This window comes from Lucilia sericata, unplaced genomic scaffold (assembly GCF_015586225.1).
Source record: "Lucilia sericata isolate MDLA Ls3-8-SP2 unplaced genomic scaffold, ASM1558622v1 Contig000069F_arrow, whole genome shotgun sequence".
NCBI classification, from domain to species: Eukaryota; Metazoa; Arthropoda; class Insecta; order Diptera; family Calliphoridae; genus Lucilia; species Lucilia sericata.
In genome coordinates, this window is record NW_023994103.1 from 595141 (window position 1) to 739319 (window position 144179).

Genomic DNA, 144179 nt, shown 5'->3' on the forward strand with positions numbered 1-144179 from the left:
ACTAACTTTAGACTTGCTCATTTTGAGGAGATTTTTCGTCTTGCTCTCATCAGAGTCACCCTATAGGATCTTCGTGGTTCTACCCACTGTTTCATTATTCCAAAGGCCTTATGTGATTCTCTCACCTACATTTTTAGTTCAGCTTTTGTTGCGTCGAATAGTTTTGCGTTTGTCAGGTTAACTGCCTCGAGCTCCCTTCCCTTTAAAGCTATTACATTCGCCCTTTCGTTACCGACTACTCCCAAATGGGCTGGTACCATATGATGAGAGAGTATTCAGTTAAAGCTTTCTTACAATCCAGTACGGTCTTAGATTTAGTTCTATCACCTGATATCGCCCTAATTGTCTTCTGGTTGTCGATAAATATATTAAGCGCTGTGGGCGCCATATTTATTCTAATCCAATTTACGCATTCCGTTATTGCTCGTACTTGTGCCTGGAAGCTTGTGTTATGATTTGGTAAATGGTGCTATATTTCTGGGTCTTCAATATAGAACCCCAGCCCCATTTTGTCTCCCAATTTAGAGCCATCCGTGTAACAACGGATTCCTACTGATATTTGCTTTAATGTTCCGCTTGACCAAGACATTCTATCTGCGATCAGCGTTTCAAAGTTTCCGACATTCTGTGCCCGGTATACGATCAGGCACGTCCGACGATTGTGTATAACCTTCCAATGTGTCCAGTATACATTGATGACGTGTCCTATAACCGCTTTTGGCCAGCTCGCCTAAAGTAAGGAGCCGTTCGGTTGGATCAAAAAGTTTTGATATTTTTGCAAATTCTCCAAATTGCTAGCAATATGAATATGATTTTGATTCCTCATTTTCGTGATCTTAGTTGGATTAATGTTCGCAATGTGTATGCTTTTCTAAAAATATCTTTTTTTTTCTTAGGCCAGCAGGAAATACGTGTATGTGTAACTTCCCTTAATTCAGAGGAACATATTCCATTGTAATATCGATAGAACAGTGAAATACACCCTAACTTTCGTCGGTGAATCCACTGTACAAGGTGACTTCGAATCTCCGGATCTTACATGAGAGTTCTTTTCTCAGCAGACACCGCACTTTCATGCCCAGAAAATCAAAAGTTTCTGATTCCTTAGCATCAAAATCTACCATGCCATTAGAAGATACATTAAGTCTTTCGAACATTATTTATCTAATTAAGGCCGGTCTAATGCTAATATGTTTGTTCTTATTTAGAACAAACATGGCCTCCGGTAGGTTAGTGGTTAGTGTTCCAGTCTGGTAGACCGGAGGTGGTGGGATCGATTCCCACCTGAGGCACTTAATGTATGTATACATATGTATATCCAACTAACAAACTAACATTTAGACGAGACTCCTTTGAATCCCAAAACGCAATACTACATACATATTACATATTTTCATAATATACTATTTTTACCTACTTTCGAAAATTTGATTTGAGTTATTTAAGAGATTTCAAATGTTTTATAAATCCTTTTTAAAACTGGGTTTTTAACAAACATTTCAAAATGTGCAAAAGTTTAGTTATACATAAATGAATTTTCCAACCATAAACTCTCAAACTAAATAATCCTGTGAAAGTTGTAGATAATACATACTTAAACGAAAATATTTCAACTAACAAAACACGTTAGAACATTAATTAAAACTAAAAACATCTTTCAGATACAATCACATAAAATTCATGAATATAAAACCAGTTTCCAAATTAAAAAAAAAGAACCTAATATCTATCTACAATTTCAAAGTAACGTAAAAACCAACATTTTACCGGCATCTTTAATCGAACAATCGAACATGTTCGCAGCGAACATAAATCTACAAAATCCAACCTACCAAAAACAGCTTACAACCTCAACGTATTAGCATGAGTATCAAACAGAAATACAATAACAAATGACTGAAAAAATCCACAATAAAACTTTTCTGAACAAGAGTTGATTCTATGGGTTTTGGAAAGCAATTTTTTAGTTGCTTTTACTTGTTGAAATCGTATAGAACGTTTAAAAGCGACGGTCTTCATACGGTTACATTTTGAATACTTTAACAACAATTTCAGAAAAATAGAACAAAAATCGTGTGTGTTCTGGTTTTAAAATAATAAATTTCTACTGTACCCGCTGGTCAACCCCTTAAGTTCTAACAACATGCAGCAGTTACTACAAAGATATTAAAAATACGATTTAAAGTAAAAACTTAAAGTTGTTAGCGCGCCTTTTGTGCTTTTTTAGTGGTGGTTTTATTTTTGTGGTCCTTCCACCAATACAAGCTTGTAGTACTTGTCAAGTAATTTAAATAAACGTGATTTAGTGAATTTGGGTTTTTTTAACATTCAATAAATTTTAAACAGAAACGGCAGCTGTACATATTTAAAACAAAAAGTTAAAATTACAATAAAGAAGTGTGTTTGTTCTTCTAGATTAAAGTTAAAAGGTACAGATGAATTTTAATTTTATCTTTTTTTGAAAAAAAAAAATATATGTAATCATTTTTATTTTTTTAATGTCAACAATTGTTAAATTTGGTATTTATACTATAAACGTTTATGTTAATTATTTCAGTGAAATGATTAAATTGTTTATTTTTCTTTAAAAAAAAAAAATTTATTAAAAAAAAAAAAAATATTATTATTTATGCGTCAGTTATGGCATGTGTAGGGAAAATGATAAAATTTTAACTTACCCGGATAAAAAATTAAAGTATTTGCAAATCTGTAAAGAAAAACAAAAAACAAATTAATTAAATTTAAATTGAAAAAAGTTAAAGCGTAAATAATAAATATGTATTAAAATAATGTTTTATCTTTAAAAATTAATGTAAACAATTTTTCAAGTGCAAAGCTTTTAAAAATTGTTACTACAGCAAATAATTTCTCTAATTTTATAAAAACCTAAGTTTGATATTTCTGTTGGGGAATCGTTGAAGTCAAGCTTTAGGTTTAGTTCCCCCTAGACCAGTCTATAGCCTATTCCATAGACTAGTCTGGACAATAATCTTAATCTATAGACAATACTAGACAAGTCTGTAGAGTAGGACATACACAAATCTGTAGACTAGACAATTGTTTGTTCCGTGGAAAAGGGTCTTTGTTCCTTAAGTTAAGTTCCTTAGTTCTGTCCGCAAAACGACTTTATAAGATGCATATAAATGTCAAAATATGTTATCTAAAAACTTCTGAAATGAACCAAACAAAATGCCAAACAATTTTTCAACCTACATATTTCAATATCTCTTTAGACCAATAAAAATAATTTTTGTCTAAAAAGAAAATTTAATATATTTCTTTTTTTATAATCAATTCAAAAATACGGAAATTTTGAGACCCATTTCGAAAAGATTTATATTAAGATAGGGAACTAAGGCCCCTTTCAAAAAAAAACTATTTTTTTATTTTTCTCGTGTTCAGTAAATTAATGCGCATCGAATGAGAGGTGTTCCTACATGAGATTCTTAAAATAGCTATGTATTCCTCTCTTCTCTTCTAGACAGTTTATTAGATTATATATATATTTGACATTAGAGTCGTCTATTCTAAACTAAAAATTAATTCATAAAGTTGTCTATAAACTAAATAATATAGAATACACAATAGACTAGTTCGTTTACTAATCCAAAGATTAATTCATAGACTAGTCCCTAGGCTAGTTAATACAGGGAGTCCGCCGCCATTTTGGTAAACATGACAGTTCATATTTGGCAGTCGCAAAATAGACACATGGCAAATTTGTTATGAAAAAATATTCGCTAAACGAACGTGTTTTAATCCGTAAAACATTTCATCAAACTCAAACATCGATTACTGTGACGATGAAAGTTTTGGGTGTAACAACATGCCAACAAATCGCACAATTTATCACGAATGATTTCGAAGAAAGGGGGTCTGGGGTTCTTCTTTTTGTGGAGATATCTGAAAAGCAAGTTTTATGAAAACAAACGATTAAGCAACTTAAACAAAAAAGGCTCGAATTTGTGAGGCTAACAGGAGCGGACATTTATCACGCTAATATGGATCCCTGGCCACGTTAAATGTCAAGCTAACTGTATAGTTAATGAACTAGCCATAAAAGGCGCGATGTTGGTTGAGGAGGAAATCGACACCTTAATTGGTATCTCTTTTACGAATTGTAAGAATCTTGTTCTTAATGAACTGTATGGGAAAGCCCAAATCAGGTGGTTTAGTGAAACCACTTGTCAGACCTCGAGGTCTATTTGGCCTCTATAAGATGCTTTCAGACTAAGCTGCTTATAGGTTTTCGAAGAGAGCATATAAGAACGCTTGTATCAGTAATTACAGGACACTAAGTCATAGGCAACCACGCCAGAAGACTAGGCTTTTTATATAATGTCTAATGTAGAAGTTATCATAATGAAGAAGAAGATGAGACTCTGCTATTGCCCTGCATTCGCTGAAAGCAGGCAACATCAATTTGGTGCTCCCTTCTTCTGGGATAGGTCTGAAGAATATCCTATGTTTTATAAATGAAACCGGTTGGTTTAGTTCTGGAAGCAGAGAGTGACATTAGAACACATTTCCTGCGACCACAAGGGTAACACAACGGGACCAACTTAATGGACCCAAGTGAGCTGCTTTTCTAGCAGCTGCCGTCGATACCTAACCTAAAACCTTATAATTCAAAATCCTTTGTGTTTACTCTATTAAGCTTCTCTAGATATGGTTACGAGGTGGACAATTTCCAAAAGCTGCTGTGATAATTACACATCCATTCCTTGAATAGTTATAATTGCCCTTTAAAACTTTTGCAATAGTTATCAATCACTTTGTGGTTTATATTATGTATTTTGCATAATTCATTCATTTTTTTATCAAATTTGCATTAAATGTCTGATATAATATGCCCTCGGAAACTTTAAAACGGAACTTGCCGAATAAGGTAAACAAATTTACATGGTGTTTAACTTTATACACATGAATGTATGTATATATTTTTAAGACCATAAATTTCCCCAAATAAATATTGCGGTTTTATTATGATAAGCAAACATTTTTAAGAAAAACAAAAAATTAAAAAAAAAAAAAACATTACATTTCTAATTTACGAACAGAATTTTGCAGCAGTTTGACAAAGAGTTAATGCATCTGAACAGCCACTAAAGTCTAACCATATAGTCGGCTCCAATTAGTCTTTCGTCACGAATGTTTTCGTTGTAGACAAAAGCGAAGACAGTAGTCACTTTACTGTATACGCTTAAAAAACTAACTTAAGCGAATTGCCATGCATGGACTCTCTTTGCCATGATTTCTGACTGCCACTTTTTAAACTATGCATCCATGGAGTGGCGATTGACTTCCACCCAGTACAAGCAGATGTTAAAATACCTAGTCAAATATATAATTGGTGGCTAGGGGCAACATTGACTCCCTTGCAATAGCTTTCTAATTATCACTTTGTAATTTATGCAGTGACGATTGTCTTCCTCCTTGTCTTAAGAATGTTAAAATACCTAGTCAAAAGTGTAGTAGGTGGCTAGGGGTAAGTGATAGATTAATTCCCAACTGTCCCTCCGAACTGCTAGAATAGCTAGGTATTAATTCATCTATCAAAAAAATATAATAAAACATCAATTAAAAACATGTCACACTAATTAAACCTAAACTACATCTTCAAAGTTATTAAGTTTAATGTACTAAGTAGATTTACTTTTGTCGTCTTTCATCTGTCTACATTTCGAAATTAAATAACTTACGAAACATCACCTAATAATCTGCTTAATGTCGCAAAACTTAATTGAAACAATGTCTTCTCTCTTGTTGACATTAAAATTTGTCATTATTACTACAAATGAGCAATTTACTTTGAACTAAATTGTTGTTGTGTAAAAGTATTTGTTAATAATTGCTGATATTAATCTAACCTTAATGTGTGATTTAAATACAATATTCTAAAAATAAGCGATTGTATTCTAATGGATTTTATAAATTAATCAATAATATTTGACGAATAAAGTTATTAATGTATGCAATGTTTACAAGTAAATAATAAATGGAAAATAAGTGTAATTAGCAGTTTAACAATACAACATAACATTAGGAAGAACATTAGTTTACAAAGAAAGAATTGATTTATTATGTTTTCTAAAAGTCTATACAGTAGTACGATTCACAAAAAAGGTTGCTTGTGTTACCCTTTACAAAATATATGTATGTAACAGTTGGACTGTCGGCGATAGTTCTTTCCTGGGAAAATAACTTTCGGTTAATACAGCTGAGTGGACAATCATTGACCGAGTAACACTCGGGTTGTTCTGGAGACAAGATCCAGTTGCAGTGGGAACTTTTGTAGCTTGTAATTTTATTTTTAGAGTTGACCTACTAAAGCTTAATCGTATTCAAAAAGGGTATACGATTTTACATGTTTAATTCAAAATTGTACTCGACTTCAGATCTTTGTTTTATGATGATTTTTAAAATATTTTGAGTCTAACGATGGCTATTCGTTGATTTGCACATTGCCCGGAAATATCAGATTGAATTATTCTTTCCAGGACTTAATCTTGCCATAAAAAAGTGCCTTTTTTATACAGATACATATATTTTGAACCTTAAATATCTAATCTAACCAAACGTTTCGATAATTTCGTATAATCAAAATAAGATTATAGAAAACAAAACTTCTTGAATTGCAAATTTTTAAGGAGACATCAATTCTTTTGCTATATAAATCGTGTGGTTTTTAAGTCCAATAGAACTTGACGCAAACAAGGAAAATTTAATAAACAAATCTATTTTTATATCAATACATGGTCCCAACGAAAAACTTTCTGGACTTCCAATTTTGGACCTATTTTTCGAGCATTGATAGCGGTATGTCGCAACTACCATGAACAATGTATGTCCCCAAGGTATCAATGCTGGTTTATTATAAACAACACAGAGGAAAAAAATCGATGGAAAAGTACCGAAATTGATACAATCAGTTTTAAAAAGTGTGCCTACAGTTAATATTTAGACAACGATGCATCGTTCTGATTTTGACAACATAGCATTGTCATTTTGGTAACACATTATTATTTTTTGTTGATTTGATAACGAAGTGTATTTATTATATTTTCGTTCTTGGTTTGACAACTATCCGTACATACTTTGACAATGGATGTTATTGAAAAATATAATAAAATTATAAATTAAAAAAATCTTTGTTCCCTCTGTGTAGTGACTTTACATTGCCCCATAGGAAATAATCGAAACGTCAAATTAAAGCGGCCTTGGTGGTCAAATAATAGGTTAATTTTTAGAATTTCGAAACTATATCTCAATCAGTTCAATGTCATTTTACAGTTACATTTTCGTAACGCGAGTTTTAGCTTATTTTGGAAAATAATCAGTTCCGATGATGACACGATCGTGCAAATCACACCAAACGGTGAATTTTTTTGGCGTAATGACGTCTGTAGGATCTGTTGTGGATCTGTTGTGGACATATTAAAAATCACGCTAATCCAAAAATTAGCAACATCCCTGAAAAAAATTTTGCGATAAAACATCGGATCAGTTTCGATGTATCGATGAAAGATTTTAAATATATATATATAAATATAGCGTTGTCTATGATAATTTAACAGGATATAACAGTGAAAGCTTTAGTGGAAAAGCTTCTATTGTGTAAGCTTTTATATTATTTTATATGGATCCTCAAGATTTCGTGAACTGTGGAGATCTCATACAAAAAGGCAATAACTTTCGGAAAAATTATATATATTTGTAAGCTTTTACAGCATTTTCTATGGTTTACAGGATTTGGTTAATTGAGTTAAAATTCTGAAAAAAATTTACATTTAAAAAAGACAAGATCTCTTTGTTAAAAGGCTTTTTAAATAAAAGTTCAGAACAAATTTTGCATTTTGTCCTATCGTAAGTTTTATAACCCATTAGAGTGATTCTTAAACTCTGTAGGTTAATTATTCTAGTCTGTACGTATAGAGGCCGTTGGTTTGATATCCACCAGAGAATCTGATAAAGGCGCTATGTGGCCTATGTGCATTTTTTCAGATCTGATTAACATTAAAATTATTGAGAACAAAAATGTTTGAATTAAATGTGTATTTATTACAACGGGACTACAATCAGGTGGACCCACATGAGCTGCTTTCAGATAAATTTTATTGAAAACAAAAATTGATAGATGAAATAAATGTTTTAATGTAAAACTTTAGGAAACCATTGTGTTTAAGAAACTGGTGAAGTAAATCATTCAATTAGTGTAATTATTGAAAACAAAAATCTTTGAAATGTTATTTCTAATTACCTTTATAACCTCGTTATTTTTCAGTTAGCTTTTTGTAAAAACTATACCATTCGTTTAGTTACAAAATAGATTATCACTATGACACTGTTTACTGTGTGTATCTTTCCAAAAATTTCATAAACAAAAATAATTTATACTCTTTAAAAAAAAATCCGGTAAATTACATTTGCCTTACCAGTTTTCTTAATAAAATTTGCAACATTCATAAAATTGGTAATTTACATTTCAGTGGTTTTTTTTTCCGGGCTCACTTTTAAAGAAAAACATAAAATTAAACTGTGCGTATTAAAAAATCATGTTCGATTATACTTAATTATAATTCTGAGTGATTTTTTCCCTCGTTTTTTACACCTAATTACAGATAATTGGAAAACATAAAGATTTATTAACTGTTAAATATTGTTTTATGCTGTAATCAATAATTGTTGAAATTGTTAAAAAAATACTTGGATTAAAAAAATTGCTATTAGTCAATCATAATTAATGGCTGAAAAAATCAAACAAACATGTCATTATTATATTTCTCAATTTTTATTAAAATTATGATTTTTTTGTAATTTAAATTAGAGTTGGCAACATTTTTTTCAATTATCTGCTGCTGCTTAGTTGTTCTGTTGGTAAATGTTAAAAATATTATTTTTTTAACATTTACTAAAAAGTATTGGCAAGAAAAATTAAAAAAAAAAAAAAAACGAAACAATCTTTATAATGAACTCAATATAATTTTTCAAAAGAAACACACACAAAAAATGTGAAAGGTAATTGTAGTTTCAAAACTTTTAACAAGAAACCTAGACAAAAAAAAAAACACAGATTCTTTTTTAATGTTTTTAAACTTTAAAAGTTAATAAACTTTGTATATTTTTGGAAGAAAAAGTAATTCATGCTTTAAACCTTAAGATTTTTTTTGTAACAAAAGAGGTCTGCGATAACATTTTTATATTTCTGATACGCAAAAGCTGAGTTATTTTTAAATAGATTGAATCTATTGTTATGCGTTGTATGTCTTTTAATTTTATAAAAGGATGAGGTAAAAATATAAAAATATTAGTCTAATTCAAGCACTCTTTCGAATTAAGTCCAAATAATACAGGGTGTGTGTTTTTAAGGCCGATAGAACTTACGAAAGTGTTAACTGTCAAACTAAGAGTCTTAATGTACTCATCTTTTGACATTTATGATAAGTATACTCTGGAAAATCATCATGCATAGATTAATTAAACAACGCTTTCAAATTTACTTTCAAAATCAGTCATCCTTTTGCACACCTTATAGACTGACTCCTTCGAAATTTTTATTGCGCAAAATTTTGTTTAGCATTTGAGGACCATTTTTGGTATGGTTTAAAAAATTGTGGTGAAAAAACTTTATATGTTCTGAAACCCAGATTCTTGGACGTAGTTCCTTTCCATTCAGTGTTTCTGAGACATGTAATATCTGTACTAATATCGCTCCCAAAAATATTTGGATCTGATTTCAATGAAAGCCTGGTCAAGACAGAGAAACTGTTCCAGCATTTCACTGTCCTCTTCGTATGCTCTACATTCGTCTGAATCCGTAAACCTGTGCGTCCACTCTGAATATGCATCATCATACTAACCTCGGACTCATTAATTCTGGAGGAGACTTCTCGTCCTCCTAGTTTTGGGGTCTTCCCACCACTCCATTATTCCAAGTGTCCGTATGGGATTCTCTCTCCCAATTCTTTAATTCAGACCTCTTTGTATCGGACGATTCTACATTCAACAGGTTAACTCTCTCAAGCTCTTGCCTTGCCGACGATCCTCGATTATGAAGTGTTTATTACTTGAAGACTATTCGGTTATGACTCTTTTTCAGTCCTATAATTCCCTGATAGTACGGACTTCTTCCTAGAACCAACAATTGTGTTTATAAATTAGGTTGTATATTTTGGTTTCCCGGTTTTCAAAGTAGATCTCCAGACCGATTTTATCACTTAGTATCTGAGGCATCGGAGTGACAATGCTCTAATGTTCCGCTTGCCCGCTCGATCCCCCAATTGGGACCAACGGGTTATTTAATAAACAAAATTGATAAATATAAAGAGAGACCCAAACACAACAGTCTCTACCGATTCCATTTTATTCAGAAAAATACATGGTTTTTGGGTATCATCGGACATTATTTAATCTAAAATGAACCCGGAGCTTGTTTCGCGATGAATATTGTATTGAAGATTGTTACCGTGATTGTTGTCGTGATCAATAATTTTTTGATTGACACAACTTGCCATGCGGCGAAATGGACCTGAGAATTATCCTCTAAGATCGGCCGATTTGACACCTCTCGATTATTTCCTGTGGGAGCACGTGAAGTATCAACTTTATGCTGATAAACCAGCTGCAATTGACGCCTTAGAGCCTGTTATTCGACCAGTAATGCTTGAAAAAGGTATTTCAAAATTGGACGTCCAGAATTTGCTAATTTAAAAACAGCCGCGATAACAATATGCCCGTAATCACTTTCAACTGTTTATGCCATGATCTTTCGAATAATGCTTTTTTGATTTTTTAATTAAGAGCAAAAAAAGGTTAACCTTCCTATGGCAAGCATATGCTAAATTCATTGCTTTTTAAGTACTTTTTCAGTACCAACTTCCATTTCTGAAAGTTCTTTTTTGCCGGCGACTTAGCTTAATTACAAATAATTAGCGTATATTATTTATTTTCACTTGTTGATCTGTCTGTTTTTCAAAATCTAACTTTCAATCTTATAAATAAAACTTTTTCTTTATAACCAAAAACTAAAACCTTATTGTCTTGTTAGGCTTGGTTAATCATTTGTAAAACTCAACCATTAACAAAAAATTAACACAGTTTCTTAGTTAAAATTTAACACTAAAAAATCTCCCTCGATACAAAATAAAAAAATAAATTAAAAACCCTGAATATACATATTATTAAAAATTTGTTCTTGTTTTATAAACATAAACTTGTAAAACAAAAAAAATATATAAATAGAAAAGATTTAAATTGTAGTTTATTAACCTCTTCACAGGTGGTAACACTTCTTTCCACCAAACATTTTTTTACCTGTATTCATAGTATATCTACCTTAAGCTATAAACTTCTATACATAACAATTAATAATAAAAGAAATATTTAAATAAATTTATGTTAATTTATGCAAAATAGTTTTTTTTTCTTAGGAAAGAGAAAAAACGATTAATATCACTTGTTAAGAATATTAACTAATTTCTAACAAATGAACGTTTTTATTACACCATTTATGGGGTTTTTAATTTTTATAATTAATTAATAGATTTGTTTTTTTCTTTTATTTTCGATAAAAATCTTTCTTCAAACTTTGTAGCGCATTATTTGTAATGGTTTTTAATACTTTTTTTAATATAATTATTAAAAAAAGTTACGTATTATTGTCAATATATTTTTTTGTTAAATATTTCTTAATCAATAATTTTGAAAGTTCAATCACATTTTCGATTTCCTTTCCTATAAACAAGCCTCTCTTTTTAATTTTTGTCAATTAAAAAAAGTGAATGTACTTATTATACCCATTTAAACTTTTTACAATTTCCGGATTTTTACTATAGAACAAAAGGAAATTATTTATGACAATCAATTGTTGTTATACCGATAATATTTACAAATTATGAATAAATATCAATTAGAATTGAAAATAAAATGAATTCTAATAAGTTTAGTAAAACGTATTTTACTTAGATAAAACGACAGTTTATATACCCTAATGCTTAGTTTGGCTGATTGTAGATAATGGCGTTTAATCATGTTTTTTGACGATCATTTTTATACCCTACACAACTTTAGTGGGGATGGTATATTGGATTTGTGCTGATGTTTGTAACATACAAAAATATTCGTCCTAGACCCACCTTAAAGTATACCAATCGGCTTAGAATCGCTTTCTGAGTCGATTAAGCTATGTCCGTCCGTCTGGCTGGCTGGTTGGCTGTCCATGTAAACCTTGTGTGCAAGGTACAGGTCGCAATTTTCAAGATAATTGTATGAAATTTGGCACGCAAGGACGCCTATTGAAAGTGGTTAAAATCGGTCCATTATTTCACCTAGCCCCCATAGAACAGATCCCCCCGAAAAGGACTTCTGACCTCATAATTATGTTAAATATACATATCGATAAAATACGGCACAACTAAGTTGTATAGAAGCCTTGATGACCCTGCCAAATTTTATAAAGATCGGGCCCCATTTGACCCTAGCTCCCATACAAAGTCCCCTTCAGAAAATTACTTGAATGTCCCAAATTAACTTATAAACACAAATATCGCGATGAAATTCATCACAATAAAATATTATGTAAATATAAATATATTCACAAAATTTTATCGGGCTTGGTCCATATTTGCCCCTAGCCCCCATATAAATCCTCTTTCAGAAAATTAGTTTTTCATCCATAAATTGCTTAAATGTATCGGAACAAGGGAATATTGAAGATAAATGCTTTATTATGAAAAATAAATCACATTTAATATTCATAACTGGTGTAGGTATCATATGGTCGGCCACGCCCGACTATACTTTTTTACTTGTTAAATTAGTAAATATTGTTTAGTACAATTACTGTGTACAGTATGATTGGACATATGTCGGTGCGTATGGGCTACCTACATTATAGCTATTGTAGAAGCTGTTTGGACGAAGAGGAAGTGGAATCGATACAACACCTTCTATGTGACTGCCCAACCTTACAAGAGCACAGACTACTCTATCTTGGTAGAGCTCTTTTTCATGATCTGGACTATCACAGAGATGCGTCACGAATAAACATGATCGGTTTTTATTAAGAACACCGGCTTGTTTTCACGAAGACCGCAAAAACCAAATAGTCAACGAAATTATTGAAGGAAACCATTCTCTCAACATATGGGAATGGAAATTATAAGGGTATCACAATGGGCCCTAACCATATGTAGCTTATTTGCTAGAATTTTAAGGAACCATCTTGTTACGATCTGTATAGATCAGTTATTAGTTTTCGCGAATGGCTCTAATAATAAAAAACTAAAGTATTTGGAACTCTTAATATTAATCTGAACAACTCTTTAAAAGTTCATGTTGATCAAAACCTGGTTTCTACTTATTGGTACTGATCATACAATCGAAATCGAGAGTAATGTAAGATATTGAATCTCCTTACCTTAATAGAAAAATTATGGTTAGCTTTCGAGATTAACTGGGGATCGATCAGATGATCGAAAATGTTCAAAACTTCGTTTCAACTTATTGATACGGATCATACCATGGAAATCCGAAAGCACTTTAAGTTTAAGAATCTTCTTACCTTAATAGAGAGTTTAATGGCTACTTATTGGTACGGACCATACAATGGGGAACCAAGAGTACTGTATGCTTTTAAATCTCCTTATAGTAATATAAAACTTAATGGTAGGCTTTCGAGATGAACTAAAGATAAGGACCACAATCTCATTCCTGGGTTATCGTTTAACTGGTAGATATTCTGACGTTTAAAATAATTTTTGTTTGAAAACTGTCAATATTTCGTTTCTATAGAAAAAAATAACAAGACCTTTAGAAAACGGGAGTACAAGTCTCAATCATTTCACAATCTACCAATAACTGAGCTTTTCTGAACCACAAAGAGTTTTAGTGAGGTCATGGTTACATAACGTGATGATTCTAGCCAAATATCTTGAAAAGAATACATGCCCGCCTGCATACTGATGATGTCTGATGATGATGTATAGACTACTTAGCAGTAAACTTTGAGCTACCAACACATGTGTGGCACCAAACTCGGCGGTGTAGCTGAGTGTCTTCGTTCATTATGTTAACGTTGGTTGGACGCATGCTAGAATATCTCTAGTAGTCATTTGTCATTTCAGCGGTACCTATGCTATACATAGATCCATAGACCTCTTTAACAAGGTTTTATACTTGTTCATGTAATATATAAATTGCAACCAGTGGTGTACTTTGTAACACAATAGGGCTGTGGTTTTCACGGCATTAGTCCTTTTTGTTGATGAAACGGACCACCTAGAGGTCCAGCCCTAGAAGACATCTATGAAATTTTATTAGAGTTGTTAATGACCATTCTTCGGATAGTCCACATTATGAAAGAAGCTTGTACCAAGATATCCCGGTCTGAGCTATTGCAGAGCGAGGCAGTCATAGTATTAATTTCTCTTCTTCTAAACTATACGATCGCATATACGTCCAATCATTAATGTAGCTACCATATATTTATATAAAAAAAGGAAACGCTGCACCAGCATAGGATCAAAATGGTGATTTAATTAATAACTAATAACAAAATAACAAAATTCGATAACTTTAGTATTTTAACTCCCTGGAAAATTTTTAGCTGATTTAGAAATCAGTTACTACCTTCTAATGTAGAAACTTATTTCACTTATTTTTATGTGAACATTATATAAAATATGTAAAACTAGATCATCCCACAAACGATACTTCAATTATGCTAATGTAAATTATCAATAATACACAATAATTGTTATTTTTAAGAAAATTAAATAGTTCAACTAAATTGATTCAAATACTTAAAAACGTACAAAAACGTTCAAGCGCTCTATGTAAGCTGCTGACTTAGTTTTATGCTTTAAGTTATTAGTATTTTCCAAAATATTTGATAATTTTAAATTTCATAAATTTAATTATCAGTTTTATAGCATGTAGTCATAAAATTAAACATATGTCACACAAAATGTATACACATTTCTCACATATTAATTAAACAATTAGTGATTGAATTAAATTGTTGGTAATTTAATTTAAATTTTAGTGTGTCGTCATATTTTGCATCAGTCGTAGTAGATATATAAATTGTGAATTGAAACGAAATCAATCAATTGTTTTGTTTATATAGCTAAAAGGAATTTTAATGTATAAATAGAGTCATAAGAGGCTGACATCTAGACTTAAAAATACTCGTTTTAACTGGATTTTATTAAAAAAAAAGCAAGTCATGTATTTCTTAATTATTCAGTGCGCAGTGCAATAAATAAATTTAATATTTTTTGTAAATTATTTAGTTACTTGATTTAATAAATTAAAAAAAATATATATTAAATTTAATATTTCTTTTGAAATTCACTCACTTCCTTATTCAAAATTTTGCCTCCGCCTTTCTTTCTCAAAAATCTTTTCTTCGTATCTTCTGGCAATAAATCAGCTAGACTCTCTAGAGTCTGTAACAGATGGTGACAGTCTTTAAGATCTCATTATCGTCATTTTTTGTGAAATTCATTAAATCAGTAACAACAAATAATTATTTTATGTTAATGATAATGTCAAAATCAAACCAAAAATTAAGAACAAAAAAATTTAAATAAAAAAGACAACACGTGAAGTGTGCAGTATAACATTTTATTTATATAATTCATTAAAAATACAAATGTTAGCAGGAGGAAAATATTTATGAATATAAATATGCATAATTTAATTGTATTTTTAATGTCATCTTTGTATATGAATGAAATAACCTAAGCGTACTAGAAAAAACCGAAAGTTATGTTCACAATAATCAAATATTTTAGGAAATAAATACAACCTTCACTGTATTAAGTGCGGCCTTTGATAGGTTAGTTGTCATTGTTCTAGTAGACCGGAGGAGGTGGGTTTGGTGAAGGAGCGCACAACAGGTCCTATAGAGGCCTAGATTTACATATTTCTTGGGATTTGATGTATATACAAACCAACAAATTAACTAACTAACTAACTAACTAACTAACTAACTAACTAACTAACTAACTAACTAACTAACTAACTAATTAACTAACTAACTAACTAACTAACTAACTAACTAACTAACTAACTAACTAACTAACTAACTAACTAACTAACTAACTAACTAACTAACTAACTAACTAACTAACTAACTAACTAACTACTAACCTAACTAACTAACTAACTAACTAACTAACTAACTACTAACAATACTAACTAACTAACTACCTACTAACTAACTACTAACTAACTAACTAACTACTAACTAACTAACTAACTACTACTAACTAACTAACTAACTAACTAAACTACTAACTAACTAACTACTAACTAACTAACTACACTAACTAACTAACTAACTAACTAACTAACTACTAACTAACTAACTACTAACTAACTAACTAACTACTAACTACTAACTAACTACTAACTAACTAACTAACTACTAACTAACTAACTACTACTAACTACTAACTAACTAACTAACTAACTAACTACTAACTACTACTAACTAACTAACTAACTAACTAACTAACTACTAACTAACCTAACTAACTACTAACTAACTAACTAACTAACTAACTACTAACTAACTAACTACTAACTAACTAACTAACTAACTAACTAACTACTAACTAACACTAACTAACTAACTAACTAACTAACTAACTAACTAACTAACTAACTAACTAACTAACTAACTACTAACTAACTAACTAACTAACTAACTAACTAACTAACTAACTAACAACTAACTAACTACCTAACTAACTACTACTAACTAACTACTAACTAACTACTAACTAACTAACTAACTAACTAACTAACTAACTAACTACTAACTAACTAACTACTACTAACTAACTAACTAACTAACTAACTAACTAACTAACTACTAACTAACTAACTAACTAACTAACTAACTAACTAACTAACAACTAACTAACTAACTAACTAACTAACTACTAAAACTAACTAACTAACTAACTAACTAACTAACTAACTAACTAACTAACTAACTAACTAACTAACTAACTAACTACTAACTAACTAACTAACTACTACTAACTAACTAAAACTAACTAACTACCTAACTAACTAACTACTACTAACTAACTAACTAACTAACTAACTAACTAACTAAACTAACTAAACTAACTAACTAACTAACTAACTACTAACTAACTAACTAACTAACTAACACTAACTAACTAACTAACTAACTAACTAACTAACTAACTAACTAACTCTAACTAACTAACTAACTAACTAACTAACTAACTAACTAACTAACTAACTAACCTAACTAACTAACTAACTACTAACTAACTACTAACTAACTAACTAACTAACTACTACTAACTAACTAACTAACTAACTAACTACTAACTAACTAACTAACTAACTAACTAACTAACTAACTCTAACTAACTAACTAACTAACTAACTAACTACTAACTAACTAACTAACTAACTAACTAACTAACTACTAACTAACTAACTAACTAACTAACTAACTACTCCTAACTAACTAACTAACTAACTAACTACCTAACTAACTAACTAACTACTAACTAACTAACTAACTAACTACTAACTACTAACTACTAACTAACTAACTAACTAACTACCTAACTAACTAACTAACTAACTAACTAACTACTAACTAACTACTACTAACTAACTAACTAACTACCTAACTAACTAACTAACTAACTAACTAACTAACTAACTACTAACTAACTAACTAACTAACTAACTAACTACTAACTAACTAACTAACTAACTAACTAACTAACTAACTAACTACTAACTAACTAACTAACTAACTACTAACTAACTAACTACTAACTAACTAACTAACTAACTAACTAACTAACTAACTAACTAACTAACTAACTACTAACTAACTAACTAACTAACTAACTACCTAACTAACTAACTAACTAACTAACTAACTAACTAACTAACTAACTAACTAACTAACTAACTAACTAACTAATACTAACTAACACTAACTAACTAACTAACTAACTAACTAACTAACTAACTAACTAACTAACTAACTAACTACAAACTACTAACTAACTAACTAACTACTAACTAACTAACTAACTACTACTAACTACTAACTAACTAACTAACTAACTAACTAACTACTAACTAACTACTAACTAACTAACTAACTAACTAACTAACTAACTAACTAACTAACTAACTACTAACTAACTAACTAACTAACTAACTAACTAACTACTACTACTAACTAACTAACTACTAACTAACTAACTAACTAACTAACTACTAACTAACTAACTAACTAACTATAACTAACTAACTAACTAACTAACTAACTAACTAACTAACTAACTAACTACTAACTAACTACTACTAACTAACTAACTAACTAACTAACTAACTACTAACTACTAAGTAAGTAACTAACTAACTAACTAACTAACTAACTAACTAACTAACTAACTAACTAACTAACTACTAACTAACTAACTACTAACTAACTAACTAACTAACTAACTAACTAACTAACTAACTAACTAACTAACAACTACTAACTAACTAACTAACTAACTAACTAACTACTAACTAACTAACTAACTAACTAACTACTAACTAACTAACTAACTAACTAACTAACAAACTAACTAAACGACGTAAACGTTCGAGCCAACACCAGCTATCCTGGGTTTATGCAGAATACCATATGGAACGAGAATCCATAGCGTAGGTGTTAAAACCGTACCCCTGAAAATGGTCAATATCTCAGTTTAGTAGTGCCTTCCATTTGAATCCAGCAGATTTCGGAAAAACCCAAATTTCTTCTAAAATCTTGACGAATACTTCTCAATACTTTATGGTTAAATATTTAAAATAAAATATTTCGGGATATTACATATAGCCCATACAATATAAATTATATTCCCGAAGTATTTAAAAATCGTTTCTTTTTTCAATATAAAGGTCAAAGGTTAAATTTTGCAATATTTTTTTGGAATTCTTATTGATTCAAATTGATAGAAATATTATGTAGTTTTCGGCCTTATGTAAAAAATTACAGACATTTGTAGTATAAAGCTCAATATTTAAAATAACAGCAGAAAAACAAAACAAAATTAACCCTTCAATGCACCTGGGTCAAATATAACCTCAAAGCTGAAAAACCCAAATAGAGTTAAACATTTTGCTAAATGATTCAACTTTATGCATATACATACAAAGAAATATAAACAAATTTAGACATTCCTACTCATCCCACAAATAAGTTTAACAAAAAAAATTTAAGATAAATATTTAAAACTACAATATAATTTGCGTAAATATTTGAGAGAATGAAATTTTGCAGGTGAAAAAATATAAACAAATTACTAACTAAACGCCTTGAACACAAACTAATCATTGTTTATATAATAAAACTTGGAAAAAAATACTAAAAATAGATATTATATTTACTCAATAGCTTTTAAAATCTTCCCAAAAAACACTAATTTTAAATTAATATTTTATTTACTTACAGAACAACACAAATACGGAAATTTTTGGAAAGAAGGGACAGAACGTGAGAGAGAGAGAGAGAGTACAAAACTGAAAACTAAAATCATTTCAACATGGAGACTGAATCTTTAAATCGTAAAAATTCTTCACGGAAAAATTCCATTGTCAATGGAAATGGTGAAACAACGGCTAAAGCGGATAGTGGTGATGGCGGTGGAGAAGTTACGCTTAAGGCTAAAATGAGTCTACTTAATGGTTGCACTGTTATTGTGGGTTCCATTATTGGTTCGGGTATTTTTGTCTCACCCACAGGTGTCCTCATGAATACCGGCAGTGTTAATTTGGCTTTAATTGTCTGGGTGGCATCGGGTCTATTTTCAATGGTAAGTTATCGTTTTAATATGTTGAAATATTTCTACTTAGCGTACAACAAAGTATTTTATTATTATGTATTATTAATATTTTAAATGCAAATTTACTTGAAAAGAAAACAAATAAAATTCAAGTATTTTATTGTCTTTTAAATAAATTAGAACAAGTGATAACCGGTAGAATGAATTTAAGTACACAGTAGTTATAATACTTAGAAGAACAGTACTTGTGCCAGTACTACAAATGAAATATCTCTTGAGTAATCTAATTATAAACAAAAAAATGTGGAATCGTGTCGATTTGTTTTTCGTTAAGTTGATTAAATAATAAGCAGACACATGCTGAATATTGTTTATTTATCTTCAAATATACCCTACATCTTAGGGAATATACTAAAATTGTGATACAGTTTGTAAAAAGTTTTTTAAGCGAAGTTAAGAAAGATTTTATAAAACAATGTCAATATACCCATTATAGGGTACTATTTAAATTAAGAAGTTCATAACTAGTTACACATCTGTTCAGTTTGTTTACATTACTTTGACATCAGAGAATTTGTTTTCTTAAAAGCTCGGATGTATGTATATTATTTAAGGTAGGAAAACTAGGTCTGTTTATCACTTGTTGAGCTGGATAAATAAATTATAAATTATTTAAATTCATATTTACAAAAATATTCGCAATAAATACATTTGACATTAATAACAACAATGTCTTTTATATTCGCATCTGTAAACTTTCAAAATAAAAATTTCCAAAGTCATATGAATGGTAAATTACAATGAATATTTATTAATTCTATTAACAGGAACAATAGATGAATGAACTAGTTCTGTTATTTAACAACAGGTGTTTTAATTTAAAGTTTTATAAAAACTTTTTATTCATAAGGAAAATTTTTAATATGGGATTTACATATCAACTTTTGTAATAATGAAATTATTTGAATTATGAATTATTCCATATTTGTAATCGAATCACTATTTTGAAGTCCAAGGCTTTACATTATCCGACTTTACACGAGGCACAACATTATCCGACCGTTTAATGCTTTTTTCAACGTAAAATTTTATAATAAACTTTTAAAGTTTTAGCTATATATACATCAATATATTTGTAGAAGATTGATTTCGGAAATGTTCCCGACAGATTCTAAATAATAAGTTCAATATCTGGTAATGAATTAAGATCGCTGGTTGAAACATTCTGAGGTGATCTCAGATTTTTGCTCATATATCAGTTGTTTATTGACCGATTTTGTTGATTTTCAATAAGAAACTTAAGCTCTAACCAAATACTCTCCCAGAGGTAAGGTTCACATCATATGGGTACCAGGCCACTCGGTACCCAATGAAAGCGCAAATGTAATAGCTTTAAAGGGAAGGGTAGTTAACCTGACGAATGCAAAACCATTTGAAGCAACGAGGACAGAATTAAAATTGTGGGTGAGAGAAACCCATAAGACCTCTTGGAATAATGAAACAGTGGGTAAAACCACAAAGATCCTATGAGGTGACCCTAACGAGAGTAGAACGAGAGCCTCCTTAAAATGAACAAGTCTGAGGTTAGTATGATGGTACGTATTTTGAGTGGACACTCAGGATTACGAGCACAACTATACAAAATTGGACGTGTGGATTCAGACGAATGTAGAGCATGCGGAGAGGACAGTGAAACTCTGGAGTACTTTCTTTGCCATTGTCAGGCTTTCGCCGAAATTAGATCCAAATATCTTTGAAGTGATATTATCCCTCACGAACACTGATTGGAAAATTCTTAGGAATTACGTCCAGGAAACTGATTTTTTGAACATCGGACGATAATACATTTAGTGAATATTATATAAGGTTTTTGTTTTTACCAACAAACATTTTCCATGAAAAGGAGCGCACAACAGGTCCGATAGTGGCGTAGGTGTATTTCTTCGGATTTGATGTAAAAACATCCTCCTATCAACCTAACCTAACCTCAAAAGCATGTCTGATATAATTATTTAAGATTTAGTTATTAAAGACAACTGGCGTCTTCAAAAAAATGATTTCAACAGACACACAGACGGACATTGCTAAATCGACTTCGCTATCTATAAGAATGCAGAATACACATACATATACATACTCACTCAGGTGAAGGACATAAAATAGACTCATTCGTGGTCAAAACAAAATATCGTCCATCGTTAAGCTTAACTAATAATAAAAAACGCTAAACTATTAAGATGGGATTGTCTTAACATTCACGTTAATATTAAGTTCCTTATATTATAATTTTAATTCACGTTTAAATTTCTAAAGGTGGTTGTTCTCTTTGCTTAACTAAGTAAATACATTTTGTCGTCAATAGAATGATACAATATTAATACATAATTCATTTTCATGGATTTTTTTGTTGATACAAGTGAAAAAATTAATTTAATCAATTAACAACATAAACTGTTACGCTTGTATTTATAAAAAAATCTTATTTTGATTTTAATGCACTCAATAGTTAAAGCACACTTTAGCCTTAAAAACCATTAATAAAATTGTGATATTCATAAACAAATAATAAACGTATATTAACTATTGTGCTGATTTATGTTTAAGTTGGCAGCACTGTACAATATGGCTGTCATTTATGTGTTAGTGTTGCGTACAATTAGGATAAAATATTCGTTGATTCGGTTTTCTTAACTTCATATTTTTGTTTATATTAGATTTTTGACAATAAAAACAAACTTTTAAGAAAAATAAATATATATATATGGCTTTAATAAATGTCTATTTAGTTCAGATGTATAAATATAACATATAATTTCAAATTATTATTAAAAGTATCCGAATAACGGATATTTTGCGACAAAATATACATCACTATGACACATTTTCTTATTTTTACTTATTTTCCTTGTAATTTTTGATAAATTTTTGCAAATATTGATAAATTTCTTTGATATTTGACTAATTTTAATGCCGGCGAATATATTTTGCATTAGTATAACACTAATCAATATAATTTACATGGTTAATTACTTTATGGCATTATATTTAACCAACAAACTTTGAAAAAGCCAAATTAAATGATTTTGTCCATCATTTGGTTGATAGACGGGCATTTCCAAATTGCCTAAAAATAGTGCTGGACAATTGGAATATTGTCAAATATTCATGCATTAATCCAATAATGCCTAGATTTGAGTTTTTTCCTCAAAATATAATCGTTTAAAAATTTTCTGGGATTTTATTTACAAATTTGTAAACGTTAAAATTAGAATTTTTAGATTTTATTTTAAAAGAAACCATAATTAGTTTTCGCAATCAACCTAAAATTACCAGAAAAATCTTTATCTGAGAAAAAAATTGTTAAAAATCAACTTATTGTTGGCTTAAAGAAGGGTCGAGCCTACAATAAAATTCTTCTAATTGTCAATGTTTTATTGAAGGTGTTTTAAGCTATTTCACGTTTATAAATACGATTTTCCTGAATTTTGCCTAAAATTGTTTAATAGACCTAAAATAAGTTTTTATAAATACAGCCGTTAGATTATAAAAATACTAATAACACTATTAAGTGAAAATTTTAGCTATCAAAGATTTTTTGAATTAAATAAGGAACTACAGCCGTTATTTTCTCAATAAATATAGAAACTTATTTAAGGACTGCAGTAAATTATTGTTATTACATAAAAATATCCAATAGATTTGAATTATTTTCATAATTGGAAGCTTATTTCAAATAAAATTTAATATAAAATAACTTAACATAAAATATGTATTTATATATGTATATTCATGCACATCAGTTTATTATGTTTTGCATACACATTTTCAGAAATAACTGTAAAAGTAACGGGCATAAAAAGAGGCGTGGCATCCAATAATTTATATATCTTACATTTCAAAAACCTTTCATTTCTTTTCGATGTTATATGACCCACATAAGTGTGGTAAATATTCCGAATATTGGTTCAATAATATGTAAAAAATGAAACACATACATATATAATAAATCATGCCATTTTACACATTCCGCAATATCCCGGATACCCGCATTGTAATTTCAAGACTGTTTTATAGCTTGGTTTCAGAATTTTTTAAGTAGATCCACATACTTATTTTATGCCCCAGTTCGAAGACGTTGTGTAGCAGCTGATTTCTACAGGTGTTAGTTAAAATGTTCCTCTTGACCACGATCCTCTATCTGGCGTCAATGTCTCGCAATTTCTGTTTCTGGTAATCGATAAGATGTCTGTGTATGTCTAATATATCCAGTATACACAGATGACGAGACCTACATATTTATATCGCTGAAAGTCTAAACACATGCTTTCTGGATTTTCAATGTACATAGATACCTAACCCGTTCCATCACCCAATTCCCTCAAATGTTCCACTTGATCATGGATCATGGATCTTGTATATGGATTTTAATGTCTGTCTGGCAACTTCTAAAAATTTCTATCTCTGGGTTTCTAGGGCCGGATGTATACGAGCATCGCCTCATGTCATACAAACGTTCTGATTGGGGGAGTATCCTGAAATGTTTCAAGAACTTTGGTTGACATAGTACCCATGACACCATCTTAGGCCAAGCAACATGTACATAGAGGGAAAAGGAAATATACAGGCCTGGTACCAAATTGACACCAAACTGTTTATAATTTTTCAATACCATCCGTTGTCAAAGTATATACATACGTACGGCAACACTATGCAATGTTCAAAATATTGCAACAACTCATTGTCGAAATCTAAATTGTATACACATCCGTTGTCTAAATGTTAACAAACGTGATAAGCTCACTATTGACAAACAATCCGTTGCCAATAGTGAGCTTACCACGTTTGTTACCATTTAGACAACGGATGTGTATAAAATGTAGATTTCGACAACGAATTGTTACATAGCATTGTCGTACGTATTTATATATTTTGACAACGAATGTTATTGAAAAATTATAAACTCTTTGGTGTCAATTTGCTACCAGGCGTGTATATTTCTTTTTCTCTCTGTGTATGCACACAGGCTTGGTGAAATAATGGAACGATTTCAACCAATTCCAATAGACTTAATCTTAACTTAATTTCATCAATTTTTTAAAATTTCATTGAACAACGTCGATCGGTATACATACTTGAAGGTGAATGTAGGGCCAGTATTTTAGGGCGTTACAAACACCTACACGAAGACATAATACCCTCTACACTATATAATCAATTTGGAATCAAACAAGTATAAGTATTTGATTTAATTTTCGTTTTTTTTTTTGTAATTTGCTTTTCTTTGTTAAAAAAAACTGTATGAGTATTCGTTTTAATCAAAAGATGTTTTATTCAAATAACACTGGAAATAATAAAACATTCCTATATACAAGATAATTCTCTTCTATTCTTCGTTGTAATCCTACTAATTAAATTACCATTGATCTTGAAAAATCAATCCATCATTTGATTCTTATTAGTCAATTTGTTAAGCATTTACTAATGACACTCTAGATGGCTTAAATTATAGAATCCTTTAGCATAATACTCATGCACATACATATGTATGTATGTACGTAGGAAAAATTAAGTATTTAAAACAGTTGGAGAGTAAATATTGTAGTTTGTGTGCTCACATATACATAAATACCTTCAATTAACAGCAATATTAACATTGCTTTTTTCACTGTTTTAATCGCACTATTTTTTAATTTATCACCATTTTCCATTTTTTGTTTATTTTTGTAAAAATGGGCGTTAGAAGGGGCGTGATAATTAATAAAAATCTAGTATAACCTATACTTGTTTCAGAGACCAAATTTAAGTAATATTTTGGTAAAAGCCAATAAAATTCTTATTTAATATCGGGCGCTGAATAAGAAAGCACTTATAAATTTCACACGATCTCAAATGGGGACAATTCCTTCCGAAATCTTTAATAAAACCACTGCAGTAGCAACATGAATAATAAAATAAGTACTTAAAATTACTATAAAAACTAATTTCTAACAAATCAAATTATTACACCATATTTAAAAATTTCTCTGTGCTCCTTTGATCATATACTAGTTTAGAATACATAAGTAATAATTGCACAGCTACCCTTAATACTTTATACAAAAAAATGCCCACATATTTGAACGCATTACTTCCTGTTTGCCAAATACCCACACAGTATACTATGATGAAGACATACCATAAATATGTCTGCCATCATCACTATAACTAATGAAATAACTTGAAAAATTCTTAATAATAAAGCTAGAATAAAAAAAAAATATATACACAACATCAAAAACATCCATAATAATGACATGTAAAAGTGTAAAGCGGGGGTAAGAGAGAAGGAAATTAAATTGAACCTTAATTCCGTTAGATATACACAAACACATACACCAACTACAACTCCTACAGGAAATAAAATGAAGAAACAAATAAAGGAATGTTTTTAGCTTAAGAATGTACTCATCGTAGATGAGTAGTAGTTGTACTCTAGTTGGTATAAGTATTAAATTTAATTTGAAAGTTGTTTATTTATAATAGCCTGGTAGTAATATGAGGTCCTTTAAAAGGATGAAGCAATTTAATAAATTTTACGAACAAACATTTGAAAGACGACTACAACTTGTTGAATAATTTCATGTTTTGCATTTCAACATTTAAACAGACGAGTTATTAAAGGTCATATAGATTCATAAATTGTCATCGTCGAATAAAAACTTTACCCCACATCCAAATACCACCCTATTGCCACTACAATGAATTTCCTTTTTGTCTATAGCATTTTATTAAATATACAAATAAAAAATACGAGTATGTACAAGAAACCTCTTAAAGACATGAAGTGTCAATATTTATAAAAGCATGAAAATCAACTGTCAATCGCATGGTTCAAAAGGGAAAAAACGTGTTGAGCATATTTATTTTTATATCGTTTATATAAATATAATTGATTTTATAATAATAAGTCACATGTACGCATTATAATTTTTTTTTATATAATTTATAGATTATTTTCACGAGTACAGTTCTATGGTCTTTTGTTTTAGGTTGGTGCCTACTGTTATGCTGAATTGGGTACAATGATTACAAAATCTGGTGCAGATTATGCTTATATTATGGAAACATTTGGTCCATTTATGGCTTTCATACGTCTATGGATAGAATGTATGATAGTACGTCCATGTTCACAAGCCATTGTAGCTCTAACATTTAGTGTTTACGTATTAAAACCTTTCTTCCCCGAATGTACACCTCCCGATGATGCTTCCAGATTATTGGCTGTATGTTGTATATGTAAGTAAATTTAAAAACTTGAGATACCTCTTGCTATTATCATGACATTATTTATTATTATTGGTTTAGTTTTCCTTTTAGACATGGAAAATGTAAATATTGAAATAATACTAACTCTGTCCAAAAAAGTACTTTTTAAGGATTAAAAGTAGAAAAGTACTTTTCGGAATTTTGTATATATTGTCTGGACTATAAACTATTTACAGGTCTATGGACTGGTCTGTAAACTAATCTATGGACTTGTCTACGGTCTTCCCTATTGACTATTTATAGTATAGAGTAGTACATTAACTAGTGTATGATGAAGTCAATTAGTCTATTGACTAGTCTATAAGCTATAGAATATTCTATTGACAAGTCTATGCACTAGGTTCGTGATTACTCCATGAACTAGTATATATATTAATTGGTATATTCGCTAATCTATTTATAATATAAACAAGTAGGAAAGTATAGTCGGGCGTGACCGACCATATGATACCCTTCATCAGTTATGAATATTAAATGTGATTCATTTTTCATAATAAAGCATTTATCTTCAATATTACATTTAAGCAATTTATGGATGAAAAACTAATTTTCTGAAAGAGGCTTTATATGGAGGGCTAGGGGCAAATCGGACCAAGCCCGATAAAGTTTTGTGAATATATTTATATTTATATAATATTTATTAGTGCTGAATTTCATCGCGATATTTGTGTTTATAATTCAATAATTTTGGACATTCAAGTAATTTTCTGAAGTGGACTTTGTATGGGAGCTAGGCTCAAATGAGGAGTATAAAACTTAGTTGTGCTGCTTTTTATCGATATACAGGTATATTTAACATAATTATGAGCTCAGAAGCCCTTTTTGGGGTGTTCTGTTGTATGGGGGGCTAGGTGAAATAATGGACCGATTTTAACCATTTTCAATAGACTTTGTCCTTGGGCGTGTGTGCCAAATTTCATCCAATTATCTTGAAAATTGCGACCTGTACCTTGCACACAAGGTTTACATGGACAGCCAGGCCGACGGACAGACATAGCTTAATTGACTCAGAAAACGATTCTAAGCCGATTGGTATACTTTAAGGTGGGTATAAGATATTTTTGTATTTTACAAACATCAGCACAAACTCAATATACCCTTCCCACTAGAGTGGTGTATGGGTATAAAAAGTACTTAAAGTATGATACAATACAATAGTATTGAATTTTCCATACCTGAATCCTATCACATACTGAAGATTATTAATATTATTTCATCTGTAAAAATGACAAAAGCATCACCAATCACTAATGATTTCTAAACACAATACAAAATTGTTTACATTATATTGTTTAATTTTCCGTTCTTGACCTATAGATTAATCATTATTCTATTTGTGTATTTAATTAAATAAATATTTCCCTGTTAATTAATATTAGAAAAATTTCTCTGATGTTTGAAATATGAACCAAAATAAAAAACAATTGTGAGAATATCATATTGTCCCCAAAAACAAAAATTCTTTCTTAAATTACATAACTTAAACATTTTTGGAACAAGTCATCATAGATATTTAACCGGATATGGAAAAGATTTAGTCTTATTATATTATTCCTCCATCCGGTAAAACCTATATAAGCATTTGTTGCCTTATGTCTAATCAATGAGTAGAATGGTTGGTTGGTTAACGTGGTAGTTCACTACACGCGAACTGTCAAGTAGAGTCGAAGAGACTCCGTTTTGACCGGACCACTCCACTCGTCAGATGTAGTATTTATAGTATTAGATCAAGCCTGTGAAATCTGAGGATATCTTTAAGCCTAAACCCAGATATCTCACCAAGTTTAGATGTGAAGTAATTGTCATGGAAGCAGTTTCTCTTTACGGCCAGAGCAAGGCATTCACAGACGAGATGGAAGACCGTTTCTTCCTTTTCCCTGTCTTTGCAACTCCGTCAGTGATCGTTGAAAGGGAGCCCAATCCGACTTGCATGTTTGCCTTTTACCCCGTGTCCTGTTATTACTGCTGTCAGCCTCGATATGTCCCGCCTACTTCGGTTTATAAGGTGCCACAATAACTTGGACTCTTTACATGTGTCTAGGTTATTCCATCTATTTTCAGCCTTTTGAAGAAAGAATCCGAAGATATTGCTCTTGATAAAACATAACGGAGTTGCTATTGAAACGGCGTTGAAAATGTCAAGAGCAGATCCAATATTGAGGTCATGTATCCTACAGGTTGACATTATCGCAAATATTTCAGACTGAAAGACACTACAGTTGTTGGGAAGACAGTGGGATATACCTACCCCAGCTTCTTCGCAGAAGACACCAGAACCAACACCGTAGTTCATTTTAGAACCATCTGTAAAGATCTGGTGGTATATTATCACGGTAGGTTACCTCTACACCACTCGCTACTGGAAGGAACTCTGACAACACCGATATGTTTGGTCCTATTCCCTATATGGGGTTTCCATTGTAGTTTTCGATCAGGGATTACGCCTAGACATGCAACCCTGTCCTCTCATATTGTGCTGCTCAAGAATCTAGGTTCAACATTTGTAATGGCAATAAAATCCTGGTGTACCCCAAAATGCTTCGTTTTCTCAAACATCTCGCAGCATTCAAATTAAAAAAAAAAAACCGTTATATCTTCACGTTGTTACAAACGTTACGTCTTCGGTGAATTACCAACTCTCCTACAACTGTTAATAAACTTAGATATTCTAACTAAATGTAATTATTAATTCTGCATTTAGGTATATTTCCCACTCTTTTTTTGTTGTTATTTAAATTTTAATTATTTCTTGTTTTTATATTAAAGTCCAGAATTATGTAAATCGCTAAAATTCTTACATCATACAATCTAAACAAAGATTTTTCTTAATCGTAATCATTTCATGTTTAATAGCCCGAAAGAATAAAATATATATAATAGTGACAGTGTCGAGAGATAGTAATAAAATTGATGAAAAACTTGATGACTTCAATGGTGGAAAACAAACATATATAATATATTTGAATACCTTATCAGTTAAATTTGAGAATAACTGAACCAAAAATATCATATTTACTTTGAAGTGTCCCAATTTTGAGTTATTATGATAATGATGGTCCTTCAGTCTTAAAATTAAGTTTAAGTGCTTAGAAATTTTAGAAATAAGATTAAAGTTAATGTAGTAGATATATTTTGATTAAAATTGTATCTATATTTCTTATACGATGAATAATCGCGAATATTTTTTTCACATTTTTACTTGGCAGCGTTAGCATGAAAATGGTCCATCAGACCGTTATCATTTATTAAAACAAATGAATTTTAATATATTTTTTAAGTTAAAATAAAATTCGCCGACAAAAGCTAAGAAAATAAACTATTAGATTTCCTACAATATCCTTTAACAAATCTTAATCAAATTGTTATTTTCTCTATCTATTTTAGGTGTCCTAACATTTGTTAACTGTTGGGATGTTAAATGGGCTACCGCTGTGCAAGATATCTTCACATATGCTAAAGTAAGTTAAATAAAAGATTTACACATCTAATAAAATTATATTTTAAATTAAATACCCTGCATATGTTTTCATTTATTTATTTATCCTTATTAGCTTTTGGCCTTGTTTATCATCATTGCATCTGGTCTATATCAATTGTATTTGGGCCATACAGAATACTTTACATTCGAGAATACAGATACTAAAGTTACATCACTGGCATTATCATTTTATTCCGGGCTGTTTGCGTATAACGGATGGTAAGTTGTCAATGAGTAATTTAATAACCATTTGTTGCTACCATCATGCTGATGGTTGAGCTCTTTGGTAATGTGTGAGATTTTATGAAACAACAAATTGTTTTAGGAAGAAATAATAGGATTTACTATTTGCTACTGAAAATACGACAAGGATACGCAAAAAATAAGACATGAAAATGACAGAAAAGCATTAAATTTATTAAATTGGTGAATGATATGGCCAAGATTTAATTATATCGAATTATCTCCCAAAGGAATATAGTGATAATTTAATTTATATTTTTAGAAAACTTTTCTTAAAGAAACATATAAAATTGGTTATGGCACTCTTGGTTGGTTGTCGTGGTAGTTCACTGCTCCCAACAGTCAAGTAGAGTCAAATGGACTCTGTTTTGACAGGATCATACAACTCGTTAGATATATACTATTAGATCAAACCTGTATCCGTATGATATATCCAGTAGGTCATTAAGTATAGAACCATAAAACCAAACAATGCTAGATTAAGTTTTGTTGCCAAGGAATCTATGAATTTCTTTTGGGAGCAAGGACAGGATATTCGTGGAGAAGGTTGTAAAACCGTTTTTTCATTGAAGACAAGCCCATGACGAATACATTGTGGTAGTTCATTACGCGCAAACAGTCATGTAGAGTCGATGAGATTCCGTGTAGACCGCTCGTGAGATGTTTAGTACCAGATCCAGCCTGTGGCCGTGAAATATCTCAGTAGGTCATTAAGTCTAGACCCAGATTACTCACCTAGGTAGTATATATTGTAGTGTAGATCAAGGCATTCACAAGAAGGTCGAAGACTGTCTCTTCCTTTTCCTTGTCATGGTAACTGTGACAGTATACATAGAAGAGGAAGCTTAGTTTACTTGCATGTTTTCCTAACGGAACCACTGATAGACCGTTTTAAATAGACACCAATGAAATTGCAACAAAAATCGCACTGGGGATTCCGTTCTAGAAAACTCATCTGCTGATTATTGTTACAGTAAACGCCATGCGAAGACATCCAAACTAACCAGATGTCAGACAGACGACCCAACCTTGTCACATCATTCTTATATTGTCTGACCAATAGCGATGGGGTTTTGAAGGGATATGTCTTACTTTAAACTTTTTGTTGTTTTAAACTTAGGTTTGATAAGTACCCTATGTCCTTAAACTTTTAAATCATACACCGTTTGAACTCTTTAAAACTAATTTTGCTCTATTTCTCCTTTAGGAACTATTTGAATTTCATCATTGAAGAGCTTAAAGATCCCGTTAAGAATTTGCCACGTGCTATTGCCATTTCATGTACTCTTGTTACTGTTGTCTATGTCTTGGCTAATGTCTCATTCTATACCTTGCTGTCGCCCGAAGAAGTTTTAGGTTCTCAAGCTGTAGCTGTAACCTATGCCGAAAGAGCTTTTGGTGTAATTGCTTGGACCATTCCCGGTAAGAATACTAATCACTAAACCTTATAAATATAATTTTATTTCAATAACAAATTTCGTACTCTAGTATTTGTGGCCCTCTCAACTTTTGGTGCTGTTAATGGTATTTTATTGACTTCGTCACGTTTGTTCTATGCTGGTGCCAATGAGGGTCAAATGCCTGAAATTTTAACTATGATTCAAATACAACGTTTTACACCTACACCCGCTGTTTTGGCCATGGCTCTGTTGTCCATGTTGTACTTGACGGTCTCGGACATATTTGCTTTGATCAATTATGTTGGTTTCGCCACTTGGGTAAGTAATTTAAATTAAAACTTTTTAAATTGAAAACAAAAAAACATCCTTCATTATAAACCCTTTATTCTTATTACTTTCAACAGTTAAGTATTGGTGTTGCTGTCTTATGTTTGCCCTGGTTACGTTGGGCTCAACCCAATCTACCCCGTCCAATTCGCGTACCTTTGGTCTTCCCCATTGTCTATTTGATTGCTACCATTTTCGTTACCGTTGTACCCATGTATGCCAGCCCCGTTGAAACTGGCTATGGTATTTTAATGATCTTAACTAGTATACCCGTCTATTTGGTATTTATTGCGTGGAAAAATAAACCCATCTGGTTCCAAAAAACTATGGGTAAGTTATATAAATGTGGCGGAAAAAATCTATTATATATTTAATCAAATCATAATAATCACCAAGCTTTTTATAAAATCTTGTACTTTTATTTATTATTTTAAATGTCTATTTATAATTTCGAAAATCCTAACCCATTCATTGAACTTATTTTTATAGGTGGATTTACTCAAGCTTTACAAAAAATGATGATGGTTGTCCGACCCAAAAGTTCCTCAAAGGTTTTTATTTGAATTTTTTTCATTTTATTTAACTCCTTTTCCCTTTTTTCTGTCATATTAATAGGGTTTTAATGGAAATTTTAATATATTATTGAATCTATTGTTTGGTGTTTATCCGTAGAACTTTATTAATATGACAGTTTTATTTTCTTTACTAATTTAATTTTAAGTTTTCTTAGATTTATTTTCTATTTAATACTATGCCTGCTCAATTTAAGTTTGAATGCACCTTTTTATAAAAAATGTTTTATTTGCACAACCTTTATTTGTATCCATTGTGTATGTATAAGTGTGTGTAGAAAGAAAAAATTATGTTTAATTTAAAAATTTTATAAAATCAAAAGCCCTGGTCTGGTATAAATTTTACGATTTTTAGATAAACGTTTTCGGGAACAATGTTACAATATAATAGTTTTGGCTCAAACCTATAAATCCGACAAATTATACTTACATATGTATATACCTACATATGTAAAGGTCAAAGGTTACAACAGTAGATTATATACTTCGAATTCTATACCTATTATTTTCCAGAGTTCACTATACTATAGATTTTTAATTCAATTCATGAAAGTTATCCATCGCTTCTGGAATACTTTATGTTACAATCCTCATGTACCCAAAGAATAAGTCTTATGAAATGCAATTACAGCTCTGAGTCAAGCAATCGAAACGCGATCAGAACTTAGTTGAGCTAAAAAACATATTCTCTCTTGGACATATAGTGTGAACGTATTGCTCAATAAAAAGAAGGGACGAATTAACACATACATACGTGATCAAATAAGTCTTCTTATAGAATTCATTTCAAAGAGAAAAAATACAATAAATTTACCCGATTTCGAAAACAAAAAATGAACACAGTATTTGTTTTCACAATTTTTCAGGTTAAGGAAAAAGCCTGAATCATGAAAGTGAACAACTTATGTTTGTGTCAAACATACAAAAGTTACTTATGGAAAATGATCTATATGTTGAACTATAAACAATTCGATATTTTCTTCATTTGAACGATTTTTTGTAAAATCAACGTAGCTCTCAGCTTCTTAAGATTAGGATAGGCAAGATCAATTCAATTTTGTGATCCTCATCGGTCTAGTATGGTCAAAGACTTTTGGTTTAGTGAAGATCAATAACATACATATATTCTGATCTGTCTTTATCTCAGTGTGCCAGACTTACAAAACAAAAGTATTCGACATTGCATTTATGAATCAAACGACGAACTATCTTATTAAAATAAAATTTAAAAAAAAATCCTAATCCAGAGATGAATGTTTAATTTTTTAAAGGATTGATCTGCATTAAATCCGAATCTGGCATCCAAATTTCTCCATCAGATCAAGTTTTCGAGATATATGTCATATTTGAGACGTTATAACAGCGCGAAGACAACTTTATTTATAAGTTTTGTAATATCATCTAAAAGTCCAATCTGTAGACTTTAAAATAAAGATTTAACCTCTGTTATATCCAGATATCTGAATTTTTACTATATTTTCTTTTTATTTTACAACATATTTAAAATAATTTTTATCAATATCTGAGTATTAAACGTAAAACCGAGCGGATCATTGAAGTTTTCTGTGAAACACTCTACGAATTTCAATTGCGGGAAGTCGAAACGGATGAGAAAATCATGTATTTCATATGAAATAATCCGGCCTAACTAAATGTTTAACAGTTCGGGGCCACTTTAAACAAACTAATTCTATTACCCTTAAAACTAACTAAATTTTCAGTAAAAACTAAGTATCTAGATTAATTGTTTATTGTACAAAATTTTTTAAAGGAATTCAAATGTTTTTAGTAGATTTATGTATTGACCAAAGCCGGGTTTCCACATACACCCTAAACACAATGTAACGGCGCCGACCAGCAACATAAAATAAAAAAAATTGGTGACGAAACAAAAAAGACTGCTCAATAGACTTGTCCATAAACTAGTCAATAGACTAGTTTATAGAGTAGTCCATTGACTAGTTAATAGACTAGTCCATAGAACAGTCAATAGACTAGTCCATGGACTAGTCAATAGACCATTCCCTATATCTCAATATATTAATCAATAGTCTACTCAATACACAAAAGTCAGTAGTCTAATACACAGAATGGACCTTAGACTTTAGTATATCACAGATTCCTGCAACTCTCACAACTAAAACGATTAAGAAACGAGATAGTGACGAACAGCAATGTTTTTCTGATTATTATGTTTACGAAAGCCCGGCTTAAGTCAAACTTTTTAAAATTAGATTGAGGCATGTCTAATAATAAAAATTTAGTTATTAAACTACTAAACTATATTAAAATTATTACTAATTCTTTACAAAAATTTCCATTCCTTTTCATTCGCAGTAAGTCTCACAAGGTTTTTGCAGAAAGTACTAATGGTTCTTGGCAAGACTAAACCAGCTCAGGTGTAAAAACAAAACAAAAAAAGTTTCAACAAAAAAATATGAAGAATCCAAAAAAGTGAAAAACTGCTTTGAAATATTAACAAAATGGCATTTAAAGAATTTTATGTTAACGAAAAGTATATTTAAAAGAAAAACAAAAAACAATACATTGTTTAAGGCTTTTTATTTTGTGAATGATTTAAAATTTAAGTTTTTTTATAGTTGTAGTAAAAAGTAACACAAGAAATCCTTAAGAAAAGTAACATCCCCTACAAACAATAAACCCAGTTCCAGTTCCATGACCCCTATTAAACACTCAATTGTTTAAGTTGAGAAATACTTGATTTTGTTTATAAGTTTAGGTTGTTTAAACTTTCTATAAGTGAAAGAAAAGTGAATTGTAGTAGTTAATAATAAAGAGAAAACTATATATGTATAAACGAATATATTTTTGAATAAACTGCCAATATTTTAAACAATTCATACAGAGATACAAAAAAAAAACAACAACAAAAATGTTTTAAACTTCCCCTCTAGCGAGATAGTATTGTAATTAAACAATAGACGAAGAATAGATTTTATTTATTTCTCATAAACATTTGAATTATTACAAAATACACCCAACACATATCCTTAATAAAAAAACCGAGTTACCTTGATGAAATTGATGAAAAATATTAGTTATTGTTTAATTCATTAGAAAACAATTATTATTATTAATAAATGTATTAAATTGTTAAAGAAACAAATAAAAAAAATATTAATTTTGAGATTATATTTAAACAAAATAATAATAAACACATAAATAAACATAAATATTTACATATAAACAAAAATATAAAGGAAATCTCAAGTTCTGGGTAATTTAAATTCTCGAAAAAAGTTTACATCTCAACAAACTTAAAGCATACTTTTAGGGAATCATTAAGCCCCTTAAAATATGCTTTACATTTTGTTTTGAAATAACAGTTAAATATCCAGAACTAAGATAACTTTACTCAATTATTAGTATGTATTATTACGTTACGTTGCTTGGCATTTTATGTAAATGTTTTTCTTCTTTTTTTATAAAAAAAAATATATATAAAATATTATTATTAAATGTGAATTTATTATTAAATCATCATAACAAGCATTTTATATAGCTTTCCATAGAAAGCATTTGTATTGAGTTTTTTTATTATTAAATTCAAATTCAATTTATGTACTAAATATTGAAAATCATAAATTACTACTCGTATTGTATGGGAAAATAAGAATTGTTGACAATAATATAATTATTACTACTCTCTATATAAATTGTATTATATACTCAAGAAAAAAAAATAAAGTAAATAATTTAAAGAAAAAATCATAATATTATAATTGCAATTTATTATACATATGCATAAACTATTTTCTTAATTTTTTTCTTCAATTTTAATTTGTAAACTGTATACCGAAATTATTATTATTAATTTGATTTAATCAAAAAGAAAAAAAACTTTATAAATGTATTAAGTTGATCATTTATTTAAAAGAAACAATAAATTAATAGACCAAAAGTATATAAAGTAGTTTTATTTCTTAAACAAAATGTGGAATAGAATGATAAGCAGTAAATGAACCAAAAATTTGTATTACATACCCAGAGGGAAAAGGAAATATACACGCCTGGTACCAAATTGTATATACATACGTACGATAACACTATGTAATGTTGACAACATTGCAACAATTCGTTGTCGAAATCTTAATTTTATACATATCCGTTGTCTAAATGTTAACAAACGTGGTATTGACAAACAATCCGTTGCCAATAGTAAGCTTACCACGTTTGTGAACATTTAGACAACGGATGTGTAAAAAGTTTAGATTTCGACAACGAATTGTTGCAATGTTGACAACGTTGCGACATAGTGTTTTCGTACGTGTGTATATACTTTGACAACGGATGTTATTGAAAAATTATAAACTCTTTGGTGTCAATTTGGTACCAGGCGTGTATACATCTTTTTCCCTCTGTGTATATTATAATTTTTTGATAATATGGGACCATTATGGGACTAAAAAGCCCTTAAAGGAAATTTTCTAAGCTTTATTCTGAGCAAAAAAAGGAATTTCAAAAACAAATTTAAAAATATAAAAAAAATTTTTTTTTGAAACAATGACTATATAGCTTTTTGAACTCTTTGAACAATTGGAGTTACACTTATTTGAATAAAACTCTGTATAACCAAAATGTTCAACTTTAACACCCTCTACCTCCGGCAGTTATTGACCAATAGAACTGAAAATTTTGTGTTTGGCCTACTAAGTATCCCATAGTATTAACCTTGGTGCAAATTTCATCCAAATCGGAAGACATAGATTTTAAAATCTAGGTCACTTGTCACGAAATTCCCCATATATAAACCCAGAATAAACTTATATTGAAAAGTAAGGGGTTAAAATGCTAAAATTTGCAAACACAAAAGCATTATAAAACGGGGTTGGCATTGGAGGCAAGTAGTTACTACTCTCCTTACAAATAGGGAGTTAGGTAAGTATGTACTTACTACGATCGCCTGCAAATAGGGAGTTAAGTAAGTAGTTTTGTTTCAGAGAGAAACAAATTGACTACGAAAATACGTCCACTGTGTCTATACATATATATTTTTATACCCACCATCAAAAAAGACGGGGGGTTGGTTGGTTTTGTCACTCGGTTTGTAATACGTCGAAATATTGGTCTTAGACCCAAAAAAGTATATATATTCTGGGTCCTTATTAAATTCTAAGACGATTTAGCCATGTCCGTCTGTCTGTTGAAAGCACGATGGAGTTCGAACGGAAACAGCTACAAAGCTAAAATTTGGTTTGTTTGGTATTACAACTGGGCGTTATCGGTCCACTATTTCGCATAGCCCCCATACAAATGGCCCCCTGAAAAAGAGTTTTGGCAGTCATAACTGTTTCAAAAATACGAGTATAGCAATGAAATTCGACATAAATAATTCTATACGAGCCAAAATATCTCTACCAAATTTTTTGGGGATCGGTCCATAATTGTCCCTATCCCCCATATAAGGTCCCTTTCAGAAAATGACTTTAACGTCCATTACTGTCTTCAAAATACAGGTACAAAAATGAGCCAAAATGTAAATTAAATTTAATGAAGATCGGTACATAATTGACCCTACCCCCATATAAGGTCCCCATCGTTGTATTCGGCATAAAAAAAGTTTTTTATTATAATTCTTCATTCAGAATTTTATGAGGATTGGTCTATAACTGACCTAGATTTTGTTTTGTTAATAACTAGCCAACAAAACAAAATATATGTTTCTATGCTTCGTTTGTGTTTAAAACAAAGTTCAAACAATATGTCAAAGCTAAAAGGTACTTACATAATATATTATATGTAATACATTACTAGACCCCTTTTAAGCAATGCAGACGGTATGTAGTCATTGAAAGGTAATTTGTTGAGTAAGTAAAATTCATAAAATGTTTTTGCTGGGAATATGTACATATGTATCTCACAAATACATACCTATATGGGTCCTTCAGAAAATTGATTTTAACATATTTATGTACATATAAGGTCACCTACAGAAAATGACCTTAAGGCTTTCACTTAGCGGTGAAATCCGACATGTTTTATTAGATTCAAAATCCATCTACAAAATTTCATGTAGAACGGTTCATAATTTGCTCCAACCGCTATATAACCACCATTAGTTTATTATCAATAAATCATTTAAATATTTTAGTATTATGATACAATTTGACAAAAACGATTTGTTTTAAAACATGTGGACCAACGTGGATTATTTGACAAAAACGAAGGGGTTATATGGGGGCAAGGGTAAATATGGGCCTATCCTTATACATTTTTGTAGAGGGATTTACGTTTACATTAAAGTTATTTGTGCAGAATTTCATCGTGATACTAGTGTTTATAAGTGAATTTTGACCTTCAAGCCATTTTCTGAAGGGGACTTCGTATGGAGGCAAGGGTAAGATATGGACCAATCACAACGAAAATCGGGAGCACAATTTAGACTTATATAAATCCACGTTATGCCAATTTGTGTAGAGATAGAGAACATTTAACATAATTATGATCTCAAAAGCTTTACTCGGGGTTACCATTTTAACCATTTTTCATTGGGTCGAAAAAATGAGCATGTGCCAAATTTCATCGAATTATCTGCGTGCGCACAAGGCTTAATCGACTAAGAAATAATTTAACTACTAATTATAATATTTATTACTGACGCTTTTTCTTATAAACTATGCTGTTTAATCTTTGTTTCTAAATATAAGAAATTTATAAAACATTTATTGTGTACAATTCAATATGAAAATAAAGATTTTATTTTATTCAGTGCTAAATTCGGCTCTGCCGAATCTTAATTAAAGGTAAAATTACCCGAACGTTGCTGACCATGACCGTACTGTTAGCAAATTTGTGCAGTGCAGAAGATTTCAAAACGTATCACTTGTCTTCAATATAAACAAAAAATAATTTAAGTTTAATAGACCCGTTAAAAAATAACATATTTTCTGGCAACTCAATTTTAACATAAACTCACCACCACATATACTCACCACTTAGCAGAGTTGTTATACAACAAAAAACAGGAGAAAAGTAAAATCAAAACAAAACGAAGAAAATAAAAAAGAATAACAATAAGCGGCTGATAATTTTGACACTTGTAGGAGAGAAAAAAAGAACTTTTTTTTGTATATTTTGGAAAAAGTTTTTGCAGAAACTACTACGCGTGGAAAACTAATTTTCCGCTTTTTATAATTGAATTTTTTTATAATAAAAACCAGCGATATAATTGTAAAAACTACAAAAAATAAAAAAGAATATATTGTGTTAAAAGTTTATGGAAAAGTTTTTAACAAATTTGTTAACAATTTAAGGAAACCAATTTAGAGTAAAAAGTGATGAACATTTTTGTGCTGAACGAGGCAACAGCTGTCACAAAAACAGCAGCAGGAGCAGCTATTAACAAATCTAGGCGATTTGTCATAAACAGGAATTATTAGTTTTTGGAAATTAGTTTAATTTATTTCATAATTATTGAAAATTAACTCGAACAAAACAAAATGACAACTAAAGAATCCTTTCGAGAAAGACAAACACAAGAATTGGAGGTTATAAAGGTAGAAGAAAAAGATTTTAATTAATTTTATTTTTGTATTTGAAAGCGAGATAAAAATAAATGTGTTTTCTAGTCAATATTCGGTAATGATGTGGAAGATTTACGTCCCTACAATAGCAGTGCTACACCCTCACAATGGAAACCCACAGATATACGCATTGAATTGACACCGTTAAGGGATTCATCGAATGGTTTAACAGAAGCATATGTTAAAACAAAACTACATGTCGTATGTCCCTCGAAATATCCAAAAATGTAAGTACCAATGTAATATTATTTATCTTTTATCGGTTGTTGTTGTTGGAGTGTGTGTATATATTTTATTTGTAGGTTTCTTTCGGTTTGTTTTATTTTTAGGTCGTTTGTAAATATTATATTATTTGTTTTGGAAGTGATATTTGGTTTGTTTTGATTCATACATTCGTATAGACCGCTGCTAGACAATTTATATAAAATAATTATTTGTTTTCAAAATTGTTTCTGTGTAAGCAGTGAAAAAAAGATGCGGTGTTTATCTAAAAATTATTAAAATTCAAGACGCAATTTTTTTTTTTTTTAATAAAAAAAATCAAAAGTTTATTTTTAATTTTTTATAGTTAAGTTTATACTGTGATGAACAAATTTTTAATTAGTTTTTTAAATAGTATTGTAATCAATAGTATAGAAAATTATTATAATTAAATAAATCTAATTAGAAGATCTAGTAAAACTTAAGAAATTTAAATGATTTTTAGAACTGGATATCTTCAATGTCTATATAAATAGTTTATTAAGTAAAACTTACCTTATACATTTTATCTCGAATATTGTTGAGAGATTTTTATTTTGTTATTATAGGTTTTGTTATTTTAGATTGGATACCGATCGAACATTTTTCTTTTAAACCGTTTCGTAGTAATTTACCGTTACCGTTAGAGTTACTGAGAAAATTCAAAATACTGCACCTTATTCAGCCAAAAAGGAAAAATTAATTAAGGAAACCTATTTGGTCTCAAATAAATTTTTTACTTTGAATTCCTATTTGATGGCGAGTATTTAGCAAAAGATAAGTGAAATTATGCCCCAAGTTTCATTGAATTGTCTTAAAATTTGATATCAGTTGTTTGATAGAGTGTTTAAATTGATAGATAGCATTCTAGATAGAAAAACGAAAAATGGTCGGAGGTTCTCAGTCGATAGACAGTCCGACATATAGAAGGAATATTACTAAATCGGCTTAGAAATTGTTGTAAAAATTTAAAATTTGCACCAATTCTAAACGGACAGACAGACAGCCAGTTCACTGCAAACAAGGTGACAAACATAAATATATACAGAACAATGGAACATTATTAAATAAGCTTAAAGTGTAAGTCGATAGACAGACCAACAGATTTAGAGACAGACAACAAGAAGGACAGATAGAGACAATACGACAGATACGTATGGACGGAACATTATTCAGTCGGCTACTATATACATACATATAAACGGACAGACAACCAGAAGGGCAGGCAGACAATTTGGCTCAGAAAATTATACAAACCGAAAACATACAGATAAAGAGATATACGGACATATAGACAAACAGGCGAACTAGTTGACAGACACAGTATCAAACTGAAAATTTTATATAGTGACCTTCAAATGGTCATAAAGGCAGTTTACTGAAAAATAGTGACAAATGTAAATCTTGATAGACCAACGGAACAGTACTACATAGATTCAAAGTGAAACATTAGTTTGTCGGTACAGTAGTATATAGGCTCAAAGTGCGAGACGGATAAAAAATAGGCAGATGGACGGACGGAACATTATTTTGTCGGCCAATACAGACATGCGGATAGGCGGACAGACCACAAGGATGACAGACAAACGGGAAGAGAAATGGGAAATACGGACACACAGACACACACACAGACAGGGCCGACTGATTCACAGACAGAATAACAAAGTGACATCAAGATAATCGGACGGAACATTAATAAAAACTGTCTTTGAAAGACCTACAGACTGTGAGGTACATATAGGTAAACAAAACATTACTTAATCGGATTTTTGGTTTGAAATGCAGACAGACTGATAGACGAATAGACATTTCATATTTTACGCTTGGCGTCTATTAAACGATTTCAATCGAACTTGTCTTAGATGTATTATAGATGTCGTTTTTTCCCTCAGTATCGAAAGTAGTAGTGTTTTTAGATAACATTACTGTCTTAGACATGCAGATAAATGGCAGTTGGACCAACAGAAATACCTTCGGACAACCGGATAGTCAGCCAGTCTGAGTGATAAAGTAACAGAAATTTCTATAGAAGAACGGAAACGAAATTCCATTTGATAATGAGTCTTAGATGACCTGTAACAAATTGACATCTAAATAGTCGGACGGAACATACAAAAGCTCAAAAAGAGATTTTCAGTCAATGGAATACTTACAGACGGAGAGACTTACATACTGACAAACAGTTTGAAAAAGATTTTGAGTGTATATACAGACAGACGATATTCAGGCTTACAGACTGACATAAATCTAGATAGAAAGTCGGAACAGAAGGTTTAGATGGACAGACGGACAGATGTGCAGATAAAAGAGCAGACTGACGAACAGAAAGACTAGTGATCGGATTGACAGAAGTAGGTATAGATATAAAAACGGAATAGACTGACAACCAGACAGACTGATAAACAGACAGAATGTCAAGAGACATCTAGACAGTAGGATGGAACATTACTAAATCGGGTCAGAAAGAGATTCTTCATACAAAGGGATACGCAGACTGGTTGACATGCTGAATATAAATTCGAACAGATATACATACATATATTTTGAATTAATAGGTAGACAGACAAGCTGAGAGACAGACGAACTGGCAGACAAACAAAGTGGTCAGCAAATAATATGAAATGTGTATTAGAACTATTAATTGTCCAACTTTTAATTTTGAGTATAAAATTTTGAAATTTTTTAAATAAAACACAATGTACTAAATGTTAAAAAATGCAGCATTTTGACCAATCTCTTATAACCGTTACCGTTATTAACGATACTCACGAAAGCGAAATAGTTACGAAACCAACCTTATTAATTTATATAGATTTTAATTTTAATTAATTTATTAATACAGCAAAATAACTTTTTTTCAATTTTAATTAATATACAGAATTTATTATAAAATTGTCCTGATTCATATTTTATTTAAGGTTTTTCGACTATTTTTAACTTTTAAATATATTTTATTATTAATTTTTTATTTTATTAATTTTACCCAAATTTATTTTTTCAATAATTACTTTCTTATTAATTAAATAAAACTTTCTGCTATTTTATTTCCCTTACAAAGCACATTAATTCCCCTCTTTTACTTCAACACATTTACTTTCCTACAACTCACCTTTTTAACTTACTCCCCTTACTTAACTAACTCACAACAACAACAACAAAAATCCATAAAAAAAAACATAACCTCTAAAACTAACCTTGACAACTTGCAACAAGCATAAAATTGCATTTAACCTTGAAAAAGGGTGCTCCGCCGGCTTAACTTATTTTTGAGACTTCTCTAACCACTAACACACACAAACACTCACACCTACTCTAACTAGACAAATTGTGTTGCTATTGTAACGGCCATTTTAACTAACATAACGCCACACTAAATATGTGAATATTAAAGGAATTTTCTAATTGGAATTTAAACTATTATTTTCATGATACCTGTAAATTTTTTAACTTAATTCTATTAAAAACTTATTAAATAAACACTTGTTATTAATTTGCTTTAATTTATTAACACAATACTACCACTTAAAACAATTTAATTTATTTAAACGCGGACACTTTACTTAAGTAACATACGCACTTGTTGAACGACTAAAAGGAACTAATAAAGAAAGAGATTTGCAAATAATTGCATACATACTAAAATAAAAAGAGACTGTGAGAGATAAAAGGGTTGCCAAGGCTGGTGTTTATTTGTTAATTGGATGTGGAAAGTTAAGGAAACGGAAATGTGTGAATGACTAGTTTAGATAGAGGAAATGATTAATCAGATTTTTTTAAGTTATTTTCTTTATATTTTTTTTTACAAAATAACATATTATTTTTTTAAATATTTATTATTTTAAATGTTATTTAAGCCCAGAAAATTTAGATAGCTAAATGAAAATTAGCCCATAGCATCTTTTTAATATTACTAAGGAATTAATATTTACCAAAAATATCGTGCACGCTTAGAGATTACATGTTCAGATAATATATTGTAATCCATAAATTTACTTACACGATAGCATTTAAAGTCATTATTTTAACACGGGGATGACATTCGAGGCGAGTACTTACCACGCTCGCTTACAAATAGGGAGTTAGGTAAGTACTTACTACTATCGCTGGCAAATAGGGAGTTAAGTAGTTTTGTTTCTGAGAAAAAAATGCCTACGAGGATACGTCCACTCTGTCTATTATTAGTTTTCACAAAAAAAAAAATCGTTTGTTTTAAAAACAAAGTTCAATATATTATTTGTTAGATATTACCAAAGTAAATTTATAAAGTAGACTCATTTGAACAGCTGACTATTTTTTTTAAACTTGCTATTTGTGGACTTACTTGTCAAAAATGTTTATGTTGCCATATTTGTTTTCATTTTAACGCTTGCTTTTGTACAAATTTCTGAGTAATTTGTTGTATTTAATGTGAAAAAGTGTATTTTAAGTGTATAATATTTTTAAAAATGTTCTAATTTTTAAAAAATAAAGAAAACTCTGTGACTTTAAATATAAATAACAACATATTTTTGGAAAGTACAACAATAATGCCATATTTTCCATTAATTATTGGTTCATTTTTGTAAACAAATTTTGACCAGTGAGTATTTCGAACAAAAACAAATTGCCTGTGGTTTTTGTAGACGTTTGTTGTACAACAACTCGTGACGCTACTTTATTAATTTACTTTGGATATTACTAGAGTCCTTCTTAGAAATGCAGACGTAATTTAGAAGTCATTGAAAAGTATGTTGTTGAATGCTTGGAATTTCTATAGAGAATTGTATAGAACATAATTTTTTCATTGCACTAATTTTTTAAATCTATACATAATTTTAAAACCGATATGTCATAATCCTGCTCTCTACTTTTTGTTACACATTTTATCTTAGAAACGCCCTTGGACCCATAGTCTATTCTATTCAAAACTTCCGATATGAATATTATTTTAAAACTTCCGATATGAATATAATTTTAAAACAATAATTAATAATTTAATCTACACAATCGCAGAATTATTTATCAGACCTAATAATATACAAAAATAATAAGATATAATCTTTTTGATTTTAATAAAATTTGGTAGAAATAGTTCTCTAAAAACTAATTTTTTATCAATTTTCATTCACCTACTGACCCTACAGTAATTTTAGGGTAGACAGACATCATCAAAGAAAATTTTCAGAAAAATATACATATTAATAAACGATTATTAGCATCTGTTCACAGTAATGATTGAAATAAAAGTTCACATAAAATCTATATTAGTGTTATAAATATTCACATTTGAACATAGCACTGCAGGTCGAAAAAGGCTTGTTACAACAAAAATTATCTTCATTCAAAATATAAGAAATTTAATTCTGTACAGAAATTTTAATAACATAAAAACTTGTGGGATGAATAATAAACGAAAGGATTTCTATTTGCTTTTATTTATATTTTTATTATTTTTAATTAAATATATAACTTAAATATGCTAAAATTATAAAATTTATTGAACCAATAAAAATTTAAACTAATCAATAACGAACTTATTATTATTATTATGGGTATTTTCTAATACGAAAGTGGGCATACTCATTTAAACGAAAGGATTTCTACGACCTTTGACCTCCGATATCTCGCTTTACGCATACGGGATCAATAATAACTTTTATTCCCCTAATTGGGATCTCAAGACGAAGTTCTGTACAAACTTTTATTTAGCTATCTTAAACTTCCCGGTTTACTCGTTATTTCGACTAATTTTTCTGGGCTATAAATTTAAAATTATTTGCTTTTATTTATATTTTTATTATTTTTAATTAAATATATAACTTAAATATGCTAAAATTATAAAATTTAATGAACCAATAAAAATTTAAACTAATCAAAACGAACTTACCATTATTATGGGTATTTTCTAATACGAAAGTGGGCATACTCATTTTATAAAGTTGGCAATACCAATACAAATTTATAACCGTAATTTTTGTTTATGTTTTAATGTAAACAAAAAAAAAAACAAAAAAAAACAACAACAATATGTTAACATTTTTGGGAATGAAATTTTATGAAAATATGTAATAATAAATACTCTATAAACAAATCCTTATGTTTTAATTTATACCTTATTCCTTTTTATCCTCTAGCGCCCCAAAAATTTCTCTCGAAGAAACTAAAGGCATTTCCGACCAACTTATCGAAGAGTTGTTACAACAGCTACAGCAGCAATCTAATGAATTGCGTGGAGAGGTAATGATCTACGAATTGGCCCAAACAGTGCAAGCCTTCCTGCTAAAATACAACAAACCACCCCGCGGCTCGTTCTATGATGAAATGTTACAGCAAAAACAGCAAAGGGAACAAGAACTTTTGGATTTAAAGATGCAAAGGGAACACAAAGAACGGCAAAATCTTTTGGATGAAGTAGAAAGACGCAAGGAAATGTTTAAATCTGAAGCAAAACGTCGTGAACCCAGACGAAGTATGAGTGAATCAAATCGTCATGCCAGTTCATCGGAAAGTTCAGAAAGTTCTTCACCCTTCTACCGGGGACATATCTATCCCTCCAAATGTGTGGAGCATAAAAGTAGTGAAACTTTATACTTCCATAAAGTGGGCCGGCAAATTAGAAGGGGTTGTTGTATGGGTCATTCACAAAAGGGCTGCATTGCTTATAATGGCATTGATATGGACACGGGTCAATTATTGTATATTACGGAATGGAATATAAAGTATTCGCAAATTGAACAACACTGTGGCAATGGCTCCGGCAAATGTTTCTGGTTGTCTTCGGAACCCAAATGTTCCGGTAATCATCGTGTGGATGATGTCATAGCCTCCATTGAGAAACAAGTAGCCAGTTTATCACAATTGAATCATAAGAATCTCATACAATATGAATGTGTTTTGTGCATCAAACGTAAGGAGGGCCTGTTGGTTTACTTGGTACAGGATTTTGTATTGGGCACTAGTGTTTTTAGCATTTCTTCCTCGCTGGGTTGGTGTATGGATGGTGTAAGAGGTGTGGCAAAGGGAGTAATAGATGCTTTAGTGTTTCTACACAATAAAGGAGTGTCACATAGCCATCTTCTAGACTCTACGGTATTTATGGATAATACTGGCACTATAAGAGTTACGGATTTTTCTATAGTACCCAATTTACTAGAACTGATAGGCGGTTCGGGTCAGAGATCTACCCAAGGAGATTTGCCGGCCCTGGGAGCTTTAGTGGAGAGTCTTATGAACACACCTACCTTCGAAATGCGCGACTTTGTGGATAAGTAAGATTTTTAAATAATATTTTTATAACATTTTAATAACATTTCCAAATTTTTAAATTACAGATGCAATTCTGATCGCACACTCTCTGCCTCTGAACTACTGGAACATCCATTTCTGCGTAGCTCTTTATTCACGGCTGAAGATAAAGAAAATCAACATTTAACTTTAGCCTTATCCGGTCATCCTAATCAATATAAAACCTCTCAGGCTGCAGTTTCTCTTAATCCAAAACAAAGAGCTTTAGCAGTACCTTCCACCCCACAAAGCATAGCACCATTCACTATACCCTCACTGCCATCTTCGCAATCACGTTTACGCACTGAATTCGAAGTACTTATGTATTTGGGTAAAGGCGCCTTTGGAGATGTGCTAAAAGTACGCAACATTCTAGATAACCGGGAGTATGCCATTAAACGTATTCCCCTGCCGGCTCGCAGTAGGCAGCTGTACAAAAAAATGACTCGAGAAGTGGAATTACTATCACGTTTAAATCATGAAAATGTCGTACGTTACTTCAATAGTTGGATAGAAAGCTGCAGTGATGCCGATATTAAAGAAATGGATGAATTAATGTCGGGCGACTGGTCCGTAAGTCATCATGACAGTGTAAAAAGGCCAAAATCTCCGCAGGTGGCTTTAAATGGTGCCGAAACTGAAACTGACTCTAGCAGTTTATGGAATAGTTATTTGCCTCACTTAGACGACTCCGATTCAGACGGTATTGAGTTTGTTGATTCCAATGGTGAGGTAGCTGTATATGATGAAGATGATGACGATGAAAATGGTTCAGAATTATCCTCCAAAGTTAGCTCGCCTAAACCATTAATACAAATTATGTACATACAAATGGAATTTTGTGAAAAATGCACTTTACGCACCGCCATCGATGATAATCTTTATCAGAATTCCGATCGTTTATGGCGTCTATTTCGTGAGATAGCCGAAGGTCTCTCTCACATACATCAACAGGGCATTATACATCGTGATTTGAAACCGGTTAATATATTTTTAGATTCTCATGATCAAATAAAAATTGGAGATTTTGGCTTAGCCACCACTAGTTTTTTGGCCTTACAAGCCAATTCCGAACAACATAATCACAATCATAATTCACACATAACATCAACGGAAGATGGCACGGGTACGGGAAAAGTTGGCACTACTTTATATGTGGCTCCTGAATTGACGGGTAATGCTTCAAAATCGACCTATAATCAAAAAGTTGATATGTATACCTTGGGCATTATATTATTTGAAATGTGTAATCCACCATTTGGTACGGGCATGGAAAGAGCGGAAACTATTATAAATTTAAGAAGTGCCAGTATTAACTTCCCGGAGAATATGCTGAAAAATAATAAATACGAAAAGACTGTAAAGGTAAGAAGTGAAAACGGAAAGAAGGAGAAAATCTATTATTAGTTAGAATTTCAAGTTATCAAAACATCTCCCAGAGATTCCTCCACTTTCTATTGTCTAGTCTTATGTATAGTCTATAGTCTAGTCCAGTATATAGTTCAGTCTATAATCTAGTTTATAGTGTAGTTTATAGTCGAGTATATTGTTTAGTCTATAGTCGAGTACATATAATGTTTAAGTCCATAAGCGAGTCTATTGTTTAGTATAGTCTACACTATAGACTAGTGGAGTCGAATAATGCATAATCCAAACATTTCAGATCCTCCCCCGAGACCGCAATTTCATACTAATTATATCCTTTTCCTCTTTTCAGCTTATACGCTGGCTTTTAAATCACGATCCTGCTCAACGACCTACAGCCGAAGAACTTTTAGCTTCAGATCTTGTACCGCCCGCTCAACTGGAGGCTAGTGAATTACAAGAAATGCTAAAAAATGCTCTGGCTAATCCTCAGAGTAAAGCCTACAAACATATTGTTGCTCGCTGTTTGCAACAGGAAAGTGATGAAATACTTGAACATACCTACCACATGGGTGGTAGTCGTGCCATGAAATCTTGGAATACGCCCATCGTACTAGACAGTCTGGTAACACTCAGTCCGCTAATAGAGTTTGTTAAGGGAAAAATAGTATCTCTGTTTCGTAAACATGGAGCCATAGAAGTGGACACACCACTATTATCGCCCCTAACCAGACATACCAACAATTGGGTTAATCATGTGCGCCTTATGACCCATTCCGGTTGTGTAGTGGTGTTGCCCAGTGATTTAAGAACGGAGTTTGCCCGCCATATAGCGATGAGTGGAGTGAATATGATCAGACGCTACTGTGTGGATCGTGTTTATCGAGAGGAAAAAGTCTTCAACTTCCATCCAAAACAAAACTATGAATGTGCTTTCGATATAATATCACCCCATTCAGCCAGTCATTTGGTAGATGCTGAGCTTTTGTCTTTAGCCTATGAAATTGCCTCGGAGATACCCAATCCTAGGGAAAAGAATGTTATGATACGCATGAATCATACAAATCTTTTAAGAGCCATTCTATTGTACTGCAATGTACCCAAGGACATGTATGGTGATTTATTTGGCAATATTTTGGATTATATAGAGGGCAGAATATCAAAGTTCCAATTTTATTCAAGTGTTAATGTTATAATGGAGAAAACTAGGACTTCAGCTACTGCTGTAATAGATTTATTGCTGGCCACCTTCCAAATGAGTGGCAAAAACAGTGCCGATGATTCTTCTTTGAAATCTTTGGTGCGTGGCAAAGGAGAGGCTGCTTCTTTGGCTAAGGGAGCTCTTAGAGAAATGGAATCCATAGTTTTGTTGGCACAAAGTTTGGGTGTTAAATGTCCCATACACATTTTTGCCGGCTTACCCATAAGTTTTGAACGTGCCACTTCCGGAGGTATAGTCTGGCAAATGATTGCAGACTTAAAACCTAATCGTACCTCTAGACCTTCTGTTTTAGCGGTGGGAGAACGTTATGACAGCATGCTAATGGAATTTCAAAAACAAGCACAAGGTTTTAATCCTAATTTACCAAATCGTGGTATAAGTGGTGCTGGCTTATCGTTTTCGCTCGACAAATTAGTGGCTGCCATCTTTTCGGAAGATTCACAAAAATGCCGCACCATAGATGTGGGAGTGTGTGTTAGTGGTTCACGACCACCCTTAAAGGATGTCACTTACATTATGCGTTTGCTATGGTCGGCGGGCATACGTTGCAGTTTCCTAGAATCCATTACCGGTAACAGTGATGAACCTCAAGATCTGGCAAAATTGGGTGCAAATCATGTTATTCTGGTAGCCGAAAATGGAGCATTACGTATACGCTCTTGGGAGCGTGAACGTTTTCAAGAGAGACATGTAACACGTACTGAACTAGTGGATTTCATACAAAAAATGCCTCGTTCTTCGGATGTGTCTTTAAGTTCTACAAATGAGATTTATTCACAACCAGCCAATTCAAGTTATTATGGTGGTAGCTATGGCAGTGGTGGTGGAGGAGGTAATTGTGGCAGTGGTAGAGGGGATTATGGTCTGAGTACTTCTGCTTCGAGTACGAGTATTAAGAATACCTATAATTCGAGTAGTTTGAGTAATTTGCCAAATGTTCAGGTTCAGTTTTTGACACACGATAAAATGACGGCCAATTATCGAAGACGTTTAGAAAATCAGGTAGGTTTGAAAGATTTCTCCTGAGTTAATTTGCTTAATTTTTTGTTATTAAAACTTTACTTTAAAAACTTTTTAGGTCACACAGCAAATGTCATCGACTTTGGCACAATTTGTACGAAATGAAAGCATTGTGGTGTTGGTAGTAGAATTATCGCATTCCACCCTAAATGCTATAGTGGGTGCCATAAATCCGCGTGGTATTGGACATAAAGAGACTGACCAGGAAATTAATACGGTTATAGATAGGTAAAGTATTTTTTTTCTTGAAAAATATTTTAATAGAGAATTTAATTATTAATTATTTCCCTCTTTACAGATTTCCCAAACACCGCCGTTATATCACCGAAATATGTGATGAAATTGTTGATTATTTAACAGATGCTAAAATAACTATAGTGGCCTTATATAGTATAACCGATTCATATTATCGTGTCATAATCTGAATAAAGCCAGCACGCAGAATGGGTTGGAATCAATTCGAAATTGTGAGAACAGGAAAGCAGTAAACAAACATATAATGAACCCGAGAGAGATTTAAGAGATTTATGTTTTATTTTATTTTCAGTTCAATATTATTAAAAATGCTTCCTATCTAAATGTTTAAGTCGTAATATTTCATTATAATTTATGGAAGAATTTAAATTCGAAAAGAATTATTAACGGTTTTGATATAACAAGTGTAATTGTTATTTGTTAAATTTTTTAATATGAGAGAAGAAATGCGAATAAAAACGAATGGAGAATTGTAATTTTGAAATTTTTAATAAAAATACGAATTACTGATTAAAGAAAGATGAAAGAAAAAATTTTCGAATGTAGATTCGAATTTTTTTTTATTTGATATTTTTTTAAATTATTTCAAAATTTTTGATTTTATCCAAAATTAAATATTTTTCAAAAATGTTGAAATATTTAAAAATTTTCGAAAATTATAGAATTTAAACAAAAATTTTTAAATGTATATTAATTCGAAAATTTTGAATATTATTCGATTATTTTAAAATTAATGTTAAATTATTAAATTTTAAATTATTCGAAAATTGTCGATTTTTTTTTAATTTTTTTTTTTCAGAAATGTTAAAAGTCATAAAATATTTTAAAAGTTATATTCAATTTTATTGAAAATCTTAAAATTTATTGGAAAATGTTTGAATTTATACGATAATGTTCGAACTTAACTGAAAATGTATTCGAAAATTGTCAATTTTTTTTAATTTTTTTTTTTTTTTTCCAGAAATGTTAAAAGTCATCAAAATATTTTAAAAATTATGTTCAATTTTATTGAAAATCTTAAAATTTTTTGGAAAATGTTTGAATTTATACAATAATGTTCGAACTTAACTGAAAATGTTCAAATTTATTCAAAAATTTAAAAATTATGTATTTTTAAAATTATTCGAAAATTTGTAAATTTCTTCGAAAATATTCGAATATCTTCAAAATTTAAAAACTTATGAGAAAATTTTCAAAATTATAAGAACATTTTAGTATTTATACGAAATTCTTCAAATATATGAGATAATTTTCAAATTTATTCGAAAATGGTGAATTTTTTTCTATTATAGTTAGATTTATTCGATGTATTTATTCGAAAATATTTAATTATTTTTTTAGTTATACGATAATTTTCTAATTTATCGGAATTTATTTATTACAAAAATTTTCAAATTTTTTCGAACATTTTTGAAACATTTTTTTATTTTATAATTTTAAAATTTATTAGAAAATTTTGAAATTAATTGCAAAATGTTCGAAAACTTTTATAAATTTTCAAGATTATTTAAAAATAATAAAATTTATTTCATTATTTTAAAATTTTATTTAAATAATTTATAAAATTTTCGAAAATTTTTAATTATGTTTCAATATGTATTTGAAAATGTTAAAAATTGTTCCAAATATTTTTCAAAAAATCTTCAAATTTATTTAACAATAATTTAATTTATTTAAATTTTGAAACTTATTCGAAAATATTCAAAATTTTTAAAAATTTATTTGAAAAATTTCTAATTATTTCCTAATTAATTATTTTTAAAATATTCAAAATTTTTTCTTTGAAAATATTGAAATTTTTTCTTTTTTAAATGTTCAAAATTTTTATATATATTCCATCTTCAAATTTATTCATATTTGTTTCATAATTTTAAAATTTTTTTTCGATAAATTTAAATGTTTGAAAATGTTATTATATATTAGAAAATTACAAAATTGTCAAAATTTAGAAACTTGTCGATAAAATTTGAATTTAATCGAAAATTTTAAAAAGTTATTCGAAAACTTTCTCTTTAACTTGTTTCGTTTTTATTTCCGTTTCCTTTTTTAGAATAAAATATCAAATTTATTACTTTTTCTTAACTTATTCTATTATTTTTACTTTTAAGGCATAAAATAAAATATTTCAAATATTTTCGAATGGAGCCAAAATTTATTTATAAAATTTCTAAAAAAATAATGTCAATAACTTTTTAATTTAATTAATATTTTATTATTATTTCTTTATTTATTTTAAGTTTTTTTTTTTTTTTGCATTTGAAAAATATGCAAAATTTATAATTTTTATATACAAATAAAATAAAATTATATTGTAAATTTTAAAAACCTTAGAATTTTTGCTAAAAGTAACTTTGCTGCAGTAATAAAACATTTTTCAAGAAGAAGTCTAGATAATCATGTAATACATTGCTATTTTATTAATAATTATAATTGTGTAAAACTTGCAACTCTAGTGAGTAATGCAACAAAGTTACTTATAAAAAAAACAACACTACTTAAAATAGTTTAACAATAACGTTTAGTTTTAATTTCGTTTAATATATTTATAACTAATTTAATTATGATGAAGTATTACATTTACTATGATGATGTGGGAGTCTTTGAGCTATCTTCGTTAGCCAATTGTCGGGATTCCTCTTGATTTTCACTATGATCGGCTAGTTTGCTGGCAGTTTCGGCAGTACCCTTATTAAGGCTGCGCACTATACGCGTAGTCGGTTGCAACACTTTACGCGATAAACGCATAAAGCCCGAAACCGGATCTCTACCGAAATATTTAACCTGAATCTCTTGACCCACTTCTAAACCCAAAGCAGAAGGATGAGCCACTTTCCTTTGGTCCAATTGCGAATTATGTAGAAGAGCTGGAGGCATGCCTTGGTATAATATAACCATTACACCGGTATCTCTAATTTCGGTAATGGTGGCAGAATATATACCACCAAATTCCAAGTCAGGTATTCTTTCCTTTTTCACTAGGAAAGAATCTATCATTTCTTTGGCCTCATGCATGGCAGATTGGGAGGGAGCGAATAACGTAAATGTAGTTTCATCTTCTGTGGTGACTGTACAACCAGTTTCTAGATAAATTTTCTTTAAATTAATGCCACTTGGTCCTAACAATTGGGCTCTTTGTTGTGGCTCAATTTGTAAACGTTCTGTTACCGGCCAACAATCTTTTTTCTGTTTTCTTGGTTCTCCTATTGCCTCTGACATTATATCCAATATACGTGATTTGGCTTCAGTGGCTTTTTGTAAAGACTCCATGACTACTTTCAGTGGAATTCCGGGTATTTTTAAATCGGCTTGTATGGCTGTGAATCCCTTCCTTGTGCCCGCTACCTTCATATCCATATCACCCATATAATCTTCAATGCCCAATATATCAGTCAATATACGATAGTCTTGCAAATGTTTGGTATCATTATTTTCATATTTTGTTACGAGACCGATAGCCACACCAGCAGCCTTTGCTGTCACTGGTACTCCAGCATCCATGAGAGCCAAAGAGCCGCCACATACAGTGGCCATGGAACTAGAACCATTTGATTCTAATACCTCGGAGGTTAGTCTTACTGTGAAGGGAAAATCATTGGGCAGTGTGGGTAATAGAGCTTTTTCCGCCAATGCACCGTGTCCAAGTTCACGACGACCCACGCCTCCTACACGTCCCACCTCACCGGTGGCATAGGGCGGGAATTCATAGTGCAGCATAAAGTTTTTGGCCTTAACACCGCTGAAAGAAAGAAATTTTATGAAAACAAAATTCTTTGAAAAAGTTCAGTAATAAATAAACCACAAAAATGTAATTTTTTGAAATTTTTAAAAAATTTTAAAATTTTTACAAAATTATTTTTGGAATTTTAAATAAAATGAAAATATTGGACAAAATTTTATAAAATATTTTAAAATTAAAAAAATATAATCCCTTTTCGAGGTTTTCACTTAAAAGCACTAAACTTACGATTCCAAAGCCGATAAGGTATCCAATTTCATGGCAGATTCCTGTGAATCTAAAGCCACCGTACAGAAGACTTGTGTTTGACCTCTTTGAAATAATGCCGAACCATGTAAAGGTTTATACAAATCCACCTTAAACAACAATAAAATAAATAAATAAAAATAAAATTTCAAAAATAAAGTTTACCTGGCAATTAATCTTACGCAATGTATCATAATCTCTGCCATCACAACGCAGCTCAGTTTCAAATATCAATTCTCTAAACAGTAAACGACACAAACGATTGAATTCCTCGGCAATCAACGAAGGTTCTGTATCCGGATAACTAGACCATACTTTATCAATAACATTTGTTCTCACTTCATTTACAGCCTGATCACGCGACAGTTTATCATGCTTGTCATCTTGGAATATTTCACGTAAACGCATTTCACTCATACTGCGTACAGCATCAGTTATTTCTTCATTTGGTGTGGGTACGTTTTGTAAAGTTTGTTTTTCTTTGCCATGGGAGCGACGTAAACTGTCAATTTCATTTATAATACTTTGTGCCTCTTTGGTGCCCTGTTTAATGGCTTTGAAAAGATCTTGTTGTAGTACTACATTACCTTTACCCTCCAGCATGACCACAAGATTTTGTTTGGTGGCTGTTACGACCAGATCAAGTTGTGACGATTGCAATTCACGTCTAGTGGGATTAACAATAATTTCACCATCACAAAGACCTAATCTGAAAATTAAAAAAAATCAACAATATAAAATATTTAAAACCCTTAATTATGTAACCTATAATCACCTTACAGCACCAATTGGACCATTCCAGGGAATATCACTCATACTTAAAGCTAAAGAGGCGGCATTGATGGCCAATACATCGGGCGAATAAACAGCATCCATGGCCATCATATTACAAACTAATTGAGTTTCTGTTCTATATTCATAAGGAAACAAGGGACGCACTGAACGATCTATTAAACGCGCCGATAATATCTCTTTTTCCGAAGGACCCATTTCACGACGCATAAAATTTGTGGGTATTCTACCAGAAGCTGCATTTTTCAGTCTATAATCTACAACCAAAGGCATAAAATTTGTACCCGGTGTAGGTTTGGCCTTTGAAACAGCGGTGACCATGACAGCCGTGTCACCCATTTCACAAACGGCAGTGGCATTGGCAAAACGGGCATATTTACCCGTGTTCATTTTTAAATTTCTCCTAAAGAATATTACAAAAAAAATAGATTAATTTCCTTATTAAATAACTTTTACTCGTTTCATTACCCGTTTGAAAATTTTACTTCTATTTGTGGTATTTCCGAGCTAAAGGAACGTATTAATTTGTTATTATTTAAATTAGTGCGTGCACGAAAATTTAGCAGTTTTATATAATTTAAAGTACATTTCATTTTTCTAATGTATTTTTGTTTTCACTGTAATTAATTTTAATTTATAAAATGTTATAAAATAAGTTTTAGCAAAGAATATTTAAGAAAGCCGGAATACCACTTGTCAAAAAAGATTTACTGAAACAGCTGTTCGCGGTGCACATGTATAAAAAGAAGAGAATATGAGAGATAAACCAAAACAAAACAAAGTGTGACCTCTGGTGTGAATGAAATGCATTATAGTGTGTGTAGTGATGCCAATTAGGTCGACAATTGAGTTGCATTTTATTAAAATAAATGGAAATGAAACAAATAAATAAATAGCATAAGTTATATAAGGGCAACTTTTAAAATCGATGTCTTTCGATTTGGATGAAATTTGCACCAAGGTGGATAGTAGGCCAGACACAAATTTTCAGCTCAACGTTGGGCTTTTTTGGTCATATATGGTTTTGTTGAAATGAATGTAAGTTTTCACCTATTGGTCCTAGCAAAAATTGTCCAAAGGAGTTCAGATAGATATTTCTTCATGGTATCAAAAAAAAAAAAAAATACTTTTACAAAAAAAATTTCTTAAATAATTTTCAATTAATAAGATGACGATTTGTTGACTTTTTAAAATTTTGAAATTGTCTACATTTTTTTTTCTTGCATGACATATTTAGTTTTAAAAATGTTATGCAAGAAAAATCAGGAGCCGAGTTGCCAAATATCAAATCTGATCGAATAAAAATAAATTGTAATATTTCTTCTTCAGATGATGTCATGGGATATGTAGCAAGAAATCTACAATATTTTGACATAATATCGATCTGCAAATACATTTTATGCATTTGTACAATGAATTCAGATATATATTTTGCTTTAAAATGTAAATTTTTCTATGAATAAATATTTACCATTTGAGGGATTTGACAAAACTTAAAATAAAATATATATCGAATATATCTATGTACTCCATTTGTAATTTAAAGTGAAAATATTTTGTCGTAGAAAATTATTCAAACTGACAGAAAAGCCTCCACAGTGGTAACACATCTACAAAATTCACCTCTGCAGTGTTGCATTTTATGTCAATAGCTAAGTTTCTATAAATTTTTCTCTCTGTGTATTTTCTTATTTCCTTTTTATATGATTTAACGACTTGAACCACAACAATAATAGCCGCCGTTAATTTTGGTCGTCGTGAAGTTTGGACAACAATAATAAAAGTAAATAAATTCGTGCGCGAACTTAATAATATTGTCTTTCGTTCGCGTACTTTTAAAAATCTGCAAATCTATGCCAAATGTCTCACTTCGTTATAGAGAACTTTTTAGTTGTACTCATTTTTCATCCAGAAAGAGGTCGCATAACATAAATTTTTAAATTATTAAATTATTCGATTTATGTGTGTTTTACAACATTTTTCATTAAATTAAGTAAATACATTTTTAATAATTGATTATGAATACCGATGAAAAAGAAAAAAAGTTTTATTTAGCCGGATTACAACCGATGGTAAGCCGCCACGTACATTTAGCCAACAAAGTCTTTAACTTCGGTCGGCGCAGATCTCTGACTACAACAAGAATAGTCAATGTCGAATTGTCGACAAGTAAAAATCGGTTTTTCTTTGCTCTTTAGTGTGCGCGCTGCAAGTCGTTGTTAAAATTAGAAAAGAAATAAAATTTAAGAAAATTCATTAATTGTGCTCCTAGCTAAAGCTAAATAATACGGTTTTAAATTTTAAACAAATAACGTGGTCAAAAGCTAAGAAATAAAAAATACGACAAACTTCCAAAGAAAATTTTCCTAAAAAATGTTTTACATTTAGGAAAAAAGTGCCAATCACCTGTAAAAGAAAAGTAAAAGAAATAATAAAATTGTTGAGTGAGTGTGTTTTATATTAAAAAAATTGTGTGTTTTTTCTTCAAACAGACAGACATTAATACAAGTGTGGTGACAACAACCAACAGCCAACAACCAGTGAAAAGCCAACCAGCCAGCCAGGCAGGCATACAAGTAAAAATAATTATTAAAAAGAAGAATAAAAAAAAGCAGAAGACAACAAGAAAATATAAAAAATAGCAACAGAAAAAGTGCAAAAATAATATAAATTGTAAAACAAAGTGGTAAAAATAATATTACAATAACAAAACGTAAATGAAAATTAAAACGCCGCTAAAACAACAACTAAAATAAAAATAGCTTTTGTTTTGACAAGAAAATGGTATAAATTTTAAAAATTTACTAAATTGATTGATTTTTTGTGTAAAGTGTGTCTGAGAAAAGGGGTAAAAAATTTGTTTGTCAAAAAAAAACACACCCTTTTTTCTCTTCCTTCAGTGGTGTGTATGAGTGTGTGCTTTAAAAATTTTATGCAAAGTGTCAATAACACCAAACAAATAACAACAACAAAAGCAATCTACTAATTCTTATTGTTTGTGTTGTTGACAATTCTTTACAATAACAAGAGAAAAAATATATTAAAGACCAACATTTGCAGGTTGGCGTTTTTGTTTTTTTAAGTGATGGCTTTTAGTTTGCAATTAAATGTAAGTTTTTTGTAAGTAAAAAGAGGAAAAACATAAAAAAGGAAAAATAAACAAAACAAAAATAAAATAAAACAAAAAAGTTGTAAAACATTGTTTGTTGGGTGTTTTAACTGCCCACTGATTAAAGTTTTTTCAGTGTTTTTTTTTATTTTCTCTTTGTAAGTTGTCATTCATTAAGTAATAAAACAACTACAATAATAATAAACATAATCAAGAAAAAAAAAAAGTAAAAAAAAAACAACATCAAACCATAAACAACTCTTTGCAATTGTTTTGTGTCATTGTTTTAGTTTTTTATTAAAAAAAAAATAATACACGAATTTAATAAAACTAAAAATAACGTGTGTGTGTGGGAAAAATAATACAAAATATAAAAACGAAACGTATCTTGTTAAACATTTACCGGCTTTTTAAGTACGACTTTTATTATTGGCTGTTGCTGCTCACCACTCACTCACTGACTGGCTGCCTATTCCCTAGAAGTGGCTGTTAAAAACGAGTTTTAATGGGAGAAAAAAAAGTGAAAAACAAATATTTGCCAAGAATTTTTACAAAGTGTGACTAAAATAAATACGAATTTTGTTTTATAAAAAAGGTAAGATTAGCTTTAAAAGGGAAAAACCGGTGAATTATGAAATACTGTTTAAGATTAAGTTAAAATGTGTATGTATTATGTTTATTTTTGGTTAGAAGTCAAATATTAAGCTTAAACTGGTAGCTCCTAGTGCATGCATTAATTATTAAAAAAAATATTTATTAAAGTGTAATGAAGTTAATTAGAAAAAGATCCAATATTACTATAAATGAGTGGTAATTTTTTGATCGAATTTCACCTGGGTAGGTCCGGAACAAAGAATTAGTTTGTATTGACTTTTTGACGATAATACAGTAAGCTACTGAAGCTCAGAATATGTAGCATCAAATGGTGAACTCTCTAGCAATTAATTATTGGCTTTTTAGGAAAGTTTTATATAGGAACCAGACACTTAACAATTATTTTTTTTGCACAATAGAGGATATATTTGGAATTATATTTATATATCTGCTTCTTTAGCAGATATGAAGGTAACCAATTCCACCTTTTTTTAACCATTTTATCCACTAAACTTAGTAAATCTACAAAATGCCAAAGGAACCTATAACCAAAATTTCATTATTCTAGCTTTGACGGCTTAGTCTGGGCGTTGATGAATCAGTCAGTCAATCAATCGGTCACCCATGGCGTTTATACACATATGTATGTATATAGATTGCAATAAAGTGATTTACAATAAAGTGTTGTTCTTGTTGTTGTAAAAGTTGCCCTGTTGTAGGAAGCTTTTCTCAGCCGAAAAATTTTCCGGTTGGTACAGCTACTGCTGAATTGATAATCTCTGATCGATTCGGAAATGATTTATTTCCAAGTGGATATTTAATTGTCCACGGAATGAAAATCTTTGATCGAGTATGTCCCTTGTCATTCTGATGAAGAGATACAATTTTCTTAGGTTTAGATTACAAAATGATGTACTGTCGACCGATGAGATTTCGGACAACGGTAGTCAAGGTCTCTACTAGTCTACAAGTCCTCTAATAGCTTAATTATTAACCAATTATTCCCGACAAGTAAAGTAGCGTCCTGCTTATCATAAAAGTTGACAAATAGTTTCTATTCTAGGAATTTAAAGCGAGTGTCTTTTAGATCAGTACAAAGATAATAGTCAATAGATTCTCCTTTATCATAATAACTTGTAAAGATCTTCAGAATTAGTTGTACGGTAAAGCAAGTCTTTTTGCATAGTTTCAAGTTTACAGTGTCCGATAATGATAGGAATCAAGCAATCAAAACTCACAAAATACCCATCTATATATCTATACATATAGATAGGCCTAAAAACATAAAATTTTGCATAAATATATAGAAGGTATAGAAAAAAGATCAATAAAATAGCTTGAAATAGTATAAACTTTCGCCCATGTGATGACAACCGTATTTCGCTTAACATTGTGAAATCAAATCGCAAAATAGGTGTGCTATAGACCACAATCGCAAGAAGTTTGGCTATTTCAAATCACAAACATTTACTGAACTAATGAATTATTGAAAAATTAAATCAAACATGATTTGAACATCTGTTGAAACATTTCTAAATCCATTCTTTATTAAAAGCTATTTCATATTTAAATAATCTATCAACACATAATATGAATGTACTTTTTTTGGGGTGTAAAATTCTTTCAATATTAGACCATTTATTGATTTTATAAATAAAAATGCTTCTTAAAAGCTATTCAAGTGATAATGCATCACATAAAGAAAATACCGAAAGTGTAATGGAATGTCAAAGTCTTCAAGTAGGTATTATGGGATGTAAGTAGTCTACACAAAAGAAAGTCACTATCTGTGTTTTTATATTAATGTACCCATTTTCAAGAAGTGATTGTCACTAGTTTGTTGAGGATGTTAAGTGGCAGACTTGCCTGGCTGTCATTGATTTGTGATAAAAGGATGTAATGGCAATCGAAGTGCATCATCATCGTCATTGTCATTATCATCATCATCAGCATCAGTTACTTTTACAATACAACGACGCGTGAAAATGTGTTCAATTACAATTTATGTGTATAATTTTCTTAGTATTTCTTTTTTTAAAATTGTTATCAGTGAATATATAGAAGAAGTTTTGTCAAGTTGTCATTGCCTTGCTTTTGTTGGAAAGAAAAATAGAGTAAAATCCATAAGCAGGATAATTAATAATTATGGTTGTTATCTTTATCTATATAAGTGCTTTAAAATAGTGTGTGAATGAGTAACTATTATTATGCTTCAATTGAAAAATTTTTTGTTAAAAGGTTGTAAATTAAGTTCTTTTCCTTTTTTGTTGTTTTTAATACAACCACTTAATATGCAAATCCTTAGAATATTCCCTTTTTATAGTTTAATTATTAACATGTGTTATGAGGGAAAGTTTTTTCTTTCGTAAAATATTTAAATTAAGGGTTTGTTTTTGTTACAAAACCCCAGTAAATGTATGTTTGCTTTAAAAAAAACCGGAAAATTTCTTTAAATTAAAAAAACATATGCAATAGGAGTATTAGTCATATTTTTGGTAGAATTTCAAACATTTCTTAAAATTTATGAATATTAATTTTTATTTAAAGGGCATGTTATCGAATTTCATAGTACTTAGATTTAAAAGAGTGTTTCGATTGAATCAATGAATGAATTTACATTGAAAAATTATTATATTTGAACATGATTTCTGACATAAGGCTAAAGCAAGTGTTTTTGACAAAGTGTATTCTGGACGTCAAATGTTTGTCCTCTTTTTCGATAATTGCTGACCGTTGTTTATTATACCCTACACCACATTAGTGAGCTAATCGGCTTAGAACCGTTTTCTGGGTCGATTAGACGGACGTCTGGCCGGCTGGTTGGCTGTCCATGCAAACCTTGTGCGCAAGGTACAGGTCGCAATTTTCAAGATAATTGGATGAAATTTGGCACACAATTTGTCTTTTTTTGACCCAAAGACGAAGCCTATTGAAAATGGTTAAAATCGGTCCATTATTTCACCTAGCCCCCATACGACAGAACCCCCCGAAAAGCGCTTCTGAGCTCATAATTATGTTAAATATACCTGTATATCGATAAAAAGCGGCACAACTAAGTTTTATATAAGCCTTGATGACCTTGTCAAATTTCATAAAGATCGGCCCTCATTTGACCCTAGCCCCATACAAAGTCCCCTTCAGAAAATTACTTGAATGTCCAAAATGAACTTATAAACACAAATATCGCGATGAAATTCAGCACAAATAAATATTATATAAATAGAAATATACTCACAAAACTTTATCGGGCTTGGTCCATATTTGCCCCTAGCCCCCATATAAAGCCTCTTTCTGAAAATTAGTTTTTCATCCATAAATTGCTTAAATGTATCGGAACAATGAATTATTATGAAAAATAAATCACATTTAATATTCATAACTGGTTTAGGGTATCATATGGTCGGTCACGCCCGACTATACTTTCTTACTTGTTTTTGTTTTAGCTTTATAGGTATAATCTAGTGATTTCACGTGGATCCACATGATATAATCGAGAGGTGTCAAATATATGGTTTCGAATCCTTTTGAAACACTATCTCTCCCTGATCAATGGCACTATTATAATTAAAAAAAATCATTGACTGAAGTGTTAATGATCTCCATTGATCATAAGGCGGCTTCAGATATTTTCACACCTCACCAATAGGTGTAAATGGATTATTTAGGATCAGTTGTAAAGCTAAAAAAGGGGCCCATTAATTTGCAAAGTAAATGAAATATTTCAATTAATTGAAATATCGTAGAAGAATAAAGAAAGATCTACTTTCCACCAGACAGGTCTTAACCAGGGATTTGAGTACTAAAGATCTTGATCAATAATGATCCTGATTTACATAAATCTCCAAACATGTTAGCTTGTATTGTTTTTAAGTTTTGAAGATTAATCGCGAATAAATCAAAGATTAGGGATATCGTTTGCTATGAAAGAATAAAAGTTCAATAACTTCAAGATGCATTCTACAATGTATAATCAGAATAGATCATTTTCCTAATTTATAAAAATTTTCTCCATTCACTTAAATAAAACCAAAAGTCTTGTTGTCAACTGCAAAATTTTTGAAATTATTGAAGGTGTGTAAATTTAATATTAACAGGTGTATAATTTAAACAAATTCTTAGTAACGTTTTATTCATATTTTTTTCGTTTTTCAAAAAATACTGTAAGTTTGTAACAAATCACCTCATGTGATTATGTATTTAAATTGAAATTTTCAAACTCATTCAATTTGGAAAGTTTAAACCTTATTTCCAACAACTTGACATCATGACATTTTAGCTAAAATGCATAAATTCTAAAAAGTACACAAACATACACATATTTACACACACACACAGTACTAGTGGGTGGTCTGCGTTACAAAAAAAAAAGGGAAATACACTTTCAATGGAATTTCAAGAATAACAGAATGACAGAATAAGTTTCAAACACTGCATAAAATAATTAATGAAACATTTGTACAAAGAAACTTTATAAATTCCTGTTGTTTACTTGTGTTAAATTATGTAACTGTTTTAAAAATAGTATCATTACTTACAGTTCCCTACTGTAATGTTTGGTTTATATCATTTTTAATGTTACACAATTACTGGAATCTAATTTAAATGCCAATCATTTGCTATTTAAATTGGGTCCACAATTTGTTATTTTTCTCCAAAGTGTTTTTGTTGTTGCTACTGCTGCTGCTTTTGTTGTTGTTGTTTATTTTTGCCATTTTTATTATTTTTATCACCATCATCAATTATTGATCGTTGTGGTAGGTAAATTATAGTGTTCATTGCCCATTAGTGCATAGTTGCATTTGTGTAACAAAAAAAAAAAAAAAAAAAAATGTGTTGATAAAGTGATATAAGTGACTAGAGAATAAAAATGTATGCGTATTGGTCTGGGATTCTAGGTGGTATATCATAGCTGTGGGAGATATACATATTTTCTCTATTTATATTTAGACACTGATTAAAGTGCACAATTTAAGACTGATTGTTGTTAGTTTTAATTAAATTATTAGTTAACATATTACAAAATATTGTTTAGGTTCCTTAAAATGTGGAAAAAGTATAATCTGAAATTGCTTGTTAAAGGGGTTCAAAAGAAATGTTTTTTTTTCTATTTTCCAGACTATAGACTAAAATATAGACCAGATTAAAGACTTAACTAAAGTTCAGGCTATAAACCAAACTATAGCTCCGACTATAGACCAAACTATAGTTCAGACTATAGACTATAGTACAGTCCATACTTGAGAGTAGACTCCAGTAAATTTTAGTCCAGACTATAGACTAAACTATAGTCCAGATTATAGACTTAACTAAACTATAACTCAGACTATAGACCAAACTATAGTTCAGACTATAGACTATAATATAGTCCAGACTTAAGACTAAACTATGGTCTTAACTCCAGTAAACACAAAAGACTAATTGTCTATAGACTAAACTATATTCCAGACTACAGTCTTAACTATTGTTTAGTCTATAGTCTGAACCATGGCCTAAACAATATACTAAATTTTAATTAAAATAGTCCAGACTTACGATTAGACTATGGGCTAAACTTCATTCCAAATTGTAGACAAAATTATAGTCCAGACTATAGACTAAACTATAGTCTGTGTTATAGTCTTAACTAAACTATAGCTCAAACTATAGGGTGATCGATTATTCGACATTTTCCAAAAACCGGTTTTCGAATAGTTCGAATAGTTGACATTTGAAAAAAACCGGTTGACATTTTTCAAATCCAGAAAAAACCGGTTAACCGGTTTTTCATTATAAATAAAAAAATCTATTTTAATTTGAAAAAATAGACGTTTATGTTTAAATTTAATTAATAAAACAGGACTTAACTTTTTTTTAACAGTTTAAAAGATTATCGCTTGTATTTATAAAAAAATCTTATTTTGCTTTTAATGCACTCAATAGTTAAAGCACACTTTAGCCTTAAAAACCATTAATAAAATTGTGATATTCATAAACAAATAATAAACGTATATTAACTATTGTGCTGATTTATGTTTAAGTTGGCAGCACTGTACAATATGGCTGTCATTTTAAGTGTTAGTGTTGTTACAATTAGGATAAAATATTCGTTGATTCGGTTTTCTTAATTTCATATTTTTGTTTATAATAGATTTTTGACAATAAAAACAAACTTAAGAAAAATAAATATATATATGGCTTTAATAAATGTCTATTTAGTTCAGATGTATAAATATAACATATAATTTCTAATTATTATTAAAAGTATCCGAATAACGGATATTTTGCGACAAAATATACATCACTATGACACATTTTCTTATTTTTACTTATTTTCCTTGTAATTTTTGATAAATTTTTGCAAATATTGATAAATTTCTTTGATATTTGACTAATTTTAATGCCGGCGAATATATTTTGCATTAGTATAACACTAATCAATATAATTTACATGGTTAATTACTTTATGGCATTATATTTAACCAACAAACTTTGAAAAAGCCAAATCAAATGATTTTGTCCATCATTTGGTTGACAGACGGGCATTTCCAAATTTCCTAAAAATAGTGCTGGACAATTGAAATATTGTCAAATATTCATGCATTAATCCAATAATGCCTAGATTTGAGTTTTTTCCTCAAAATATAATCGTTTAAAAATTTTCTGGGATTTTATTTACAAATTTGTAAACGTTAAATTTAGAATTTTTAGATTTTATTTTAAAAGAAACCATAATAAGTTTTCGCAATCAACCTAAAATTACCGGAAAAATCTTTATCTGAGAAAAAAATTGTTAAAAATCAACTTATTGTTGGCTTAAAGAAGGGTCGAGCATACAATAAAATTCTTCTAATTATCAATGGTTTATTGAAGGTGTTTTAAGCTATTTCACGTTTATAAATACGATTTTCCTGAATTTTGCCTAAAATTGTTTAATAAACCTAAAATAAGTTTTTATAAATACAGCCGTATAACTTTAGATCTATTCGTCTGATTTACTTTATTTCTTTAATGTAAAAAATGGAAAAAAGTGGAACACTTCTGTTGAACATAAGGAACTATGTAATTCTAGCTTATTCTAAAATCCCTATTTAGACAATTTTCATAGTCATTCCAACACTTCCATAATATTTTAGCCGCAAATTTACTATTGTAATAGAAATATAATCTTAAGATTGATAAAATTTTATCAAACTGTTATTCCAATAAACTTTACAAATAAAAATTGTTAATTAATTAGGAAAATCAAAAAAGTTTAACCAAAGGTGCATTAGAAAAATATACTCTAGTTCCTGGACTCCAATATTTTTAATATATAGACGGGCTGTATTTTTATTTACTTCAAAATTTAACTTAAGTAATCTTTGAATACAAAGCAAATTAAAAGTATTCGAAACCGGTTTTTAAAAAGTAGAAAAACCGGGTTGTTCGATATTCGAAAAATCAACATTTAGAAAAAACCGACACTGGTATAACAGAAAAAACCGGTTTTAAAACCGGTTGAAATCCGAGTCGATCACCCTATCAAACTATAAACTCCATTCCAAATTGTAGACTAAATTATAGTCCAGACTATAGACTAAACTATAGTCTGTATTATAGTCTTAACTAAACTATAGCTCAAACCATAAACCTAACTATAGTTTACACTATAGACTATAATATAGTGCAGACTTAAGACTAAACTATTGTCTAAAAACTCAGGTCCACAGTATTTAATAAATGATTTCATCCTGCAAGAGATAGAGTCCTAAAATTGAGTATGGACAACTTTGACATCCATATGAATACATGTTAATAAAATGGGCAGCCTAGCTATAGTGGACGTGGCTGCTTTACCTTTATAGACAGCTAAACTTCACCGATTTTTCCGAAATTTTCACAGTCTCTTCCTGTATGCCTGGAAGGAAACATAGGCTTCTTTTTACTACAAAATTTCAAGTGGGCGACGTACCACGCCCACATAAAAAATAAGTATTAAAAGTGGCATATCACAGAAACTGCAAGAGATAGAGTCCTAAAATTTAGTATGGACAACTTTGACATCCATATGAATACATGTGAATAAAATGGGCAGCCTAGCTATAGTGGGCGTGGCAGCTCCCATTTAAAAAACCTCTTGAATTAATATATCTGAGAAAATATAACAGATAGAGTTCTAATTTTTTATCAACATGAATGTTTAGGACATAAAATGCGAGGACTAGAAGAAGGGGGTATGGCACTTCATATATGAATTAAATATTTAAATTCGTTTATCTGGTAAACTATTGGGGATAGAATATTAAAATTTAGCACAAAGACTTTCAACATCCACGTGAAAGTTTAGTATAAAAATGGGCGGACTTTCGCGTATCTGGAAAACTATTAGAACTAAAATCTATGTGTACATTTGGGTAATAAATTGACGGACTAAATATTCGGGGCATGGAACCTCCCATATAAATTAATTTAAAAAATTTGTTTAGTAAACTATTGGAGCTCGATTCTTCAAATTTTGTACAAAGAATTTTAATATCTTTTATTAGGGAGACTTGACATCTGCCATATGAATTAAGTATAATTCGTTTATCTGGGAAACTATAAGAGCTGGAATTCTCAATTTTGCACGAAGAACTCTGAAATCCATGTATATATTTGCGTAATAAATTAGCGAACTTTCAATGGGGGCTTGGTACCTCCCATCTCGAAGTCTACACCACTAACGACCAATTTCGTCAAATAGAAGTCGGTTATCAGAATGATTGAAGATCTTGTGGATCGAGTTGGTGTCGTTCTATATAGGAGCAAAAATAATATATATACATATACCCCGATTAGCTATAGAGCTTTTTTGGAGTATTGATAAATTTCTATATACATAACGACTATAGTCATAGCAGTTGTGGAAATGTTATAATCAATAATGTGTCGCAAATATGAGAAGTATTGCGGAAAAGAATCTCACGATTTGAATAGTCTGTGTTGACCATACCGATAAAGCTTGATGCTGGCTTCGATTTCAATTCCACTATTTTAGAAACGATTTCTTCGATCAAACATATTCCGAATTTTAAACTGCTCTTTATGTTATGACATTAAAAAATATATTAGAAATAATTCCATGAATAAATAAATTCATTCTTAAAAAAAAAACTACAGTTCTATTGACTATAGCACTTGATAACAATTATTGATTAACACGCTTGTCACGCTTCGCAATACTTTTAAGCCCACACCAATGCTGACAAGAACACCAACAACCAATCTAATGGATTATGGCCATAAACATTTCATTCCATTTGATACTTACAACGCTTTTCCAACAGGAGTGACTAATCAATATTGAGCAAACAAACATTTTTCCATTTCCTATTGTTAGAAGAAGGATTGTCCATAAATATCCTGCGCTAAAGAACTTTCAAAAAAAAAAAGAAGAAACAACTGCCAGGTAATAATAAAATCATCATAGAAATTGTGGCAATGGTGGTGGGCTGACTATGATGACGATGATGATATGGCTGGTGGTGGTAGTAGTGGATAAACTAATTTCATTCTACACGAATTTGACACTTTTGTTAAATTTGTGATTATTTTACGTAGTGTTGAAAGTTATGAGCAAACCACCCCATAAAAAAAAACGGGGGAAAAAACGAAAACTTAATTAAGTAGAGTTTATGCGGCAGTAGTATTAAGTAATTAGAATGTATATTTTAGTATTCAATGAAAGGAAACAGCAGGCAGTACAACATCGATGAAACTGAGACAACATGAAGAGGGAGTCCATACTAACAACAGTGACAAATATAATTTTTGGGTGGTATTCACATGAATATTTACGACCTGAAATATGTCGTAACAGCAGTCCGGGATGGAAAACTACAATTTGAAATTTTAGTGAAAATTAAACTTTCGCGCTCCTAGAGTTTTATATGACAGTTACTTTTTAACAAACATTTCCCTCCCTCCTAAGTATAAAGGAAATTGTAAAATAGAAAATTATTTAACAAGTTCTGATGAACAATGGTGAACACATAAAACGACAAGATTTGGATTACAATTTTTAGTGGGTGCGTTCGGAACATGTAACATGTGTAATGAAAAAAAAAAAAAAAACATTTTAAAGAAATATACTAAAAACGACTCGAATGAATGAACAACAAACTGATTAGGAAATAAAAATATTTTTCTTGTATAGATGTTGGTTCGCCATCCAGCTCGTTCGTGTAAATATTCTTATGTAAGGAAAGTTAAATAAACGTAAAATGTTTGTCTATCCAATGCTACGTCAGATAGTCTTTCTCAAATTTAATGGTAACATTAAATAAATGCAAACATTTGGGTAAGATGATAATGAGACAGCAAGTGGTCTTCTATTTAACTGGAATGGCACTTATTCTTCTTTCTACTCTACTTATGTGTTCATCAATTCAACCCACTATAAGAAAGCAACCAACCATTCATCCATCCATTTACCAACCCATTGTATATGTATGTATATTTAGCACATCACTTGTTTTGTTTGATTTCTTCTTTCGTATGTTTGTATTTGCCCTCTTGAAGATTGAAGTTTGCGTTTTATTTTAATTCTTTTCGTATATATATATTTTTTTTTGGTATTTGCTAGTTGTGAAATGTATTGAGGTAGTGAATGAATAAATGATTGAATAAATGAATGAATGCATGAATGAATGATTGACGGAACAATGTTAGGGGTATGTGTTAATTTCAAATTGAGAAAGATTTATATATATAAGATGTTTTTGGTGTAGTGTGACGCAAGTAGAGATAAAAATGGTAATTTTTGAAAGGTCGGGAGGCTTTTTTTTATAAATAAATTAATCGCATTTAAATTCTAGGCTACTGTGTCATTTTTCTAATATTTGGGTTCGTTTCAAGAGTGGTTTAGGAAATCCAGAGCTGTAAAAGCTTTAGTCGCACGCCGAGTTAGTTCAGTTTCCAAATTAGAGGAATTTCGTTTCTCAAATAAAATCCAAAAAGCTTAGACGATTGTCTTCGTAGCAGATTGTCCATTAAACCTTTAAAATTTTCGCCATAATCGCTCATATGTCCACCAAAATTTCAGTATCTCAGATCATAATAATTAAAATATAGTTTAAGATTTTACGAATGTATGATTCTCAGAGAAAGTGTATGGTTAAGATTCATTCTATAAACTAAGAGTACTTGGTTCTTTCTCCATGAAATTTAATCTGAAATTTAAAGATCGTCTGGTATGTTGCACAAGAGGTAGGTTTTGGTTCAAGAAGAAGGGGGTACAGAAAAGATCTGCTTGTTTGTTAAAAATAAGTTTCGGCCGAAATGAAGCATACTCTAAAAGTTTGCGAGACTAGGTTCCTAGTAGATAACACTCATGGTTTGAAAGTGCTTAAGTTAATCTCGTTAAGCTGGCTTGCTATGTAGTAGCCAACACTCATGGACCCTGTCATTGTATGGTGTTTACCGGCGAGATGTAGTTGGTAATGCCGTTATTTATCGATCTCTACAAAGGGAGGCATTATTACGAACTATTTGGGTTCTGCATGTATGTTTTCGGATAATCTGTGTTACAGCAGGATGACGTTCCATGTCATACAACTCATTAAACACAATTGATCTATTGTACAATTTACATGCAGAAATCGTGTTTTCAGAAGTCCTGTCGATGTCAATAGTCCGCCGATAGTTATCTGTAGGCCTTAATTTGGAATGGAAAGTAACGAAGCAATGAATCTAGCATGTTCTCGACTTTCAGCTTACAGTTGTTGATATGTGTCTGAGGTATAATTTGGATCCTTTCATGGATTTTCTAAAATGTATTGCTTTATAAAGCATAAAGTCTGAAAGTATCTTCAGATTCTTTCTTCAAAATTCTGAAAATATGAAGGAGCAATAACATAGACACTTACACTTTGATGAAAAACGCACTATCAAACATGCAAACCGATACGGGTTCCCTTTAATGAATGTTATCACAGTTGCAATGTCGGCAAAAAGAAGAAAGGGTCTTCTAACTTCATTGCGAATAGCCGCAAAAAGAAATGTATTACTTGGTAACTTCACTATGTCTAAAATTGGCAACTTATCTGGGTCTAGATTTTTAGAACTACTGAAATATCTTATGGGTATATGTATGTTGGATCTAATACTACACATCTGGCGTATGGTATAGTATTGTTAATACGAAATGTCCCTTTGAATCTTCTTGATTACTACAATAACCAATTAAACAATGTTGTCAACACAGAGACCGATCGACTGTATTTGACTAACACGATTACCAACGAATATAGACTAAAATAGAGAGCAGAAAACCTGATATTCTAGAATTGATGGTTTTCGATTTCGAGTTTTCAAATGATAGTAATGTACATGCTGTTAAAGGATATTTTTGGTATATGTAATGTATGGTGGATGATTTTCATCGCCTATCAAGACTAAGAGCAATATAATTTGCCACTATTTCAAAAGTGTTACAAATCTTATTCAAAATCGCAATATGCCAAACTCTATAGTGATATAGCCTTCAAAGCAATTGCCCATAAAACACCCTTGCACACATTTGTCTGTCGATTTGTTGGACTGGTACTTGACTGAAATTGTTTATTTAGCGTAGATGATACACTAACAGTGGGATATTCTATTTTAATAACAATAAAATAATAAATAGACCCATACCATACTTTAAACGTTAAACATTTATTTGGCCGATACGAAATTAATGCATTAACATTGTTGTCAGTTGGCTGGCGGCGTTGTTGTCGTTGATGAAAGTAAAGAGGTGCGGTGTTGGAGGTGGTGATATTAGCAAACAGTTGGTAATAGTGGTACAGCAATACAACTAATACTGCTACTGCTGCCATTTGTGTTATTAGTATTATATTCAATTTTGGTCTGTATTAAATTATTTTCATTTGTATGTATAACAAATAAGTTGTTGGCCATTAATTTCATTTGATCCATACGCAACTATGGCATGAGTTTTAATGTGAATAGTGTGAGTATATCGATTAGTATACATATGAGCACATGGTATTTATGATACAACATGCTCACACAGTGCACAGTTGAACACAAAAAATGGAGAAAACCCAAAAAACGCTTTAAAAAGGGCAGCGGAAAAGTTTTTTTGTAAGAAAATATCAAAGCTACTTGATATTTTTAGGATTTTGAAAGATGTTGAAAAAGTAATTCTTTGTATTAAAAATTACCCCTTTCCACTGTTTCTAATTTGTTTGTATTTTCCATTTGTTTGTATTGAACTGAAATGGAAAAAAAGCAAAAAAAAAAAATATATATATAACAAATCAATATAATTTGGATTAAAATATAAACTTTCATGAGCATTATGACCAAATTGTACGGGTATGTACTACATACATACATACGTTCATAAATAGACAAAAACTTTATTGTATATTTGTACAAGCCAACAACTATTGCGTACCAGACGAGTGTTTGTTTTTGTAATTTTTAGTATTTTTTTTTTCATTAAAAATGTTGTACTTTTTTTGGCATTAAATAAAATGTATTTCTTAACAGTTGGTTAAATATATTTTAGTTTAAAGTTTTTGAAAAAAAATATTTCTCTTTTTTATTTTTATTTGTTTTGTCTCAAAAGTTTATATGAGTTTTAAAATTGAAATGCTTAAAAAAAGAACAAAATTAAAATTATAATAAAAAAAGAAGAAGGGTTCCTATGACTGGAATCGGTGAATTTTGTTAAAGTGATAAAAAAAGTTTTTTTTTTTTTTAATAATGTCTAGACTCTGTGGGTGATAAAGTACATGGCTTTTTAAAATCTTTATTAAAAATACAATCAATTTTTGTTCTCAATATAAAAACATAATTTCCCATAGCTCTTATAGGGGAACTAGTATTTCTGCAAAGATCAGTAGAGCTAAGAAAGTAAAATAAGACTACCAATATTCAAAGAGATCGGTTTATAATATACAAAATAGTAGAAAAAAATTTTAGAAAAATAATTTCGGTAGATTATAAATTTACACTAATCTTTGTTCCAGCTAATAATATATTAAAATTAACAGAAAATCCTCCGATAAACTATCTGTGTATCCAAAATACCGAAAGCCAAAAATATAAAGTGTTTTAACGTTTTGAATCGGCCTACCGTTTTCTCTATATTATCTAAATTATAAAGGCAATCAATTTTTATGATCAATATAAAAACATCTTTCCAATTAGGCCCGCTATGGAAACTAGTTTTTCTACAAAGATCATCAGATTTAAGTAAGTCAAAATGAGACTACCGATATTCAAAGAGATCGGTTTAAAATTTACAAAATTGCAGAAAAAATTTAAGAAATATCATTTCAGTAGATTATAAATTGAAACTAATCCTTGTTAAATCTTTCCATGAAACAGAAAATCCCATCGATCAACTATCTGTGTATCCAAAATACCGAAAGCCAAAAATATAAAGTTCTATATGGAATCGGCCTAACGTTTCCCCTATATTATCTAAATTATAAATACAATCAATTTTTGTTCTCAATATAAAAATATCATTCCACTTAGGCCCGCTATGAGTACTAGTATTTCTACAAAGATCAGCAGAGTAAAGTTAGTCAAAATGAGACTACGGATTTTCAAATATATCAGCCTTTAAGCAGTGATGTAAATTTGCTGGAAAAAGAAAGTAAGAAGCGTGGCCGACCATATGATACCCTACACCAGTTATGAATATTAAATGTGATTTATTTTTCATAATAAAGCATTATCTTCTATTACCTTGTTCCGATACATTTAAGCAATTTATGAATGAAAAACTACTTTTCTGAAAGAGAAGAGGACTTTGTATGGGAGCTAGTGTCAAATGAGGCCCCATCTCTATGAAATTTAGCAAGGTCATGAAGGCTTGTATAAAACTTAGTTGTGCCGCTTTTTATCAATATAAAGGTATATTTAACATAATTATGAGCTGAGAAGCCCTTTTGGGGGGGTTCTGTTGTATGGGGGCTAGGTGAAATAATGGACCGATTTTAACCATTTTCAATAGGCTTCGTCCTTGGGCCGAAAAAGAGTGTGTGCCAAATTTCATATAATTATCTTGAAAATTGCGACCTGTACAATTGCACACAAGGTTTACATGGACAGCCAGCCAGACGGACGGACGGACATAGCTTAATCGACTCAGAAAACGCTTCTAAGCCGATTGGTATACTTTAAGGTGGTTATAGGACGAATATTTTTGTATGTTACAAACATCAGCACAAACCCAATATATCCTCCCCACTAAAGTGGTGTAGGGTATAAATACTGAATACATAAAGCACCCTTTTGATTACAGGATGTTGTTCGTAACATCCTGATGTCTTGTACTGTTTTTTCCAAAAATTTTCCAATCGGTTGAACGTAATTATTTCTAATAAAAAGTTTCGCACATATAGCATCATGTTTTTAATAATATTTTTTTGTAATTTTTTTCTTTTTTAATTATTTCCTTTGTTTTCATTTTAATTTAATATTTTGTGGAAATTTGTGTATGTTGTATGAATTTTTTTTAATTTATTAAATTGAAGCCATTTTTTCTCCCAAAAAAAAAAAAAAAAAAAAAAAAATAACAAAAATTATTCATATGAATTTTAAAAGTTTGTAGTTTTTTCTTTTTGCAAAATCGTAAATTAACATAGATGAATGTATTCCTGTTATATGGTCATATACTTATGAATTTTAAAAATATGAAAATAAAGAATGTATTCATATACAAACTAAAATTTCATTTAATAGCTTAAATTGCACAATGGGTATAAACATTTAAAAATATCTATGTGATTAAAAGTATTGGATTTATCCAGTTAGGGATGTGATAATTATTTATCATTTTTGTTTCATTCTCAAGTATTTCAACATTTAGTTAATTTTTCTTATTCGAATAATCCAAATTGGAAGTAAAATACTTTAAATATAACAATCTTAAAAATTTCTGAATTTATTTGTATCATTTTGTCCTTAACAGAGCAAAAATTATAAGAACTTTATGTTATGATGAGTTTAACATCTCCTAATTAAGCTTCGTTTCATCTTCGTGAAAAGCTGTTTGTCAAGCAGCACTTTACCAAGATCCTTAACATTCTACCCATAGTGCTGCTTTAATAAAACACAAAAAAAGCTATAAAGATGAATACATATAAATAAAACTAAAGTAAAAGAATTACTTTTTAATGAAACAGTTGTTTTATGATGTGTGATAATAAAAAAAAAATAAAACAAATAAATTAAAAAGTATGAATAAGTCAAAGAGAAGATAATGTAAAGAATGGGAGAAAAAAAAAAACGTCATAAAAATGCCAACAATATATCATGATATTAAAACACACACTCAATACTCATATTCGAACTCTTCTAAACTCATTTTAAATGTATAAATTGTACTACTTTAATACATTCTTATACCCTATACCAACGGTTCCCAAAAGGGGGTCCGCGGACCCCTAGTGGTCCGTAGCAAAATCCTAGGGGGTCCGCGAAGACAAACGAAAAAAATCATTAATAAAAAATATTCTCTATATGTTAGAAAATATTAAAAATATCTCCAAATTTTTCATAAATACTAAAATACACAATTTTTATTCAATAATCCCAGATTTGTTGGTGACTCTTTGAATTTTATTGTTTCGGTCGTTTATCAGGATGAAGCTAGGCCCTACAAATTTATTGTTTCACTTTTATAAAGTAAAGAATTACGTGATTTGTAATTTTTATAAATGTATATGTCTCGAAATAAATGTTTTTATAGCAGACGGATAATGATTTGCCTTAGAATTAAATACTGATACTGGTATCGCGGAATATGAGGTTAGGTCACATTTCATAATATTTTTTTTTAAATTGTAAGCAAAAGTGTTAATCTAGTTAATTTTAAATATAAATATTCCATTCCGACGTGATTCATTCTGTTGTCCAATATTATTAAATCAACATCAGAAAATTCATAGCGTTTTGCGTAAATAGTCAAAACCACGCAGTAAAATAATTCGTAGGTATTTTAAAATTCAAATTTAAGATCCAAATTCACAGTACATTCGCAAAGAGTTCAGGTCATATTTTATGTGGGTAACGCATTCCTCAACAACATCGAAGAAGTCTAACTTTCACATATTTTCCCGAAAACTTAGCTTACATACTCAGCTCACTCCTATGCAATCGCAAAAAAATTTAGAAACATGACTCTTTAAGCACATGTCGACAATACTTGATAAAGAAACCTTTTCGCTACCTTGACGAGAAATGAACATGAAAGCTCTCACGATCATAAAATTAAACATCATGTTAGAAGTCAATCTACATATATTTAAAACCATGCAATTGAAAACATCTCCGAAATACTAAATATTCTCAATGTACGGGTTTATGGACCAGGACTAAGGCAATTTTCGGACGAACAATTACACAGTGATACAGCAAAAAAATGCAGGGGTTCTCATATACCAATTCCATTTCGTTATAGTCCATAGAGTAGGAATATATTTTTAATTTTTCCCGATCACTTCGTTTAGTTCCTTTTTAAGAGCAAAAGATGTGAAAAAGAGCTATTTTTGAAGTTTTAACTTAAAAAAATATATATGTTTGGTAGTTTGCAACCGATTTTCAAATTGGATATTTTGTTTTAAAGATACAAGTGTTGTCTTTCAACCCAAAAAAAAAAATCCAAAATTTATGATTAATGTCTTGGTTACGGCCACAATTTTCACAATTTTTAATTTTCATACTGCTCTACGTTGGCCATGAAGCAGTAACTTTAGCTTTTATTACATTTGAAAAAAGGCACATTAAGTTGGGTTTCCAATGATGGTCAATTTATGATAATCGATGAAAAAGGTTATGAGTTGTGCTAAGTTTTATAAAATATAGCATATTTCTTCCATACAAAAACGTTCATGTTTCTGGTTTTCTTTGTAACAAGTTTAAAAAATGTTTATAAACATTTTTATACAAAAATTAATTTGTATGGAGAAAACCAAAAATTCGAGGAACATGCTATTAGAAAAATTGGCATAAATCATCCAGTTTTTCATAGATTTTTATGAAATAACAAGTTTTAGAAACCTTCCTTTATCTGATTCTTCAGGAAAGTAATAAAAGATGAACTCACTGCCTCATGGCCAAAGTAGAGCATGATGAAAATGAACATTTTTTAAAAAAGTGTGAGTTTTTTTACTTAAACGACCGTAACTCAGACATTTGACCATACATTTTGGATTTCTTTTTTTGGATTAAAAGGCAACACTTGTATCATTAAAAAAAATATCGGATTTGAAAATCGGATGAAAACTACTGAACTTATGATTTTTCAAATTTAAAACTTCAAAAATGGCTCTTTTTCGCATCTTTTGCTCTTAAAAAGTAATTTAACGAAGAGATAGGGGAAAACTAAAAATATATTCGTACTCTATGGACTATAACGAAATAGAATTGGTATATGAGAACGCCTGCATTTTCTTCACTTTTGTATCACAGTTTTTTTTATAACAATAAGATATCAAAATATGTATGGGGGTCCGTGAAATTAAATAAATTCCTCAAGGGGTCCGCGAAGTAAAAAACGGTGGGAACCGCTGCCCTATACAATACTATAGGGGGAATATAAATGGACTCAGAATTCGTATTCAAATTAACGATCTCTGTCTTTACCATGACAGGAATTATAAAGTTTTGGTCTCGTGATTACTAATTCCAAATTAAAGTTTATGCTCGGTAACTTTTCGAGCTAAAGTACATACTTCTCAATTAAAAAAAAAAAAACATAATTTCAACGCCTTTCTAATGACTAGAAATAGCAAGGTTTCCTTCACATGCTCGCGAATTTTAAAATCCTAATCATAAATGCAATCAATTTTTGTTCTCAATATAGAAAAAAAAAAAACATGATTTCACCTAGTTCACATATGAGAACTAGTATCACTACAAAAATCAGTAGAAGTAATTAAAAAAATCGTTCATAAGACGGGGAGTAATTTCCCCGTATTTCATTTAGAAAGAAAATGGAAAATTTTCTAAATAATTGAGTTGTGCAAAATCTCCAATACATCAGGTTTTCGAGATATCGTTTCTTTTAGTTTGAGAAACCCTATTTCACACTTTAAAATGTCGGCTAACAAATCTGACCTATAAGATAAAATCTATCAAAATTTTGGTATCCAGATCCTCTATAAAGCACAAAAAATAACTTTCATGACAACTTTCTAATAAATGCTAAGAGAAACGAAGTACATAATATAAAACCTATTTCTCCATATTAGATCTTCCAAAAATCTGTTATATAGTGCAACATAGATTCGGTTATGCCCGATTATCAACTCTTATTTGTATTGTTTAAATTTCGCAAAGAAATTCCTCGGAATGTTTAATTTTGTTTTACTACAAAAGTTTGCAAAATTAAGTTTATTATTTTTCTTTAACAAAGTTTAGAAAGGAAAAAATGTATTCTTTTATTTAACATTAAGACAATATTAGTTTCGTTTGAAATTTATGTATTTATTTTCTTTTGCTTCTCTGCTAGAGAGTTTATGGCGGGGGAAGAAAATACATAAATTCTTTCTTAGACAAAAATTGCTAAATACATTAAGAATTTATAAGAATTTAATGTTTGTGATAAAAAGGTCGTATATGACGTATACGTAAATTTTTAAATTAAATAAAGTAAATTTAAAAGAAATTTTTAGTTCATCTTGTCTTGTGTACAAAAGACTTAGCTTACACAGAAAGAAAAAATGCATACTAAATTTAATTTTATTATTCTTTAGCCTAAAACGTATTTAAAAATTTACGAACGATTTGATTGATCAAAAAAATGGAAGGGGTATATTGATTTTGTCATTCCGTTTGTAACACATCGAAATATTGATCATAGACCCACAAAAGTATATATATTCCGGGTCCTTATTAAGTTCTAAGACGATCTAGCTATGTCTGTCCGTCCGCCTGCCTGTCTGTCTGTCTGTCTGTTGAAAGCACGATAGAGTCCGAACGGACTCACAAATATTTCTTATAGGTAAGGTTTGTTTGGTATTGAAAATGCGCAATATCGGTCCATGTTTTCGCATAGCCCCCATACAAGTGGCTCCCCGAAAAACAGCTTTAACAGTCACAACTGTTTTAAAAATGCGAGTATAGCGATGAAATTCGATATAAATAAGTTTTATATGATTCCAATTCTCTCTACCAAATTTTATAAGAATCGATCCATAATTGACCCTACCCCTAATATATGGTTCTCTCCAAAAAATGACTTTAACGCCCTTTACTTGCTTAAAAATACGAGTCTAGCGCTGAAATTCGATATAAGTAAGATTCTTACAAGCAAAAATCTATCTACCAAATTTTATGAGGATCGGTCCATAATTTACCCTAGCCCCCATATAAGGTTCCTCTCAGAAAATGACTTTAACGCTCACTACTGGCTTGAAAATAAGAATATAGTGCTGAAATTCGAAATAAGTATGTCGCTCATACTTTCGAGTGGGGCTTCAAAGTTTAATACATTTCAGTTTAATCGCTTAATAAAGATTTTCTAAATAGCCGACCTGCCGCCGGGCGCACGGACTTTCTACTCTATGGTATGTCCAACAAAGGCTTAGCTTAATAAATATATCCAAAATAGTCGGCCTACGGGCCGTAGAGATACAAGCCGAGACGGCTCAAATCGGCGCCGGCTGGCCGCCGGTAATATTTAGCAAGCCGCGCCGCCGCCGACGCCTTCGGCTCAAAGGGCCGGCTTAAACGTAGCCGCTGATAAAGATTGGAATCGCACATGTCTTTCAGAAAATAATTTCACCAATTTGAACAGTGTTGCCACTATTTTAAATTCTTATAGCAAATTCAAAAGAGTTGCCACACAATATTGTGCTAATATTAAAATAGTGATAACTACTATAACAATGTCCATTTTCTACAGAAAAAACTTATATAGAGACAGGTTTCTATATAACAGACTATTATACAGAGATTTTTCAATATAATAAACGCTTATAAGGTCAATTTCTGAAGAAAAAGTTAAATTGAGCCGACAATTTAGCCGCCGCCGATATTTTCTAATATAAGCCGCCGCCGCCGATCATTTTGCATCGGCTTGTATCTCTGTAGGCTACGGCCGGACACAAGGATTTACCTCTCTATAATATGTCCAACACCGGCTTCGTTTAGTAAAGATTTCCTAAATAACCCGCCTAAAGCCGAACGCTCTTGATACACGGAGAGTATATTCTTAACGAAGCCGATGTCCTATATACCCTAGAGGAGAAAACCTTTGCGCCAGGCCAAAGGCCGGATATCACATATATATTTTTTTATTTCGTGTGATAAAAGTTATATAATGAAATAACTCCTCATTATAAATGTGAAATAATGCCCCAAAAAGTGAAATAAATCCTCAAATTTCGTTGATGTTGCTTTATGAATAAATTTTTTAGGGAGTTAGTTCATTATTGTTTTGGGGAGTTATTTCGTGGGCAGTTATTTCATGACGCCCTCCCAAGTAGAAATTAAAATTCCCATTTTATAAAATTACCCTGATAGGTCCCTCTTACCGAAATTCATTTTAAATTTACTAGATGTATTTTGATATTGGGTAAATATGATTCTTTATGGCCGAATAAAAAACTTTAACATACACAGAAAAAATTATCGGTAGTTTATTTTCAATTAACATGTTTTTCTCTTTATTTAACTTTTATTTAAACAATTTTTAAATTGTCATAATTATCTCATTGTTTTGATCCTAAGTATACAAATTTGATTAAATTTTTAATTGAATCAATAAATTTTTTAATTGACTGAAAAAGTTTTTCCAGCCTACTTTTTTATTTTGGTCTTTTGTTTTGATATTTTATTTAAATAATTTCATTATTTATAATGGAAAGAATGTTTATAATTCTCGAATAGTCAATAATATTTTAGGCATAAGAAGTTAAAGTTTCTTAAATATTTTAAAATTTATAAATCACTTTATTTGCTCAAATGTGACAATAAAGAGATATTTTTTTGATAGTGCTTAACGCATTGTTAAAGGTAAAGTAATCCTTTAATGTTGTAAACATTCAATTAATGCTTTGATTGTTTCAATCATCGACTTAATTGATTTTTAATACATTTTTAACCAAACTGTTCAATTCATTTGATTAATAAACTAATTAAAATGTAAGTTTTATTTCATTAAATATTTAATTTATCCAATTAATGAATTAACTAATTTTAAAATTTGAATTTAATTACTGATGTTAATTTTTTTGATTATTTCTTTAATTGGAAAAAAATATTTTTTTACAAATTTCATAATTGATATCATCATTTTGTTAATAGGTGCAAAACTTGCTTGATACAATAAATTTGATATTTAAAACACATTTTCAGTTTTTTCTGTATATTTGCGAATAGTATATTATTAGTTTAATTTAATTACAAAACTTTTCATGTTAATAGCCAGATAATTTAAATTTTTTCAACTCTCTTTTTCAGCATAAAATACAAAATTTATTTGTATAAACAAAAAGCGAATGACACAATATACATACTGTTGGAAACTATGAATATATTAACTAGTTAATTAACAACATAAAATAGGATTAACAAAAAAGGGTAGTCTGTTAAATAACATCCCGTAAACATCATAACTAAAAGTTGTCAGGAGCAACTAAGACACAGTTTTTAAACAACATTGACAGAAAAGGTAAGTTTATGTAAATTTGTTGTGCTTTTTATTTATAAATTAAAATTATAATTAGAAACAAAGTATATAGTAGTGTATTTATTTAAAACTACTGTCATAAAAAATTAATGAATATGACCTAATGAAATACACATTCTAGATTTTAGTCCAAAAACGCACTAGAAAATTTAAGTACAATTATATATAGTCTTACACAGACAGAAAAATCAAGCTTTATTTTTCTCTACTTTAGACTAAAATGTACTTCAAGAATACATTCATTTGCATCGTAATTCTTACCAATAATTCTCGTTTAGTTAAGAATATTTTAGCAATAAATAGTTGAGTTTTTGCCAAATAATATACAACAACAACTTGTAATGTCGAACACGCAACGTTGTCAACGTTGTAACAATTCGTTGTCGCAATCTAAATTTTATGCACATCCGTTGTCTAAAAGCTAACAAACGTGGTAAGCTCAAAATCCGTTGTCAATAGCTTACCACGTTTGTTAACTTTTAGACAACGGATGTGCATAAAATTTAGATTGCGACATTGATTTGTTGCAATGTTGACAACGTTGCGTGGTCAACATGTAATGTTGTGTATGTGTGTATATACTTGACAACGAATGTGATTGAAAATTAGGTGTCAATTTGGTACCAGGCGTGTATATTTGTTTGCCTCAGTGTACAAATTGAATTCAAATCAAGTGCATTTTGGGATTAATTCAATATTTTACATTCTTAAGTCAATCTCACATCAAGTATACATACATTCATGCTTAAATCAAACTGAAAATTCTCTAAATATCAGTTGGACCCTCAACGGATCCGTACTTGATTCAAGTATTTTGTACTTGATTTCGGTAAAACCTTGATTGATTCGATTTTTTTCTGTGTACTTACAATAACATTTGATTAAAGAAATCGGGTACAAATTTTCTTAAAATAAGAATGAAATTCTTGTAATTCTATTCTATTCTTTTAGAATCACATTATTGTGACCAGTCAAATCATAGTTGTCACATTCGAGTTGTTATACTTATTTTTTCTCACGAATGGTTTCTAACACTAACGAATACATATTTCGTGATTGGACTTTCTCAATGATCCTAAATGCTTTATTCTGTAAATTGTATTTTATACAACAAAAATCCTTATTTTGACCAAATCAACTTAATCCTTAATTAAATCATGCCCCCATTCTATTGATTTTCTTTTCGCCACAAAACAACCAAATTTTCTACTTTACTGTATTCAGTGTTAAATCGAAATTTATATTTAAAATGCTCTTTGAAGATATGTACTTCTAAAATCAGAGATTCCGTTTTGAAGCCGTTTTAAGCTTAAAGTTAAAGAATGTATAAACATTTTGCGACAGCATCAGCCGCAGCAGACAGGATAGCTATATCTCACTAAGCAGCAGTTTCAATAAAATGGCAAACAAATCAGTAGAGTGGTATGACAAGGGGAATAAAAACAGCAGGCTATATGTTTCAGCATACAGCTAAAGAATTCTTAAGACCACCCATGAGTATTAAGTTTATTTATTGTTGCTGCCGTTGTTGTTTATAGTTGTTATTGTTGTTACCTTTATGAATTTGTATCGCAACATGGTCTACATCATCTCCTAAAGCTTAAACTTAAGCTTTATGTAGTTTTTGTTTCTTTATTTCTTTTTTTTCTGGTCCATACATCTTTTTTCGTTTAGTCATTGTCCTTGTTTGTTTGCTTGCGTGAGTGTTTTTGTGTAGATGGATGGATGTTATTTGGTGTTTTGACTTAATCTTAATACTAAATGTTGTTTTAGGACTTTTGTCTCAAATTTTTATGCATTAAAACTAATATATGTATACATATGTATATGTGTATATGCGTGTATATGCATATAACATTGGGTAAGTATGTGTGTATATATGTAGATAGATGTGCTTACAAAGAAGAAAAAAAACTTTGAATCCATAATGTTAATGATACATAACGTTTTTGGTTTTTCTTCTTGTGGCCCTTCTTTTTTTGTTCGAAACTTTTTAATGTTGGGTGTTATTCATGTGTAGTATTAAATGAAGTAATGGGGAAAGTATGGCCCCTGAGAAAGTCTGTGGATAAAGTTTAGTCTAAAGCAAAGTCTAAATTCCAGTCCACTCTAAAGTCTAGCTTAAAATGTTGTCCAGTCTAAAGTCTAGTCTATAGTCTAGTTTAAAGTCTAGTCTATAGTCTAGTCTATAGTCTAGTCTATAGTCTAGTCTATAGTCTAGTCTAGTCTAGTCTATAGTCTAGTCTATAGTCTAGTCTAGTCTATAGTCTAGTCTATAGTCTAGTCTATAGTCTAGTCTATAGTCTAGTCTATAGTCTAGTCTATAGTCTAGTCTATAGTCTAGTCTATAGTCTACTCTATAGTCTAGTCTATAGTTTAGTCTATAGTCTAGTCTATAGTCTAGTCTATATTCCAGTCTATAGTCTAGTCTATAGTCTAGTCTTTAGTCTAGTCTATAGTCTAGTCTATAGTCTAGTCTATAGTCTAGTATATAGTCTAGTATATAGTCTAGTATATAGTCTAGTCTGTAGTCTATTCTATAGTCTAGTCTATAGTCTAGTATATAGTCTAGTCTGTAGTCTATTCTATAGTCTAGTCTATAGTCTAGTCCATAGTCTAGTCCATAGTCTAGTCTGTAGTCTAGTCTATAGTTAGTCTATATTCTAGTCTATAGTCTAGTCTATAGTCTAGTCTATAGTCTAGTCTGTAGTCTAGTCTATAGTCTAGTCTATAGTCTAGTCTATAGTCTAGTCTAGAGTCTAGTCTATAGTCTAGTCTATAGTCTAGTCTATAGTCTAGTCTATAGTCTAGTCTATAGTCTAGTCTATAGTCTAGTCTATAGTCTAGTCTATAGTCTAGTCTATAGTCTAGTCTAGAGTCTAGTCTATAGTCTAGTCTATAGTCTAGTCTATAGTCTAGTCTATAGTCTAGTCTATAGTCTAGTCTATAGTCTAGTCTATAGTCTAGTCTATAGTCTAGTCTATAGTCTAGTCTATAGTCTAGTCTATAGTCTAGTCTATAGTCTAGTCTATAGTCTAGTCTATAGTCTAGTCTATAGTCTAGTCTATAGTCTAGTCTATAGTCTAGTCTATAGTCTAGTCTATAGTCTAGTCTATAGTCTAGTCTATAGTCTAGTCTATAGTCTAGTCTATAGTCTAGTCTATAGTCTAGTCTATAGTCTAGTCTATAGTCTAGTCTATAGTCTAGTCTATAGTCTAGTCTATAGTCTAGTCTATAGTCTAGTCTATAGTCTAGTCTATAGTCTAGTCTATAGTCTAGTCTATAGTCTAGTCTATAGTCTAGTCTATAGTCTAGTCTATAGTCTAGTCTATAGTCTAGTCTATAGTCTAGTCTATAGTCTAGTCTATAGTCTAGTCTATAGTCTAGTCTATAGTCTAGTCTATAGTCTAGTCTATAGTCTAGTCTATAGTCTAGTCTATAGTCTAGTCTATAGTCTAGTCTATAGTCTAGTCTATAGTCTAGTCTATAGTCTAGTCTATAGTCTAGTCTATAGTCTAGTCTATAGTCTAGTCTATAGTCTAGTCTATAGTCTAGTCTATAGTCTAGTCTATAGTCTAGTCTATAGTCTAGTCTATAGTCTAGTCTATAGTCTAGTCTATAGTCTAGTCTATAGTCTAGTCTATAGTCTATCTATAGTCTAGTCTATAGTCTAGTCTATAGTCTAGTCTATAGTCTAGTCTATAGTCTAGTCTATAGTCTAGTCTATAGTCTAGTCTATAGTCTAGTCTATAGTCTAGTCTATAGTCTAGTCTATAGTCTAGTCTATAGTCTAGTCTATAGTCTAGTCTATAGTCTAGTCTATAGTCTAGTCTATAGTCTAGTCTATAGTCTAGTCTATAGTCTAGTCTATAGTCTAGTCTATAGTCTAGTCTAGTCTAGTCTATCTAGTCTATAGTCTAGTCTATAGTCTAGTCTATAGTCTAGTCTATAGTCTAGTCTATAGTCTAGTCTATAGTCTAGTCTATAGTCTAGTCTATAGTCTAGTCTATAGTCTAGTCTATAGTCTAGTCTATAGTCTAGTCTAGTCTATAGTCTAGTCTATAGTCTAGTCTATAGTCTAGTCTATAGTCTAGTCTATAGTCTAGTCTATAGTCTAGTCTATAGTCTAGTCTATAGTCTAGTCTATAGTCTAGTCTATAGTCTAGTTAGAGTCTAGTCTATAGTCTAGTCTATAGTCTAGTCTATAGTCTAGTCTATAGTCTAGTCTATAGTCTAGTCTATAGTCTAGTCTATAGTCTAGTCTATAGTCTAGTCTATAGTCTAGTCTATAGTCTAGTCTATAGTCTAGTCTATAGTCTAGTCTATAGTCTAGTCTATAGTCTAGTCTATAGTCTAGTCTATAGTCTAGTCTATAGTCTAGTCTATAGTCTAGTCTATAGTCTAGTCTATAGTCTAGTCTATAGTCTAGTCTATAGTCTAGTCTATAGTCTAGTCTATAGTCTAGTCTATAGTCTATAGTCTAGTCTATAGTCTAGTCTATAGTCTAGTCTATAGTCTAGTCTATAGTCTAGTCTATAGTCTAGTCTATAGTCTAGTCTATAGTCTAGTCTATAGTCTAGTCTATAGTCTAGTCTATAGTCTAGTCTATAGTCTAGTCTATAGTCTAGTCTATAGTCTAGTCTATAGTCTAGACTATAGTCTAGTCTATAGTCTAGTCTATAGTCTAGTCTATAGTCTAGTCTACAGTCTACTCTATAGTCTAGTCTATAGTCTAGTCTATAGTCTAGTCTATTGTCTAGTCTATTGTCTAGTCTATAGTCTAGTCTATAGTATAGGCTAGTTTATAGTCTAGTATATATTCTAGTCTATAGTGTAGTCTTTAGCCTGGTTTTTTTGTCTAGTTTACAGTCTATTTAGTTTATAGTCTTGTCTATAGTCTAGACTATTGTCTAGACTATATTCTTCTACTTTACAAAATGTTTGCTGACGCGCCTATGTCTTCCTGCCTCTGTGTGAATTCATTACTCTTTGGCAGACAACTCATACCTTTACACTGCTTATGCGATTAAAGTTTTTTGCATACAAATTTGGCCATGAAAAATTCTTGTAATTTTTTTAGAACTAAAAACATACACCAAAATAATCACAGACTCACAATAATAATAATAATGTAATAATAATTCATCTTTTAAGTAGACATTAGATTTAAACAACGAAAACTATAACGATTTCTGTAAAAACCAACATTATGACAGAATTCTTTACATGACTCATTAAACACAAATACCGCAAAAGTAACATAAATATTTTGAAAAATAATAAATTCTTTGTAAAACAAATACTAAAAAACAACATACATATTTTGCGTTATGAATACAAAATATAAAATTACTTTAAAAACATGTTTCAAGAAAAAAAAAATCAACATATTTTGTTGTTTTCTGTCAGTTAGGTTGCCGATATTACCGCTTGTCGTTGTTGTCAAGTTAATTTCTAATAAATTTTATTACCAAAGTAATTCAATTTAGAATATAATCAATAGATGGTTCAATGAACTGTAAAGAACAGCGCCCCAAAACAAAATAACTAAAGTAAAATACATAACAACAACAAAAAAATTCAAAATAAAATAAATATATCAAAACAAAACTTGTGTGTTTTCTATTTATGTATTTATTTCTTCTCTATTCATTCATCTTCATTATTATTATATTTTGTTTATTTTATATTGCTTTTGTTATTGTTGGTGCTACATTTTTGCCAAATAATAAAAATAATTGAGGCCAAAATATTTTTGAAAAGTGTAAGAAATCACCAACAAAAATAAAGCCTAATATAATAATTGTTAAAATAAGCGAAAGATTCTAGTTATTGGGAAAAAAAAGGTTCCAATTAAATGAAATTCAATATTAGGTATTTGAAGGTAGTGAGAGAAGAAAAAAAAAACAGTGCTTTAAAAGAATTAATTGAATTATGATGTTCACTTTAGATCATGTTATGGATGGACAACTTAAAATAATTCACAAAATATTATGTTGATTAGAGGTTTCGTGAAATGTTCTTTTCTACGATCTCATAAATTTTTATAAAGTGCGATAAACGTCACAATTATTAAAATTTTTATTCAATTTTCCTCCAAAGTGGAAAATATATATAGAGCCCTTTTAAAGAAATCAATCTTTTAAATGATTGTAAGCTAATTAATTAAGATTCAACAAATGTAAAGTTATTAAATCAATTAAAAGTTATAAGGACCCAAAGCAAATAAAGAATTGTATTAGTTGTTCAATTATTTCAGTTTGTTTAAAAGGGCAGATCCTTTTTCATTTATATAAAAAAAGAAAACTTAACTATTCTCGAGAGTATTGATGCCAGCTATAGTAAGGACATGTTAGTAATATAAACAGTGCTTTTTGACAGCTTTAAGTACCACAGTGGCCAGTAGTTTGGGTCATAAACTAGTCTATTGGATAGGCTGTTAACTAGTTTATGGATTATTCTATTGAGTAGGCTATGGACAAATTGGCCGGTCCATTGATATACTATAGACTGGTCTTTGAGTAATCAATTGAGTAGTCTATGGTTTAATTTATGGTCTAGTCTATTGATTAGTCTATGGTCCAGCCTGTTGGCTAGTCTATTTACTATGGACTAGTCTATGGATTAGTCTATTGATAAGTTTAGGGTTTAGGATATTGACAAGTCTAGTGGTCTAGGTATTTGACTATTGTATAGGTCAGTTTATTGACTATGGTGCAGTCTATGGACTAGTCTACGGATTATCCTATTGACTAGTCTATTGATTGAACTATGGACTAGTCTATTGACCAGTTTATGGTTTATTGAACAGTCTATGAACAAGTCTATTGACTGTTATATGGACTAATTAGTTGACTAGTGCGTTAAATAGTCTATTGACTAGTCATTGACTATGAACTAGTCCATTGGCTATGAACTTGTCCATTGACTATGGACTAGACTGGTCCATTGAATTGTCTATGGAGTGGTCTATTGTCTAGTCTATTGACTTTCTTAACTATTCTGTAGACCAGTTTATTGACTGGTGTATTGACTTGTCTATGGACCAGTCTGTTGATTTGTCTATTGAGTAGTCTATTTGTCTATTGAACAGTCTATTGACTACTCTACTGATTATTCTATAGACTAGTCAAAAGACTGGTCTATGGACAAGCCTATTGACTAGTCAGTAGACTAGACTATGGATTAGTCTATTGACTATTACATGGAACAGCCTATTGACTAGTCTTCGACTTATTCTATTGACGACTCAATGGAGTGGTATATTGAATATTTTATATTCCCTAGACTAGTCTATTGACTATTATATGGAACAGTCTGCTGACTACTCTACTGATTATTCTATTGAATAGTCAATAGACTGGTCTATGGACAAGCCTAGTCACTTGACAAAAATTGGGTCTAGTCTATTAATTATTATATTGAAAAGTCTATTGACTGTTCTATGCACTAGTCACTTGAATGGACTATTAACTAGGCCATTGACTATGAACTAGTCCATTGGCGATGTCTAGTCTATATACTAGACTGGTCTATTGAGTTGTTTAAGGAATTGTCTATTGACTTGTCTCTTAACTATTCTGTAGACTAGTTTATTGACTAGTATGACTAGTATGACGTGTATGAAAGGTCAGGAGCACTTTCGTAAAAAGTATTTGCTTGCCAATCTACCACGACCCACCTCCCCCCCCCCCATTTATAAATGATTTAACATTATTCAAGTTTTCTTTACATTTGTTTTAAAATTTGTCCCTGACATTTTCAACATATCTTATACAACTTCTTTAATTCCCATTCATTAAACATTAAAATTCATATTATTTATGCAAAATTACTTTATTCAAAAATTATCTTAATGACTCTTAATGACAACAATTTAACTTTAAAAAAAATCTTATTATTGTATCCTTTAAAAACAGAAAAAGGATTTTCACTAAAAACACTTTATATATAAAAAAAAATGTCATTTTCAGTCATTAACTTCCGACGCAAAGTCACTTCTTCTGTTTCTTTGTTCACAACTACTATAAAGCTGATGAGCAGCCATTGTTCGGAATGTTGGAAAATATTTGTGATTGTTAAAGCAGGAAGTTGCAAAAAAGGCAACATTGAAAAATGGGTCACAAATTAAATTGTGCCTGTGTGATAGTAGAGATTATTATTTATTAATGTGTGTGGGTCATTTATCAAGATTTATATGGAAAATAAATCTTGATCTCAATCTCTACACGTGTGTGTGTATTAGAGAGCTTTCTACAACAAATGATTTAATATTGTATTTCCTATGAAAAAAAGGTGACTTCGTCTTTTTTTCTTTGGGTTGTGGGGGAACCCAAGCTTTTAAACCTAAATACATAAATATTTTGACAATGAAACAAAATACTTTTTATTTGGGGGAATTTTATTTATTTGAATATAGATTTGGGTTTACTTTAAAATGATTACTTAAGAAAAGATGCTGATAATTGTATTTTTTTTATATAAATTATCAAGTAAATTTATCTTAATCGTTAAGAATTTACAGTGAATAAATCAAAATATTATCGTATATTTACTAGGAAGTGAAAACAATTGCACAATTTATTTTGTTATTTGCTCAATTATTAAGAAATGTGGATTTTTTTGTGGGTCGTCGTCTTGACACAAACACAAATTTTTAAGATTAAAAGTGAAATTATATTTAATGGTGTTATTAGGGCGGTGAAATGAAAAGTGTGAAAAGTTGGGTTTGGTTGTTATTGAAATCTGAAAAATTAAACAATTACGATGGCATTGAATATTTGTTCTAAGTAATTAATTTGCTTCTTAAATTTACATTACTTGGAAGTAGTTTAATTGCATTTGTGTCCAGTTTATGGGTGAAGAATATTATGAATGTGATACGAAAAGTTTTTAGCACGAATGGATAGATATCCAGCAAAAACTGGCTAATGACTTGTATTTACACAACTACTTACAGTGACTACTACATACCGTCTACATTATAGTACTTTTATAATCACTTACATATATCAGTTAAGTAAGTACTTTACTTTGAGTTTTGCCGTTTTATTTGCACATTTTATTTGATTACGATTTTTTAACTCTTTATTTATAAGTACGTTTTTAAGTAGTTCTTTGTAAGCGAGCATGGTATGTCACTTGACATAGGCAACTTTTCAATTTCGAAAGTATTGATGCCTGCTATAGCTAAGACCTGTAAGTACAATAAGTAGTACTTTTTCAAAGCTTTAAGTACCACAACAGCCAGTAGTTTGGTTCATGAACTAGTCTATTAAATAGGCTATTGATTAGTCTATGCATTATTCTATTGACTAGTCTGTGAACTAGTCCATTCAGTACTCTACGGAGTTGCAAATTGATGGGTGTTTGTATTAGTCTATTGACTAGTCTATGGGCTGGTCCATTGATATCCTATGGACTAGTCTTTGGATTAATCATTTGTGTAGTCTATGGTTTAATCTATTGCCTTGTCTTGAGTAATCTATCATATATGTGTGTATATTTATATTAACTACGGTCTGAGGACTACCCTAAGGACTAATCTATTGACTAGACTACACAGAGGGAAAAAGAAATATACACGCCTGGCACCAAATTGACATCAAACTGTTTATAATTTTTCAATACTATCCGTTGTCAAAGTATGTACATACGTGCGACAACACTATGTAATGTTGACAAAATTGCAACAATTCGTTGTCGAAATCTAAATTTTATACACATCCGTTGTATAAATGTTAACAAACGTGGTAAGCTAACCATTGACAAACAATGCGTTGCCAATAGTGAGCTTAACACGTTTGTTAACATTTAGACAACGGATGTGTCTATTGACATCAAACTGTTTATAAATTTTCAATACCATCCGCTGTCAAAGTATGTACATACGTACGACAACACTATGTAATGTTGACAAAATTGCAACAATTCGTTGTCGAAATCTAAATTTTATACACATCCGTTGTATAAATGTTAACAAACGTGGTAAGCTCACCATTGACAAACAATGCGTTGCCAATAGTGAGCTTAACACTTTTGTTAACATTTAGACAATGGATGTGTATAAAATTTAGATTTCGACAACAAATTGTTGCAATGTTGACAACGTTGCGTTGTCAACATTACATAGTGTTGTCGTATGTACATATGTATATACTTTGACAACGGATGTTATTGAAAAATTATAAACTCTTTGGTGTCAATTTGGTACCAGGCGTGTATATTTTCTTTTCCCTCTGTGAACGGGTTAGTATATTGACTGTTCTATGGCCAAGTCTGCTGAAATGTTCGCTGAAATGCAGATATGAAAAATATTTGATTAACCGTGTTAAATTGTAACTAATTTAATATTAAATAATTAATATTTTTTCCTAATGCTGTTTATTTTCATGTTGTTTTTTTTTTTTTTTTTTTTTTTACTAATAAAATTATTACATATTTAATTTAATTATATACCATTTTGTTTTTGTATTTTTATAAATTTCATTAATATTTCACTTTATTTTCTGTTATTTTAATAATGATGGCTAGACCTCGTAAAATTAAATGTAGCAAAAAAAGGAAATTTGATGTCCAACCGCATAAATATCTATTACACAGAAAATGAAAAAAATATAATTAAAACATGCAAAAAATTTCAATAGAAGAGCAACAAACCATAGGTCTAAAGTAATAAGTCTGTGCCGAAAAACTTAAAGCAAAAAACCATTATTTTAAGCCTCTATTGATAACTTAAGATAAAATGTAAATATCTTTCAGTAATCGACATGCCTTACATTAATTTCGATTATTTAATTAAAATATTTTGCCATTGAAACTAAGAAACTTTTTTGTTTCTATTGTTTTTACTCAACAAATTTATGACCTTGATATTTTTAACAAGGCTATATGATGGCTGTGACTTTTTGATAATAGTAAACAAATCCAAGAAGAAAAAAGAAAACCGAAACAAAAAACCAATTCAAGCCTCCAAAGTCATAAAACAAAAAGTCACTGTCAGGTTCCAAACAAAAAAAAACAGACATGCAGACAAACAGATCATTTTATCAGCCATCCGTTAAAGAAATAACAAAACTAAACTGAAATTGAAACTCACTCCACTGGACACTGGTGGTGGAGCAGAGGGAGGTGAAAGATTTATTTACTAGTAGTAGTGCAGAGCGGATAGAGTTATTAAAACGCTTCAAGCCATTTAATTTACCATTCATCATAATATTTTCTTTAATAATATTTTTTTCGTGTTTTCATTTTTTGCACCATTCAAACACTTGGGAGTTTGGCAAAAAACACTCATAGACGACTGGCCAACAGATCGACCGACATTCAAGTCATAGTCATATAACGACTTTTTACTATTTTATGCCATTGATTGAAAATAAATACTCAGAGTGAGAAAGAAAAAATGCCTTGAAGTCAAAATTTAAATTAGATTTTATCTAACCACACTATTAAATGATTTATTAAAACTAAAATTTTAAATTATTGATGGTTAAATCTGAAAATAGAGATTTTTAGTTTAATATGTCTGTTGCGTGTTAATGACAATGCAGTAGATTGAATGCAACAATGTTGATTAAAAATCATGAAAGTAATTGACTATTTTTCTATAAAATATTTATCTTAAGTTTTAAAATCTTAAGAAAATTAAGTTTACTGTTGCTTATTAAAATTGCGCCATAAAGCGAATGTGTATAAATTATTTTCCATCAGTCCATCAGTACTGGGTATAATGTTGGGAAAAACATGGTACAATGGTAGACTAGACTGTAGACTAGACTATAGACTAGACTATAGACTAGACTATAGACTAGACTATAGACTAGACTATAGACTAGACTATAGACTAGACTATAGACTAGACTATAGACTAGACTATAGACTAGACTATAGACTAGACTATAGACTAGACTATAGACTAGACTATAGACTAGACTATAGACTAGACTATAGACTAGACTATAGACTAGACTATAGACTAGACTATAGACTAGACTATAGACTAGACTATAGACTAGACTATAGACTAGACTATAGATAGACTATAGACTAGACTATAGACCAGACTATAGACTAGACTATAGACTAGACTATAGACTAGACTATAGACTAGACTATAGACTAGACTATAGACTAGACTATAGACTAGACTAGACTATAGACTAGACTATAGACTAGACTATAGACTAGACTATAGACTTAGACTATAGATTAGACTATAGATAGACTATAGAAGACTATAGACTAGACTATAGACTAGACTATAGACAAGACTATAGACTAGACTATAGACTAGACTATAGACTAGACTATAGACTAGACTATAGACTAGACTATAGACTAGGACTATAGACTAGCTAAGACTAAAGACTAGACTATAGACTAGACTATAGACTAGGACTATAGACTAGACTATAGACTAGACTAAGACTAGACTATAGACTAGACTATAGACTAGACTATAGACTAGACTATAGACTAGACTATAGACTAGACTAGACTAGACTATAGACTAGACTATAGACTAGACTATAGACTAGACTATAGACTAAGACTATAGCCTAGACTATAGACTAGACTATAGACTAGACTATAGATAGACTATAGACTAGACTATAGACTAGACTATAGACTAGACTAGACTAGACTAGACAGACTATAGACTAGACTATAGACTAGACTATAGACTAGACTATAGACTAGACTATAGACTAGACTATAGACTAGACTATAGACTAGACTATAGACTAGACTATAGACTAGACTATAGACTAGACTATAGACTAGACTATAGACTAGACTATAGACTATACTATAGACTAGACTATAGACTAGACCATAGACTAGACTATAGACTAGACTATAGTCTACACTATAGATTAGAATATAGACTAGACTATAGACTAGACTATAGATTAGACTATAGATTAGACTATAGACTAGACTATAGACTAGACTATAGACTAGACTATAGACTAGACTATAGACTAGACTATAGACTATATACTAGACTATAGACTAGACTATAGACTAGACTATAGACTAGACTATAGACTAGACTATAGACTAGACACTATAATAGACTATAGATAGACTATAGACTAGACTATAGACTATACTATAGACTAGACTATAGACTAGACTATAGACTAGACTATAGACTAGACTAGATTAGACTATAGTCTACACTATAGACTAGACTATAGATTAGAATATAGACTAGACTATAGACTAGACTATAGACTATAGTCTAGACTATAGACTAGACTATAGATTGGAATATAGACTAGACTATAGACTATACTATAGACTAGACTATAGACTAGACTATAGACTAGCCTATAGACTAGAATTTCTAAGTTGGAGCGAACGAGTAGTGCAAAACCATGCTTAAAGTCACAAAAATTTACTCTATATGCTAAAAGAGACTATTGTTTTTATAAAATAAACTGTCAACTATTTAACTGAACATTTAAAAGAGTTTTCTGATAACCTTTCACTTTACTACTCCAAATTGTATGGTCTTCAGCTTAAAAACTATAAACTTTGTTATAAACTTTTGTAATGTCACTTCTATATTTTCATTTACTTGAACTTTTAACAAACTTTTTTTATGTTTTCAAGTTAACTATACAACGCTATTTTAAAGCTTGTCAAGACAAGTTTATGTGAACAAATGTCAAAACATATTTAACAAAGTGCTCTCATACCAGCTCTCTTCGGCTTTAACGTCCTTTAACTCATTACTCAATGAATCTTTAGCCATACAATGTTACTTATGCTTATGTAATGAAAAGCTTTCGTCATTTGTGTGGCAACAAGGGACATTTCATTTGAAATTCGTACTTTATGAGCTCATAAATTTTTCATGCTTTTTTGCATTTACCTTTTTTATTGTGTGTAATTTGTTTTGTTCTGTTGAACCTTTTAATAAATTTATGTATATTGGTCTTTCTACGTTTTCACTCTTCGTGTCTAATTTGTGCTATTCTGAGTGAACACATTGTCTGGAAAATGTAGAAAATGTAAATAAATAAATGTTTAATGGCGTTATTTTTATTTGTATCTTCATTATCATAATTTACCTGGGCTGTTTCATTTATTTATACTACTGCCGCCGCAGACATTTCATTCATTTTTGTTGCTGTTTTCTTTCATTTTACTTTATTCTCTTGCACCATTAAGTGACAGATTAAAACGACTGAGTTGTTGCCTTTGTCTTGAAAGTTTTCCTTTCATCGCAAAATTTTATAAATTAAAAAGTTTTGTTGTTTGGCATTTTGCCCAAATATGTCTGCGAATATGTAATTATTTATTTACACATTAACTGTGAGCGTAGAAAAGAAAAAAATAACCGAAAACAAATGAATTTGGGAGAAAAACCCGAAAACAATTGAATTTGGAAAAATTTAAGAATGATTTGAAGGATAATTTATACAGGGCGAAATAAATATTGAACTCGGAAAAATCCGAAAATTTTTTCCAGTGTATAGATATTGACAACTTTTGGTTCTAGTTCAGTTTTAGTTCAGTTCAAGTTCAATACTATTTCGGTACTAGTTCTGGTTCAGTTCTAGTTCAGTTCTAGTTCAGTTCTAGTTCAGTTCTAGTTCAGTTCTAGTTCAGTTCTAGTTCAGTTCTAGTTCAGTTCTAGTTCAGTTCTAGTTCAGTTCTAGTTCAGTTCTAGTTCAGTTCTACTTCAGTTCTAGTTCAGTTCTAGTTCAGTTCTTAGTTCAGTTCTAGTTCAGTTCTAGTTCAGTTCTAGTTCAGTTCTAGTTCAGTTCTAGTTCAGTTCTAGTTCAGTTCTAGTTCAGTTCTAGTTCAGTTCTAGTTCAGTTCTAGTTCAGTTCTAGTTCAGTTCTAGTTCAGTTCTAGTTCAGTTCTAGTTCAGTTCTAGTTCAGTTCTAGTTCAGTTCTAGTTCAGTTCTAGTTCAGTTCTAGTTCAGTTCTAGTTCAGTTCTAGTTCAGTTCTAGTTCAGTTCTAGTTCAGTTCTAGTTCAGTTCTAGTTCAGTTCTAGTTCAGTTCTAGTTCAGTTCTAGTTCAGTTCTAGTTCAGTTCTAGTTCAGTTCTAGTTCAGTTCTAGTTCAGTTCTAGTTCAGTTCTAGTTCAGTTCTAGTTCAGTTCTAGTTCAGTTCTAGTTCAGTTCTAGTTCAGTTCTAGTTAGTTCAGTTCTAGTTCAGTTCTAGTTCAGTTCTAGTTCAGGTCTAGTTCTAGTAAATATAAATTAACATAATAAAACATTTATTTAAATAAAAAAATATGATGATTATAATATAATGATATAATGTATAGGCACTTGATATTTTATTAGTATTATTGTTATTATTATTGTTTTTTTTTTGCAAACATACATCTTAACTTTATTCCCCTACTCATACTGTGGTCTAGGTAAAAATAAAAATGTATACATTTTTATAATGAAAATAATCATATTGCAAGTCAGTCGGCAGTCATGAAATCAGTCATACACAATGAACCACAAAATACCCACCAACCAACCACGCCAACAAACTTTAATTATGTTTTAACATTATTTTTTATTTTCAATCGTTTTGGTTTTAATAATGGAAAACGTATTAATTTATTGTTTATTATTATTTTTATTTCATGCTTTTATTTCTTTAAAATGAAAAAAAAAAAAAAAAAACAAATCCATTGTTATTGTTGTTACGTTTTTTTTTTCAACATTTTGTTGTATTTTAGTTTGTGTTTGGTTTTTTGGCACAAGGTTATTTATTACGCAAAAAATAAATTAAATACAACAAAAATAAAGTTTAAAACAAAACAAATCGAATTGAATTTCTTGTAAGTAATTCCAAATTGAAGAGACGCGTAACGTTTCAAATCAAATACTTATACCAAAAAAGAGATTTTTTTTTTTGCACCTAAAAACTCAAACATATTGCAAAATTGTTATTTTTAATTGCAATAAAAATATAATACAGCAATTTCAAATTTCAAAAATTATGGCATTTTTAAAATTTGTTATAAAAATTGTGGGGAAATTGAGTGGCCTTTGAAAAGGCTTCAATTACCAGTTTAATTTGATACTTAATTAAAATGTCATATGTTGAAAATTTGTAATCGTTTATTGGTAACTATTTCATTGCATTCTTATGAATTTTTAATTTAGAACATGCCAACCAATAGTATGTACGTGAATTTTGTTTTGATTACTAAATCATAATTAGCACATTTTGTACAATTGTAAAACTACATTACTTTCAATTGGTTCTGTGCCACATATAATCTCGACAGAATTTTTAAAATGCAATTAACAAATGTAGGTCATATTGTGATCAAATTAATGTTAAAATATAAATATGAATAATTATTGTAATTTTTAATACGGCAGTTGAATGCAAAAACTAATTGTTGTTTGCTATAAGCAATAATTGAAAATTGGATTTAAAATAGTTTTTTTTTACACAATTATATATTAAACTAATTTCCTTTTGAACTGTACCCAAAATCTTGGAAAACTTACTTATGTTAAACCAACTTATTCAATTATTTTTAAGTATGTTTTCGTTATTTCACTGTTTGGTTAGATTTACAAAGTTGTATGTAAAAATATGTAAAACAGCAGCAAATGAAAAGTTTTGTTTTTCTAAAAATTCATATGCTGCCTACATTTCCACTATAAAAGTTCTAATATTTCATAGATTTTTCATAAGATGTGTATTGTTTGAAACATAATTTACGATCAACAAAAAAACTTTCGACCAAATTTATTTCGCAACAAAATGTTTTTAAACATAAAACACTACAGTAATCGTATTAGTTACGAACTCATGCAAGTTTGACGTGACGAACTGTAACGTATGCGTCTGTACTGACAAAATAATTTACTTAATTACATTTTAGGATATCATTTGATTAATTTACATTAAACATTTAGATGTTGGCATGTGTAGTACTTTTGACTCTTTATTAGATGAATCCTCTGTCATTGTCATTGTTTCAATTGCTTTTCATTATTTTCTTGTTTTTTTTTTCTTTTACAGCTTTGTGAGTAAAATAAGAAGTTAGAATAAAGAACGAAATAGACGACGAAAGACATGTTAAGTGTAGTTTATGGACCAATTCCTTCCTTTCATTTAGAGATATTTATGTTGACTTTTTACATGTTTTCATGTAATAACATTGCACGATATTTGGTAATAATTAAGGATGTTATAGGAATTAATGAAAGAGGTGACCGCAGTTTGATAGTTGGAAAAAAAATTTAAGAAAAAGCGAACCTTAAATTAATCAAAATAAGTTTAGTACACATTTACTTTGTATAGAACTGAACTAGAACTAGAACTGAACTAGAACTGAATTAGAACTGAACTAGAACTGAACTAGAACTGGACTAGAACTGAACTAGAACTGAACTAGAACTGAACTAGAACTGAACTAGAACTGAACTAGAACTGAACTAGAACTGAACTAGAACTGAACTAGAACTGAACTAGAAATGAACTAGAACTGAACTAGAACTGAACTAGAACTGAACTAGAACTGAACTAGAACTGAACTAGAACTGAACTAGAACTGAACTAGAACTGAACTACAACTGAACTAGAACTGAACTAGAACTGAACTACAACTGAACTAGAACTGAACTAGAACTGAATTAGAACTGAACTAGAACTGAACTAGAACTGAACTAGAACTGAACTGAACTAGAACTGAACTAGAACTGAACTAGAACTGAACTGAACTGAACTAGAACTGAACTAGAACTGAACTAGAACTGAACTAGAACTGAACTAGAACTGAACTAGAACTGAACTAGAACTGAACTAGAACTGACGAGACTGAACTAGAACTGAACTAGAACTGAACTAGAACTTAACTAGAATAACTGAACTAGAACTGAACAGAACTGAACTAGAACTGAACAGAACTGAACTAGAAACTGAACTAGAACTGAACTAGAACTGAACTAGAATGAACTAGAACTGAACTAGAACTGAACTAGAACTGAACTAGAACTGAACTAGAACTGAACTAGAACTGACTAGAACTGAACTAGAACTGAAACTAGAACTGAACTAGAACTGAACTAGACTGAACTAGAACTGAACTAGACAACTGAACTAGAACTGAACTAGAACTGAACTAGAACTGAACTAGAACTGAACTAGAACTGAACTAGAACTACTGAAACTAGAACTGACTAGAAAACTGAACTAGAACCTGAACTAGAACTGAACTGAACTAGAACAACTAGAACTGAACTAGAACTGAACTAGAACTGAACTAGAACTGAACTAGAACTGAACTAGAACTGAACTAGAACTGAACTAGAACTGAACTAGAACTGAACTAGAACTGAACTAGAACTGAACTAGAACTGAACTAGAACTGAACTAGAACTGAACTAGAACTGAACTAGAACTGAACTAGAACTGAACTAGAACTGAACTAGAACTGAACTAGAACTGAACTAGAACTGAACTAGAACTGAACTAGAACTGAACTAGAACTGAACTAGAACTGAACTAGAACTGAACTAGAACTGAACTGAACTGAACTAGAACTGAACTAGAACTGAACTAGAACTGAACTAGAACTGAACTAGAACTGAACTAGAACTGAACTAAACTGAATTAGAACTGAATTAGAACTGAACTAGAACTGAACTAGAACTGAACTAGAACTGAACTAGAACTGAACTAGAACTGAACTAGAACTGAATTAGAACTGAACTAGAACTGAATTAGAACTGCATTAGAACTGAACTAGAACTGAACGAGAACTGAACTAGAACTGAACTAGAACTGAACGAGAACTGAACTAGAACTGAACTAGAACTGAACTAGAACTCAACTAGAACTGAACTAGAACTGAACTAGAACAGAACTATGATTTTGCTTTCCATACCGATTTAGCCGGTCTAATGTCTAGACATCAATTCGACTGTACTTTCTTCATTCTATTGTTGCTAATATTTAAATCTTAATTGATTTACATGTTTGTAAATATTTTGTATGCCCCTTTATTTATTTCTCTTTTCTTTTTTAATTAATTAATATGCAATTATTTGTAATTACTGAAAATTGCAATGCAGACACCCTGATCTAAATAGAAAAAACGCAACATTACAGCAGCAAAAAAAAAAAAATATTTTTTACATATTTAAGTAACAACAACAGAAACCCAAGGAAGGTCCTTCTGCAATTGTTGTTGTTGTTTTTATTTTTTATATTCCTTATTTTCTCCTTGTAAATACCAGTTCTTTGTTGATTTTAGGCTGTTGATTTTTAGGGTGTGTAACGTTTGAAAATATAATTTCGATAGCTCAACTTAGTAAAAGACTAAATCCAATATTTTTTGTGTTTAATTTCCTAACAATTTCATACAGTGTTTGTGACAACTAAAGTTGTTTAACTATATATTTTATTTGGTTAAAGAATTGCTAAATTAAACAAGATACTATTTTTACTTTGTAAGTGGGACTACAAGCACTAAAATTAAATAAACCCCACCTCCACCTACCACCTCCAACTCTTTAATATGTTATTTATAAAAAATTTATTAATAGTAAATAAAACACTAACAAAAACAATCAAAACTTATAGTTGTGTCTAACAGACTTGTCTGCTTGTCTTATTTTTTATTATTTTTTGTTGTAATATTTTTGTCGTTTTTTTGTTATTTCTTTTTAATGTTTGTAAGTTGTTGATATTTAATTAAATGTATTTATTTTATACACATACACGTTTACATACACTGAAAATGAAATAAAAAACTAAAATATTTAAGTACCGATTCGTTTCGATTTGAAACAAGACACAACAATAACAACAACAAAAAGAAAAACAATTTAAAATACACGTTTAATTCATTTGCATGACGTACAAATGTCGTTGCTGTGACGTCAAATGCCACAAAACGGTTATTTATGTCGTTTCTAAAAAAAATAATAATCATACAAATAACGATCAAAACAACAATAATCACAACAGCAATAAGTGCAAAATTTAACAACCGGTTAAAAATCATTTAGTTTTAACCTCTAGCCATAAACGCTCAGTTTCTTAAACGCTCGCTTACTGATTTGTTAGACACCTTAAGCTCAACAAAAAACGGGCGGTTGATTTGATATTTAGATGTATGCATAGACAAACGGACGTATGAATAGACAGAGTTTTAATAAAAACAAAATAATTTACATTTGTTATGAAGTATTAAATACTTGCTGCAAATGTGATTACAAGTTGATTAGGATAGTTGTTAGTTTAATATGAGTTACGTAGTTTAAGTTTCATGGATGTAAGAGTTAATAAGTAGTTGTTAGTAGTTAGTAGTAGTAGTAGTTAGTAGTTAGTTAGTTAGTTAGTTAGTTAGTTAGTTAGTTAGTTAGTTAGTTAGTTAGTTAGTTAGTTAGTTAGTTAGTTAGTTAGTTAGTTAGTTAGTTAGTTAGTAGTAGTTAGTTAGTTAGTTAGTTAGTTAGTTAGTAGTTAGTAGTTAGTTAGTTAGTTAGTTAGTTAGTAGTAGTTAGTTAGTAGAGTTAGTTAGTTAGTTAGTTAGTTAGTTAGTAGTTAGTTAGTTAGTTAGTTAGTTAGTTAGTAGTTAGTTAGTAGTAGTTAGTTAGTAGTTAGTTAGTTAGTTAGTTAGTTAGTTAGTTAGTTAGTTAGTAGTTAGTTAGTAGTTAGTTAGTTAGTTAGTTAGTAGTAGTTAGTTAGTTAGTAGTTAGTTAGTTAGTTAGTTAGTTTAGTTAGTTAGTTAGTTAGTTAGTTAGTTAGTTAGTTAGTTAGTTAGTTAGTTAGTTAGTTAGTAGTTAGTTAGTAGTTAGTTAGTTAGTTAGTTAGTTAGTAGTTAGTTAGTTAGTAGTTAGTTAGTTAGTTAGTTAGTTAGTTAGTTAGTTAGTTAGTAGTTAGTTAGTGTAGTTAGTTAGTTAAGTTAGTTAGTTAGTAGTAGTTAGTTAGTTAGTTAGTTAGTTAGTTAGTTAGTAGTTAGTTAGTTAGTAGTTAGTTAGTTAGTTAGTAGTTAGTTAGTTAGTTAGTAGTTAGTTAGTTAGTTAGTTAGTAGTTAGTTAGTTAGTTAGTTAGTTAGTTAGTTAGTTAGTAGTAGTTAGTTAGTTAGTTAGTTAGTAGTTAGTAGTAGTTAGTTAGTTAGTTAGTTGTTAGTTAGTTAGTTAGTTATTTAGTTAGTTAGTTAGTTAGTTAGTTAGTTAGTTAGTTAGTTAGTTAGTTAGTTATTAGTTGTTAGTTAGTTAGTTAGTTAGTAGTTAGTTAGTAGTAGTTTAGTTAGTTAGTTAGTAGTTAGTTAGTTAGTTATTAGTTAGTAGTGTTAGTTAGTTAGTTAGTTAGTGAGTTTAATTTATTCAGTTTCTTCTTTTACGTCAATCTTTAAACTGTCGTAATGTTTTTACACGTTCTACCGGAGGCATTTCATTAAGTAACGTATTTAAATTACGATTATTTTTATTATTAAACAAAATATTGCATAATAACTAAGTTTACTAGAAAATAAAATAATTATGAAAATTATTTACTTGTTTTTAAACAAACAGAAATATTCTAAAAATAGGAAATAATTAATATGTGCAGCAAGAAATAACTGAAATGAACTGTTTGTTTAAGGGTCACAATAACAATGATTTGAAAAAATATTTAAAATTAAGTGGTTTAATTAATTATTTAAATATTACGTTTATAAAAAATTTAAAAGCTTTCTTTCTTAATTAGTAACTTATATTTTCTTTTTAATTTCAGATTTGGCCAATTTTTTTGAATAAAATTTTAAAATAAAGGTAAGAAATTATTTATTATTATTTTAATATTAACCCAGGCTAATTTGAAAACTTATTTTTTCAAAACTTTAAATTTTTTTTTGGAAACACAACCTATTGAATATTTTCAATGACCTCTTATTTCAATTAAACCATTTGGTGATCTTTAATTAAATAAATTCCATTAGCAACAATTAATATTTAGCCAAAAAAGAAAACATTAATTTCTTTAACGTCATGTGTCTGTCAATCTACTCCATCAATACGAATTTTTTTGTTGTACTGAACAAATACCAAAAGTGTGTTTTTAATACTCAACAAAAGAAATATAATTGTTGTTGTACAATTTCAACAAATTCTTTTAAAAACATTTAATAGAAAACCAAAAAGTGTATTTTATATAAAATGTATGTATAAACAGCAATTATAAACAATACAAAGATCAAATAATATAATAATAATAAAAATATAATGAACGAGATCATCCTCATTGATCATGTTTATTTAAGTTTTGTATTGAAAAATCTGATTAATCAATAAATAAATAAATGAATATTGAATTAAACAATTTGGAATGAAAATAAAATTTAAATCAAAAACCTATTAAATGAAAGTGTGTTTGGCCATTATTAGCGAAACGCCCCATTTTTTTTTTTTTTTTTTTTACAATTTTTATAGCAAAACTGATGATGATCATGCTGTTGATGACGTTAATGGCCAACAATATTTTTATTGGATATGGTTAGGGTAATGTAGATATATTTAAATTATTAAATTATCATGATCTTGACCTTACGATGGAATTTATAATTAAACAAAGACAATTTAATTTTTCTTAATTTGATAATTGAGGTTCACAATGTAATAACTGTTATTATTTTCTTAATTATAACAATTATTGTATATTATTAACAAAGTTTATAGAAGTTAGGAATATTTCGCAATTATTATTTGTTGTTCGATTTGTGTTTCAGATTAAGAAACATATTGATCTTCAAAAGAAAAAAAGGTTTTCCTAAAAAACTGCTCAGAATCCAAGATTTTTTTTCTCAGAATTGTAACAATTTTTTTCCCCAGAATATTGTTCAGAATCTCAGCAACTTTTACTAAAGTTGCACAGAATTTTAGCAAATTTCTCTAAATAAAATTTTAGAAATGTTTTCCATAGAAAAGAAAATTTTTTTGAATCAGAGCGAGACTAATCTTAACAATTAGAAATCTTCATACATTTCCTTCAATCCTTTTCATTTCAATCCTTTTATAAAACCAAAAACCTCTTAACTTTATTTTATGCACTAATTAAACATTCTTCTTTACGAATAATGCAGTTTAAATGGTTAATTTCATTTTTCGTCTTCAATTGTTTAATACTCATTTCAATTCTCTTTCCTTAGATTTTAAGCTTTAAACGTAATTTCAATCAATTCATTGAGAAAAGCATTGCAAAAAAAAAAAAAAAACAGCAAACAAGGAAATCTTCAAAATTAAAAGGGGGAAAACCAAATCATTACAAAAATACATTCTAATAATAAAAAAATCCAAAAAAAACTCCACTTCAATTGTACAACAACAATGACAAAAACACGACAAATGGAGGAAAAAATTTAACAAAAAGTGGAAAAAAATGTTTTCAAATAAAAACGAAAGAAGAAAAATATGCATTGTTCTAATGGCGGGGTAAAAAATAAAAATCCGGCTCTGCATAATGGTGGGTAAAAAAAACTCAGTTGGAATAAATTAAAAAAAAGAGAAATATTTGAAATCACTGCAAAAATAATACTAGACGACGAAGGGATAAAAATTTTTCAAAAAACCTAAAGTTTTTTTGTTAGATAAGGATGACCCTTAGAATAAAATATATAATCATTTTTTCTTACTTTTCTTATTATATATTGTTCAGAATATGAGTAACTTTTTCTATAGAAAATTGTTTGGAATCTGAGCAACTTTTTCTATAGAAAATTGTTCAGAATCTGAGCAACTTTTTCTATAGAAAATTGTTCACAATCTGAGCAACTTTTTCCATAGACAATTTTTTAGAATATGAACAAGTGTTTCTATAGAACATTGTTCATAATCAGAGCATCTTTTTCTATAGAACATTGTTCAGAATCTGAGCAACTTTTTCTATAGAAAATTGTTCAGACTCTGAGCCACTTTTGCTATAGAAAATAGTTCAGAATCTGAGCATCTTTTTCTATAGAAAATTGTTTGGAATCTGAGCAACATTTTCTATAGAAAATTGTTTGGAATCTGAGCAACTTTTTCTATGGAAAATTGTTCATAATCTGAGCAACTTTTTCTATAGAAAATTGTGCAACTTTTTCTATAGAAAATTGTTTAGAATCTGAGAAACTTTTTCTATAGAAAATTGTTTAGAATCTGAGCAACTTTTTCTGTAGAAAATTGTTCAGAATCTGAGCAACTTTTGCAACAATAAATTGTTAAGAATCACAGCAGTTTTATATATAGAATATTATTCATATTCTGAGCAACTTTTGCTATAGAAAATAGTTTAGAATCTGAGCAACTTTTTCTATAGAAAATTGTTTGGAATCTGAGCAACTTTTTCTATAGAAAATTGTTCAGAATCTGAGCAACTTTTTCTATAGAAAATTGTTCAGAATCTGAGCAACTTTTTCTATAGAAATTGTTCATATTTTGAGCAACTTTTTCTTCAGAAAATTGTTCAGAATCTGAGCAACTTTTTTATAGAAAATTGTGCAGAATCTGAGCAACTTTTCCTATAGAAAATTTTTCAGAATGTGAGCAACTTTTTCTATAGAAAATTGTTCAGAATCTAAGCAACTTTTTCTTTGGAAAATTATTCAGAATCTGAGCAACTTCTTCTATAGAAAATTGTTCAGAATCTGAGCAACTTTTTCTATAGAAAATTGTTCAGAATCTGAGCAACTTTTTCTATAGAAAATTGTTCAGAATCTGAGCAACTTTTTCTATAGAAAATTGTTCATATTTTGAGCAACTTTTTCTTCAGAAAATTGTTCAGAATCTGAGCAACTTTTTTATAGAAAATTGTGCAGAATCTGAGCAACTTTTCCTATAGAAAATTCTTAAGAATCTGAGAAACATTTTCTATAGAAAATTCAAATATCAGAATATGAGCAACTTTTTCTTTGGAAAATTATTCAGAATCTGAGCAACTTCTTCTATAGAAAATTGTTCAGAATCTGAGCAACTTTTTCTATAGAAAATTGTTCAGAATCTGAGCAACTTTTTCTATAGAAAATTGTTCAGAATCTGAGCAACTTTTTCTATAGAAAATTGTTCAGAATCTGAGCAACTTTTTCTATAGAAAATTGTTCAGAATCTGAGCAACTTTTTCTATAGAAAATTGTTCAGAATCTGAGCAACTTTTTCTATAAAAAATTGTTTAGAATCTGGGCAATTTTTTCTATAGAAAATTGTTCAGAATCTGGGCAATTTTTTTCTATAGAAAATTGTTCAGAATCTGAGCAACTTTTTCTATAGAAAATTGTTCCGATTCTGGGTAACTTTTTCATAGAAAATTGTTCAGAATCTAAGCAACTATTTTCTATAGAAAATTGTTCAGAATAGGAACAACTTTTTCTATTCTGTATTTTTTCAGAATCTGAGCAACATTTTCTATACAAAATTGCACAGAATCTGAGCAACTGTTTCTTTAAACAATTGCTCAAAATATGAGTAACTTCCATAGCAAATTGTGCAAAATCTTAGTAACTTTTTCTATTGAAAATTGTGCAGAATCAGAGCAACTTTTTCCTTAGAAAATTCGGAGCAACTTATTCTATAGAGAATTTTTTAGAATCTGAGCAACTTTTTGTATACGAAATTTTTCAAAACAATTTGAGCAAATTTTTCAGACGGAAGTTGATTGGAATATGTGTAACTTTTATAGAAAAATTTCAACTTTTTTCAAGGGACATCCTTTTCTATTTTTCAAAATTTGTGTTTCTTTGGAATCTCTAACATTCTACTAATGAAGTTTGTTTTATTTGTTGGCGCTTGCATTTTTTTTGTTAAAGCTTAAATAATTTCATTTCAGTGTTTTTTTCTTGCTATTTTTTTTTGTATATTTCATCCTGAGTCCTGGCTGGTGTTCTGAAGTGTCTGTATAATGCAGAAAAATTGCAAGCAGCATAAAAACAGCAGCGGTAGTGAATTTTATTTTTCTTTACTTAATACTTTAACAAAAACGGCTGCTATTCAAAGTCATTGGCCCTTTTTTACTCTTCATACGTTGATGTTAAAAATATGGCATTCATAGGGTTCTGTTCTCCAACGACTGTCATTGTACTCAAGTTACAATAGACTAAAGTATGGGCCTGTGTTTGTTTATGGAATGGTTTTAGTGGTGTGGTTTAAAATCATTTTTATTGCATAACAACCCCAAAAAATATTTTGCCAGCAAATATAGAATGTTGCTGCAAAAAAAAAAAAAAAAAATGACAAACACAAAATGTAAATATAAAAAATGTTGAGTTTGCGGTTAAATCTTGAAATTTTGCCATTATTTTTCATTAAGACCAATGCCACCACCAACCATGATTTATCACAGACTAAAATTTTCGCTGTAGTTTGATAAAATTTATTTAGTTTTTTTTTTTTTTTTGGATCCTTTCATGAGTTTGTTGAATTTCACTTGAATATTGATAAAAAAATGCACTTGTGCAGGTTCGTTTTTTATTACTCTTGAGGGATTATTAATTTGCTGGTAGTTTTTTTGGGCTAAAGGATGAACAAATAAAACAAGAAAATTTATAAATTTTCAATTAATTTGATGAGTTAAGTCAGTGGCTAAAAGTAGCAACAAGAATTTTTATTTTCAAATTATTTTATTAATTTTCTAGTGAATTTTCTTCCTTTTTATATATAAAATCCAATGTCAATAAAATTATCAATCATTATGCTTCACTTAACAATTAAATTATAATAATTTTCATTAAAAACCAAACTGACAATAATTTTGAATGCTGCTGCTGTTGTTAAATTAATTGTTTACAAAGTCCAAATTAAAAAAAAAAAATCAATTAAATAATTTTATAATAATTATTTCAATTATGTGCATTTTTGTTCGTGCGTTTAGTCGTTGTTCTTGTTTATTTTTAAACAAATTCAAAATTAACATTTCAATTGAATGCGCCTTCAACAAACGTATACAATTTGCCAAGAGTGAGTGAATTTCAATTCCAAACAGACTAAGTGAATGAACGTGTGCGTGAATATCATCTGCCTCTGTATATTAATTAAGTTGAGTAATTTCTTTTTATGACTGTCATAATTAAATTTAAAACAAACAATTTAATATTCACACACTAACATTGGTGAAATAAAGAAAAAAATATATTTTACAAATATTTAAAATAAAATAAAGAGCTGCCATAAATTATAAAAATCATTTACAAAAAAAATATTGTGTAATAAAAATTAAATGGTTGCATAAATGATAAGAACTTAATTAAGAAGGTACAGGAAGAGAGTGTCGGAAAACAATGTAATAAATTTTTAGTAGGAAAAAAAAGTCTGAGAATTTATTACACGAAATACTAATGAAAATCTATAAAATTGTTACTATTTTAATGGAAACTGAGAGACATTTTCTAACGGAAAATTGCTGAAAAAGTAAACAATTTTATATAAAAGAATTGCTCAAAATTTGTGGAGCTTTTCTAATAGAAAATTCGTAATAGTCTAAGGCACCGCATGCACCGAAAATTGCTCGTAATCTAAGCATTATCTGTGCTAGAAAATGTTAAGAATTTGCCACACTTTTCTCATAGAAAATTGCTAAAAATCTAAGCAACTTTTCTCTTATCTGATCAGCTTTCCTTATATAATATAATGTTCTAAATCTTATCAACTATTCTTCTAGAAAAGTACTCAGTTTATGAGCAACTTGTTGTAAAAAATCTTCAGTATCTATAGAGCAACTTTTCTTAAAGAAAGCTGCTTAGAAACAGAGCAACTTTTCTTATAGAAAATTTCTGAGAATCTGGCAATTTTTCTCATAGAAAATTGCTCAATATATGAGAAACTTTTCTTTAAAAAAAATCCTCAGAATGTAATTAACTCTTCTTATAGAAATTTATTTACAATCTGATCGACTTTTGTTGTAGAAAATTGCTCAGAATATAAGCAACTATTCCTTTAGTAAAATGTTCAGAGTTTGAGCAACTTTTCTTATGGAAAATGTTCAGAATCAGAACTATTTTTCTTATTGAAAATTGCTCAGAAACAAAGCAACTTTTCTTATAGAAAATTGCTCAGAATCAAAGCAACTTTTCTTATGGGAAATTGCTCAGAAACAAAGCAACTTTTCTTATAGAAAATTACGCAGAATTAAAGCGACTTTTCTTATAGAAAAAAGCTCAGAAGCAGACCAGATCTTTCTTATAGAAAATTTATCACAATCTGAGCAACTTTTCCTACACACTATTGTCCAGAGTTTTGAGCAACTTTTCCTATAGAACATTTCTCAGAATCTAAGCAGTTAAAAACTATTTTTTATAGAAAAAGTTGCTCAGATTCTGCAGAATTTTCTAACGAAAAAGCTTCTCAAATTCTAATCTATTTTCTATAGAAAACGGTGCTTAGATTCTGGACAATTTCCTATAGAAAAAGTTGCTCAGATTCTGAACAATTTTCTATCGAAAACGTTGCTCAAATTTTGGACAATTGCCTAGAGAAAATGTTGCCCAGATTCTGAACAATTTTCTATCGAAAAAATTGCTCAGATTCTGAACAATTTTCTATAGAAAAAGTTGTTCAGATTCTGAACAATTTTCTATAGAAAAAGATGCTCAAATTCTGAACAATTCTCTATTGACAAAGTTGCTCAGAATCTGAACAATTTTCTTTTGAAAAAATTGGTCACATTCTGAACAATTTTCTATAGAGAAAGATATTGACTAATTTTCTATAGAAAAAGTTGTTTAGTTCTGAAAAAATTATACACAATGTTATATAGTAAAAGTTCTATAGTACTGTAGACTTTTCTATTACTTATACTTTACCTATACTTTTCATCTTAAAAAAATTCTAGAGACTATGGACTAGAGTCTAAGCAGCTTTTCCCTTCAAAATTTGCTCAGAAAAAATTTCTAGAGACAATGGACTATAGTCTGAGCAGCTTTTCCTTTCAAAAGTTGCTCAGAATTACAGCAAAATTGCTCAGAGTTAAAGCATCTTTTCTTGGAGAAATTTTCTTAGAATATATGCAAATTTTCTTATAGAATGTTGCTAACAATATGAGCAACTTTTCATATAGAACATTGCTTATAATCTGAGTTAATTTTCACATACAAATTTGCTAAGAATCCCAGTACTTACTCAAGAGCTTACTTTTCTATGACTACTACATACCGACTGCATTACTTAGCATGAGTCTAGTACAAATAATATATTATGTTAGTACTTACATTTCAGCCCTGACATATTGTTTTCGAGATTTGTTTTAGCACAAACGAAAAAAAAACTAATTTTGTTTATTAAAGCTAATAATAGAAGCAGTGGACGTATCCACGTAGATATTTTTTTTTTCTCAGAAACAAAACTTCTTACTTAACTCCCAATTTCCAGGCTATCGTAGTAAGTACTAACCTAACTCCCTATTCGTAAGCGAGCGTGGTAAGTACTTGCCTCCAATGTTATCCCCTTGTTAAAATAATGACTTAAAATGTTGTTGTGTAAGTAAATTTGAGCATTTTAAGTTTTCGCTGTGATTTCAGTAACTTTTTTATGTAAAATTGCTCAGAATCAGAGCATATTTTCTTTACTCATATTATTAGAAACTTTTCGTATAAAATATTGTTTAGAATCTAAATAACTTATATAAAATTGATCAGAATCCAAGTAATTTTTCTTATAAAAACTTTTCTCGTAGAAAATATTCAGAATCGAAGCCTTTTTTGGTATAAAAATGCTTAGAATCTGAGGAGTTTTTCTTAATCATATTTTTACAAATACATTTAAATTGTTTTTGTTTTAAACATTTGTGTAATAAATATAACTTTAATGCCGACAAAACTATTTTCTATCTATTTTTTATGCTCAACTTAAGTTACACGCAAATATTTCGTGTTATTTTTTCATTTAAATCACTTTTTTTGACAATTTGTTTTCGCAGATTGTTGTTGTTATCGTTGCTACTAGCAGTTGTAGTAGATTTTCTTACATATTTTTGCGTTAACACTTGACTTACAGGTCCAATTATTGTGCCCAGCATGTAGATGAAATGTTCGACATTTTATACTCCAAATGTACGTGACACATTCTTGACCAGTTTGTGAGAATGAATGAATAAATGAATGACTGAACTTTTCTTTTCATTTTTAGTTTTTTTTTTTTTTTTTTCATTCATACATATTTGCATATGAATGACTAGTAAACAACAGTTTATGGAAATACTGGTTGTTGGATGAATGAATGTTTGGATAAATTGATAAGATGAAAAATATATACACAAACTTAATCGTAATCTATGTATCTATATATTTTTTTCATTCATTTTACTCAATACGGATGTAAAACTTCAATGGCAATATTTTCAGAATTTGTTTTTTTTACTGAACTCACTGTCAGTGCATGAATGAAAAATGTAAAAAAAATAGAAAATGCCAGGCTGCCTCATGTTGCAGCACACTGCCTGCCAGAGGATGGAAGAATAAGAAGAAAAAAACGTGAAAATATTTTAATAACAATTATTTGCTTTCAAGTTGACAGTGTTTTATGTTAAATTTTGATGTTGCTGCTGCTGTAGTTGTCGCTACTGCTGGTTGTTCTTGATTGTTGACTGTTTGTTTTTCATATTTGTTGGTTGCTGCTGTTTTTTCATAAAAGTGTTTTAATGGTTTTTCTATTTTTTATTTCGTTGTTAAAGTTGTTTTTCTTGCATATGTATGAATATGTGTTGTAATACATGGTTAAATTTTAAATCAAAGATTATCTTAAAATTGTTCTCAAGCAAGAAATTAATGAATCTGTGCAAATATTTTGTCTTGGGGTTTTCGGTTCATTAAAATGTAAAGATATTTTAGGATGGTTTGTGGAAAAATTTTGGAAAATTGAGGATGGTGTAAGTTTAAAGTACAGCTGTTTATGTACTTAATAATTTTGTGTGAGAAAATGTTGCTTTAACTACAAAAATATTTTTATTGAAACAATTGTCAGTAGAAAAATTTGCTCAAATTTTCTATTGAAAAAGGTTCAACATAATTTCCTATACAAAAACTTGCTCAGATTCTGAACAATATTCTAAGAAAAAGTTGGTGATATTTTGAACATTTTCTATTTATAAAGTTCCTCACAATCTGAAATATTTTCGATAGAAAACGTTGCTTAGATTCTGGACAACTTCCTAAAGAAGAAGTTGCTCAGATTCTGAACAATTTTCTATAATGAAAGTTGCTCAAATTCTGAACAATTTTCTATCGAAAAAGTTGCTCATATTCTGATATTTGAATTTTCTATAGAAAATGTTTCTCAGATTCTAAAGAATTTTCTATAGAAAATGTTGCTAAGATTCTGTACTATTCACTATAGAAAAAGTTGCTCAGATTCTGAACAATTCTCTATAGAAAATGTTGCTCAGATTCTGAACAATTTTCTATAGCAAAAGGTTGCTGAGATTCTGAACAATTTTTTATAGAAAAAGTTGCTCAGATTATGAATATTTTCTATCAAAAAAATGTTGCTCAGAATCTGAACATTTTCTATAGAAAAAGTTGCTCAGATTTTGAAAAATTTTCTATTGAAAAAGTTGCTCAGATTCTGAACAATTCTCTATAGAAAAAGTTGCTCAGATTCTGAACAATTTTCTATAGCAAAAGGTTGCTCAGATTCTGAACAATTTTCTATAAAAAAAGTTGCTCAGATTCTGAACATTTTCTATAGAAAAAGTTGCTCAGATTCTGAAAAATTTTCTATTGAAAAAGTTGCTCAGATTCTGAAAAATTTTCTATAGAAAAAGTTGCTCAGATTCTGAAAAATTTTCTATAGAAAAAGTTGCTCAGATTCTGAAAAATTTTCTATAGAAAAAGTTGCTCAGATTCTGAACAATTTTCTATAGAAAAAGTTGCTCAGATTCTGAACAATTTGCTATAGAAAAAGTTGCTCAGATTCTGAACAAATTTCTATAGAAAAAGTTGCTCAGATTCTGAACAATTTTCTATAGAAAAAGTTGCTCAAATTACGAACAATTTTTTTTTCTATAGAAAAAGTTGCTCAGATTCCAAACAATTTTCTATAGAAAAAGTTGCTCAGATTCCAAACAATTTTCTATAGAAAAAGTTGCTCAGATTCCAAACAATTTTCTATAGAAAAAGTTGCTCAGAGTCTGATTAATTTTCTATAGAAAAAAGTTGCTCAGATTCTGAACAATTTTCTATAGAAAAAGTTGCTCAGATTCTGAACAATTTTCTATAGAAAAAGTTGCTCAGATTCTGAACAATTTTCTATAGAAAAAATTTGCTTAGATTCTGAAAAATTTTCTAAAGAAAAAGTTGTTCAGATTCTGAACAATTCTCTATAGAAAAAGTTGCTCAGATTCAGAACAATTTTTTGCTCAGATTCTGAACAAAGTTGCTCAGATACTGAACACTTTCTATAGAAAAAGTTTCTCAGATTTTGAAAAATATTTCTACAGAAAAGTTTAAAGTGGAAAAAAGTGAAAAATTTTCTATAAAAATGTTGCTCAGATTGTCATCAATGTTCTATATCTGTTTCTATATACATTACTTTGTACTTTTCTACTACTTATAGTTTTCCATCTTTAAAATAAAGGATCTACATTCTTTCGTTTTTTGCATTTAAAAAATTGTTTTAAAATTTTTTCCTATTAATTGTCTTTGTTTTCGTCCATTCTAAAGGAATTTTCATAGTTTAGTTTATTTTTATAAGTTACAATAGATTTAACAAAATGCTAATCGGACAGTCCTCAAGTATTGTTTTATTATTATAATTGTTGGTTTTGTAAAGACTCTTATACAAGTAGTTTGAAATGAACTTAATAAATCTTAAAATTAACTGAAGTTGAAATTCCTTTTTTTTAATATTTTCTTATGGATTAGATGAAGTATTTTTATTTAGTTAAAAATAGAATTAAAATAAGAAGCCTTTGAAATATAAAAATCTTAATTTGTATATTTTTTGATAATTATTAAAGAAAAAATTAAAAAAAACTGCCAGTTTATTGCTGCAAAAAGTACTTTATCAATGTAAAGTATTCTTTTCAATAAAACTTAACTTTCATATTTTATTTATTAAATTTCAGTTCCATAAAATTTCAAATTTTTATTTACATAAATGTGGTTTATTCTTATTTTACTCTTAAAATAAAAACATGAAAAAATTATTGATATCCTTGATGTCCTTGCTCCAAATTCTTATATAACAACGTATGTATGTATTTGAGTTTAAAATATTTTTGGTTTATATAGTTACACATACATACACATATAAATATCCTCTTATGAATTTAATAAAAATCCTTGCATCCTTTACCAGAGCATGTGGGTGTGTGTATATATATGTATGTATTTATGGGGGCTTGACTTGGTTAACTGGTTGGAGGGTTGCCTAGATGTTTGTTTGAAGAACATTTAAAAGAATATTAAAAACTTACTTTTTAAACATTGTCGTTTTATTGTTGCTGTTATTATTATTGTAATCCTTTGGTATTAATGTATGTTGTCTGTACAGGCAGAGATAAGGGGAAGTAATCCTAATAAAGGAACTAGAGTAGAACAACAATTTGTAATATTAAGTTGTAATTTTTGAATAAATAAATAAAAACGTTATTGGTAATTGCTTTCAAAAGTTTTATGTGGTAAAAAAGCATACGTTCCCTTCTTACCAACACACACACACACACATACACACTACAGTATCAGTAACCAACCAACAATTTTAAAATCATTGTCGTAAAGTAAATACGAGAGTATACTGCTGGTATGTGATCATACCATGCTTTATATGCAATAAATATGCAAATTTTCCCAAACTACAGCCCTGAGCAATAAACGTAGCACTTGAAGAACATAAATAAGAATTGTGTATTAAAAATGATTACATAAAATTGTATTATTTTGTGCTTTTTTAAAACTCAACACTGTGCTGTCAAAAACCTGCATCTATAGATGCAGACGTATTCATGTGTATTACAAATTTTCTAAAAACCCACATTCATAGCTGGTGTAAATGAAAATGTATGATTGTCAAAAAGTAAAAAGTTTTTTTTTTTTCCAAAGAATGGTATGATATAGATAGAGAAGTGACTGACGCCAACATAAATTCTCGTATTTATTTGTAAAATATTTACATAAAAACCCAAACAGGCAACCAACTAAATATCCAGCCAGCATTCGCCACTGCTTGTACAAATAAAAATCATAGATAGAAGAGCCATTTTTTTCTGTCGTAGTTTAACAATAACTATTGTAACTGGTTGTATGTATATTTCTATAAATTCTATATTTGGGTTGCATTTGTTTGTGACATTTTAGTTTACAACAATATAAACACAGTTTATTAGTAGAAAAATTAAGGTTTGGTCAACACTTGTTAAACAAGCATGTAATTCACTGTTTTTGACAACAAATATTATTTTGTAAAGATATCGAATGGACAGTAGAATAGAAAATTTAAACCAGCATTTTATTTTATAAAAATATTGGTCTATGCCAAAAGTATAACAAAAAGATGCTTAGATTCTGAACAATTTTCTATAGAAAAAGTTGCTCAGATTCTGAACAATTTTCTATAGAAAAAGTTGCTCAGATTCTGAACAATTTTCTATAGAAAAAGCTGCTCAGATTCTGAACAATTTTCTACAGAAAAAGTTGCTCAGATTCTGAACATTTTTCTATAGAAAAAGTTGCTCAGATTCTGAACAATTTTCTATAGAAAAAGTTGCTCAGATTCTGAACAATTTTCTATAGAAAAAGTTGCTCAGATTCTGAACAATTTTCTATAGAAAAGTATTTATTATTTACTATAGAAAAAGAACAATTTTCTATGGAAAAAGTTGCTCAGATTCTGAAAAATTTTCTACAGAAAAAGTTGCTCAGATTCTGAACAATTTTCTATAGAAAAAGTTGCTCAGATTCTGAACAATTTTCTATAGAAAAAGTTGCTCAGGTTTTGAACAATTTTCTATAGAAAAAGTTGCTCAGATTCTGAACAATTTTCTATAGAAAAAGTTGCTCAGATTCTGAACAATTTTCTATAGAAAAAGTTGCTCAGATTCTGAACTATTTACTATAGAAAAAGTAGCTCATATTCTGAAAAATTTTCTATAGAAAAAGTTGCTCAGATTCTGAACAAATTTCTAAAGAAAAAGTTGCTCAGATTCTGAACAATTTTCTATAGAAAAAGTTGCTCAGATTCTGAACAATTTTCTATAGAAAAAGTAGAACAGATTCTGAACAATTTTCTATAGAAAAAGTTGCTCAGATTCTAAACAATTTTCTATAGAAAAAGTTGCTCTATAGAAAAAGTTGGTCAGATTCCGAACAACTTTCTATAGAAAAAGTTGCTCAGATTCTGAACTATTTACTATAGAAAAAGTTGCTCATATTCTGAAAAATTTTCTATAGAAAAAGTTGCTTAGATTCTGAACAATTTTCTATAGAAAAAGTTGCTCAGATTCTGAACAATTTTCTATAGAAAAGGTTGCTCAGATTCTGAACAAATTTCTATAGAAAAGGTTGCTCAGATTCTGAACAATTTTCTATAAAAAAAATTGCTGAGATTCTGAACAATTTTCTATAGAAAAAGTTGCTCAGATTCTGAACAATTTTCTATAGAAAAAGTTGGTCAGATTCTAAACAATTTTTTATAGAAAAAGTTGCTCAGATTCTGTATAATTTTCTATAGAAAAGTTGTTCAGATTCTGAACAATTTTCTATAGAAAAAGTTTCTCAGATTCTGAACAATTTTCTATAGAAAAAGTTGCTCAGATTCTGAACAATTTTTTATAGAAAAAGTTGCTCAGATTCTGAACAATTTTCTATAGAGAAAGTTGCTCAGATTCTGAACAATTTTCTATAGAGAAAGTTGCTCAGATTCTGAACAATTTTCTATAGAGAAAGTTGCTCAGATTCTGAACAATTTTCTATAGAGAAAGTTGCTCAGATTCTGAACAATTTTCTATAGAGAAAGTTGCTCAGATTCTGAACAATTTTCTATAGAGAAAGTTGCTATGTTTCTGAACAATTTTCTATAGAAAAAGTTGCTCAGATTCTGCACAATTTTCTATAGAAAAAGTTGCACAGATTCTGAACAATTTTGTATAGAAAAAGTTGCTCAGATTCTCAACAATTTTTTATAGAAAATTTGCTCAGATTCTGTATAATTTTCTATAGAAAAAGTTGCTCAGATTTTGAACAATTTTCTATAGATAAAGATTCTGAACAATTTGCTATGAAAAAGTTGTTCAGACTCAGATTAATATCCTATTGAAAAAGTGGCTCGGATTCTGAATAATTATCTATAGAAATAGTTGCTCAGATTGTGAATAATTTTCTATAGAAGAAATTGCTTAGATTATGAAAAATGTTCCATGTAAAGATCTGCTCTGATTCTTAAAAATTTACTATAGAAAAAGTTGTTCAGATACCGAACAATTTTCTATAGAAAAAGTTGCTCATATTCTCAAAAATTTTCTATAGAAAAAAAATTTTAGATTCTGAACAATTTTCTATAGAAAAGCAATTTTCTAAAAAAAGTTGCTCAGACTCTGAACAATTTTCTAGGAAAAAGTCGCTCAAATTCTGAACAATTTTCTAGAAAAAAAGTTGCTCAGATTCTGAAAATATTCTGTAGTAAAAGTTTCTTTGATTCAGGATGTTGCGCAGATTCCTAAAAATATTCTATAAAAGTTCCTCAGATTTTAAAAAGTTAATTCTGTCATTGTTCTATTCTGAAACATTTTTTATAGAAAACGTTGTTTTGATTCTGAACAACTTTCAGTAGAGAAAGATTCTGAACTATTTCAATTTTTATAGAAAGGTTGTTCACATTCAATTATTGTTAAGAATTTTGATTTATTTCCTATAGAAAAAGTTGCTCTGATTCTAAGCAGTGTTTTGTAACAGAAAAAGTTGTTCGGATTCTGAAAAACTTTTCAGATTATAATAAGGAAAATCCGTCTTTTAGGAATCAAATACATTTTAAAACTTGATCATACTAAAATTGTTTACAATTACAATAATGTTTGTTGACAACAACAAACAAATATTTATTATTACTGCAGTTGTTTTGATTATTATTATAACAATTGTTGTTGCTGCTGTTATTGTCATTTAACCGAAAAAATGTGTTCAACATCATAAAATCTTTATTGTAATTGTTGTTTTTTTTTGTGAACAAACTAGAGTTGACTTTACAATTATTTCGAATAACTGTGTTGCAAGTACACACCAACAAGCAGACAGACAGCTATATATTGTGGTATCTGTGGTGTTTGTGGTTTGTTATCAAAAAACATTAATACAGCTACAAGAGCAGCAATAATAACAACAAATGCAGCAACATCCAACAGCTGTGAAATAATAATATTAAACTCGTATATGCCAGCTATGATTTGGAAATTGTCTGTGGAAATTTGAAAAATTATTTTATGAGCATGCTTGTGCAAAATGTGCCCTGCTCAAAACGTGTACAAAATTAATTATTGGCAAAATGTTTATTTCCTCCCACTGACATCACCATTACAAAAATTCTTTTATAAGTTTGCAGAATATCAAATGAAATTTTATCTTCATTAGATGGATTTTGAACAAAAAAAATTTTTTTTGATTTTATTATGACATTCATTGACAAGTGTTTTGCTTGTACATATTGCGCTCTCTAAAATGTAGGTTCAAATTTAAATTGTGTTAGTTTTTACCAAAAACAATATAATAAATTTTCAAAGAAAATATTTTTTTCACTTTAAAATAAAGGTCATTTGGTATTTAACTTTTATTTTCTTTTATACAATTCTGTTTAAAACCCACATAAAGATAGATAAGACAAAATTTGAAATGCGACCCAATGTCATTTTAGCAATTCCAATTAAAATGTTTGTGCTGTTTTTATTATAGCATGTCAAACCATGTTAAATGTCTCCCAAATACACATTAATTTAAAAACCTTTATTTTTGTTGGTTTGTCAAAAAAGGCTCTTATTTGATTTTGTCTTCTTTTTAATTTTTTAATGTTTTCATATTTTTTTTTTGAATTATCAAAAATTATTTTTAAAAGTTGTTGTAGATTCAATACAATGGTGGAGAAAATTTGACAAATTGGCAACTTTTTTTTAGAAAAAAAAAGGCCAGAAAACTTTTTCTATAGAAAATTGCTCAGAATCGGAAAAACTTTTCTATAAAAAATGTTTCGAATCACAGCAACCTTTTCTATAGAAAATAGCTCAGAATCTGAGTGTCTTTTTCTCTAGTAAATTGCACAGAATTAAAGCAACTTTTACTATAGATAATCAGAAAGACTTTTTCTACAAAAAATTGTTCACAATCAGAAGAAACTTTTCTTTAGAAAAATGCTCAGTATTTGACCGACATTTTCTTTAGAAAATTATTAGAATCTCAGCTACTTTGTTTATGGAAAAAATGCTCAGAAAGTATAGAAACTTTTTCTATACAAAATTTCTCAGAATCAAAGCAACTTTTTCTATAGAAAAATGCTCAGAATCAGAGCACCTTTTTCTATAGAAATTTATTCAGTATCAGAACAACTTTTTCTATAGAAAATTGCTCAAGATCAGAGCAACTTTTTCTATAGAAAATTGCTGAGAATCTCAGCAACTCTCAGAAAATTGCTCAGAATCAGAGCAACTTTTTCTAAAGAACATTGTTCAGAATCAAGGCAACTTTTTTCTATAGAAAATTGCCTATAATCAGAGCAACTTTTTCTAAAGAAAATTACTCAGAATCGGAACGACTTTTTCTATAGAAAATTGCTCAGAATCAGAGCAACTTTTTCTATAGAAAATTTATCAGAATCAGAGCAACTTTTTCTATAGAAACTTTTTCACAATCAGAGCAACTTTTTCTATAGAAAATTGCCAGAAATCAGAGCATCTTTTTCTATAGAAAATTGCTCAGAATCAAAACAACTTTTTCTATAGAAAATTGCTCGGAATCAGAACAACTTTTTCTCAGAATCAGAGCAAATTTTTCTATAGGAAATTTTTCACAATCAGAACAACTTTATCTATAGAAAATTGCCCAGAATCAGAGCCACATTTTCTATAGAAAATTGCTTAGAATCAGAGCAACTTTTTCTAAAGAACATTGCTCGGAATCAGAGCAATTTTTTTCTCAGAATCAGAGCAATTTTTTCTATAGAAAATTACTCATAATCAGAAAACTTTTTCTATAGAAAATCGCTCAGAGTCAAAGCAACTATTTCTGTAGAAAATTGTTCAGAATCAGAGCAACTTTTTCTATAGAAAATTGCTCAGAATCAGAGCAACTTTTTCTATAGAAAATTGCTCAGAATCAGAGCAACTTTTTCTAAAGAATATTTTTTACAATGAGGGCAACTTTTTCTATAGAAAATTGCCCAGAAATCAGAGCAACTTTTTTTTATAGAATATTGCTCAAAATCAGAACAACTTTTTCTAAAGAAAATTTATCAGAATCAGAGCAACTTTTTCTAAAGAAAATTGCACTGACTCAAAGCAACTTTTTTCTATAGAATATTTCTGAGAATCATAAAAACTTTTTCTATATGAAATTGTTCAGAATCGGAGCACTTTTTCTACAGAATATTACTTAGAATCTGATCAACATTTTCTATAGAAAATGGAGTAGAATCAGAACAACTTTTTTAGAGATTTTTTTTTTTAATTTTTTTCTATTGAAAATATTCCAGAATCTGAATTAGGTTTTCTATAGAAAATTGTTCAGCAACTGTGCTATAGAAAAACAAAATTTAGTAATTATTTTCTTAAATATGAAATCAAATATTTATTTAAGTATTCCTTTGTGGTTTTGTGGCTAGACAACAAAATTAATCCAGGTAATTATATAAATAAGCAAATACCACACAAATACCACATAAAATACTTTATAGTTGGTCTTTTTCTAAAAGAAAAATTTTCAGCAAAAAAAAAAATCAACATTCAAACAAACTTCCATGTCATTCATTGGTGCACTCATTCATACTTTCATTTCTATTGGTTTTTCTTCTTTTTTCATTTGTCTTGTGAACATGTAGAAACCAAAATGAAAAATATTCCAATGAAACTGAATTCTAATGGTTGTGGATTTCAATGAAAGTGCACTGAAAGCACTAAAAGCCTCTTAGAAATTTGCTTTGGCACACATACATACAAACATACATTCTACCGACTGATATTCATGTTCATACATACATATGTATTTAAAAACGGAAATTTTTAACACTCCAGTTTCCGTTTAATGATCTGAAGGGGTGAAGAAAACTGAAAATAATGTTGGACTAAAGTGAACATGGCCCAAAATGAAATGGAATATTTGTTTAGTTGTGTGAAGTTTAATGATGGCACTGAGGATAATGATGATTGTGATAATAATGTTGAGCACATGAAATGTCTGGGATTTTGTTGTACTTGTACTCTGGCAATCTAAATGCCACATTAAGGACTACCACCAAAACTAAGCATTGAATAGACATAAAGGCAAACAAAACTCTAAACAAGTTAAGCATTTTAACGTAATTTCAGTTCCTCTTTATATATTTTGATTTCGAACAGAGTAAATATTTTGCGAATGCATTTCGACTTTAGAAATTGCTGGAAAATACATGAAAGGAAATGCTAGTTTAAGGATATGAAAATAGTGTTTTAGTTGGCTAGATGGGTGTGTTAAACATGTTTTAATTTTTATATGGTTGTTTTTATTTTATTTTCCGTCTACATTATTAAACCTTATTTAAACTGGCTGTCAGTCTAACTTTTATGTTTTTATTTGTGCAGTTTATTTTTAAGCTTTAGTTGTTCTTTTTGTTAGTAGTATTTCATTTCCTTTTTAAACGTTTTGTATGTTAGAGTTGTTTCGTACATTGAACAATGCAAATTTGCCTAAATACCCTAAAGTATTTCAATTTTATTTATAATTAGTGCTTAATTATAATGAAAGCGATAAAATTGCATTTGCTTTTATAATGTCCCAAGAATGGACTGCTTGTGTTTATGGAAATCTACAAACATGTCATTAGAGGAAATGTTGGCTCATTTTCTATTTATATAGAAATTATCAGAAATGTCATAATAATAGTGATTTTAGGTAAAAGTTTACAAAAACAAAACTTGAAATTTAGTAAGAATTTTATATAAAAAAGACGAAAATTTAATTATTTTGTGCTCATCTTTCTGCGAACTTAGGGTTTCAGAGCCAAGAGAACTGCTCATCTTTTGAGTCCAAAAACGAATCAAGTTAATTTCGGATACTCTGTTTTGAAAAGAATAGTTTCTCAGAGATTTCGTACCTTATTGATGGCTACAAATAGTAGTTGGACGGGGCAAGTTCTGGACAATAGGACGAATGAGGGAAAACTTCCCAAACATTTCTTTCTAAATAGTGTCGGGCTTAAAATTCTGGTCGTTTTTCAGCTAATGCTCGTTTCAAACGATTCAGTTGAATTAGGTATAGCAGAGTTCAGCATCTGAAGTTTCAATGGGCGTCAACTTGTTTAGTGAAAGTTTACAAGCAATTTTTTTTTTTTTATAGAAAATTGCTCAGAATCAGAGCAACTTTTTTTATATAAAATTGCTCAGAATCAGAGCAACTTTTTCATTAGTAAATTGCTCAGAATCAGAGAAAATGTTTCATTGAAAATTGCTCTGAATAAGAGCAACTTTTTCAATAGAAAATTGATCTAAGCTACTTTCACTATAAAAATTTCTTCGAATCTGAGCTACCTTTTCTATAAAAAATTGCCCAGAATCAGAGCAACTTTTTCTATAAGAAATTGCTCAGAACTTGAGCTACTTTTTCTATAAAAGATTGCTCGGAATATAAGCTGCCTTTTCTATAGAAAATTGCTCAGAATCAGAGCTACTTTTTCTATAGAAAATTGCTCAGAATCTGAGCTACATTTTCTATAGAAAATTGCTCAGAATCTGAGCTACATTTTCTATAGAAAATTGCTCAGAATCTGAGCTACTTTTTCTATAGAAAATTGCTCAGAATCTAAGCTACTTTTTCTATAGAAAATTGTTCAGAATCTGAGCTACTTTTTCTATAGAAAATTGTTCAGAATCTGAGCTACTTTTTCTATAGAAAATTGTTCAGAATCTGAGCTACTTTTTCTATAGAAAATTGCTCAGAATCTGAGCTACTTTTTCTATAGAAAATTGCTCAGAATCTGAGCTACTTTTTCTATAGAAAATTGCTCAGAATCTGAGCTACTTTTTCTATAGAAAATTGCTCAGAATCTGAGCTACTTTTTCTATAGAAAATTGCTCAGAATCTGAGCTACTTTTTCTATAGAAAATTGCTCAGAATCTGAGCTACTTTTTCTATAGAAAATTGCTCAGAATCTGAGCTACTTTTTCTATAGAAAATTGCTCAGAATCTGAGCTACTTTTTCTATAGAAAATTGCTCAGAATCTGAGCAACTTTTTCTATAGAAAATTGCCCAGAATCTGAGCAACTTTTTCTATAGAAAATTGCCCAGAATCTGAGCTACTTTTTCTATAGAAAATTGCCCAGAATCTGAGCTACTTTTTCTATAGAAAATTGCCCAGAATCTGAGCAACTTTTTCTATAGAAAATTGCCCAGAATCTGAGCTACTTTTTCTATAGAAAATTGCTCAGAATCTGAGCTACTTTTTCTATAGAATATTTCCCAGAATCTGAGCTAATTTTTCTATAGAATATTTCCCAGAATCTGTTCTACTTTTTCTGTACAAAATTGCTCAGAATCAGAGCAACTATTTCCATAAAAAATTGCACAGGATCTGAGAATCTGTGTTAAAATATACTTAGAAAAAAATATTATAAATTCAACAAAAATTTATCTATATTTTTATAATTTAAAAAATTATGATTAAAAATTTCCTAAAATATTTTACAAAAATTTTGTATAACAATTTTTGTTTAATACATATTATTTAAATCTAACATTAGTATTCCGTTGGTTCAAATGTATAAAATCCCCTGATAGCAAAATATCTTAACGACTATTTTTGCATATTCTTTTAGATCACATGCTCTTCTATCTTAATAATGTCATACAATATTTAACAACTTTTTCACTCTGTTTCTTTTATTTACAATTTTTGTTTATTTTCTAAAGGGAATATGAAGAAAATTCAACAAAAACTGCAAAAAAAAATAAAGTTTTCATTCGACATGTGATGTTGTTGTTTAATTACATTTTTACATGCTATCAGCCAATATACGGTTCACGTAGAAACGAAAGTTAATTTTAACGTGACATTATCTTATGAAACTTTAATAAACCGGTAGAGAAGAGAAAAAACAAAAGAATTTTTTTCTTTGGTTTGAAATTAATGTAAAACTGTTTTAAAACAACGCTCACACTCGTAGGCGTACGATTAATATTAATTGGGAATTCATAAGAATTAATATTCATCATACGCCTCAACTGTTGTTTTATTTTCTTATAAACAATTCTACATTAATTCTTTCTCATTCATTATATTTATTTTAATATTCTTTAAAATTCCATTTTCATTTCTCTTTTCAAGGATAATTTACAACTTTTTAAATTTTACATGTACATATTTTATTTAGTCATATTTATAATGGGCTTATAATTTCCTTTTTAATTGTTCGTAACATTCCTTTGTACCTTAAACATGATTAAATTAAATTTAATTAAATAACATTTTATAACAACAGTAAAATGTATAAATAAAATGAATTTGTATGAAATTTAATTGAATTGTTTTTTACTTTTGAAGCATGTCAAATCAAGTTATGTTTAATGTCAGCAATGGTTTTAACATGAAATTTAATTGTTGGTAAATTATATTAAATAAATTTAAGCCTGCAACAAATGGATTACATATGTATTTTATTTTTATAAACAATTTATGGTAAATTTTTCAAAAAGGTAAATTTTATAGCACTGATCTAGATCTAGAATATAACTGAGCTAGATCTAGAATAGAACTGAACTAGAACTGAACTAGAACTGAACTAGAACTGAACTAGAACTAGAACTGAACTAGAACTGAACTAGAACTGAACTAGAACTGAACTAGAACTGAACTAGAACTGAACTAGAACTGAACTAGAACTGAACTAGAACTGAACTAGAACTGAACTAGAACTGAACTAGAACTGAACTAGAACTGAACTAGAACTGAACTAGAACTGAACTAGAACTGAACTAGAACTGAACTAGAACTAAACTAGAACTGAACTAGAACTGAACTAGAACTGAACTAGAACTGAACTAGAACTGAACTAGAACTGAACTAGAACTGAACTAGAACTGAACTAGAACTGAACTAGAACTGAACTAGAACTGAACTAGAACTGAACTAGAACTGAACTAGAACTGAACTAGAACTGAACTAGAACTGAACTAGAACTGAACTAGAACTGAACTAGAACTGAACTAGAACTGAACTAGAACTGAACAAGAACTGAACTAGAACTGAACTAGAACTGAACTAGAACTGAACTAGAACTGAACTAGAACTGAATTAGAACTGAACTAGAACTGAACTAGAACTGAACTAGAACTGAACTAGAACTGAACTAGAACTGAACTAGAACTGAACTAGAACTGAACTAGAACTAGAACTAGAACTGAACTAGAACTGAACTAGAACTGAACTAGAACTGAACTAGAACTGAACTAGAACTGTACTAGAACTGAACTAGAGCTGATCTAGTACTAAACTAGAACTAAATCTGTGTTTTTTGCTGGGTTGTTTGAAATTTAAATATTAATCCTTTCATATTATTTGTTTAGTATTTATCGGTCCGTTTAATTTTCAATATTAATTTACATCATTTTCTTTTGTATTTTTTCAGATATTCTGAATATATATAAAACATATTTACGGTAAGTTTATTTTTCCCTTTTGTTTACTTACATACATTAATGGAATTTCCATGTAGATATATTGAAGAATATTTACATGAATTTATGTCCATATGAATATATTGTTTATTTGTTTTTTTTTGTTCAAATATATATTTTTAATATTCCTCAGTTTCTGAGGGTCTCAATGGTTTTTAGTTTATTTTTTAATATTTTATTATTTGTTGTTTATGTATTCGTATATATAGTTTATCATTCTTTAACTTTTTTTTTGAAATGTCCTTAAGAATCCTCATACAAATTGGTTTCTATTTGGTACGTTTGTCTTTCTAAAAGCTTTTGAAAATAGGTTTAAAAAGATGAAATATTTTAAAGAGTACCCTATACTAAGCTAGTTGTAATCTATTGATTAGTTTAGCCTAATGTCTATGGTCTATGGCGTTGTCTATGGACTAGACAAAGGAGTCCATAATCTATTGAATAGTCTATTGACTAGTCTATTGACTAATCTGTGGACTAGTATACTGACTAGTTTACAAAATAGTCTGTGGACTTGGCTAATATATATACTATTTTGTTGGCTTTTCTATTGGCTAATCTATGGACCAATCTCTTGATTAGACCATGGGCTAGTCTATTGTCATGTTTATTAACTAGTCTATGGACTAGTTATTATCAAGTTTTTCGGCCATTACAATTGCAGTTGTTGTAATTTTCACTTCTGTTAGATAAATGTGCTCCCCTGTTAGATATATATGTCGACATTTCAATTTGAACTTTCCACACATGTAGACATGAATATTTAATATGATGATTTATTATAAAGCAACCGTAGAATACATATTTTATTTTTATTTGTCTTATATTTTTCAATCATTTTAATTTAAATATGTAAGTGATGCATACATTTGTTCCAGTTCTATACACAATGTCCTAAGGACATTTTTGGTAAATATTTTCACTTTTTCAGAATTTCTTTGTTTTTTTTTTTAGAGAAACAAAGAAACAAAGATTATGAATAGAGAAAATGTACCACTCATGCTAAAAAATTATTTAATATTCTGAGTGTTGGTAGTTGAACAAATATTTAGGCAATGTGCATAAATAATTTTAGCATTTTTATTAAATAAATTGAAAATAATTTTGTAGGATGAAATTCTAATATGTTAATAGGATATTGTCTAGTTGATTGCTAATGCTTATTTCTCGCATACAATTTTCCATTTGCAATTGAATAAAAAAACCTTTTGAAGTGGTTTTTGGGTTAAATACATACATATCAACGGTATCTTTCTATTTGAACTATTAATTAAATTGCTGTCTCGCTTTTGTGGTCATCAAACCGTACTTAATGAGTCCAGACTTTTGCCAAAATATAATTAATAATAAAGTTAATAAATAAATATATACATTTGTGGTGTTTTGACTTTGGCATAGAGTCTTAATTTTTGCTGATTTGTGTTTAAATGGAATTAGTTTTTGCTTGCTATTTTTGCTTAATTAACATAAGTAATCCTGGCAAAAGAGAAACTTCTTCGCAACATTTCATTCTAAAAGCAGACAAATTATTTACATTTGAAATATTTTTATCGCTTTGTCGGCAATTTGAATAATTGGAAAATATAACAATTTTTCATATTGGGTTATTGAACTTCAAATTATGGCTAGATTTGAAGGCATTACATAGTTATAGTTCTAGTTAAATATTAATCAGAAGGAAAAAATTTCAATAAAATTCTTTTTTATAGGAAATTTTGTTAAAAATATTGTAGTTTGTTTTATAATTATTCGTTCATCTACTTGTTATAAAAATACTTGTTCAAATTTGTAAAAATATAATTTCTCATTGTATGTATTTTTATTTTAAATCAAATTGAAAATAAAAATTTGTTCACTCTTTGTTACAATTCATAGAAACAATACACGAAATATTTTTCTCTGCTAACAGGTTATGGGCCCAGATCCATAACTAGGAAAGAATAGTCATTGTATTTTCGTTATAATTGTTTGCTCGTTATTGATACAAATGGAGGAAATCAAGATCTCTAAGCTAGAAGGTTCGGAAGGCTGGACTTTGTGGAAATTCCAAGTAAAGGTGGTGCTGCGTGCAAGCAACCTTTGGGACATAGTTAGTGGAATTGCAAAGAAGCCTGAACAAAATAACACGGAGATAAGTAAATGGATTTCTCAAGATGCCAAAGCTCAGAAAATTTTGGTGTTGTCAATAGGTGAAGAACCAATGCTTCATGTTATGAATTGTGATTCAGCAGCCGATATGTGGTGCAGTTTGGAAAATGTATATGAACAGAAATCAGAAACGTCTATACATTTGCTGCAGCAACAGTTTTTCCAGTACGAAAAAGGCTCTGAGGATACTATTTCGGTACACATATCTAAATTGCAAAAGTTGGCCAAGCAGTTAGAGGACCTTGGTGAAAAGATAACCGATAATATGCTGGTAACAAAGATTTTAATGACCCTGCCTAATGAATACAAGCATTTCTTTTCTTCGTGGGAAGCAACCGACAAAGCTGAACGAACGTTGAAAAATTTAACATCAAGATTGTGCATGGAAGAATCTAGATTAGGGGTTCAACCAACAAAATCTGAAGCCTTTGTAGCAAAACGCGACCACAAAAGGTTAAGCAAAAGTCAACAAAATGAAGGTAATAAGAATAACAAGGGTAAATGCTTTATTTGCAAAAAGTTTGGGCATTGGAAGCGTGATTGTCCAAACAGAAATCGCAATAACAGTGGTGAAGCATTTATTGGTGAATATTTATTTGTTGGTACTTCAGAAGAAGATACTTGGTTTGCAGATTCTGGTGCAAGTGACCACATGTCTAACAAAAAAGAGTGGTTCCAGAACTATGTACAATTTCAAAATCCAAAGGGTATTCGAATTGGAAATGGTGAAATTATTCCAGCGGTTGGTAAAGGTGACATATATATTAAAGCTTTTGATGGTAAGGTCTGGAATTCGAAATTCCTGTCAAATGTTCTATACATTCCAAAGATCAAAATAAACTTGTTTTCTATAAATGCATGTTTGGACAAGGGCTATTTCTTGGAAGCGAATTCGAAAGAATGCGTGTTTAAACGTGATGGTAAAGTTCATCTTAAAGGCCGTAGAGAAAATTCAAGACTTTTTAAGCTCGTAATAAAAGTAGATGAAAATACTGGTAGTTCGAACATCGCTGTTGAAGTCAATTCCTTACAAATGTGGCATGGAAGAATGTGTCATCAAGACAAGGAGCATGTCAAAAATTTGTTAGTTAATCAAAATATTAAATATTCTGGTGGTGATTTCTTTTGTGAAGGCTGTGTAATGGGTAAGCAACACAGATTACCTTTTGCCGAGAGTATGAACAGAGCAAAAGAAGTTGGTGAGCTAGTTCACACAGATCTATGCGGACCAATGCAAGTGAAATCATTTGGTGGAGCTCGTTTTATGCTTATATTTCGTGATGATTACTCTAATTATCGTTATGTTTACTGTATCAAAGCAAAATCCGATGTCTCTCAAGTAATGTCAAGATTCTTAGATCAAGTGGAAGCCGATACTGGAAAGAAGGTAAAAGCATTAAGATCAGACAATGGTTCGGAGTACGTAAATAAGGAAGTAAGTGACATATTACGAAAATATAAAGTAGTACACCAAAGATCTACACCATACACACCAGAACACAATGGTAGAGCAGAGCGTGATATGAGAACTATAGTAGAAGCAGCTAGATCTATGATGCATAGTAAGGGGCTCAATTTAAATTACTGGGGAGAGGCGGTAAACAATGTAGTTTTTACTTTGAATAGAGCAGGAAAAAGTCCACAGAAAAACAAAACCCCATTTGAATTATGGTTCAATAAAGTACCCGATATATCCATTCTTAGAATTTTTGGCTCAGATGCATATGTTCATGTCCCACAAGAAAAACGTAGAAAGTTAGATTCCAACTCTAAGAAAGGCGTATTTGTAGGATATCAAGAAAACTGTAAGGGTTATCGTATCTGGATGCCTAGAGAAAATCGTATAGAGATTTCACGCAATGTTATTATTAGAGAAGTTGACAATATAATACTGCCAGAGATCAATAATTGTACAAATCATGACATTGAGAGGGAGATTGATCCTATAGAAACAGAAGCTACATTAGCACCTACTGCAGATTCTAATGATGAATTTGAGGATGCTGAAAATGACGTTGTAGAGAATATAGAAAGTTCCAATGTTCATGAGTTAGAAGTACAAAATAATGCAGTTGCTAGTACTGAGGAAATTCCAGGCAGTCGTTATAATTTAAGACCAAGAAAGCAAAATGTAGTTAATGAGGCTAACTTTGCATTAGTGGCAGATTACGAAGAACCGCAGAATTATGAAGAAGCAATAAATAGTAATTTTAGAACGCAGTGGAAGGATGCCATGGATGAAGAGTATGAATCTCTTATGAATAATGGTACATGGAGCCTAGTAAAATTACCTACGGGAAAGAAAGCAATATCTAACAAATGGGTATACAAAATTAAGAGAAACCAGGAAGGTGATGTAGAACGTTATAAGGCTAGGTTGGTTGTTCGTGGTTTTACTCAAAAACAAGGAATAGATTATGAGGAGACATTTAGTCCGGTAGCAAAATTTACATCTATTAGAACAATTTTAGCCTTGACTGTATCTCTCAACTATACGTTAACTCAGTTTGATATAAAGACAGCGTTTTTATATGGATACCTAGATGAGGAGATATTTATGCATCAGCCAACTGGGTATTCCGATGGTAGCGATAAAGTTTGCAAACTTAATAAAAGCCTCTATGGTCTGAAACAAGCATCCAGATGCTGGAACAAAAGGTTCACGGAAACTTTGAAGAAATTTAATTTTAAAGTTTCAAAAGCAGATTCTTGTGTTTTTATTGGTGAAATTAACAGCAAGAAAATAATTTTAGCTATTTATATTGATGATGGAATAATCGCTTCTGAATCTAAAGAAACAGGAGAAAAGTTCATTAATTGCCTAAGAGATGAATTCGAGGTTAAAGTATTTGATTCAATTTTTTACCTAGGCATGGAAATAATTCAAGAACCAGACAAGATAGTAGTTCGTCAAACGTCGTATACAAAGAAAATTTTACAGAAATTTAATATGCAAGATGCTAAGCCTATGAGTACACCTGCTGAATATGTGCAGACAACAAGTGATGCTTCAAACAAAGTAAAGTTTCCCTACAGGGAAGCTGTTGGGTCCTTGATGTATCTAGCCATAGCTACAAGACCCGATATTGCTTTTGCAGTATCATATGCAAGTCGCTTTATGGATTCTTATAATGAGGAACATATTGCAGTAATAAAACGTATTTTTAAATACCTAATAGGAACTATTGATGAAGGAATTATTTTTGCTAAAACTGATGACTTATTTCTAAATTGTTATTCAGATTCCGATTATGCTGGCGATACCGAGACAAGACATTCAACTAGTGGTTACGTTTTGATGTTGTCAGGTGGCACGATCTCGTGGTCATCAAGGAAGCAGCAGACAATAGCTCTTTCAACTACAGAAGCTGAGTATATAGCAGCATGTGAAAGCGTTAAGGAACTTATATGGGTACAGAGGTTGCTAAATGATTTGCTAGGCGATGACGTACAAGTTCCAGTTCTTAATTTGGATAATCAGAGTGCTATCAAACTTGTTAAAAACCCACAATTTCACAAAAGAACTAAGCACATTGAAGTAAAGTTTCATTTCATCCGAGAAGCATTTGAAAACAAAAAGTTCCAGATACAATATGTACCAACATCAAAACAACTAGCCGATATTTTTACAAAGCCTTTGTTAAAGCAAAATTTTAATGCCATGAAGAAATTATTGAATATTGGTTATGTTAATGGATGAATAATTATCGAAACAAAAGTGGAAGTGTTAAAAATATTGTAGTTTGTTTTATAATTATTCGTTCATCTACTTGTTATAAAAATACTTGTTCAAATTTGTAAAAATATAATTTCTCATTGTATGTATTTTTATTTTAAATCAAATTGAAAATAAAAATTTGTTCACTCTTTGTTACAATTCATAGAAACAATACACGAAATATTTTTCTCTGCTAACAAATTTTCAATAAATTAGCTTTTTAAGGAAATTTTCAACAAATTTCCTTTTTATAGGAAATTTTCAATAAATTTCCTTTTTATAGGAAATTTTTCAATAAATTTTCTTTTTATAGGAAATTTTTCAATAAATTTTCTTTTTATAGGAAATTTTTCAATAAATTTGCTTTTTATAGAAAATTTTCAATAAATTTCCTTTTTATAGGAAATTTTCAATAAATTCCCTTTTTATAGGAAATTTCCAATAAATTTCCTTTTTATAGGAAATTTCCAATAAATTCCATTTTTATAGGAAATTTCCAATAAATTTCCTTTTTTATATAGGAAATTTTCAATAAATTTCCTTTTTATAGGAAAGTTTCAATAAATTTCCTTTTTATAGGAAAGTTTCAATAAATTTCCTTTTTATAGGAAAGTTTCAATAAATCTCATTTTTATAGGAAATTTTGAATAAATTTCCTTATTATAGGAAATTTTTAATAAATTTCCTTTTTATAGGAAATTTTCAATAAATTTCCTTTTTATAGGAAATTCTCAATAAATTTCCTTTTTATAGGAAATTTAAAATAAATAACCTTTTTAAAGGAAATTTCAATAAATTTCCTTTTTTTAAGAAATTTTTAATAAATTTCCTTATTATAGAAAATTTCTAATAAATGTCCTTTTTATAGGAAATTTTCAATAAATTTCCTTTTTATAGGAAATTTTTAGTAAGTATCCTTTTTAAAAGAAAATTTTTTATAAATTAGCTTTTTATAGGAAATTTTTAATAAATTTCCTTTTTATAGGATTTTTTTAAATAAATCCCCTTTTTATAGGAAATTTTTAATAAATTTCCTTTTTATAGGAAATTTTTAATAAATTTCCTTTTTATAGGAAATTTTAATAAATTTCCTTTTTATAGGAAATTTTTAATAAATTTCCTTTTTATAGGAAAATTTCCTTTTTTTTATACGAAATTTTCAATAAATTTCCTTTTTATAGGAAATTTTTAATAAATTTCCATTTTATAGGAAATTTTCAATAAATTTGCTTTTTATAGGAAATTTTTCAATAATTATCTTTCTAAAGGAAATTTGCAATAAATTTCCTTTTTATAGGAAATTTAAAATAAATAACCTTTTTAAAGGAAATTTCAATAAATTTCCTTTTTTTAAGAAATTTTTAATAAATTTCCTTATTATAGAAAATTTCTAATAAATGTCCTTTTTATAGGAAATTTTCAATAAATTTCCTTTTTATAGGAAATTTTTAGTAAGTATCCTTTTTAAAAGAAAATTTTTTATAAATTAGCTTTTTATAGGAAATTTTTAATAAATTTCCTTTTTATAGGATTTTTTTAAATAAATCCCCTTTTTATAGGAAATTTTCAATAAATTTCCTTTTTATAGGAAATTTTTAATACATTTCCTTTTTATAGGAAATTTTTAATAAATTTCCTTTTTATATGAAATTTTTAAGAAATTTCCTTTTTATAGGAAAATTTCCTTTTTATAGGAAATTTTCAATAAATTTCCTTTTTATACGAAATTTTCAATAAATTTCCTTTTTATAGGAAATTTTCAATAAATTTCCATTTTATAGGAAATTTTCAATAAATTTCCTTTTTATAGGAAATTTTCAATAAATTTCTTTTTTATAGGAAATTTTCAATAAATTTCCTTTTTATAGGAAATTTTCAATAAATTTCCTTTTTATAGGAAATTTTCAATAAATTTCCTTTTTATACGAAATTTACAATAAATTTCCTTTTTATACGAAATTTACAATAAATTTCGTTTTTATACGAAATTTACAATAAATTTCCTTGTTATAGGAAATTTACAATAAATTTTCTTTTTATAGGAAATTTACTATAAATTTCCTTTTTGTAGGAAATTTACAATAAATTTCCTTCTTATAGAAAATTTACATTAAATTTCCTTTTTATAGACAATTTTTAATAAATGTCTTTTTATAGGAAATTTTCAATAAATTTCATTTTTATAGGAAATTTTTAATAAATTTCCTTTTATAGGAAATTTTTAATAATTTTCATTTATAGAAAATTTTTCATAAATTTCCTTTTATAGAAAATTTTTAATAAATTTCCTTTTATAGAAAATTTTCAATAAATTTCCTTTTATAGAAAATTTTCAATAAATTTGCTTTTATAGAAAATTTTCAATAAATTTGCTTTTATAGGAAATTTTCAATAAATTTACTTTTTGTAGGAAATTTTTAATAAATTTTCTATTTCTAGAAAATAATTGTTAAATATTTTATTTTATAGAAATTTTTCGTTAAAATTTTCATTTTATAGAAGATTTTCGTTAAAATTTTCATTTTATAGAAGATTTTCGTTAAAATTTTATTTTTATGGAAAATTTTCGTCTAAATTTTCGTTTTTAGAAAATGTCTTTTTAAGAAAATTTTCCATAAAATTTCTTTTTTTTATAGAAAATTTTCTTTTTGTAGAAAATTTTTATTAAAATTTTCTTTTTATTGAAAATTTTCATTGCGATTTTCTTTTCATAGAAAATTTTTATTAAAATTTTCTTTTTAGGGAAATTATGAAAAAAAAAAATATTCTTTAACTTTTTGCCTTACATTTCTCTCAATCATAAAAATTAATAAAGCGAGGCAAATCTTTTAAAATAAGGCAAATATGTTATCTCCTTTTTTGTACATTTTATGCGCCATAAACTTAAAACAAAATTGTTTATGATAAATTTGTTTTTCGTATTCGACAACATTCGATCATTTTGACAGCCGGCAATGATAACAACCCAGAACTCATAAATCATTTAATATTTTTGAGTCTTTTTTTTTCGTTTTAGAAATATTCGACTGATGTTTCAATTCAAGTTGTGAAATGTTTAAAAATATCATAAGCAATAAAATAAATAAAAAATTTATAAAAATAGGAATAAATATAAACATAAATATTTAATAAACGAAAATAAAAATATTTTTCCACTCAAAATTAAAATAGAATATTTTGTATACTTGACTTTTGCATTTTATTATAGAGTTTTTCCGCCATTTGTTTTGACGAGTTTTGTTATATTTCTGTTTTGTTTATAAGCAACAACTGTTGGTTGCTTGTAGCCAAAAATCTATCATTCAATCCACCAATCTAACCGAAAAATAATTCATCCAGCTAATGTTGATTTTTTTTTTTTCAGATATAAATTATTTGAATTTTTAGTGCGGCTGCACGCTGGTGTTGACAGCAATGACCCACATTCATAAATCATAATCATTGATTTTTTCTAATTTTTATATTATATTTCTTGTGATTTTATTTTAATGTTGGAATTTTTCTTCTCTTATTAAGTTTTTTTTTTTTAATATGGAATTTTTGCATAAAATAAGCCAATAATTAATGTATGTTTTTCATTCAGTTTTATTAAAATTCTTTATTAAATTTTTTATTAAAAATAACTTAATTGCCTCAAAGTTTTTAAATTGATTTTAATGTAAGAATTTTATTAAATCGAAAATATTTTAAAATTTTTTTAATTTATTTTATTTTTGTATGCTTAGGTTTTTTCCTGCTGTGTTTTGCTTAGCTGCTAGTCATTTAAAGTCTGTTACAGCATTTACTTTCTTATTAAACATTAAAAGGAATAAAATTTAATTAAAGTTAAATTAAATCTCTAAAGCATTAAAAAACATAAAACTTTTATTTATATGCTTAGGTTTTTTCCTGCCAATTTTCTTTAAAGCGCCTATAATACAAACTCAGTTAGACTATTTCCTTTCTTATCTTTCTTACTTCCTTATTTAGCACATAATTTAAATCAAATATTTATAATATTTTTCCTTTAATCTCTAATACGTTTTGAAAAAAGAAAACTACAAAAACAAGCTGAAATACAATATCGATATTATTGTGGATTAAATGTAAATATTCTTATAGACGGCTTTGCTGCTACAATCCCATCTAGGAGTACAATCTTCTTAAATATTTATTTTCATCTATAAATCTGCATTAATATCTTAAATCTACTTTTTTAGTTGTTGCTTGCTGGCTTCTGTTGCTATTTTATGTTAAAAAATTATAAAAAAAACATTGATATCTAACAGCAGGTTGCTGTCATTGTCATTTTCTAGTTGTTTCTTATTTTTCTTTCATTGTTTTAGTCAAACGTGGTCTGCATGGCAAATCATTAAACTTTAGTTTTATTTTCTTTAAGGTTTTCTTAGTTTTTTCTTTTGTTACTTTTATCCTGTGCAAATGTTTATAATCTAATTTTTTATATGTCTTTAACAGATTTTGTTTTTTGGCCTTAACATCTAGACAGTTAAGTTCACCACAGTGACAAGGGTTTGTCATTGAATTTGTAATTTCTACTATAAGGACAATGCCGTCGATATGTTTAATTCGGTTGAATGTATGTTGCTATCAATATTTAGAAAGGTCCAGCCAACTGTTTGATTTGAGATCTGTCTATAATAGACTCATGTCCTAACAATATAACTATATACTAATCTAAATATAGTCTTGACTATGGACTAATATACATTCTTCACTGTAAATTTATCAATTTATTTAGTCTAGGACAGTCTACACTTTTGGGCATAGATAAGTGAATAGCCTATAGTCTTGACTATAGATCAGTCTATAGTTTTGAATATAGAACAGTCAATAGTCTTGACTATAGATCACTCTAATGTCTTGAATATAGATCAGTCTATAGTGTTCCCTATAGATCAGTCTATAGTGTTCACTATAGATCAGTCTATAGTCTTGACTATATATCAGTCTATACTCTTGACTATAGATCAGCCTTTAGTCTTGACTATAGATCTATCTATAGTCTTAGCTATAGGTCAGTCTATAGCAATGGTGCCCAAAATCACTATTCCCTATCACGCGAGATAGGGCAAGAATATTCTGCTGACGTTGCGTTGACTCACCTACACTATAAGCTTACTTGTGTATTTTCTTATTTGAGCATGTGCTAGTTGATTATCTCTCAACTTGCAAAACAAAACCAACTCAGTTGCTGATCAGCATTTGTCGAAGTAAGATCTGTACGCAACTTTTTTAAAATCCACACAGAAATACAACAACAAAATTTTGAGAAAGCCGAATTTATGTAGGTGAATGAGAGAGCACAGCTGATAGTTTTTTATATATGAACTTTAATGTACGCTGTCTGTCAAAATCCATAATATCAATTTGACAGTTAGAATATACTTTTTAGTATGCAGTCATTTTATTAGTACAGTTTTATTTTGGGTTACATTTTGTTCTCTGCTGCTTTACCAATACAAATGAATGTGTAACAGTGTGTGTATGGGCAACACTGGTCTATAGTCTTGGCTATAGATCAGTCTATACTCTTGACTATACATCAGTCTATACTCTTGACTAAAGATCAGTCTATAGTCTTAACTATAGATCAGTCTATAGTCTTGACTATAGATCACTCTATAGTCTTGACTATAGATCAGTCTTTAGTCTCGACTATAGATCAGTCTATAGTATTGACTGTAGATCACTCTATAGTCTTGACTATAGATCAGGCTATAGCATTGACTAAAGATTAATCTGTATTTTTGACTATAGATTAGTCTATAGTCTTGATAATAGATCAGTCTACAGTATTGACTATAGATCAGTCTATAGTATTGACTATAGATATGTCTATAGTTTTGACTATACTTAGATCTTTCTATAGTCTTGACTATAGATCAGTCTTTAGTCTCGACTGTAGATCAGTCTATAGCATTGACTAAAGATTAATCTCTATTCTTGACTATAGATCAGTCTATAGTCTTGACTATAGATTAATCTTTAGTTTCTACGGAAGATTATTCAATAGTATTGACTCTAGATCAGTCTATAGCCTTGACTGTAGATCGGTCTATAGCAATGACTAAAAATTAATATATATTCTTGACTATAGATCAGTCTATAGTATTGACTATAGATCTGTCTATAGTTTGGAATATATAACAGTCTATAGTCTTGACTATAGATCAGTCTATAGTCTAGACTATAGATCAGTCTATAGTCTTGACTATAGATCAGTCTATAGTTTTGACTATAGATCAGTCTTTAGTATTCACTAAAGATCAGCCTATAATATTGACTATAGATCAGTCTTTAATATCGACTATAGACCAGTCTTTTGTATGGACTATAGGCCAGTCTTTAGTCTGGACTATAGACCAGGATATAGTATTGACTGTAGATCAGTCTATAGCATTGACTAAAGATTAATCAATATTCTTGACTATAGATTAGTCTATAGTCTTTACTATAGATCAGTCTATAGTTTTGACTATAGGTCGCTTTATAGTCTTGACTATAGATCAATCTATAGTCTATAGTTTGAAGTCCTAACTATAACTACATCAGAGTATAGTCTGGACTATAGAACAGTCTAAAGTCTTGATCATTGATCAGTCAATAGCATTAACAATCTATAGTTAAAGCTGTTGACTATAGTGTTGACTATAAATGAGAAATAAGTCTTTCCTATCGATCATTCTTGACTATGGATTAATCTACAGCCTTGTCTATAAACTAAGCTATAGTTTTGACTAATCTAAACATAACCTAACCTAGGGAACGAGTTATTTTTGGTAGTTTTATATTTGCTGTATCTGATTTTAGTACCTTTATATAGTAACCGCATTAGAATCTTTCAACTGCAGGTGGCAGTTGTGACAGAAGTGTGCTTAATTAACCCAGCAAACATTGCGCTTGTTTTTACGAAAGAATTTAATGCATTTTAAAAATTGGTCATATGTTTAATATAGTATTGCGTTTGGATGTATGTATATTCTTTAAGTAGAGCATTAGATTTAATCTCTACTTTTGTAAATACTAATCTTATTAGCTTTGATATTTCACTGGGTTACATTAGTTCATTTTTAAATATATTTGAATAAAATGGTAGGTTTATCATTTCTATTCACGTTTATTTACTTACTTAAGTTTTTCTTTGAAGTTGTTTACTACTTCTTTTTAATAGCTCGTTTATTATAATGTTAAGAACTATTCAAGTCTCATATCCTTTTCTTTATAGTCGTTAGTGAGGCGTTTTCTTTGTCAAGTATTTTGCGAAAATTTTTATATAAATATGAGCTTAATTTGATTATAATCCATTTTAAAGTTTTATTTAACTTGAAGTGAAAATAAGTTTAAAAGAAGCGTAATATTATTATTTTCTTTTCCTTAGAAGTATATTTTTCTTAAAAAGTGTAATTAAACTTAATTGATGTTGCCATTTGCTACAGTTAATGGTTGAAGAAATAAAAAAATAAGTAGTTACAAGATTTAAAATACGAACGAAATTTGTGAGATCTTGAAATACGATTAAATATGTTAAAGATATTTTTTGCAACGTATTATTACTTAGAATGAAATTAATCCATTATGATAAGAAGAAGTTACCGAGCAGAGAAATCGGCGGTTAAAGTGCTAAGGTCACTTGTATTTTGGTGGGACCAAAAGGATCAACCTGACACAGCTGACATTTGGTTATAGTTAAGGTAATGTTAGTTAGTTAGGTAGTTAGTTAGTTATTAGTTAGTTAGTTAGTTAGTTAGTTAGTCTAGTTCGTTAGTTAGTTAGTTAGTTAGTTAGTGTTAGTTAGTTAGTTAGTTAGTTAGTTAGTTAGTTAGTTAGTTCTGTTAGTTAGTTAAGTTAGTTGTAGTTAGTTAGTTAGTTAGTTAGTTGTTAGTTAGTTACTAGTTAGTTAGTTAGTTTAGTTAGTTTTAGTTAGTTAGTTAGGTTAGTTAGTTAGTTAGTTCGTTAGTTAGTTAGTTAGTTAGTTAGTTAGTTAGTTAGTTAGTTAGTTCGTTAGTAGTTCGTTGTTAGTTAGTTAGTTAGTTTAGTTAGTTAGTTAGTTAGTTAGTTAGTTAGTTCGTAGTAGTTAGTTAGTTAGTTAGTTAGTTCGTTGTTAGTTAGTTAGTTAGTTAGTTAGTTTAGTTAGTTTGTTAGTTAGTTAGTAGTTAGTAGTTAGTTTAGTTAGTTAGTTAGTTAGTTAGTTAGTGTAGTAGTAGTTAGGTAGTTGTAGTTAGTTATGTTAGTAGTAGTTAGTTGTTAGTTAGTTAGTTAGGTTAGTTGTAGTTAGTTAGTTAGTTACGTTCGTTGTCTTCGTTGGTAGTTCTTCGTTAGTTCGTTCGTTCGTTAACGTTCGTTCGTTTCGTTCTTTCTTCGTCTTTCGTTCGTTTTCGTTCGTTCTTTCGTTCGTTCGTTTCGTTCGTTCGTTCGTTCGTTAGTTAGTTATTTAGTTAGTTAGTTAGTTAGCAGCAAGCAAGCAAGCCAACTTGATAGGAGGATTTTAATCCGGCAAAATACATATACATCTACATCGGACCTTCATCAGAATCTCTATTCTGATTCAGACAGTTTCCTCGTCTGGATACAATTTTGATTTCGCTCTCTTTATTTTTTAGGAAAGACTTCTCTCGGTTAATTCTTGGCCTCGAAAGATGAGCACTTCTTTTGCCGCGGGATCCATATGTTGCAAATATATGGTGACTTCTGTTTTACATAAGATTTGGAATTCAATATGGTCAATTCCTGTAGCTTTTTTTTCCTATTTGTCATAAAAATAATTGGTAATATACTTTTTGTTATTATAACAAATATTTAGTATAATACCATTTATCGAAGCAATCTGTGCTCTGTAGCTTTTCTTTTACATTATGAACTATTTAGTACAACAATTATATAGGCCACGCTAATTATAGTGTCATTATAATGGAAATTATGTTTGCAAACAAAAAAAGATAATAATGAAAACGCTACAATAAATTTTCACAGTACAGCTTAATAGTGCTAAATACATACGTTGTAAAATCTAAATTAATTTAATTTTATAACAGAAAAACAGTAACAAAATCAGTGATCGGCTTTTATAGTCGTCATCAGGGGCTAACTGTAGGAAATTATTCAAACTTTTAAAAATTAAAAAAAGAAAAATTTTTATCAGTCTGATTATATTATAAAAGTCTACAAATACAATCATAAATATTTCTTGATCTCTTTTTGCCGACCATTTAACTGAATAACTCGTTCTTGGACACATTACAACCACACAACAAGGCGGTCAGTTTTAGCAGACTAAACGGCCGTTTGGCTGGGCGACAACGAGATAGAACTAACGAACGAACACTTGTTTAAATACTGCTGCAACTAATTAAATTTGGAAAACACAGTTAAACAAAGTTTTATATTTTATTTAGTTCACAAGTTGACTGCTACCACTGATTGCTGCTCTCGTTAGTGGTGTTTTTTTTTTTCGTTAAACAAAGTTGTAAATTAAAATTTAATTAAAATATACGTGTGTTAATTTTGAAAAAAAATTGAAAAAAAATCAGTTTTCTGTTATTTCTATTTTTGTAATATTTTTTTGTTTTGTTTTCTATTACTGTCACAAGTATTTAGTGGTATTTAATTAATTATTTATTTTATATTTTAGTTTTGTGTTAAATTTATTTATTTTTTCTAATCACACATTTAGATGTCTAAGTATTTTACGGGATGGGCATCATCAACGGTCTATGAAATATATTACTTTTTGGTTGGCTGTCTGTCTAGCTGTCTAATCTGTTTGATACAGAGGGTGCAGTCTGTTTAACAAGTAGTTTTTATTTTAAATACAGTGGCATTTTAATTTTTTTTTTATTTTATTTTCCTGTTATAATTGACGTCAGTTGTATGTTTCTATTTTTTTAATTTTTAATTATTTAAATTTTGTTATTTTTAAATTATAAACTCAGCAAGAAAAATAACTAACTTGTTCTACATTATCAGCTTTATATAAGTAGCAAAAAACGTTTTGTTTTATATTCATAAAAATAATTTTTTTTTTCCTGCTCTTCCCAGACTTTCAGGAGGAGCACCTTATCCACCTTTTATAAAATATTTTTCTTTTCCTTAATTTTTTTTTTATTTCACCTGCATCAAATTTGATTTATCCATGCCGGCAGCTTAATTTACATATATTTTATTGCTCGGGAAAAACCCAAAAGCATGAATAAAATATTTTATAAAAAATCAAATATTTGAAATTTATTAAAAAACAAATAATCTGTTAAAAAAAGTTATATATAGAAACCTGATAAAAGACACAATTTAGTGTAAAATACTAAATTTTTACGAAGATAACTAC

General features: G+C 29.5%; 3 protein-coding genes across 3 annotated transcripts; 2 read left to right on the plus strand and 1 right to left on the minus strand.

The window, feature by feature from the left end:
* Positions 1–1971: 1971 nt before the first annotated feature.
* On the plus strand, positions 1972–35631 carry LOC119616372 (Y+L amino acid transporter 2). The gene is made up of 10 exons (XM_037972729.1): positions 1972–2429; positions 19520–19880; positions 26879–27125; positions 30540–30613; positions 30707–30852; positions 32084–32298; positions 32365–32594; positions 32681–32933; positions 33093–33154; positions 35513–35631. Exons 2-10 carry the CDS (start codon positions 19611–19613, stop codon positions 35513–35515), a joined length of 1500 nt encoding a protein of 499 aa, XP_037828657.1. The 5' UTR covers positions 1972–2429; positions 19520–19610; the 3' UTR covers positions 35516–35631.
* Positions 35632–40249: 4618 nt separating this feature from the next.
* Positions 40250–52610, plus strand: LOC119616371 (eIF-2-alpha kinase GCN2). Its single transcript, XM_037972728.1, has 7 exons — positions 40250–40692; positions 40765–40946; positions 47073–48206; positions 48270–49587; positions 49940–51811; positions 51888–52057; positions 52128–52610. Exons 1-7 carry the CDS (start codon positions 40636–40638, stop codon positions 52252–52254), a joined length of 4860 nt encoding a protein of 1619 aa, XP_037828656.1. The 5' UTR covers positions 40250–40635; the 3' UTR covers positions 52255–52610.
* A 1682-nt stretch (positions 52611–54292) lies between these two features.
* LOC119616375 (polyribonucleotide nucleotidyltransferase 1, mitochondrial) lies at positions 54293–57588 on the minus strand. Its single transcript, XM_037972737.1, has 5 exons — positions 57327–57588; positions 56842–57261; positions 56232–56775; positions 56049–56176; positions 54293–55820 (listed from the first exon to the last, which is right to left on the minus strand). The coding sequence occupies exons 1-5, from the start codon at positions 57449–57451 to the stop codon at positions 54665–54667; spliced, it is 2373 nt and encodes a 790-aa protein (XP_037828665.1). The 5' UTR covers positions 57452–57588; the 3' UTR covers positions 54293–54664.
* Positions 57589–144179: the final 86591 nt, after the last annotated feature.

Excerpts from the sequence above, each read along its gene's own strand:
- LOC119616375 (XM_037972737.1), bottom strand. The coding sequence starts at position 57,451 with ATGAAATGTACTTTAAATTATATAAAACTGCTAAATTTTCGTGCACGC. Across the intron at positions 57,262-57,326 it reads GAAGTAAAATTTTCAAACGG|GAGAAATTTAAAAATGAACA; the intron begins GTAATGAAACGA and ends AATATTCTTTAG. Across the intron at positions 56,776-56,841 it reads GGTCCAATTGGTGCTGTAAG|ATTAGGTCTTTGTGATGGTG; the intron begins GTGATTATAGGT and ends TTTAATTTTCAG.
- LOC119616371 (XM_037972728.1), top strand. The coding sequence starts at position 40,636 with ATGACAACTAAAGAATCCTTTCGAGAAAGACAAACACAAGAATTGGAG. Across the intron at positions 40,947-47,072 it reads CCCTCGAAATATCCAAAAAT|CGCCCCAAAAATTTCTCTCG; the intron begins GTAAGTACCAAT and ends TTTATCCTCTAG. Across the intron at positions 49,588-49,939 it reads AATACGAAAAGACTGTAAAG|CTTATACGCTGGCTTTTAAA; the intron begins GTAAGAAGTGAA and ends TCCTCTTTTCAG.
- LOC119616372 (XM_037972729.1), top strand. The coding sequence starts at position 19,611 with ATGGAGACTGAATCTTTAAATCGTAAAAATTCTTCACGGAAAAATTCC. Across the intron at positions 19,881-26,878 it reads CATCGGGTCTATTTTCAATG|GTTGGTGCCTACTGTTATGC; the intron begins GTAAGTTATCGT and ends CTTTTGTTTTAG. Across the intron at positions 32,934-33,092 it reads CTGGTTCCAAAAAACTATGG|GTGGATTTACTCAAGCTTTA; the intron begins GTAAGTTATATA and ends TTATTTTTATAG.